The 144,179-nt window shown below is 39.2% G+C and overlaps 1 protein-coding gene across 1 annotated transcript; it reads right to left on the bottom strand.

The window, feature by feature from the left end:
- Positions 1-25,201: 25,201 nt before the first annotated feature.
- On the bottom strand, positions 25,202-80,469 carry NOX3 (NADPH oxidase 3). The gene is made up of 13 exons (XM_028103408.2): positions 80,425-80,469; positions 79,699-79,794; positions 79,483-79,593; positions 78,380-78,464; positions 70,638-70,783; positions 67,943-68,124; positions 64,570-64,699; positions 59,632-59,724; positions 57,567-57,820; positions 51,366-51,525; positions 40,091-40,237; positions 35,339-35,463; positions 25,202-25,328 (listed from the first exon to the last, which is right to left on the bottom strand). Exons 1-13 carry the CDS (start codon positions 80,467-80,469, stop codon positions 25,202-25,204), a joined length of 1,701 nt encoding a protein of 566 aa, XP_027959209.1.
- Between the last annotated feature and the right edge of the window lie 63,710 nt (positions 80,470-144,179).

The raw sequence follows: 144,179 nt of genomic DNA, 5'->3' as shown, positions 1-144,179 counted from the left end.
CAAGAGGGAAAAAAATAAAATTTATCGCTACAGTAAATAAACCAATGGGATTTCATTTTTGTTTTGCTATGTTGACAGAGAAAGATTTGTAAATTATTTTAGTTTCTGTGCTTTTAAAAGCAGAGAATCTAACAACTTCTTTATCACATAAGGGATATTAACATGTCTTTGGCTTTACTACTATGACCATTGAAAGGGACAGAGACGGGAATGACATAAAAGAGAAGAGAAGGGCAGAGTCGGTGGAATGAAGTAGACGGACTAAACCTAAGACTCTTTGGGTCACTATTCCCGTTGTTATTGCCCAAAGCCCTTTGAACGAGATAATGATTTCCCAAGAACCACTGTGCACAGAACTTCCAGGGCTGTGAGTCTGATGCCCTGAGGGTGTGGGGTGGGACAACTCAGGCAGTCATTCTCTGGGACATAGTTCCACAATGTCACTGCATGGCAGATGCAGGCCAGGCTGAGGGCAGAGCTGGCACTTGACCAGTGAGATTCTCCCCCCTGTGTCTCTGGCAATGAAGCCAGTGCCTTTGGAACAGGCACCAACCTTGTAACTCTGTCACTCCTGGAAGGCCAGTGGAATCCAGGTCAGGCAGCTTGGGCAGAGTGGATCCCCTTTGTGGTGGCCTCATGCAGTCAAAATCGCTACTTCTGCACACTTAGTCTCCCCAAACACCGGGGAGAACTCTTCTCTGATCACCCCCACAGCTGCTTGAGTGTCCTCTGAGCTTGCTCAATCCCAAGTGAACTGAACTCATCCTCAATAAATAGATAAACATACGGTGTTGACCTTAGAGAATTGCTAATGACTGGCATTTGCCTAGCACTAAAATTTTACAAAACTCTTTTTAGCTATGTAATCTTATTCATTCCTATATCTTCGCAAGGGATACATTATAATTACCATTCCCATTTTATGGATTAAAAAAAAAGTCTCAGAGAAGTTAAATAACTTGTCTTAATGTCCCACAGCTAGGAAGTAATGTAGTGATGACATGATGCTCTGGTTCTAATTCTAGCAATTGTCCTATATGCCTTCAGGACTTTCTGCTTACATTCAAACTAAATATTTGATGATCTATCAGGGCAGAGATGGTACAAATAATTCTTTGCAGTAAGAAATACAGGGATCTCATTTTTTCTAAGGTTAACATCTCCTACCGGAAACCTCTACAACTTTGTTCCTTTTTTGTCTCAATCACACACACGTTTTCTCTTGTGCTCTTATCTCATCAGCAAGGTTCTATACCATTCTCTTCTGCTCTTAGACTGATACATCTGATTTTGCAGCGGGAAGACCATTTCTCTGTGGCTGGTCTGTATTCCAGTTGTCCCTAAGCGCTTCACTTGCTTCAATCCGAGACTGACATTATTTTAGAAACGGCTGAGAGCCATGGGGGGGAGGGATTGAGAGAATCTTATTCATAGACCACCAGGGCTATCTGCAGTTTTCCAAGAAAGCCAAAGTCATGGCCAATTTCCAGCCTTAGGTGCCCCTTTCCTTTATACTCTACATCTCATTTCTTCCTGCATCTGGCCTTACTATTGTATTTATGTCATAGATGAATATCATTAGGAACATTGATTTAGTAAATGTTAGCATAAACTACAATGATAATGTCTTCTATAACTGTTATTTGAAAATTTTATAGATCTGAGTGACATCATTTTCCAATCACTAAGACATACATGTTATAACACATGTTATCATGGTAAATACTCCACCATAATATATTAATAATAATATAATTATAATAGTAATTATATGTAATATATGATCATATAATTGTAATATATAATAGACAGTATTATATACAATATATATGTGTGTTGTGCTGAAAAGATATCCAGTGTATATTTCATAGAAGTTAATTATTCTAACAAGTCAGATTTCCCTCTATTTCACCAAATATGGTATCTTTGATGATGAGATTAGGAGGGGAAGGGCATTTTTTTTTCTATGGTGAGTATTTTGGTAATTTAATACATTGATCTGTAATTTATTATGGGCCCAGGAGTAAATATCATACAATGGAAAACTCTGGGACTATCTACCTATCTCTGAGGATTCACAAAGTTGAGTATTATTATACAGGAGAAAGAATCATGGGGATTCATGCAGTTGAATACAGGATCTGGGCAACTGCCCTTGATAAATGGTAGGAAAGAGACCTTAAACTCATGACTAACTTGCTCAAGTTTTCTGGAGAAGGTTGACAGTGAGCATAGCACAAAAGACCCTCAGAAGCACAGAAGCTTGGAATAGACAGGGGCAGGTTTGGGGAAATGTAAATAAAACACAGGTGATGCACTGAGTTTACCTAAATAGTTAGAGCAAATATTAGTTAATGACAGAGATAAATGTTTGGTCCTGAGCAACCTGGCCTCAGGGCCTATTTTTGGCTGTCTGGCCTGGCTAACTCAGCCCTCAGCCCTCCCCTCTGCCTTACGCCTCGTGCATGTCCTCATCTACTCATTTACTGAAACCCTAATGTCTTCAGGGCTTTGATCTCCTGCCTGTAGGTTCAGCTTGCACCAGACGAGACCACGTGGTATTTCACTTGGGTGGTTTCCAGTCATTGCAGACTCCACACTGAGTCTGCCCTCCTCAGTCCTGGCCTCACGTACTCTTCTAGAAACATTTTTTCCTTTTTCTATTCACAGAGACGTCATGCTTCCAGCCACAGACTCAAGGTCATCTTTGTGTCATCTTGCTCATTCTTGTATCTGGTCAATTTCCAAGTTCTGTCAGGTTACCCTTAAAAAGCATTCTTTCCTTCCTTTTCTTTCCATTTCTACTGTTACTCACCCCCCCGCCCTGCCCCGGTGCCTGGGTTACACTTCAGCCTCTTAACAGTTCCCTCTACAACCTCACCCACTCTGTTTGGCTTGACATGCGAATGCCACATTACTATTTTTTAAACACTTAAAAAACATCATATTGAAAAATTTCCAGAGACTTTGTTTTGCCAATGGAATAAAGATTGCACAAGACCACACAGTTCAGTAGAGACAGAGTTATGGCTAGAGCCCAGGATTTTTAAACATCAGTTCCAATATTTTTCTACTAGCGTATACTGTGTCTTATGAATTCCAGCATAGGAATGCATTATCTGTCCTATTTTATTCCGGATGCTTTAGTTTTTTGCACTTCATTTTAATCTATAAGCTGCCTCAGTTCAGTTTTGGAAGTAGAGGGGATCTTAAAACTTAAGTAAATAGAAACACATGTTGGTCAAAATAAAGATGTTAGATAGATGGACAGGTAAAACTATATCAAACAGGTAGGCTTTTTTCTTTTTTGTTTTTCTGGAGACAGTTGCACAGATACTAAAAGAATCTGGTTTCATGTGCTATTGGCTACCCAGCCCAGATGATTTCTGAATCAGGATTCTCCCTTCATTGACTCCTGCTTCCAGGGAGAGTATCTGTTCTGACTGTACAAGCCAGAGGCAGCCCTTGGTATTGAGCTCTGGCCTTTGTCATGTTGGGTTTCAAGAATGTCTGGATGGCTCAATATTTCAATATTGTTCAAGAATGGAATACGATTTATCTAGGAAATAGTGACTAAAATCTTCTTTTACCGAAATATAAATTCAAGTTGGAAGCATCTAACATGGCTATTTATAAAGTCTTCAGTTGGCTCTAAGAGGCCTCCAGCAGCGGGCCTCCAGAGAGTCAGAGGAAGCACAGAACCACAGGGGACTGGGACTCCACGGCAGTAACCCCACAGATACTTGGGAAACACGTGCTATTCACAGTCCCTGAGAAAGTCTATGCTGGGCTCAGCCTCCCTTAGGCCAAAGACCCTCCACAGCCCAAACTGGGCAGATATTTTTCTCAGCTATCAGTGGACTGGTTTCTTATGACGTCTAGTTATAACAATGAGAAATTGGTTCAATGTACAAAACCTTTACTTGGTGATTTTCATCTTCAGTGCACTTTCTAAATGTTAACTAATTAATCTGCTTGACAGTGTTCCATTTAGCAGTTATACATGTTTTATGTTCACAAACTCTTATAAGCTTTTATTGCTTTGATATCTCATTTCTAGTTTTTCTTCTGTGTTCTTCCAAGGCCAAATTATCGTAGTTTTTTGCTGACATGGTGCCATGTTCTCCCCCGTAATCCAGGGGCTCTCACAGTGACAGATACTTGAGCAAGAAAATGAGATGCGGATGTGGGATGAAGAAGAGGGAAGCAGCCTCACCCGGTAAACATCAGAAATGGCGCTAGGGACAGACCCCGCATTTACACAGCCACTGCCTTTGATGGCACTACCAAGATCAGTCTAACTGTTGGGTGAGCAGCAAGCATTAGCGAGTGCCAACTATGTGCCAGGCACTGTTCTAAACACTAGGGATAGAACAGTGAACAAAACAGACCTTGGTCTTTGCTCTCATGGAGCCTCAGTATTAGAGGCTTAGAGACCAACTTCAAACATCTCCCTCAAACATTCTCATAAACTCGATGTCTTCTTTTCTACAGCATTTCTCAGGGAAATGAGTTCCACATGTTTGTTTTTCATGGGGGTAAAGACAACTTAATTTGTCCTTAGGCTTTCTCGTTCAAGTCTCAAGATAAGCTCCCAAGAGTTAGTGACAAAATCTACATCCTTACTGTCTAGACCAGAGTTCTTGAGACTTTGAATCATAAACCCTGTTAAGAATCTGTTGATAAGTATGTACCCACTCAACAGAAGAAATACATATATATTATAATTATATATATTTTAACTCATATATATTTATGTACAGAGATATGTAAATATATACATACATATATGCATACATACAGGTAGATACACATGCCATTTTAAGGAGTGTATAGACCACCTAAAGTCCATGCACCCCAGGTGAAGGAGGATCATCTAATCTCGAAATATCACTAATTTATAGACTTTATCTTGTCTAGATTTCAGCTATCACAGTTAGATTTTGCAGCCCAGAGAATGCCAGTTGCTAACACTGATTCTCATAGGTGGGTGTCTTCACTTCTTTGACTTCTGATCACTTTATGAATTATTCTGGCCCCTCTTAATGCACAGACTAACTGTGGATATACAATTATTTTAGAGAGTAGAATATTGGTTTCTGCATCATTTTTAATCCTTTAGTCAGATCAGTACATTGTCTTTAAGATATGGTGTGTAATGATGTCATGCTCCGTGTTCTAGATGGTGACTGAAACTTTGGAATCCATCCTTTTCCATGGTAATTGGTCTTACAGTCTCCTGAATGTATTCTCTTGCACTTGCCTGTAAGGAATTTCATCTGCCAGTTTTCTGCTCCCATATGCAGTCTGGTGAAATTTTCACAGTTTCCTCTACATAAATGGCATAATATTTCATTATTAAAAAGAACTTAGTGTCATGTGTAAACCTGAGGATTTTATTGTAAACAGTCTCTTGTTACATCTTAGCATCCATTTGTGAGTTGGAACAGTTTTAAAAATATTTATCCTTGCTCTTCTCTCCTCTTTCGAGCCAGTGTCAGTTCTCTTCGAAGATAAAATAGTTAATTAAATTCCATGTTTGGTCCCCAAAAATATATGGCAAAATATTAACAGTGGACATCTCTGTTTAGCTGGATTATAGATGATTTTAATTTTATTCATTTTGGTTCTCTGTACTTTCCACATTTTCTGCAAAGAATATATATTGCTTTTGTAGTAAGAAATGTTATTAAATATGCATAGTTTTTCATGGAATCTTACCCCAGTCTTACTAAGTATTTAAGTAGAGGACATCTATTGCTTTATCTTTCCCACATACTTCCTTAAAAATATGAAGGGGGTATAATCTCCCTTTCAGAAGCTACCTTGCCTTTCTTACTATAGATTATTTTACTCTTAAACGCACAGGGAATCATATCCTTTGGTCCTTATTCATGAATGCCTGTCACATTAGCACTTTGGCAGTGCTCCATTAAATTGATCTGTCTATACAAGTTTCAATGGATCCAAAATTTCACCCTTGAGTTTCTTCTAAACTTGGGTAGAGCCCATTAATTTCCAGTGATTACTCAAGTTTGGGAAAGAAAATTGTGACAAAATGCATTATTGATTCAGCCAAGAACATCTAGTTTATTTATTGCTATTTGATTTTGTATCTGTGACCAATATGCTTCAAAAGTTAATTTAGGAGTGGGAATGTCACAAATGCCTTCCTTTATAAACTGATTCATCCTGTTATCTCCTTTTCAGACCAGTATGGTCTTTTTATATTGTGATCATCAATCAATTGGTCTCATTGATTCTCGCTGTCTTTCTGCTTCCCATGTTTCTAACAAAAATTTGAATACTGGGTTTGGGGCCTCAGAAATGTCCCCCAATTCTCTTTTAGCTTTAACATTTTTTTTTTAATTTGCATCTTTTCTGCTATATATGCCACTCCTTATATTTTTCTACTTGGGCACAGTTATTTTTAATATGATGTCTTTCGAAATAGTATCTTTTCTTCTTAAACTTCATGTGGCTTGCAGGCTCTATAGAAATAGGCTGTGGGCTGGACTTGGCCTGGAGGCTGTACTCTGCCAACCTCTGATCTAGATATTTAAGTATGGCATTTCTACCCCCCCAGTGATTCTATTTTATTTCCTTTTCCCATAAAGTTATGCAACTTGCTTCAAGATGTCCTCAAATACAAAGTTACATCCCCTCCTGTGTGCCTACACCATATCCTTCCTATACAGAGTTTTTGTTTGGCAGCAAGAGGCTATCTGGTTCCTTACATGCTAATTATATCATAGTCCTCATTTGTTGCTAAGTACTCCCATCTGGCCATTTGGTCTGGTGAGTCCTAATGTTTGAAGCAGTTTTGCGTACTGGATTGGCCTTTCTCCACGTCTCCCATTCATTAGTTCTTAGTTAGGGCACCCTTATTTTATTCTTTTTATTTTTTTCAGATATGTTCTTCACTTCCTCCCTGATTGCTCTACTTGAAGCTTGAATAACTCAGAAATTATGTCTTCATCCATTTTCCTCCCCATTTCTTAATTTTAAACTTTCTGAAACTTGAAAGACATCCTTAACTATTTTACCTCAGACATTTTTTCCTGGATAGACCCTACTTATCCAAAAGATATCGTGTTTCTTGGTGAACCTATACATCTTTTCCTCTACCATTATCTTGTCTATAGTTTCAGACTCTAGAGGTCTGCTTATCTTTAAATGTCTTCACAGAATTGACAATACTTTGGGAGCTTGAACTGAAGCTGCTTGCTTTATAACTTGAATTTAACCCAGACATGATTCAAATTCAGTCCCTATGATTGTTAACTATTTATCCACCCCCCCGTTTAGCAGCCTGTTTTATGAAGGGCACTAGAGGTCTTATGACAGGCAGCTCAGGACATGGATCATCGGCCAGCACGATTTATTTATGAGCCAGTTATCAAATCCACTCATGAACCTAGCCTCTCTCTGTTCAACCATCCCTCATCTTGGAGCAGTTCTGTCAGGGCGAGATGACTCTGGAAGTCTCTTAAGGGTTGGATTCCAAATAGAGATCAATTTCTTTTCTCACTCTTACATATTTTTATTTGGTGTGATGAAAATAGCATAGAAATAAGTTCAGGAGATTTGATTTTTGCTTCTAATTATACAAACCTTGATTAAGTGAGTCAAACCAGTCTGGACCTCAGTCTTCTCAATGGACAAACAAAGAATTTGATGTACTTGGCCTCCAAGACTCTATCTTCAACATTCTGAGGCTCTGTAGTGGATTGCATGCTAGGAACAAAGATGTACCCCTGTGGTATGGTAACTGGCACATGGAGTCGTGATTTCCAGGACCATGACACTTTCATGTGAAACCTTAGGTTTTCATTGTTCAGCTCTTCAATGTAAGTTTTTTTTTTTTTTCAGTGATGATGAAAATGACTATGTCAGGACCTCAAAGAACTTTGAAAAATACTGGCTTGACTGTGTATCCAAAGAATCTATGGCACAGAAAGCAAGACTCTTCCCAAATGGGAAAAAAAGTGCCAGGTTCCAGAATTAAATACAGAGTTTTATATACAGTTGTTTTAGTTTGAGAAATACATTATTGTTCCTGAATATTATTTCTAATGATGGCTTCATGGTAGTCAATGGATGCTGTCCGGGTCCAAAGTTCAAACTAGTTTTGACTTCTTTTTGCCAAAGTCAGTTTTCAAAAGAGCAATGACTATCCAAGGGGGCAAAAGATTTCTCTTTCCCTCTGGGTCCTCAGACCAAGGTTTTGTTGTTGTTGTTGTTATTGTTGTTTATTAAATAATAGAGTAAGGTGTTTATGTAAAAGAAAACATATAACACTTAAGCAAGACTCCATTCAGATTTTGGATTTGGTATCTCTGTAGGTAGAGATGAGATAATTGAGTTAGGAAATATGATTTAATAGTTTATTAATATTAAACAATAAAAATAGAGAATATGCAGTATTTTCCTAATGCGTCTCATACACTGGACACATGTTGCTGGTAGAGGTCAGCCGCTGCCCCATGTGGCAGGTTGCTGTACTCCAGTGATGTTGTTGAGAATGCACAGTGGAACTCGCTTTAGTTTTGACTCTGTGATGACATTTATCTTTTTTTGATGGCCTTGCCTCTTATTTTCCTGACAGCTGATTTTGGCTCTGGGTCTGGCTTTGGCCCCACTTTTTGACGTCTGCTCCCCTTGGCCCAGGCTGATACGACGTGTGGGAGACTCCCAGAGATTGGTACAGAGGGAACACTTTGCACCAGGCCAATTTGCTAGTGTTCTGACCTTATGAGTTGAACTTCGAACAAAGCCAAGAGGCTACGGCACAGAGGATTTATGTGCCTGGTGACTGCTAGATTCAAAAGTCAAGTGGAATGATGTAGTCTTCTGAATGTAAAATAGCCTGGCTTATGTGTTGGTGCGATTGCTTAGGTGGCTTATCAAGCAAATAGGCCCAGGGTAAGGCCCACGGTAAGTGACAGGCAGAGGAAATGAAAGAAGCCCCTTAAAAATCATTGTCTTTAATCATAAAAAGACAAATACTGTGCTATTCCACTTATAGGAGGTACCTAGGGTAAATCAAATTCATAAGGAGAGAATGTGGAGTGGTGGCTGCCAGGTGCTTGGGGTTAGGAGAAAGGGGGGGTGATTATTGTTTCATGGGTACCGAGTTTCAGTTTTGCAAGATGAAAGAGTTCCGGAGTTGGATGGTGGTGATGGTCGCAGGATAATGTCACTGTACTTAACGCCACTGAGCTGTGCCCTTAAAATTAGTTAAGATGGTAGATGTTGTTATGGCACATTTTACAACAATTGAAAAATGTTTAAAAATACTTGTTTTTATTTGGCTTATGTGCAGATGTTTTGTGCTCTCGTCAAAATCCACTGTATCAGTTGCTGTGCCTCGTGAATTTAGTGACATATCCTCCTAGGAAATTTACCTCCTGATGGTTGAAATTATTAGACGAAGAAGAGGTCAAGACGGTCACTGGGAGGGCTTCCGGTATGCCATCGACATTTCAGCTTCAAGATTGACTTTAGCATTTGCCTAAACCTTAAAAAAAAATTTAATTACTAAAGGACCTACTAATTCCACACTTGTAACATACGGAGTTTTGTTCTCTTTCTCTTTTTAGTTTGAGAAATTAGAGCAACTAGGAGAGCTGGTGGCAATTTCATATTTCACTTAGCTTCACTCAGAGCGTTTTCCCACTTGAAAATTTCTTAAATAGAAGACTCATATAAAACCTTTTGCCAAGTTAAGTTTGATATCTAGTAATATCTAGTCTATTGCGCTTATTTAAATGCATAGAGTGGATATCCCAAAACAACTGTGTTGTCCTAAAATCCAGGCATTTCTGGGTATTTCTCTATGACTCCAGGGCAAGACATGGATCGCGTTATGTGAAGAACCCAGGAAAGAACTCATCTCAATAGAGAAATTAGAAGGCCCCATGTTTAGTCCAGGATGTTGAGGTCCAAGGAGGCAGACACATAATATCCTCTTTCTTGTCCATCTAAGTTCAAAACCGAAGGAGATAATGGAATAAAGAGATGAAAAAAGGCCAGTTTTGATTATGGTCCTGGAGCACATGACTTTGGCATGTGGAAGGCATTCCAGATCACATGTCCTTTGCAGCAGGGGCTGAGCTGTCCAGGCTCAGGTCTTGCTCTCAAATTTGCCAATACGATGAAACACTCCTCCCTCGGAGAAGAGCGAGTGAGGAGTAGACCGTATCCAAGAATGTCCTCCCACTGTTGTCCCTTCGTGGGGAAGAGGAAGCCTGGGTTAGGAGCCTTCCCTCCTCCATCCCTCTCCGCCTACAGCACAGCTCCCTCATCAATACCTCCAGAGCTGCGTTTCTGAGTCAAGCACAATGCCTGCCGTGTGGGCTCTTCTCCAGTCTAGGTCCTGGGAAAGAGGTTGCGTTAAGAATGACCAAAAGCTTAAAAGAAACCAGTCTTGGTTATTGAGACCGTAGGCCCCAGCAACACTGGCTTTAGCAGCGTAGGCAGGGACTGGAGACAGCAATGCACATTGAACCAATGCTCTGGCCTTTGGCGGGCAGCAGCCTTTGCGGTCATATTGGCAGGCAGTGGTAGCCCAGTGGTAGCCCAGAAGTAATAAAAACAATAATCATGATCAAAGCTAATCTTAATACGCATTTGCTGTGTGCCAGGAATTTTGTTAAACAATCGTTTAAAATTTTCTTATTATGAAAATGTACGTACAGAAAAGCAGAGAGTGTGAATAAGAGCTACCCATAACCCCATCATCCACATTTAATAACTATTCATATTTTTCTGCATCTGTGTCTTTTTTGGGGGGATGTAAGTACTTAAACTAAGTCACAAATATCATGCTAATATACTCCTAAATATTTCAGTATGCACTTCCAAAAATCAGGACTTTTTTTTTTTTTTTTACATAACCATAACATCATCCTTGACAAAATTAACAGTAATTCCCCAATGTCATCCAATACTCAATCTATAGTCACATTTCCCCCAATTCTTCCCCATAAATGTCTTTTATTGCTCATTTATTTAAACCAGAATCAAATTGTCACATTTATTATGTCTCTCAAATATCTTTTGATCTAAAAAAGTCCTCCCTTCCTTTTTTTTTTTTTACAGTTCAACATTGCCTTGTTTTTCGTTTTTTTTCTAAACCCTGACATTGGCTTGTTGAGAAGACCAGGATTGCTGTCCTTTATAACGTCCTTCTTCTGTATTTATCTAATTGTTTCCTTGTGGTGTCATTTAACCTATTCCTCTATTTCCAGTACTTAAAGTCCTGCTTAGATTGAGTTTAAACATTTGTCAAGAACACTTCATAGGCCTCGCTGTGCATTTTATCCTGCATTGTATTCGGGGCCACTAATTTCTGGTTGTCTCACTTAATGATACTAAAACTGATTACTGGTTAAGGGGGTGATAGCCTGATCTCCCCCTTGTTGCTTTATATCATCTAAGCCCCCTGACCGTGGTTATTTTGCACATTTTCACTGGCGTCTGGCTGCAACATCTGACCTCAGATTCTATGTGCTTGAGCATTCCCTCATCCTGCCTCCCGCTTGCCATATCTTTAACCCATGTCAGAGGTGGGGCTGACCTTTTATAAGTGATACATATTCCCACAGTGAGCTGGTGTGAGAAAAGCTGAAAATGACAGAGAACTATTCTGGGTTTCCCCAGTTCATCTGATAGAAATTAACAAGAGCAGAATCAGATTTTTTTTTTTTTTTTGTAAACTGGTATCATCAATTTAAATTTTGTGCTTGTTTACATTCTAACTCTTAGGTTATTTGGGTATGGAAAACATGGTTAGACAAAGCCAAGTGTGTTGTTAATAGTGACCTCCCCTCCCCTTGGTGTTGCGGATGGGAAAGGGTGCAACAGGATGCTGGGGCTTGGTGTGTGGAGGAGGGCTCAGGAAAATTGTATGCACAAGCCCCGACTGTGCCCATTCTCTTTTCTCTTAATCATATCCTCCCTTGGGCGGTTTGTTTTTGTCTTTTGTATACAGAGTGTTCCTTCCCTATTTGATGGTAAGCCCTTTGAGGGCAGGTTTGGGCATTCTGCCTTCTAGAAACAATGTTTATGTGGAAAGAAGCTGGTCTTTGGAGTCAGACCTAGTTAGTCTTGACTATAGGTTACAGTATATTTGCTGATCATAAGTAGAAATGGTTCAATCTCTGAGTCTGAGCTTCCTCATTAGTAAGACAGGGTAATGCTACATTCATAAATTTGCTGGAGTCATTCATTCCTTTGTTCATTCAACAAATATTAACGGAGCATGTTCTATCTGCCAAGCTTAGCCCTAAGTAGGAGGAATACAATGTTGATTTTTAAGACAAGGTTCCTGCTCTTGTTGAACTTACACCAATTAGATAATTAGATGCATACCAAGTAAAACATTTTGTATCATTCAAGCACAGAATGGAGCTCCGAGCTTATCTTTAAAAAAAATTTTTTTTTTTTTTAATTTCCTCTGCCCTGTACTAGGTGTCCAGCACCCTGTGGTGGGTAGTCAATTACAACTTGAGAGGGTGAAATGTCTAAAGGATCATCTACACTGCTGTGGGTGTCATATAAAGACAAGTATTTCAACTCTCTTTCAGATCTGTGGTCCACCTGAGGCTTTGCCACGCAGAAAGTCTTAGAAATAAGGAAACTGATGGGACGCCTGGGTGGCTCAGTTGGTTAAGCGTCCGACTCTCGGTTTTGGCACAGGTCGGGTAATCTCAGGGTCATGAGATGGAGCTCTGCGCTCAGCACGGAGTCGGCTTGTCCCTCTCCCTTTGCTCCGCCCCCTGCTCTCTCTCTCTCTCTAGAATAAATAAGTAAAATCTTTAGGGGCGCCTGGGTGGCTCAGGCAGTTAAGCGTCTGCCTTCGGCTCAGGTCATGATCCCAGAGTCCTGGGATTGAGTGCTGCATCGGGCTCCCTGCTCAGTGGAGAGCCTGCTTCTCCCTCTGCCTCTGCTGCTCCCCCTGCTTATGCTCTCTTTCTCTGCCAAATAAATAAATAAAATCTTAAAAAAAAAGAATAAATAAGATCTTAAAAAAAGAAATAAGAAAACTGAGTCTTCCTAATTGTGTTAAGAAAAAGTGCAAAAGCAGACATCATACATGTAAATAAAAATGTATATATATATATAAATATAGGTATATAAACACACACACACATTATGCAGAGAGAGTGGCTAAATTACTAGGACCTTTTCCTTCGAATTTGGATCATTTTAGCAACTCACTTGAAATCCCCCCACTTGCATTGCTAATGATCTCTTTGTGTGCATTGGTTTTGCCTGCCCACTTGGACTGGAAGCTCCTTGCAGACAGCACCACCGTCTGATGCAACATCTCTCCCAACCCCGTGGCTGTGGGCATAATCTGTGCTCAAGGAGTACTTAAGCCAGAATCACAATCCGGGCCCCTTGTGAACTCTTCTGAGGCTGCCAGGGTCTGCTCAGCATTTCATTCTTTCAGATCGAAAGATGACATCCACAGAAGCCTGCATAGTTCTTCGATAATCTGTATTTTGGCCACTGTTACTATTCCACACTTCCAAGCATTTTCTGCTAAAGGAGCTGACTGAGCAAACCCTTGAAGATATTTTTCATTTCCTTCGATGGAGCATAATGCTTTCGTATATAAACACAATAACACAGTCATCACATCCGCACTTACATTACAGGAACGGCTGTGTACTCAGCAGCACTCCCGGCCAGGCAAGGAGCCCACGAGTTCTATTTTTCCATTCCGATCTAAATTATGTTCATAATAAAAGAGTTTTCAATCAAGGCAAATACAATTTCATCCCAGTGTAACATCTACATTCCTGTTCTCTTTTCTCTTTTTTTTTTTCCTTTGTTTCCTTTTATTCTAGGTCACTCACCCTGGCACATGTGAGATTTTTCTCTGGTGGGAGTAACAGCCTTGCTCCTCAATGAACTGTAAAGCAGCTCTAAATGCATCTCCTGTAACATACCTCTGTGATTTGCAAAAGTGGGAATACATCAAAACACAGAAGAGATGCACCTTAAGCCAGAAACTAAATGTTACATCATGTAGCGCCGGGCTAGGGAAGGAGAGAGCCTGCTTTTTCCTGGCTGCATGAGATCTTTGTGCCCGTTACCTCTGCCACAGCCCCATTAAAACAATCATCCTGAAGCTGCAGGGAAATTGTCACCTCTTTCTTTCCTGCCATGGCAGCTGGTATTGGAGGCTGCAGACATTGCTCATTCCCTTCAAGGTTCTTAACACACACGCAAAAAAGAAAATGAAGCTTAATTTGTTAAAAAAGAAAAAAAAAGTGTCAGCTTACCCTCAGGCTCAGCGCAGGCACCAGGGGAAAAAAGCAAAGATAAATGCTTCTAGGTGAACTGGCGCTGACTAATTCTCCACTCACTCTGCTGCTTCGTTCTATGTATCACATTAATCATGCCGGATGGGGAGACATTTCAAAACTTAAGCAATTTTCAAGCAAAGATGCACCATTTAAAAAAAATACAATAACAGAACTTTATTTTGTGATGCTTTCCTTGTGCCAGTGTGAATCTGAAAAATGTGCTGCAGATGTTAGTACAAATAATTAATTAATGCCTGGGTGGGGAAGGAGGGAGCGGCAGGAGGAAATAGACGAGCATAAGCCGAAGAGGAACCTTCTTTCTCTTTCCGCGACCTTCCCCAGATCACAGGAGCTGGGCCAGTCTTCCCATTCACCACCAGGCTTAGCTCTGCCCTGGTTCCTGGACTTATTCAAACGACAGATGGGCAGTATTTAAACAGCTCCATCGCTTCAGCCCACGGAATTTAATACGCCAGCTTCTCAGACCCCAGAGCCCTGTGATGTCCCTGGGATCCTGTGTGCTCTGCTTCTTAGAACTGAGCCCGGTTTGTGTCTTGCTACCCTGCACACCTCGAGCAAGTCCACAGATGACTGCCTCTGACACCCAGCCACGTAACTAGTAACCTGATTCCTGGGTCTGAAGCTTCCTGATGATGTAACTTGCCATCCTCAATCCGATATGCTGCCCACCTGGGATTTCTGCTGGCCTGGTCTACTTTCCTTCACGGGATGCGCCTGTCTCTTCTGGCGAATCTTAATGCTCACTGTTGCCTGACCCACAGCTCTTCTGCAGGCACCATGCTTCGTTGTGCCTGCCCAGTTGCTTTTGCTCCTGGGCTGGATCAGCCTCCCAGCACGCCCCGCCCCCCCCGCCCCCACCTGCTGTAGTTTGGAATGTTTGTGCCAGATCCCTTCTCATATTTTCTTTCTATTCTGTGTTTATACCACAATCTGACCCTCACTCCAAAGTCTGAAGAAAATAAATGAACAGACATGGAGCAGAGTTTCCTAGAACTGCAGATAGTAGGGTTGTGGCCAAAGATACTGAGCATTAGAACAGGACATCTTTGTGGACTGGAGTGTCTTGGCATAGTCCCTAAAACTCAGAATCCTGCAGTGATTGAGACAAGTGAATCTGTGTGTTGAGGGAGGGGATAGCAGCAGTGGAGATCCTGGGTCTTTTTTTTTTTTTTTTTTTTTTTTTACCACAGATGTCATTGAAAGATAAGCCAGGTTTCATTGTCACCGATACAGTCATGAGCTGGACTAGCATTTGTCAGTTCCAGAAAACCGAGTGTCCCATAATCACACCTACAATTCATGAGATGTGTACAGAACCCTCGGCAAGGATGAACTTGGGACACTCCATCCAGCGAGGAAAATCCATTTGTGTGACAAGAACTGGAGGAATCATTCCTTGTATAGCAGGGTAAAACTCTACCAAGAATGTGTGACTACGATGAAATGTATCAGGTGCATGCAAAATTACACCTTAAGTAACACAAATTAAAAATCCAATTTAAGAAATAAATATTACAGAGATGATTAAAGCCCTGTGCCTGTTCCCATTCCCTCTTCTCATCAGAAATAGCCATTGTTCTGAATTTGGGGACTGTCATTTAATTTTGGTGCATTTGTGTTTACTTCACATTGTGATGATGTGTGTGTTTGTATGAATAGTATTATTTTGCATTTCTCAATCCTGAGCAGTTCTGCTCTATGTATATTCCTCTATGATTTTTTTTCCTCAATATGATTATGAGGCTTATTCATGCTGTTCTAATTCTGGGATCTGCAAACTATGGCCCATGGGCCATCCAGCTGGTGCTCTGTTTTTATATACTCCTTGAGCTAAGAATGGTTTTTGCATTGGTAAAGGATTGAATAATAAACAAAATCAAAGCAGCAGACATGACGAGGCCATCTGTGGCCAACAGATCCCACAGTATGCATTATCTGGCCCTTCACAGAGAAAGTTTGACGATTTTTGTTCTTTAGCCTTGTCTGAGTTATTCTTTCCCTATATTCTTCTAAAATACATTTTAAAAATTAGCCGGCCAAATTTCATGAACAACCTTTTCAGGATTCTGAATGAAATTACTTTGAATTTACAGATCGTTTTGAAGGGAACTGACGCATTAATGATATCGTTCCTGTCCATCCGTATTAGTTATCTGTTGCTGCTATACAAATTATCCCGAAGTCAGCAGCTTGAGACAACACACATTTATTATCTTATTATTTTTATTTTTTGGGTTGAACTCCAATATGCATGTCACCAGACTACCATTTGTCTCATGAGTGATTGCAGTTGCCGGTTGGGACATTTTTATGACAGCCGCTTTAAAATCCTTGTTAGATAATTCCAACATTCGTGTCATCTTGGTGTTGGCATCTGTTGATTTTCTTTTCTCATCTGAGTTGAGATTTTCCTAGTTCTTTGTATGACAAAATTTTTGGATTGTATCCTGTACATTTTAAGTATAATGTTATGACACTCTGGGTCTTATTTAGATCTTTAATTTTAGCTGGCAGTTAGCAGGTTTAGGTTTAGAACATACATCCTGGCCCACTTTCTGTGGTTTGTGGTTCCAATATCAATTTAGTTTTTCAAAGCCTTGTGTTGCTATTTGGGGATGCTACACTGGGGTGTAACCCAGAGGCCAATCCGCAACCTCGATAGCAGTTCTTACCAGAGTTCAAATCTCAAATCATTCGCTGTGTTGCTTCAGGTTGGTTTCACACATTGGCCTCTGGAGAATTTGCCCAGGACTTCATATTCAGATTTCTCTTCTTTCTGTAATGGCCACCCCCCCTCATCCCCCAAACCTCTGCTAGAGGTTTGTTGAGTGCAGGGCAGGAATGTTTGGCAGGTCTTCACTGGACAGTCCTGGGGTGGGGTGGGGGGTGGGGGCGGTGAGGGAGTAACAACCAGTGTTCCTGTTAGCTCAGGGTAGATATGGTTGGTAGAGTTTTATAGTGTTCTTTGTAAAGGTTTTATGTATCTTAGAATTATTTATCAGCACCTTACATTGTTTGGTGCTCTTCTTCTACTTCCAAACATTTTTTAAAAAGTAAATTTGAATTTCGAGGTAAGTTGGCTGGAAGTTTGGAGGGTGTGGCACAAAAATTATCATATAAATAAGGTAATAGTGATGGGTCTTTCCTTAGGTCTTAATTTATTGATCTTAATTGGATCAATAAATTGAGGTTGGATCATTATTGAGCTGTTGTCTTTCAAGATCAATCAGGAATTTTTATAATAATTTGAAGGCGTTTGGAATTGATAAAGAATTTTTAAAGCAGCTTTTCTTTTATTCAGCCTGAAGGAAAGAACTGGGAGAAAATAACTTTGGAGACTGCAGATATTCTTATGAAAATTAAAAGGGAGAACAATTTAAGAATTGAAGAAAAGAAAAAAAGAAAGAAGAGAACAAAGTCCAGCATGGTAAGGCTGGTAGATGTCTAAGAAGATACTTTAGATTATTTGGTAACAAGGCAACCTATGTAGATAAAAACTAGGATGCCAGCCACCTCTTAGAGAAGGGAAGGACTAGTTAACTGGATAAGCAGGGCTTTCTTTGTGCTGGAAGCATGGGCCAGCTTTGCCAATAAGTATGGACAGATTGCCTGTGTTGGAATATACATAAGCAGTGCCATTAACTTGGAATTCCTACTGTATATATTGGAGGTCATAAAAGCACAACTTGTACTTTCTTGAAACATTAATAGGAAAAGGTGGAACCAGTAAGATGATGAAGTAGTGGTTTGGAATAGGTGTTGGAGGGTGTGCTGAAAGCAAGAGAGAAATTAAAGATGACTCAGAGGTATTTTGTGTTTTTGGCCTAAGTGTTTTGGTAGATGATGGTACCATTAACTGAAACAAGAAAAAAATGGAGGAAGAACAGAATTATAAAGAGAAAAATTAAGTGTTTGGTTTTGGGTATGTAAAATTTGAGATGCCTATTATACGTCCAATGGTGGGACATGTAGTTGGATATATCAGATTGGAATTTAGACAAGTCTGTGCTGGAGTTTTAACTTTGGGACTCATCAGCAAACAGATGGTGTTTGAAGCCATGAGAATGTGTGATATTACTCAAGGGAAGAAGGTAGATAGAAAAAGAAGGACTATGACCAAGTCCTAGGACACTTCAACATTTTAAAGCTGGACAGGAGAGGCTGGGAAGAAAACAGAGACTGTTATGTCACCCAGTCAAAAAAAGGGGAAGTGTTTCAATGGTCAACACTTTCAGTTGCTGCTAAAAATAAAAAGGCGTTGGATTTCACATCTTGGCGGTTATGTTGGACCTTGAAGATAGTTATGGCTGTGGAGATAACATTCTTATTGGGTTGTATTAAAGAGAGAATGTTGTGGACATTCAACTGTGGAGAGTTGACTGATGTAACACACACATTCATGAGTAGACCAGACAAAGGACAAACCTAACTTAATAAGTTTTCAAAACTTGTCTGCACAAGAACAGGAATAGAGGATTCTGGAACAGAATGGAGACCAGCAGTATGACTTGGCTTCTATCTCATCCTACTAATCTGGAGTCCCATTCACGAGTCAAAAAATTCCTGAGACATTTCACTAAATACTCCCGGTTTTGGAAAGGAGTGAAGAGAAAGATCATTCACTTTTTTTTTTTTTAATCTTCTGATGGGAAGTTGTGAATGAATAGGGAAAGAAATCAACAGAGCTGACATTCCTTGTTGGAAGAGAAGGATCCGAGTTCACACTTAACTGGGGGATGGAGTTCGAAGCCTGGGAGTGTCTCCGTATGGAAATGCATTATATCCTTTCTCCGTTGTCTCTGTGAGCTAGAATGAACCAAGATACAGGCCAGTCAACGACCTCAGAAGATAAAATGGAGCCCAGGAAATTTGACTTAGTCTGCACACGACCCGAGCTGAGCTTCCGTCCTCTCTTGCATACTGTGCCATGACAGCTGCTGTTTTCTCAGACCACAGAAAGTGGTTAAATATGAAATACCCAGGCTAACGCCAAGCTTTAGAAGAGAAAACATGACCCACGCAAACACTTGTACTTAAATGTTCATAGCAGCATTACTTATAATGGCCCCCCAAACTGGAAACAACCCAATGTTGTATACAATGGGATATGTTGGGCATAAATAGAACAAATGAAGTACTGATACATGCTACAATGTGGATGAACCTTGAAAACATTATGCTAAGTGAAAGAAGCTAGCCATGAAAGACCTCGTATTATATGGTCCCATTTATATGAAATGGAATCCATTTTTATGTTCAGAATACGCAAATTTATAGACACAGAAAGTACATTAATGGTTGCCTAGGGCTGGGAGCAGGTTGAAGGAAAATGGGGGAATGATTGTTGATTGGTATGGGGTCCCTGTTTGCAATGTAAAAACGCTCTAAAAGTGATTGTGGTAATATTGCACAAGCCTATACATATACAAAGAACTTTGAATAGTGCACTTTAAATGGTTATTTTTATGGTATGCAAATTATATCTCAATAAAGATTTTTTATTTATTTATTTATTTATTTTTTAAAAGATTGCATTCATGGGGCACCTGGGTGGCTCAGTTGGTTAAGCGACTGCCTTCGGCTCAGGTCATGATCCTGGAGTCCTTGGATCGAGTCCCGCATCAGGCTCCCTGCTCAGTGGGGGGTCTGCTTCTCCCTCTGACCCTCTGACCCTCTTCCCTCTCGTGCTCTCTGTCTCTCATTCTCTCTCTCAAATAAATAAATAAAATCTTTAAAAAAAATAAAAGATTGTATTCATTTATTTGAGAGAGAGCATGCGAGAGAGACCAAGAGCATGGGGAGGGGCAGAGGGAGAGGGAGAAGCAGACTCCCTGCTGAACAGGGAGCCCGATGTGGGGCTCGATCCCAGGACCCTGGGATCATGACCAGAGCCAAAGGCAGATGCTTAACTGACTGAGCCACCCAGGTACCCCTCAATAAAGCTTTTATAATAAGAAAAGAGAGAAAGAGAGAGAGAGAGTGAGAGAGAGAGAAAGAGGAAACATGGTCTTAGAGAAGGCACAGAGAAAAACCCTCCAAAATTATTCACAATATGGAAGAATCATTAAAATGTCTGGGCAGAGTTAGCTAATATGAGCAAGGTAGAAACAATACAAAACAATATATATTTATATATGTGTATGTATATATATATATATATATATATACAAGAAGCATAGCAACTGTGCAAAAATACTACAGGAATAAAGGGAAAATAACCAATGTAGCATAAGGAAAAAAAAACCCAATCTAGTAGAAATTATAACTCAGGTAACTCCTCAATATTGCTTCATATAATGTTGAACTGAATGAGAACAGTAAGTTAATAAGACAGGAAAAAAAAGACAAAATTATGAAACAACAGAATGAGATCAAAAGGGATATCGCAGATCTAAGGTAACAAGTTGGGGCTACAAGCAACATCTTTATAAAACCAATTAAAAAATTGTAAACCTTAGTAAGGAATAAAATAGACATTACTGACATCTGAATGCCAAGTCCATAATCTCTCCCTAAGCTGAAATTCCAAAATCCAAAAACCTAAGAAAATTTAGAGGGTTTTTTTGGTAACAAACGTGGTAGCATAATCTGTCCTGAACAGATGTGAGGTTGTTTATAATCTTTGCTTATCCCACTTAATTTGAATATTCATATTTATACTTTTCATTGAAAAAAACTTAAAAAGGTGATTTATTTACAAAGGGGAAAGAACGAATTTGACCTCGTACATTACCACAGCAATGTCCAAAGACAGCAAACATTGGAGTCATTTCTACAAAGTTATGAGGGGAAGAGAATATGGTCCAAGAACACGACATCCAGCCCACTATCAGGTGAGTGAAAAAGCAACAGACTGCATTCTCAAATATGAATTAAATCAGGGAATATAACACTCACGAGTCCTTCTTAAAACATACTGCTTGACAATCCAAAAAAATTAGTAGTTTAGGCTCAACAAAACTCAAGAATGGAGAAGTCAGGTTCAAAGGAATGGTGGTCAACAGGCAATCTGTTCTGTTATCCCTTTTAAGTTATTTATAAAACATTACAAAGGCTACATTTAATCAATATTTCTTTTATCCTCCTGAACATATATGGACGTTGGAATACCTTAATTCCAATGTCATGCTCCCAACTTCCATACCATTGTTGTCTAGTATTTCCATTTTACTTCTAAAAGCTTTCCTTCTGAAATAATCATTCATTCTCTTTTACAGTCAATGCTTAGAGATTTTGACAAAATGTCCTTCAATGTCTTTGCTCATCACTGCTTCTGTATCCCATTAACTGAATTTCCTCCTTTCTTAAATATATCTTTCTGTAGTTGTTTCAGTGAGGGAGATAAATTTTCGGTTTTCTTTTGTTTGAAAATATCTGTATTTTGCCTTCACTTTTGGGTTATAATTTCACTGAGCCCAAAATTCTCAACTGATTTTCATGTTCCTTTAGCACTTTGAAGGTATTATTTCATTATCATCTGGTCTCTATTGATGCTTTTGAGAAGGCAGCTGTTAGGTTTATTGTTCATTTGTAGGTAATTTGACGTTTTTCTCTCTGGTTACTTTAAAGTCTTCTCCTTCATGACAATGTCCCCGGATGTTGAATTTTCATTCCTTTCTTTCTTTCCTTCCTTTTTTCCTTCTTTCCTTCCTTTATCTTTTTCTCATGTTTTTTGCCTCTGTCTTTCTCATATATTCTTCCAGATGAAGTTTAGAATATCTAGCATTTCAAAAAATTGTAAAGAGAAATTAAATTTTGATTGGAATTTTGTGTAACTTGTTAATTAACTTGGAACCAATTAATATTTTGATATTGATATTCCCATTTAGACACATGCTGTTCGTTCCATTTGAAAAATTCTCTCTATAAACATTTGGTCATTTATCAAATCATCCTGCATAACTCGTGTTAGCTAAATTTATAAGCTTGCTATGTTTTTGTTTCTGTTTTGAATAGGTTATTTCTTTTTTAAACAAAATCCACATTTTTTGTTGGTTATTGCTGCATTAAAGAAATCTATCGATTTTTAAAATTTTTTTTCTATCAGGATGTGTCAGCTTCTACACAGTATCTAGGGAAGTAGCATAAAGGTCAAAACTAAAAAGGGGATGCAAAGAGCAGAAATTAAAAAAAAAAAAACTACAGCAAGGGGCACCTGGGTGGCTCAGTCAGTTAAAGGTCTGCCTTCCCATCAGGTCATGATCCTGAAGTCTTGGGACTGAGCCCCATGTAGGGCTTCCTTGCTCAGCAGGGAGTCTGCTTCTGCCTCTCCTCCCTGCTCATGCTCTCTCTCTCTCTCAAGTAAATAGATAAAAAAAAATGCAGGAAAATCAATTTTTTTAAAAAGACTTTATTTTTTTATTTTTTTTAAGTTTTATTTTTTTTTAAAGATTTATTTATTTATTTGAGAGCGCGAGAATGAGAGTACATGAGAGGGCGGAGGGTCAGAGGGAGAAGCAGGCTCCTCGCTGAGCAGGGAGCCCGACGCGGCACTTGATCCCCGGGACTCCAGGATCATGACCTGAGCCGAAGGCAGTCGCTTAACCAACTAAGCCACTCAGGCGCCCTAAAAGACTTTATTTTTTAAAGAACAGTTTAAGGTTTACACAAAATTGAGAGAAATGTAGAAAGATTGAAATCTGTTCTTTTTTTTTTTTTTAAAGAAATCTGTTCTTAAGAACAAATATCCTTTAATTTGTTAGACAAAAATCCAATGGCTAAAGAGTGCATTTTATTTTCAAATAGGGAAAGAAAACTAATAACTGAATACAACCAAGAAAAACCTTTTAATACATTTAATTTTCCGGCTAAAGATTAGATATATACATCGCAGAAAGTTCTTATAAAAGCTGAATCAAACGTAAGTGGGGAAATGAATAAACAGAAAGGCTGCATATATTAAAATTAGTAGAGTTTGAATGATATCTATCAAAGGACATTTAAAGATACTAAGAAATTCCAATTCAGAGGAGTAGAAATAATTTTAGAGACATCAGGGAATATACCCACATTTTTTCCTAGAGTGTATTTTAAGATAGACCCTAGAAATCATAGAATCAAAGTCAATATCTGAGGATAAAGTAAAAGAACTGATCAATTTATAATTTAGAAATCTCTGAAAGAGCTTAAGTGGCTGCCTGACTTTGTAAAAACAAATCATGTCAGACCAATTTAATCCTCTTTTATGGCATAATAACGGTCTACAAAGATAAGAAGCATTTGTAAAACATAACCTATTTTAACTTCAAGAAATGATTTTGTTCTATTGCATATGTCATGTTAATTATAAGCTAAGAGAGTATGATGTGTATGATTCTCAATAGCTAGTTATCATTAACTTGTTCCTGACTGGGAACTCATATTAACAGGTAGTTGCAAGAATTCATGGTGCAGTTCTTTGGATTCAATAATCTGGTTGAAGATCTAAACAAAAGATTTGAGATATCACTAATTAAATCTATGGCTATTACGAAACTAAATACTAGTATTATTATCTGGGTCTGAACTTCAAAACAATCTTGAAATATTAGAAAGAACAATTTTAAAAGATTGATCAATACTATTAGAGAAAACTATAAGATGTGAGGAATACCTTAGGAACTTTCTGGGGACCAAGTAGCTGATGGTAAAAAAAAAAAAAAAAAAGATGGGCTCAATGAGAGTATAAAATTAAACAGTCCCAGTCTATTTGTGGGGCAGAAATTGAGTTGGGGAATAAGTGTCAAGATGATCATAGATCAAAATGTGATAGTAGGGGCCCCTGGCCGGCTCAGTTGGTAGATCATGTGACTCTTGATTTTAAGGTTGTGAGTTCAAGGCTCACAATGGACGTAAAGCTTACTAAAAAAGAAGAAAAAGAAAAAGAAAAGAAAATGTGATAGTAATAAAAAGCATGCATTAAAAAAGAGTAAAAAGGGATGTGGAAAGAAGGAAAGAAAGAGAGGCAAATATAGAGTTTAGCTGTATTGAAAAACATGGCACACAATATCAAAAAAATCACTTTTCTCCCCAATACTAGTCATGCGTCTATTAGAATGTTATGTCTCATTTTAGTCCACACATTTTAAAAAGATGTGAAGAAATGGAAATGGATTTGAAGAAGAGCAACAAGAATGATTGAAGGGCTAGAATATATATCCTAGGCTGAAAGGTTAAGAATCTAGTATTGTTTGGACTAGAAAAGAGAGAGGTAAGAGATGATTTTATCACTTTCAAGATATAAAGGATTTTTCTGAAAGATAACCCCCATTGGTGATTCCTCAGGTCTATAGAGGATGAAAAGATAGCACAAAGGAGCTTAAGTTTAAGCAGAAAAGATCAGGTTTGGATAGAAAGCAGATGTCTCTGCCATGAGGGTGATGAAATTTGAAATGACTTCTAAAGGAGACTCTGAGCCAGGCAGCCATATCAGTCTCCATGTTGGATGCTCACTGTTGAGCATGAAAATAAGTTTGAGAAAAATGACATCTATGAGGCGTCAGCAAACTACCTCCTGCAGGCCAAATCTGGGCCACCATCTGATTTTTGGATAGCCCAGGAGCTAAGAATGACTTGTACATTTTTAAATCATTAGAAACAAAATCAAAAGAATGTTCCATGACAAAATTATATGAAATATGATTTCAACGTCCATAAATAAATTTTCATTGGCACACAGCCCTGCCCATACCTTGACATATTTATTGTTTGTGGCTACTTTGGTGCATTAAAACGGTAGAGTAGAGTAGTTGTGACTGAGATCATACGGTCCATAGAACCTAAAATAATTATTCTATGGCCCTTTATGGGAAACGTTTCCTGACTGCTGACCTACATGATTGTAGCCACTTACATAACACAAGGAATTTTTTCTCCAAGGTTTAGAAGCTTTCTTTGTTGTAGTAAAAATGGACCCCCCTGGGGTCGGCTGAGGAATATAAGCGGCACATCCTTTGAAGCGTCTTTGAGAGAGCTTTGGGTCCACAGAAGAACACACCAATGCTGCTGCTGCAGTAGGATAAGACAAGGAAAGAATGTGTTATATGCAGGAGCAAGGCTAGCCAGAAACCAAGACAGAGTTATAAAATTAGTGAAGTGGTTGGGGTTGTGACTTAATTTATTTTTCTCCACTCACTTCCTTTTTCTTAGATTCTCTCTCCTACTCTCAGTGCCGTGCTCCCACACAGGTTCCCAGCGTCTTGTTAGACCCGGAAACACACAGGCAGGTGGAGCCCAGGAGATCGAGGGTAGCAGGGCCATGATGACTGGGGAGGGAGTTTCAATGACAGAGGTGATAGCACTTGGATTTCTGGTCCAGTGACCCTGATTCATGTCCTCCTGGATTGGTGACTAGAATGTGAGGTTCCTGTTCTGCTCTACTCATCACTATTCCAGAACCCAGAATAGTGCTTGGCCACAGTAAAAAATACACATTTGTTGAATAAATGAATAAATGGTTTCATTGATTATGATCTGCAAGATTTTGGGCAAGATCTCAATCTCTGCATGTGCAAAAAGAGACTAATGACTAATGTTTTCTTGAGAACAAAATGAGATAATGCCTTCAAAAAGGTTTAAAAAGTGTTAGTTTTTATTAATATCTTGCTCAGCCCTGCCTTTTTATAGATAATAAAATTTATACTAAATTGATAGCAGCTAGTTTATTTTTCCTGTTGGAATGCCTTTGGTTTTCAAAGAAGGTCAAAAAGAATTGGAAAGGAAAAAGACATTACTGAAAGAGGAGTCACCTGAAAACTGTCCTCTCTAGTCAGGACATTTCAGAAAACTGTGTGGAAGAGGTATTGTAGCATATAGTGAGTGTCCCCAGGCTGCTCAGGTCCCTTGGGACCACAGCTGCCAGCTCTGCTTATATAAATAAATATAAATAACACACTGGTGCAAGGATTCAAGTTGTCTCCAGAAGTCAGGCGCAGCCAGTCTCTACAGGGACTTACGGACCATGCTTCCCTTGTCTCGTACTGTTCTATTCCTTAGAGCATTTTCCAATCTCTGGCACAAGTTGAATTAGTCTAGTCTAGAGCACAAGTCCTCCTACTTTGCTGCACATGAAATCACCTAGGCAGATTGTTAAAACGTAGATTCCCAGGCTTGAATCCCAGGAATGCATTTTTAGCAAGTCCCTCAGATGATATATATATATTTTTAAATATTTTATTTATTTATTTGAGAGAGAGAGAGCACATGAGAGGAGGGAGGGTCAGAGGGAGAAGCAGACTCCCTGCTGAGCAGGGAGCCCGATGCAGGACTCGATCCTGGGACTCCAGGATCATGACCTGAGCTGAAGGCAGTCGCCTAACCAACTGAGCCACCCAGGCGCCCCACCTCAGATGATATTGAAGCACATGGTCCTGTAAGCCACACTTTGAGAAACATTGTCTTGGAGAAATTACTGGGACTCTAGGACCAGCCCACCCAGCATCTCTGCTCCTTGATAGCTGGCTGTGGTTGAGAAGTTCCTCTAGAGCCTCGTTCTTCTTAGCTTATATGTTAACATGGTTCTCTGCCATGTAGTCAATCCACATTTTAATTATGTGTTCCAGGACCATAATAACCATGGTAGAAATTGATGGTTCAATTATATTTCAAACTCTAGCTTCAAAGGAATTTATCAAGTGGACTCATTTGTAAATGACAATATGCTTAAAACATATAAGGACTATTTTTGAAGCTATTATTCCCATGGCGAAATTCGAGAAAGTGCCTTTTCTGAAAGTATTTTCCACTGAAAAATACGAGTTTATGACTTAATGAAGCAATTTTAAGGTGTTTATGGAAATAGAAGGCACTGATTAAGAATGCTGTTGGTTCTTCTCCTCTGTTGCTGAGCGGCTTTGGGCATGTTTATTATCTCCTCAAAGCCCCCCTGCTTCCTTATCTATGAAATGGGGTGCATTACAGGACCTAGCTCCTAGGACCTCTGAGAGGATTAGACATGACATTGCAGGTATAGCCTTCTGTCTTGTGCTTGGCACATGGCCAGCTTCAGGAACAGCCTACACTCTGACCCACAAGATGTCTGTCTGCTCCACGGAGCTGAACAGATGTGACGTGGGCTGTTAACCCAATGATGATGACAGTCCTCCTGGATCAGCACTCCAGCACTGGGCTATTTGAATTCTGGAGTGAAACATTTTGAATGATAGATGGGTCAGGCAAAACCCTTCCCAGTAAAGAGTCACAGCTTGGCTTTGTGTCTGAGGCCCAGAGGTATCCCTGCATCCGCTTTCAAAGACGCCGATATGGGTGGTGATATTTTTCCATTCGCGTAGGTGTCACCAAAGAGATTGCCCACTGGCCCATTCCCAACAGGCTAGAGTTGCCCTTTCGTTTGCAGTCGTAGTGACTGTTTGCGGGTCCTGAGGATACCCTTTGATGCTCTGCCTTTAAGACTCCATTTCAAAGGGTTCTGACTGCTAGCGGCCAGGTGAACCACTGGTGTCCCCAGCCGTTCACAGCAACCCTGCCTCTTTTGAAATTGTGACTATTACACTGCACAACGAAGTACACACTTTGCTGGATTCATGTAACTGTCATGATTATGCAGTCGCCAAAAAGTCTCACAAAGGCCATTCATTATCTGCCTTCACTAGCACTCTGTGCCTTCCTGTCCCCGCACAGGGCAGCCTCTCGCTTGCCTTGCTTACCCTCCTTGGCACTTGTGGTTTCAAGTGTGGAGATTTCTTGTCACGAATGCATACTGTGTGACTCACAGAGCCGAAAATCTGCACAAAGTGGGTAAGGCACAGATGCGGCAGCATTTTTTTTTTTCTTTTATGAGGCAGCGGACAAGTGCAACAGAACCCTGATGGGGTTGGTAGAGAAAAAAAATTCTTCTATAAAGTTTAATTACCCACGATTGCTTAGAATTAAAAAAAGATTCCCTGTAAAAGAAGTATAAAAACACGAGGCATTATTCTTTAGAATACAGCCTGCAAGCTGCAGAGCTTGCACATGAATGAGGACTTGGATCCAGGACAACATTAGCGGCATCGATCAGTCTGGGCTGCTGACTTTGATGAGAAAAGGACAAATTTTACAGGAGCTGCAAAGATGGTTTTAACATTAGCAGTATTATTTTTAGCTATGATAAACAATAAAGAGAATCCTCCCGCTCCCCATCTTATTTGCTAAATAACTATTGTGCTCTTTTCTGTAGGGTTGATGCATTTTTCAAAACACTTCAGCAATGCCATGCATGAAAGGCATCCAAAATGTCACCCACCAGGAGATTTCCGCTCAGCAGAGATATGGGAGAGTGGGTGTGCCCAGGAGTAATCCCACCATCTTGCTGGATGCCCAGGTTCTGCTGCCTTGAGCACTTCTCTCTTTAAATTGTATGTTTGTTTTTATGTGTTGGCTTTCATGCTTGGTAAGTTATAACCCTGTAGGGGCAGACCCTAAACCCCATTTAAAAAAAATCAAATTACTTTATACCCTGAGTGCATTCTGCAAATAAAATCGATAAACAGAAGCTTCCCGTGGATTTATGGAGGCTTAGAAAGAAGACAAGGAGGGCTACAAACTTGGTATCAGACAATGGACACAACTTCTGGTTAATCTTTCCTAATGAATGTTTTTCATTAGAAATTCCTCCAAATGATTCATCATATAATTATATTTTGTACAACACCTTCTTTTCACAACCACAGACGATAATTGTGTTGGCCAGCTTTTTTTTTTTTTTTTTAAACCCATCTCCCGGTTGATTTGTAGCAGCCTGCTCTGTGACTTTTCTCTGCATCCTAATTACTCAGTGGTTCGTTAGGAGCTACAAAGCCCCTAACAGTGCTTGCTCACCACTGAGAATAACTTGCTATTCCCACCAACTCCATTTTATTTGGGAAGAATTAGGAACCTGGTCCCAGCTTCCACATCCTTCTCATGGTCCCTTCACTTGCTGATGTTGGCCACTGTGCTCAGCTCCGTGGGGGCAAAGAGAAAGTTGCTGTCTTTGAGGATGGTCATGGTCCAATAGAAAATGAAATAAGAGAGAAATGAAAGTAGGTGACTTGTAGCATTGGATGCCAGGGAATGGTAGGGCCATTTCTGCCCATCTTCTCTCCTCCCCTCTCTGATAAAACACAGAAATGTATACACCTTCATCCAGAAATATGCTAATATAGTTGCCATATCTAATGATTTTCTAGGTAAAACCATCAAAGATACTTAGCAGAATAATGACAAATCCACTTGTGCTCACCCAACCTCCCTAATCTTTGCTACCAAAAATAGAGTAAAGCCAGTAATTTTCACTGAATCTTCACCTGACTCTAACTGGAGGGAGAGCTGGATGTCCTCTGGTGGAAAGGTACTATTGAAACATGCTAACATTATCCCAGTCATAAGTTAATGGTGGCTTTATTTTTCTCATAAAGCTATAATTTATCATGTGTGGGATTTCCACTTAGGTCTATTTCTTCAGGTATTCTGAACGCTTTAGTCACATAACGAATGTAAAGAATATCTTATTAGATAGAGGGCCCTGTATGCTATCATCAGAATGTGAATTTCTCAAAAATATAATTTAAAAACATTTTGCACATATGCATGTACAAATGAGAATTGGAGAGTGTGCACACAAGCAAATGTGGTTCCAGATGGACACATTTACTCGATTTAGTATAAAGGTATTTTTACATTTCTGAAAACAATGGGTGGTCTAAAATACATTCCTGCAATATGGATTAGAAGTTCCCAATCAAGTCGGCACCTTTCTCCCTTGTTGGGTTGGATTGAACAGTTCTAACAAATGGTAGTACTCTTCTGAAGTCTTTATTTGTTTCTTCGAGATAAGAGAAACACTTCTACTCAAGTTTTGAAGAAATGGCCGAATCTTCAAAATTTTTATGGTCATTAATTACATAAAGTTTTACATCTACATGGCACGGGGAAGTTATTAGCAGCTAAGTCAAAAGTGGCAAATGATGAATACTTGGTGAAGTGTTAAGACCAAAGACCGAAGTCCTATGGAAAATCATTTTATTCAATTAATTAATAAACAACCAATCTGCAGATCCAGACGGTTGAGTATATGCACAATGTGTATGTATCCAAAAAGTAGCTGGATGTGACAAATATTCTGTGTACCTTCTTGGAAATGATTCCCTGATTTTCCGAATATTTTGTGAAAGCTTGGGAACAAATCGAGACCGTTTACAAAAAATGAAATAGAGCTTCCATTTTTGTGAAAGATACACATTTCTATAGATTAGGAAGACATGACTCTCAATGCCTGTATTTAATTAACCTCCCGTGTTTTAGTGGGGAGAATTGTTTTCATTGTTTTGTGTTTTGAACTACTTTTCTGGGCTTGTCCAACATGAGCAATGTACAGCGAATGTCACATGCCTGTGAGTTTGGGCCAATCAAAGGCTTACTTTCTATATATTCACTTACTAGTTGGTGATCTTCTTTCAAAACTATACTTGTGTTTTGTAATACAGCTGATAAAATTACAAAAATTAATTGCAAATAAAAACAATAGAGTACACTTTCCCCTTTTTCTACTTTCAGTCTTTGATCACTTTTTAATTTTTTCCTCCCCTTTCCTTATTTGTATTCATTTTGATGCCCATCAATTTGTTTCTCTACTACTGTTATTTTTGCAATTTTCTGGTTCCTTTGGAGCTTGCACTATTCTCTTTGATCTGCTTCCCTTCGAGCTTTATTTTTGGTGCTGTTTTTCATGTTCTGTAAAAAAAATATTTTTGCCTCTCTTCCCTTTATTCTTTTGATTTAACTCCTTCTTCTTAGAACAAGAACAAACTCCAGCTTTGAGGGAACAGGTAAATGTTTTTAAAAGAGTAAGCCCTAAGAATCCTTGGCTTCGTGCTGATGAATAGAAATGGTTGAGAGCCTACTTCAAAGGCCCTCAAGAACAAAGAACCTTTTCTGAGGCCACTAACAAACCCACCAATTCTTTCTGACCCATCTTTGCCAAAAGATATGAGCTAATGACAGGAAAGACCTGTCTTGTAAGAGTAGCCAAGTAGGCTTGGGAACAAACATATCCTTGACATAATCAAGGAAAAACATACTGTTTATCTCTTTAATAACCGTCTTGAGGAAAATTAATGTTACTCTGTCCTTTGTGCGGAACAATAATTGGATTGTGTGTTTCATTTATATCTGGACAAAGGCCAGGATATTGAAATACTTCTCAAAATTAGATTTTCTTGTTTAAAAATTAGATTTTATTGGCATTCTCTTTCTGAGATTTCTTCATTAAAAGCTTCATTAAACATAAATCTTCTTTTACACAGCAGAAAACAAAATTATTTTAAGGAGGTCATTTTAAAAGTCTTTTGGAAGGGGGGTGCTAAGCTGTCTACTGGTGACTTGTCTTACCCAGGATCTGGCATTCCAAGGAAGAAATGATCATTGATCTTTGCCTACATGTGTCTTATATTAATTACATCGATAGTTGGACCTATATAACAAGTTGTGTTCCAGTGTCTAAGGCTATAACAAATAGGTTATTTTAAAAATTTGGGGACTAGGAAGTATGCTGTAGAGGCTTGATTTGGTGACAATCTTAGGGGGCCTCTTTTACTCAGGGGGAGATGAAGTCATCCATCAGCTAATGTGCTGAAAATCTCAATTGGGTTTTAAGTACATTTACATACTAAACTTTGATTACAGCTTCTGAACAGGAATGAGCACACTCTTCACAAGGGCAACAAGAGAAGTGACAACTATGTGGTTTTCCTGCCTTCAAACCGTTTCCTACTCCTCTTTCCCCGCATGCTTGGACAGACTCGCTTCCCAGCCACTACCCGACATAATTGCTTGGGCAGCGTTAGTGCAAACTCAGTTCTGCTCTCGGGTCTCCTGGTGCTGTTTCTGGCTCACCCCTTTCTGAGGGAAGGATGATAATTAAATGGTTTGGTTTGAAAGGCCTTCTTGCCCACTGGGCTGCAAGCTTCATGTGTAACAAATAAACAAATATAACGTGACTCGTCAATAAAGGGCAATCCTAATAAAGAGTGGTCCTATCTATAAGAACTCAGAGTAAAGATGTATGTGTCCCTGTCAAAAGCCTGCAAGTGGGAACATTCATCCTTTAATTGAAAACTAAGTGTAAAACATTTATCAGATGAGTAGATGTTTTTTTCCAAAAGGAGAACATACCAACAAAGAAAATCCTGGTCGTGGTTGTAACATATGAGCTTGTATCATTTTGTTAGTGTTCCACCCACCATCTTTTTAAGGAACTCGCAGATAAAATAATCCAGTCTTTGCCCCTGGATAAGTACCCCATGGGTAGGAGATGAAGGGTGGTGACTTCAGGGCTCGGAGGAGGCTAGGGCTCTAGGATTTGGGATGGGACGTTGAGCAGGTAGCACAGGCGAACCAGATTCTGAGGCTCTGGAAGCTGGGATGGGTTCTAAGCACCGTATTTAGAGAGAAGATGGGACACTGGAACTGGATTCCAGGTCAAGTGTCAGCAAGAGTCAAGGCAAGAAACGAAGTGGAGCCAGCAGGTTTCAGAAGTGGTGCCTGGAGAGTCCCAAGGCCACTTGCCATGGGCTTATCCAGCTCTCCTAGGGCATCTGAGGCTGAGCCTGAGGACAAAACAACTGTGCAGTTGCTCCACTCCTTCCCTCCCTTAGCCCTGAAGTTAAAGGTTAAGCTTTTCTTGGCCTCTCTTGTTGGAAATCCTTTACTCTCAGGACAATTCAAGGTCAGGAGAAGGTCCCCACTGCTTCCAATGGATTCATTCCTGAGCAGATGCAGGCATGGTGTGCTCAGGAATCCAGAGCCTCTGCAGTGAACGCTCTCGGTTTGGGTCTGGTGTTTCTCAGGCAGGCTGCCACAGCATCGGGTAGAGAGGGTTTGCTGGGGGTCTCACAGGGCTGGAATTGGACAGATTATGAACCTTGGACTTGGTCACTCCTTCCACACTCCCCGTCTCACTATACTTTCTTCAAACAGCTGGTCCAAGGAGGTCTCAAAAATTTAGTGACGATTAACAAAGAAGAAAATGGAAAAGTTCGAGCACAAAAAGAGTATTAGAAAAATGTAAAAAAGAGCAGCCAAACTGACCAAAAGTTAATTAATATTCACCAGAAGAGTATCCCATAGATCAGAAAGCATGCAAGGGAATGACCCTGATGGGAGACCACAAAGCAACAGCACCAGAACTTCTGGGACAGATGGAAACGGAATGAGTCAGAAAGACCCTAGTAGATTTTAATTTACTCTTAGTGGTTCAGTGCCAATAAAGTGGACAGAAGAAAGGTCAGGCTGTAGAAGATGTAAATGACATGATTAATCTGATAGCTACGAGTAATTTATATTAAACTCTGTGACCTGCAAATAGAGAATGTGTTGTCCTCTCCTCCGGATATGGTGGTCCTTTGAATTCCTGTCCATCTGAATTGGCTTCTTTGTCTATTTCATCCAGTTTCCTGGTTCTAGTACAGTTCACATCTAACATCTTCCACGTGTATATCTCCAGCCTGAACGCCTCTGACACCTGACTCATATTCACCTGTCTGCTTGACATCTCCACTTGGATGTATAACAGGCATCTCAAACTAAACATGTCAAAAGACCGAACTCTTGATATCCTGTGCTGGCAAACCTGCTCTCCCAGTCATCCCCAAATTAGTAAGCGTAAGTCCATTCTAGCTCGGGTCACGCCATTCTGCCATCTAATCCATCAATAAGCCATGTCAGCTCTACCTTCACAAAATACCAGCATCCAACTCCCTCTCAGTTACCTGCACTGCTCCTAATTCAAACCACTACCACTGTTTACCTCCTCCTAGCCTCTTCACTTCTGCCCTAGGGCACTTATAATTTATTCCCTCACAACAGCCAGAGATGGTCTCATTAAACATAAGGCAGATCATGTCACTCTTCTGTTCAAACCTTTGAGTTTGAATGGCTTCCTCTCTCAGAATAAAATCCAAAGCCTTATAATGGTCTGTAATAGTCCCCCAGTTATCTCTCCTATATGCCTTCTGCCCCTCTTCCTCTTACCCACTCTGTTCCAACCTCACTGGCCTCCTGGAACATGCCAGGAACAGTATCTGCTGCCCCAGGATCTTGGCACATGCTGTCCTTCTGCTCTTTCCCAGTTATCTATGTGGCCTACTTCCTCACTTCCGTGGCCTTTCCTCAAATATGGAAAATATTCTTTAAACACGGACAATATTAGGACATACTGACTTTCAAGAGCCATAGATGCTGAGATTCAAAACAGAGACTGTGTTAGGGGACATAGAATAACAATGATAAATATTTGCATTAGGGCTTTGCACTTACTTTATCAAGCTATGTATTTTTTGAATTATGAAAACAACACCGTGGCCGCATTGTATCATTCATGTTTCTACAATGGGGTCCAAAAGCTCAAAGAAGCTACCCTGTCTAAGGTCACATAGCCAGTAACTTCTAGAATTAGAAAGCACAGCCTTCTATTATTAAGTGCAGCTTATAGAGAAGGAGACTAAGTCAGTGGCAGGGTACATAACCTGTCCAAAGTAAGCAGGTGGTTATGGTGGAGCTGGGATTTATACCTAAGTGCTCAGGCTCCAGATCCTGGGTCTTTAGCCACCACATTAAATCTCTGCTTGGTCTTAGAACAATTTTTGTCTGCTTTGCTGAACATGCTAAATACAGTTTATAGTTGGACATAAAGTGAATTCTCCAGTTGGGTAAGTTAAGATCAGCTGTGTTCACTGAACATTTCTTCAAGACCTGGGTAGTTTAAGAAATACCATCTTTAAAAAAAAAAATAGAAACACCATCTTACTGAATTTAAGTGTGAAACATTTCAGCACAACTGCTAATTGTCAGATGTTGAAAGCCAGTCAAGCAGAGGTCTGTGGTTTCTGGAAAACTCCATGACCACCCTTTCTAAGGTCGATGTTTTCTCCCTAAACAAGGTGCCCACTACTACACATTGAGCAGCTCGTGCCCTAGAGTTTTCCACCTCAGCAGCAGCCTCCAGGGAGGCTCCCACAGGCAGAGGAAAGAGAGCACCTTACCTGGGGTGAGCGTAGGCCATCTGCCGGAACTCATTGCTCCAGTTAGGTCTTCCATAGAACGTTTTCTGCTTTAACCCCGTGATCACGTCAGTACTTTCATCCCAATGTAAAGCAATGTGAACGGCCTAAAATAAAAATTGTGGCATCAGGTGACATTTAGGAAAAAAAACACACAACAGGAACCTGCTTCTAAATAAAAGATCAAGTAATTATGTTCATTTGTAGATTGAATACTCAAAAAAATTTCTTCATGCAGCTAGAGACGCTTATCATTAGTATCAGAAATCACTGATTTTGCATTTTGGGATAGACATCACATCTCATTTATCTTTGTATTCTACCTTGGGCTAGAAGCAAAGGGTTTCTACTGAAACAAAGGGTTTGATGTATGCCCGGGTGAGGTACAGTAACATGAACCTGGGAGGAAATTTCTTGACAAGGATGAGAGTAGTATGGTAAATATGGTTAAGGGACAGTAAGCATTAAGCTACTTCCTTTTTTCTACCAAACTGCTCAGAAATGAATCTCTGCCTCTGTTCCCACTCACTTAATATTAAACCTTAGGGATTTGAGAAGGGCACTGCCAGATTAAAATGATAGGAAACATTCAGGAAGTGTCTGGCTCTTACAGTCAGATCTACCTAATGGGTTGAAATGGTTTGAAGTGGACTGTCCAAGGTTCCTAGTGCTGGGAGGAGGTGGAGCCTGGCAGACAGACCTGGTGGCCAAGCACAGAGAGGGGCAGGATTGGAGCTCCGTGCCCAATAATTTACTTTCAAATTATATAAAAGCACCCAGGCATCAGGTAAGTAGTGACTGATAAATAAGAGCCTGGAGCATAGCACTGCCTACTGATGATGTTTTAAGTTGCCGAATCCTGGTAGCTACTTTCTTCTTACCTCCTGGGATTTGTGTCTTCTTTGCTCACCCCTCAGAGACCCACACACCTCTTGAGTTCATGTGTTTCACACCCTTTGGTGCTCCATTTGCTCATGTCTTCTGACTCATCTTGCTCCTGACCAGTTTGGCTCACAACCCTGCTGGGCCAAACCTTACCCCAAGTAAGGCCCCAACAGACCAGCTGGTGAGGGTGGACGGTGGTGGAATCACAGAAGCCCGGGCTGCAGGAAGTTGCCATCAGGCAGGCCCGACCCCAGGTGGCAGGGATCCTATCGGAATGGAGTTTGGGAACAGGGGACTCCAGGAGAGTCCAACAGTGAGAGTACGGCAGGATCCTCTTCTTGGGCAGGTTTATCAAGACCGAGAGGGAAGCATGAAGTTGGAGACAAGAGCTCAGGAACAGGAACTGAGGCAGTAGTTGTGGATTGAGCCTTGAAAAGTGGCAGAAGCCCTGTTATCAGAACTGGAAGTCAAGGTCAGAGTTGTGTCAGCCTCCAGACTAGAGCAGCACTATTGCAGCCCCACAGCCCTCTTGCTTAACAGTAGGATTGACTGGTGCCATACAGTCAGCTGGTTTCAGCTGTGGGCAAAGAAGAAGGCAGAGGCAGCCAATTTACTTTTGACTAAGTGCCAAAGTTAATGACCAGCTCGGGCCTATTCTCCTTGGATTCTCCACCAACCACATGGCTGAACATTGTTTCTCCTTGATTTTATATGCATTATAAAATCCCATTTCTTCCACTTCTCTCTGACTCTTCTTTTCATTCAAGGACAAAATGTTAGATTTGTTTTCCTATGATCTTCTCCTGTCTCAAAATGCAGCTGCCTTCCCAGTCTCCAGTCCTTTTTGGACCACGACTCCCCAAAGAACTTTCATTTTCATGGTCCCAATGAGCATTGTCTACAAAGATGACTACTAACTTTCTCCCCCACACCCTCATCTTCCTGCTGGAGTAGAATCCTGGGTCTTGAACTCCCTAAGCATATATTTACGTAAATTTTTTTCTGTTCCTTCAAATTGATCATCATAGCTCAAAATGAATCTTCAAATAACGTGTGACTTCAACTTCTTTCCACATACAATTGTTGAGTGATTCCTATAAGCAGGCAGGGTACTATGAGTGAGCAGTACAAAAAGAAAGAGAGAAGGTCTTTGCTTTGTGAGGAATTGGTCATCCAAGCGAGGGGAAGCCCACGTGCACGACGTCAACAACATAAGTTAGACCAGGATCCTTCTTTACTGGAGATAGAAACAAAGTGCTCTGGAGAAGTAGACAAATTACACTGCTGAAGCCCCAAGTACTTTTGACTAAGGGAACTGGGGATGGCCAGGGCTTCAAAGAACCATCGCATGTCCTAGGCGGTGGGGAGGACAGAGGACATTAAGTGACTGTCAGGGAAATGGAACAGAGAGGGAAGATATGGAGGCATGCAAACACAAGGCATTGTCTGGTGGCTCCAGTACCAGAAGCATGATGGAATTGCAAGAGTTGGTTGCCGTCAGTCAGGAAGGGCCTTAAAGTCCTTGAGGAGAAGTTTGGGCATTATTTAATAGGAAAGAAAGGTCCCTTTCTACTTATGTTAGTGGTACTGTCGAGCTACCAATCAGTGATGTTCAAACATTTGGAATTATATTTGTTCCATATTTCTCAGCCCAGTGTTCAATTAATCTCCAAACCCTGTTGATTTGCCCTTCATAATACCTTTTCCATCTGTCCCTTCTGTTCTTGTCATTCTGCCACTTTGAGGTTGTTGAATTCAGTTTAACAATTGGCTATTTCCAAAAAAGGCTTTTGATTCCTCACTGACAGAATGCACCAATTATTTGTTTCCTGGAATTCAAGCATCTAAAGAGTTTCAACATGTCACGACAAAAATTTAAGAACATGTCAATTTTAATTTACTTGTATTCAGTAAAAAAGTATATCTTAAAGCGTACTTTGAGAAGGGGCAGAGATAGGATGGGGCAGAGTTGTATTGTCACAAAATCAAACAGGGCCTCAGTCTCAAAACTCCCAAATGACTGGGAATTCTGAGATGGACACTCGAAATCAATTCACTTTAGAAGCTGAAAAGCAGGGACAGTACTCCAAAGGTTGTATCTGTACTCCATCAGATGGATCATTAGTCAAAAATCCCATTTGAATAAGGAAAATTTCTGTTTGGAAAACATAATTAACACTATTTAATTCATTATGGAATACTATGCAGCCATCAAAAAACCCAAAATCTTGCCATTTGCAACTATGTGGATGGAACTGGAGGGTATTATGCTGAGTGAAACAAGTCAATCAGAGAAAGACATGTATCATATGACCTCACTGATATGAGGAATTCTTAATCTCAGGAAACAAACTGAGGGTTGCTGGAGTGGTGGGGGGTGGGAGGGATGGGGTGGCTGGGTGATAGACATTGGGGAGGGTATGTGCTATGGTGAGCGCTGTGAATTGTGTAGGACTGTTGAATCACAGATCTGTACCTCTGAAACAAATAATACATTATATGTTAAAAAAAAAGAAGATATTAGGAAGGGAAAAATGAAGGGGGGAAATCGGAGGGGGAGACGAACCATGAGAGACTATGGACTCTGAGAAACAAACTGAGGGTTCTAGAGGGGAGGGGGTGGGGGGATGGGTTAGCCTGGTAGTGGGTATTAAAGAGGGCACGTTCTGCATGGAGCACTGGGTGTTATACGCAAACAATGAATCATGGAACACTACATCAAAAATGAATGATGTAATATATGATGATTAACATAACATAATAAAATAAAATTAAAGAAAAAAAGATGTTTTAAGGCTCGTTCCCAAGGAACCTGTATTTCAAATTACCCCAAAGGAATAAATATTTAAGGCCGACTGCAAATAAGACCCTAAAAATTCATTTAGCTACTGAATTTTAAGCTAAGTCCTACCCAAAGGTACAGAGTCAAATTTCAGCAATGTCCCATAGGGCCTCTGTGTGTGTGTGTGTGTGTGTGTGTGTGTGTGTGTGTGAGAGAGAGTGTGTGTTTATGAGATGGAGGTAGAGAGCAGGGGTACACACTCACAGGAACACATTCATTTGTAAATTTAGTGATTAATATAAATCTTGGCTCAAACATACTTTCCTTAAAGTAAATATCAACAGGAGCAGCATACATTTCATAAACTTAGTGATTACTTCATTGTTAGCTTCCATATTTGAGGAGTTAAAAAAGATTTAAAAGGTAGTAGTTATCATTCAATATTATCAACCCTGAAATTCTACCCTAGTGCAATATTTTGATATACATTATTTTTGGTAAATGCAACCTTACTATTTCATTGATACAATATACTGCAGAACACGTGCCACAACAGAAGACCCTCTTGATCTTAGGTGAATGAACATATGTGCACACAATTTCTAAGAATGTTTTAAGAAAAAGAAATCTCTAGATGAATCATGTATTCATAATGATTTTTTTCTGTAGATGTTCACATATGCCACAATACAAAATGTCGAATGTAAACACTTTGGCTTTTTTTCTTGCCAACTCTGAATAGCTCAAATCATAGAATTAGAACCAATCGGGAGCTGAACAAGACAATACAGCTGATTGGTAAGAATCGCCTCATGTCACTAAAATGACAAATGCAACCTTTAGTGACATAATTCTTCTTGGATTTCCATGCTTGGGATTGTTTTATTGCTATGACTTGAATACCTCTTTCTAACCTGGTTTATTTTATTTTTCCTTCCTTTTTAAGAATATACACATAATTCTTTCATGCCACCAGATAACTATAGAGCTCATTATTGACATTGTTCCTCTGTTCTTTATTATTAGATGACTTATGCAATACTGATTATTCTGAATCTTATCAATACCTGATTTTCATCCCAGCCAGTAAGAAATATGTGATAACTCAGAAAATGAGCTTTCCCTCGCTCACTCATAAGTGTTTCCAACGAGAGTAAGAGATCAGCAAACCACTCAAAAGCCTTTGGATCCCGGCAAATCCAGTAGAAGTACACCTGTCAAGAGAGAAGACAAGAGAACGGATCTGTCCCTCTTTTCCATAATGTGCTGATAATCACAGACTACTTTATCTCCATTAAATTATCTGAGCTCAAATGGGCACTTCTGCAAAATGACATGCTTCTCTCTGCCAGGGAACAGTCACACTGTGATTTCTTTTGAAAAATTTCACATCGTGTTTGAAAAAGTCCAGAGTGAATTCAGAGTCAGGAGTCTGTGGGCTGTTGCCAGTTTCATTGGATGAGGATCAATTCACCACATTCCTGGCTGTGCTTCTTTTGAACGAGGTTAATAATCATAACTAGCTGTGCCTTTCACGGCTCCCAAAGGGGGATAAACCATTAGACCAACCCCCTTCATTTTTACTCATGACCTAAGCTTGGGATTTGAACTCCCTTCTCCAGAGACCCCAATGGCTTGTGCAGTAATCCACTTCACCATCATGGCTTCCAACTTCTGGAGGGTGGAGATTATGGCAACTGCGGAGTTAAACCACACAGGCCAGAAGTTTACCTCAGCCAGACATACCAGTGTCCAAGAAAGCTGGGGGGTGTTGGTTATGGTTGTGTATCAACTACTATAATGGAATTATGTCTAGGAACATTTTTTTTAACTCTCTGTGTTTAGCAAATGACATGTGACAAGAAGTAGTCTGGGTTTGCTGAAATAAAGGCTTAGTTTTTGCGCTTTGAGTTTTAGGTAATTGTATCTAGAAGAAACCACAGGAGAAAGATCTATTAATTCTCTTGATTTTTGTCACTCTCCTATTCCATGCTGCTCACTACTGTTTCCTGCATCCCCTCCCCAAAGAGACTTCTCTATTGCTTAACAAGGTCTACCAGGAGGCTGGCCTTGACCTCTGCTGGGAAATATCTCCTCCAAGAGATGGTGTATACTCCTGCCTCCCCTCTCCACCAGCCAGCCTGCAAGCTCACAATCATGATGAAAGTTATACATGAGATTTAATTAACAGATCAAGTTCATGAGGAAAAAAAATTCACAGAATGTATTTCAAGGCTAAACGTCTTGTCTCTTTTCTCCAGGTTTGTGCAGGAGCTTATAATATTAACAGTCAGTAAGAGCAAAAGCTAGTGAGGATAAGACATAGAGGAAGGGAAAAAAAAAAGAGAGGGAGACAAACCATAAGAGACTCTTAACTATAGAGAACGAACTGAGGGTTGCTGGAGGGGCGGGGGTGAGTGGGGGATGGGCTACATGGGTGATGAGGATTAAGAAGGGCACTTGTGTTGAGCACTGGGTGTCATATATAAGTGGTGAATCACTAAATTCTATTCCTGAAACCAATATTACACTATAAGTAAACTAACTAGAATTTAAATAAAAATTTGGATAAAAAAGAATTAAAGCCCAATTTGTTGGACAGCTACAGCTCAGAAGGCATTTTCAATACTACTCCCAGCTCAAATAATAATCTCTAAGTGTGTTAACCCCCCAAAGGAGTGCTGTCTCTTTGCAGTTGTAAATCTGAGCCAATGGTTCCTTCTGTTGAACTCCACATGGCCCCCCACAAGTATAGTGATTGTGTTCATCCACTTGCTTGTTGACTCAACAAATACGTATTCTGTATTGTTCTCCTCTCTGGAACTATAAGAGCAAACAGAAGAGGCAAAAATTTGCTGTTCTCCTAGAGTTTGCGTGTGGAGGGAGAAGAAAGATGGTAATAAGTAAAACATAGAGTACATCAGAGAGTGATAAGCACTATGGAGAAACGCAAAGCAGGCCGGAAAGGGCTGCAATACTGAGTCAAATGATCAAGGGATAGGAACATTTGAGCAAAGACAAAAGGAGGCAGAGGAATCATGGTTGGGGCAAGAGCCCTACAGAAGGAGTGGGACCTCTGGGGAAGAGCCAAGGGGCCAGTGTAGCTGGAGCTGTGAAGGCAGGGAGGGCAGTAAGAGATGAGGTCTGACAGGAAGGCTGGGAGGTACAGATGTGGGGCTTGGGGCCATCTTGACTTCTACTCTGAGTGAGCTGGGAAAGCACTGCATGGCGTTGAGCAGGGGAGCGACAGGGTCTGAGGAAAGATCAGGAGGAAGGATCCCTGGCAGAATGGAGGCCAGGAGGCTGACTTTATATCCAGTGTTGGTGATGAGTACTGCAATGTTCTTGCTTTCCAAGTTGCATCGTGCCTAATCTAAATTATTCTTTGAAAACCCGAGCCCTCCTTTTGACTTGCTTTGCTCCCGGTGGAAATAGAAAATCTATTGACTGAATTTAATACCATTCTTCCTGATGCACCTCCCCTTCCTTCCTGCTCTCAGTAGGTTGTTTTCCCTAGGAACACTGATGGTGGCATTTGGATGAGAACAAACATCACTGATTTATTTTCTTTTATTTCCACTCCTTAAGGGACGTGCTTCAAATACATTTATATAGGAACAATATCCCCATTTACTTTTTAGAAAACTTGTCAATTTCAAATCCAGTCTCAATCATCCTTCCTTGAAAAATGCCCACATCTTAGCTTCCTGCTCACACTGACCCTTATCCTTTCAAATAGAAATCATGCCTGTCCTTGCTTTCTTGTGGCTTAGCAGTGTGTCAGCCTTCTTAGGGCTTGCCAAGCCTTTTATACTTTTTACTTCCTTGTAATGGCTTTGTGTGTTTTTCCCTCTGTAATTGACTTAGAGGTGACACTGGGCAGCTTTGGTGCAAGAGGCAATGAAGGAACACTGAATAGGCTCAGAAGTGCTTCAGGCAGAAAAAGAAGAAAAGAGACTTTGAACAGAGAAAGAGGCTATTGACTTTGACTCTCTTTCATCCTAACGGTGAGGGACACTCACTGTGAAGGGACAGGGCAGTTCCACTTCTGCATTTCGTCCAGTAGGAAGGACCTGGTCACTGGTAGAACAAATATCCCAAACAACAGGCTACACCTCTGTGATCTGCCCAACACTCACCCCTCCTTGGTGTCCACAAATAAAAAACCTGAAATCATTCACCTGTCTAAAGCCTGGCTTCCAGAATTCTGTAGCTGATATCATCAGAGGCCCCTAATACTTAAGGTTACTTTAAAAAGTTTTGTTAAACAGAAAGTCATCCTCCATCAAGAGATGAAAGTTCTGAACTTTCATAGGAACAAAGGTACCGGTTTTAGCAGGACTCATCCCACACGTTTCTGTAGATCTAATGGGGTCCCAGATGTTTTAGGAGATGACTCCAAGAGTGGACAATGGCTTTAGGGAGCTCTGTGTGCATGTGGCCTGTCGCAGGCCTTCAGGTCACATCCTTCCTGGCATGGACCACCATCCCGAACTCAGCCACCTCCACCTCGGAGGGCCTGGGTGTGAGCAACACGCAGTGCTGTGTTCTCTGTGAGGACCACCTCTTCCCCCATGCTCCTGCAGCTCTAAGAATTCTGCAGACATGCACATGGACCAGGTCAAGGTGATCTGGGGCCAGAAGGAAATGGACCTGTGCTACTTTTTGAGAAACAATTTCAGAAAATGAAATAAGAAAAGCTACTCATCTATTTGACTAGCAGAGTCCATGCTCTGGTAGTCAAATAGATGCTCCCCTGTCTCATGGCCTGGATAGGCATCCCCAAACACAGGCAGAAGACACAGCCACAAGTACAATCTGTGTTTCTTTAGATCCCAAATCCATTTCCTGAGGATGGACTGGGGACAAAAATATTTATTTATATATCTATTTATTTATGGCCCAGAACCTCTCCAAAGAAGGAAATTGTACACGAGGACACAGTGTTACGATGCAGAGTAATTAAACAGCGTGAGCCCTTGAGTCCTCTAAGCTGTTCTAGACTCCCAGCTTCACCATCTATAAGCTGGGTAACTGGGGGCAGTTTTTTTAACTTGAACCTAGATCACCACATATATAAACCAACAAAACCACCCTCTAGACCAACAACCTATGAGATTATTGTGAGGATGAAAGGTATGGTTCATGGGAGCATTTGGCATGATGTCTGACATAGGCAGTAAGGGCTCAGAGCTCTTAGTTGTGGTTGCTGCTCTCCTTGCTGTCGTTTGGAGGAGCTTACAGAATGAATACCGCATGTTTATAGTAGAATCAGCAAGGGGAATCATTTGCCTTACGTGAGGGTCTGTATTCCCACTGGGCACTTGTGAATTATTGAGATGGTGATCACTGAGAAGAGGTGAAGCCCAGCTTTATCTCCAGCACCAGTCTGGGAACCTCAGCATTGATCATAAGGGTGTGATCCTGACAGACGAACCCCTTCGCCAGCAAAGCGCACTCCACGCCCTGTGTGTGCTAGACCGCAGGAGGCATTTTACAGGTTGCCAAGGTTGACCTTGACCTTGGCCAATGCCTCCACCCAGGAGAAGGCCAGTGGAGTTGCACTGTGACCTTGCCTCCTGGACAGTGCCCTCTGTCCCCCACTGTTATTAACTGAATGTTTGTGTTGTCTCCCAATTTATATATTGAAAACCAATGTGATGGTATTGGGAGGTGGGCCTTTGAGAGGTGGTTGGATTTAGAAGAGGTCATGAGAATGGGGCCTCCAATGATGGGACTAGCGTCCTTCTGAGAAGAGAAAGAGACCAGAGCTCTCTCTATCTCTGTCACATGAGGACATAGTGAGAAGGTGGCCATCTGTAAGCCAGAAAGAGAGGCCTCATCGAAACCCAACCATGCTGGCTCCCTGATCTCGGACTTCCAGCCTCAAGAACTGTGAGAAATAAACGTCTGTTGTGTAAGCCACCCAGGCTATAGTACTTCTGTTACAGCAGCCTGAACTACATGCTGTGTGCGAAGGTATCTATGCTGTACGAAATAGCACAGAACTGACAGAAACTCCAAACAAGTAGGCTGATGGGGACTTTCCCCTGAGGAAACTGTGACCATTTTCCAAAAAAAGAATTTTTCTCTCTAAAAAGATAAAGACTGTGACTGATTAGAAAACAAAACTAAATGTTTATAATCCTCAATAAATGGCAGCTATTATTGTCCTGGTTTTTTATTTTGTTGTTGTTGTGAAGGTCTTCCTGGATGATTATAATGGCAAACAAATTTTGAAGCAACTATTCCTTCTTATTGAGAAACTTCCTTCCATTTCCCGTTTTAAGGAAATATAATTATAAAACAATTTTTCTTTGTCCATTATTTTTAGTCTCTGAGACTTTTTCTTTAAAAGATCTTTAAAGTTAATTATTTCATGGCTGTACTACTGCTTTGCCCGATGAGGGAGGACTGACCTTGCTGATGCCTCAGTTTGTTCTAAGTATAGTTAATAAGACTTCTTGGGCAACCAAAATATTCATTAATAATAAAATCACTACATCAAGTGGGGGATATCCATACTTCGGAATACTCTGAAGACACTAAATAAAATGAAGTGAATCAGTAGGTATTGACACAGAAGATGTGCTAAGCCACATTATAAAAGGCAACGAAACAAGACAAAGTGCATCTCTCTCTCTCTCTCTCTCCCCCTACCCACATCTCTATTTAGGTATAAATAAAAGAGCACTCTGTATATGCGTATGGGTGCAAATCGTGGAGAAGGAATGGAATGATCCACGCTCCACTGTTTAATGGTGAACCCCTAGAGAGCAAAGTGATGACGGTGGTTAGTTTGGGGAGGAAGGCTGATGAAGGGAGACCTTTTGACTGAGTATTTTATTTGAATCTTTTTACAGGGACATTATAGTCTTGTATGGCTTGTGTGGTTAATAAACCAAAATATTAAAACTATTAATACTGGTCACCTCCCCACAGGGCAATGGTGAGGCCTGCTGGGGGACTGAAGTCTTTTGAGGCTGTCTAGTGAAAGATGGGGGGGGCGCCGTTGTCTTCTGGAGGGCACGTGTGGCCTTGTGTGCCCCAGTTCAATTTATTACAACACTGTCAGTGTTTAGCAGAGATGATCAATTCCAGGAGTAGCCAGAGCTCCAGTGTGAGGGAAAGGGAAAGCAAATAATTTCTCAAACTAAACAGATTAAATTAAGTGCATTTTTCATTCATTAGAAAAGAGAGCAGGCCCTCCTTTGTTTTATTAATATGTTTAAGTAGAGTATGGATTTTTGCCTTTCTTGGCCTCTTTGCCTTGTTCTCACTGGCCCGAGCTGTCTTTTTATTTGAATTATCTGTTTATTATATTAGGTTAAGGACCCACGGCCATCTTGCGTGGGACACACTATAAATACCCATTATCATGGTTATGTATTATTGGGGTGATGAAGGAAGACAATTTATGAAGAAATGAGATTAGTTATTTTTTTCTATAATCTATCTTATTACAGTCTGCAGATTACATATGCAGTTCGGAAAAGGAACCAAATCTTCCAGTTGGCCATTCTCTCTGCCCTGTCTACATGGCTGGGACATTAGGGGAACGAAAATGTATAAGCCAATACATGTATGCCTGCCATACCCCCTTCCCCATTTGCACACACCTATTTCCTTCATCATTTTGACAGTTTGCTTGTGCAAAATTTTTTTCAAGAGCTCTTTTCACAAATTGAGTGTGGTGTGGAATTAATCATCCCGTTAGGCAGGCGTTGGAGGACGTTCATTGCGATGGGGCATTTGTGCCCCCAGTGCTCAGGTCCTTTGAATTGCATCACAGACACTCCTCAACCACTCACACCCCCTTCCCTCATCCTGAAGGAGCAGTGTGCGCTCATCTGCCTCCAACTAAGTGAAGTTTGGCTCTTACTCCTGTGTTGAAAATACCCCTTTCACATCTTACAGCTTTCTCCTCCACCCGCCCCCACTCCCAAGCCATCATTCCACTTATTTTTACTTTGCCTTCTTGGGAAATTTCCTCCTAACCACTTCTCCCCCTCCTCCCTACCATCTTTAAAAATAAAAGATCGTTAGAAAGAAATTTTAAAACACCAGCTTCAAATAGAAAGTGCTACACATGATCCCAGACAAGCAGCAGGCATCCTATTGGCCATTCTCCTGCATTTTACTTAGAAGTGTTCTAGAATAATGTGGCAGAGGAGAAGGGTAAAGAGATATAGTTTGCAAGGGTAGCAACCAAGAAAACTTTGCAGTTTTTTTTTTTTTTTATTGTAGACTTGCAACATCAGGCTTGTATGTAAAAATGTATGCCTTTATGCCGACTGGTCTTGTATACAGAGAGAAAATCCCACCTAATTGCAGTTAACCCTTCAGATTTAAGTTTTCAGCTCTGAACCCCTATGCTGCATTTTCCCCTTTGCTTGTTACAGAAGAGAACAATCTGAAAAGTATAGCCCAGGTCTATAATTGTTAAGATGTTGTTGGATAAATATGTACTGCTGTGCTCTCCTGCGCTTTAAAAATTATGTAGATGCCGACAGTTTCGTGGAAAGAGTGTTTATATCTCAAATACATGTAGGTGGCCCTGACAAATATTAGTGACATAAGCCTAATGATAGCTGTAGTCAAAACACACACAAAGTGGCTTTAAAACAGAAAACTTCTTAAACTTTTTCTCCCACATGCACACTCTAACCAGGTGGGTCTTGAGTGGAATTTTCAGCATAAACTTTCAAAGGCATGAAATCTCACTTTTTGCATAAAAGAGTCTTGAAGGCAGAGATTAGAAATGCCCGCTCCCATCCCGACTCAGTAGCTAACCAACTAGATGACTTTGGACAAATAACTTCCCAGTCTGAGTACAGATGCTGACTTTCATGGTCATATGCAAAGCTGGGAGGTTAAGACCTCTCAAATTATTTTGTGATTCTATGCTTTTAGCTTTTTTTCCTCCCATATGCCATTATTCCGACCTTTATTTTCAGTGGAATATTGCCCCAATATTGCCATCAGTTTCTGTAAGTTATGAAAACATTTTTTTAAAATTTCTAATTCTTTGGTTTCTTTTTTGGGGGGATAGAGATCGATGTCCCTGTTTTATAGTTTTGTGGTAACTGCTTAACCCTCCCACTGAAACAGCCTTGAGAAACCCCATAAACAGAGCCCAGAAATAACAATGAAATTGTGAGGGAGGAGGTGGTATGAGGATTTTGCAGATTCCTATATGGACTTTTAAGATTTTGTGGGTTCTTACAAGAATTTTTCCTATTTGTAGTAAAATAATTGGAATATATTCTTTGAGTTATACAATTACTGAACAAATAGTCTTCTTGGTTAAATAAAAATGAATTAATCTTAGTTATCTAAAATTTTATAAAAAATTACATAGAAGTCATTTGTTCATTCATTTTGGCACACTCATTGATTTATTAAAAAATTGTAGTGTGTATGTGCGTGTGTGTGTGTGTGTGTGTGTGCGCGTGTGTGTGTGTATCTTATAAAGATACCCAAAGAAGCCTCATGCAAGGAGCTCAGACTCTATTAGGGGAAATGAGATCCTTTGTGAACATGACATGAAAGCACATGGATAACAGATTATTGAAAGAAGGGTGAGGTGTTATAAGTCTGGTGTGAGGAGAGTGAGAGGTTTGTCATGTCAGTGTCAAAGGGCCTGGCACATAGTAGGTTCTCAATAGATATTCATGGAGTGAATAAGTGAATGAAAGCGAGACACACAATCCATCATGTGTGAAATATAATGTGACCTTTAGTGTTGTGAAAACCATGAAGCAAGAAGCTGCCTCTGTGGATGGGTTTTACGTGGTAGATAGTGAGAGGAAAGAAAAAGCTTAGGGGGATTGAGAAATCATCATAAATCATAACAAAGCATTGATGGGTCGGCGGGGTCTGAATAAATAAAAGAGTAGCTGTGTTGCTTGTTTTGTACCATAGACTGAATGTCTGTGTCCCCCAAAATTCATATTTTGAAACCTAATTGCTGATGTGATAATATTCAGAAATGGGGTATTTGGGAGGTGATTTGTTCATACAGGAGGAACCCTCATGAATGGGATTAGTGCCCTTATAAAAAAAGACTCCAGACTTCTAGACTTCTGTATCTACTTTTTCCTCATTGAGTTGCAAACTGCGTCAACAAATTTGACCCTTTCTGACCAAAACAAACAAACAAACAAACAAACAAACAAAAACTCAAAACACTACCAAGAGCTACCTTACCACCCTGCTATGGGAAGTTAGAGCTAGAAGATGGTCGCTTATCAACCAGGAAGCAGGCTCTCATCAGATACCAAGTCAGCGAGTCTGTTGATCTTGGACTTCCCAGCATTGGAACTGTGAGAAATCTGTTTTTGCTGTTAACAAGTGACCCAGGTCTATGGTATTGTGGGATAGCAGCCCAAACGGACTAAGACACTTCGTTGAACTTTTTGTGGTGTAGAGGAAAGATGAGTCTGCATTCAAAAAGTCTAATTTTGAACTCTCGTTCTACTATTTATTAGCTGTGCTTTGGGTTCCTCAGTAGTAAACTGAGGATGTTACTTATCCGAAAGAACAATTACGATAATTTGATAATATGACGCTATCATTCCTCTGAGCTTTGTGATCAGCTTCAGTCTTCTCATCTGTACATGGGAATAAAAACGGTGAGTTCCTTAAAAAGATAATGTGAGACCGTATGTATAAAATGCCTAACTTACTGCCTCCTAGGTAGTCAAGGCTTGATGAATCTAAGCCATTAGCAACAGTAGTACTAGTAATCTATCTACATCTTTGGCAGCTATAATGAAATTTATATCATTTTATACAAATTTACATTATATTATTTACACATCACATTATTGATTTGTCCTATTTGGTATTAAAACTCCCTGTAGGATATGGACTCTTATTTCTCCATTGTGCAGATCAGGATACCCAGCTCAGAGAGTTGACCTGAGTCACTTAAGACGATGCTTCTAGTGAGGGTGGAATCAGGCTGAGGCAGATTCTCTGGCCCGGGATCCCTCAGTCTGCCTATAATACAATGGTGGCAGTCATATCTACCATATGTTGGTTATGTCACGGAAAGAGCCAGATGGATCTAAGTTTGAATCCTCATTCTGCCTTTTATTACCCATGTATTTTTAGGGCAGTCACTTTGGTTTCTCTAAGCTTCAGGGTTTTTTTTTTTTTTTTTTTAATGTGAAAAACAGGCTTGCTATTATCTACTGTGTAAGGTTGTTGGGAATTAGAACAACCAAATGAGAAAATGTATGTCAAGCACCCACCACTTGGAAACTCATGAAATGATAGCTGATTTTTCTCTTATTTCTTAGTTGGAAAAGCCCCAATTTTAGAGATCTTCTGGTATTGCCCCCAGGGCTTCAAAGAATGCTATTCCTTAATAAATGTTAGGTGGAGAAAGTTTCCATGGCTAATTAAGCTTGGGAAGGATGGGTGAAACAAAACTGAAAGAGGTTCTTTTCTACAGAACTTATTTAATAGGCTAATAGATGATGTGAATCTTCTAGATTGGGATTTGTAGTAGCTTAAGTTCTTTTGACCACTGAATTCTCTTTAGTGGACCATAGCACATGACTAATGTTCATATCTAACTCATGTTAGATAGACATGCTAATCTAATCAAGCAAATTCCTTTGCTAGAGGAGGAAACTGGAGCCAAAGTGTGAACCAGAGAAGTGGCAGAATCAGGCCCAGAACCAGGCTTGCCTGACATCCTGAGTCCTCCTGAACAGACACCACTCGGCGTTAACATGGCTCCCTTTCTCCTGCAGCTCCTCAGAGGGTTAAAGTATGGACCGTCTTTGGGTAGGACAAAGGAAGGAAGGCAACTATGGAGGTGTCTTGTCAGAGAACATTCAAGAAATGACCAAAGAGATTCGGAGCTGGGCAACACCAAGCAAGCGGGCCAATGAATCCCAACTGTGGCATTTTTGCTTCTCATTAAGACCCCGAGTCCACGAGAGGAAGATGCTGAATTGCACACTTGCAGCCATAGTATCAGGCTAAAGAGACTAAGGAAAAGGCTGCCTGTTAATATCACTAACAGTAGCCCAGTCACAAAGCCATTTGCAGCCTGTCCGTATTTTACTGACATGAGCAATTACATGTCCTGTAATGGCAATGAAGCAATAAAATTTATGTCTTGTTATCTTTAACAAGATTAGACATAACCCTTCTCATAAATGTAATACCGAATGGAGATTTTTAAGAACGTAAGTATAGTTAAGGATCCTTGAGTTTATCCCTCATAGTTAATTAAAATCCTCCCCAAGAATTGGCAGATGATAGATAGAAGGATGTTGAACCTTTTTAACCCATGGGAGTGTGAACTAATGATTTTTTCCATACCTTGCTCAGCTTCAGCTGGATTTGTGACTCACATTTGTACCATATAGATTTCAGAAGAGAGGCGAAGGGAGTGACCCCTATTCCCGCAGCGATGCACACGCTCACTGGATAGTGAAATACGTCCGTCAGTGCGGTTCCGAACGGCCCGTCCACTGCCAGCCTGCAATCACAAAGTGCAGCCCTGTGACATTCAGAACGCTCTGCTCTGGAAAACAAAGCCAGCCTCAAAGAACGCTCTGCTCTGGAAAACAAAGCCAGCCTCAACCGATGCTTTTCATAGGATGTGTTCACAACTGTGCACGGGAGGTTGGCTCTGTGCTTGAGGATGCCATGTTAGGAGAGCCTGGACTTAGCAGGAAGAAATGGGGGCCTGTCTCCTAGGGATGGGGGACGACCAGACAGGCCAGTCCAGGTGCCATTCACGGGAAGACAAAGCCTGGCTTCTCTGGCTCGAGCTCGCACCTCTTCCACATGGCAAGCTCTTACAATTCTTAGATGCTTGTTTTGGCTCCAGGCATCATGAAGCCTGGTAGAGGAGGCTTTTTCTTTTTCTTTTTTTCTTTCCCTTTCCCTTTCCCGTTCCCTTCCTCTTCATTTCCTTTCCTTTCCTTCCCTTCCCTTCCCTTTCCTTTCCTCCCCTCCCCTCCCCTTTCCTTTCCTTTCCTTTCCTTTCCTTCTCTTTTTTCTTTTCTGCAGCTGCCAGCAGAAGAATAAAGCAGAGGCAGAAGGTGGTTTAGAAGTCTTATCTCTTAACTCTTGCTAACGCGCTTCTCCTGTTTTTACTTATTCAGTCCCACATCTTAGTATATTCATATCATTTTAGTCTAGAAGTCATTCATTTGGAATAAATATGATTCTGAGATAATTTATCAGTTATGTGGAATTTCTAAAGCTTGTTATTTCAGATGATGTGAACTCAAAATCTGGGTTTTTTCGGAAATGGCACTGATGTCTTTGCTTAGCAAATCTTTCTTTGTAAGGATGAAGCATATTTATTGAATGAATACAATTGTCTTTAACATGGTCCGGAAGAGACCAGCCCCTGGATTCTACTCCCTTTCTCAACAACAGTTCTCCACACTGGCTTTTCTTTCATTTCCTAAAATACATAGTACCCCCACCCCTCTTTTGCCCCGGGACCTCTGCATGTGAAAATCCAAGTAACCAGAAATACTCTGTCCCAGGTCCTCCCCACTCTCCCGACTTGGTTATTAGCTATCCTTTCATTAGGTCTTATCTGAATCATCGTTTCCCTGGGGAAGCTTCACGGACCCCCTTAGACTAGGCTAAATCCCCTTTATATAATTTATAGCCCCATGTACCCGTCCTCTGGAGTCCGCATCACATTTGTAATTTTACAGTTTTTTGGGTGTGTGTGCATGATTTGATTTGCATCTATCTTGATCACTGGACCACGAGTTCTTTGGAGGGAGGAGACAGGTCTGTCTTTGCTCCCCTCAGCATCCCAGGGCCGTGCATGCTCTCTGGCATGGAGCTGTTCTATAACAATTCATTGAATAAATTGTAAAGGGAATATTTAAAATATTTTAGTCAGCAGAATGTATTAAATAACCTCAACTCTTCCAAAAGCACACATTTACATATGAACAAAGATATGCTAATTAAAAGGCTTCTAAGTTATTCATAACCATTCCCTAAAGGGTGTCTGTTGAAGGCACCCGAGGTTGGCCCATTTGGGCTTACTATGTGTTGATGAAAGTTCAATTGGGTTTTATTTTTAAATATTCCATATGCCAGACCTCCTAATAATTCAAATTAACTCTCCTCGAGTTAATCTTAATTAATAAGGCTTTATTACATATTGATATATGGAAATGGAAGAATAAAAATAAAAGGTCATTAACCAGAAAGGGTTAGTATCTCAGCCCACTGTAGATTAGTTTATAAATAATTAGATAAGGGGAATCGAGAGAGAAAAAATGAAACTGTCCAAGGATTAAAATGTCTTATTGTTAATTGTTTTTATAATTAGTTGTATTTGGGATTTATTTGACACTGATTTGAAAAGATAACAATGAAACCCAAAGAAGAATTGTGTCGTATAATCCACAGAAACCCATAATAAACACATTTCCACATAATTAAAATTGAGAATCTAAGTTGGAAAAGGCAGGAGAGAATATTTAGTCCAACTTCCCTGCTAATATAGTAATCCTTCCTTCCACAACCCCGAGAGCTGATCCCGTTCTGATGTTAAATTGCAGGGCACGTTGTTCCGTGTAGGGGCAGTTCAAAGCAGGAGATAGTTTTTCTCATGTCTCACTGAAATCTGTCTTCTGACAACTCACGCCACTAGCCTTCCTGAGAAACACATACCAGGTCTCTTCCCTTTCTTGTCTCAGCCCTTTAAGTGGTTGATCATGGCTATCATGACACCCTGATTGTTCTTTTTTTTGGACAAAAATGTCTCCATTTCTCAAGACCTCACAATCATGAATTGGCTTCCTTTGCACAAATTCTTGTTTATCTAGTTCACTCAGCTACTTCCTCTTTTATTCGGACACAGAGTTCAATGATGCAGCTTTTCCAGCATCTACACCGAGTGGTTCCTTGTTGCTTTCAGTCGGGAGCACACCCACCCACCTCATTGACCTCCAACCTCAACTGTTTGAGCCCACTGCCTGTGCTTCATCTACATGTTCTCCCTGTCTATCATCACTTTCACGGACATCTCTGCAGTACTCGACCTTTCTTAGTTTGCTCATAATAATAACTAACCTTTTCTTACTATGCAATATGTGAAGGGCTTTATAAGGACATTTATTCTTAAACAAAGTCCTAGATACTATTATCATCTTTATTTTACAGATAAGGAAACCAAGGCACACAGTTACATACATTCTCTAAGATCTCACCCAAAACTGGGCTTTGAACCCAGGCTGTTGGATGTGGGTGTCCTTGGCTCTGGGCAGTAGGTTAAATCACTGAAAACTCTAGGATCAACTCTGAGAAATTCCTCCATTTTATCTCAGAAGGCAAAATCTTTTATTTTTTTATTTAAAAAATTTTTTAGATTTATTTATTTATTTGAGGCACGGGCAGAGGCAGAGGGAAAGGGAGGGAGAGACTCCTCAAGCAGACATTCCACGGAGTATGGAGCCCCACACAGGGCTTGATCCCACGAACCTGAGATTATGACCTGAGCTGAAATCAAGAGTCAGATGCTTCACTGACTGAGCCACCCAGATGCTCCTTTTTCCTGGGGCTGGTTTAAATCCTTTCTGGGTTCAAAACAGTGAAAAATTATAGTGCTCTCTCCCATGTGTTTAATTCAATTCAAAAGCGAAACAACTCTAAGAGATAAAAATCATCCAAGGAAGTCCAATAAAATTCTTGTTCTTAATATATTGAAGAGTTGAAGAAATTGTAGGGTTTTTTTGGTTCTACTGTTAATACATATGCCTACACAGATATAGAAGCAGAGGTCAAATGAACTTAACAAGTGAAGGGAAACTGCTCTGTTTCCAACAACTCATTTTTATTCGTTTGATAAATATTTATTGAGTACCAACTAAGAGTTAGGGCCTATTCTAGGCACCAAAGCCAAGATAACAAAGTGAACCACATGGATAATGTCCCTTTTCTTATGGAACTTCCATTCTAGTGTGGGAAGATATAAGGGTAAACAGATAAATGAACAGAGATTTAATATGTCAGGTGGGGATAAGTACTATGCAGAATAAAGTAGGGCTCTGGACAAAGCGATTACTGAGAGTCAGTTGGGGGAGGTGAAGGAGCAGCCTAGCAGAAATCTGGGGAAGAATGTTCCAGGTGGAGGAACAGCAGTGGTAAAGGTGCTCGGTGTGGGAGAAAGCCAAGAAGGCTGGAAGAATGGCTGAGTTCAAGGAGGGAGCAGGAGGTGGGGCAGTGGAGCCCAGGGAGGCCTGGGGGTCGGGGAGAGGGCATATGCTGTCAGGCCGTGAGCTGACAAGGCACCCCACAGATAGAAAGCATACTGACTCCTGAGAAACATGTTCCAAGTTCTCACTGGGCCATTGGCTGAAATGCTAGCTGGTTTGTGAAAGGCAAGTTTGGTTGATAGACTGGAGAACTGTATGCACTAAGAGTAGAGACCAGGCTAATAATAGGTTGGAAGTATTGATCTTGGCAATGCCAAAAGGAGGGCAGGGACGTGTGTGTGTATGTGTGTGTGTGTGTGTGTGTGTGTGTGTGTGTCTAATTTTATTTCTAATTTTAAGCATTTGCACTGCATTCTGAATCTTAGAATTCTATTACATTACTTCCTTTCCCATGATTAAACAGAGAAGTTCTCAAATGCAGGAGGAATCAGGTGTTGTCAACTGACTAGGGGCTGTGGTCTGACAGGATGATGCTTACACTTGGTTTGTTATCATTACCCCTCTTTAGTTCCAATGTTTGAAATGAAGGCATGTGACTCTTTGTAGCCACCGAACACAAGCAAGCCCAGAGCTGTATAGTCACAGTTCAGTGTCCTATGGGAGGGAGGAAAGAGGGACACTAAGCTGATTAGATTCTGTGCCTTACATTTATTCTAGTGCCTAGTTTGCCACCTGTATATATTTGTTAAAGTAAATGAGCTAAAGCATCCATACTGGGTCTGGTATTTATTAATTTCTCCACTAAATATTTACTCTGTATGCAATACATGTCCGACACTGCTCCAGGCACCAGACATAGACGGGAAGATAGGGAATGCCCCGCTCCCAGGAGGTTCCATTCCAAGCATATCCTGACAGTGTTCACTCCCTAATTTCTTCTGTCAGTGGCCACTGCTTGCTATTTCCCGACACCCTCCAAGGACGGCAGGAGAAGGAATCTCTTGATGCTTCTTTTGAAAGGTCAAATTCTTTCAAAATGTTTTTCTCCACCCTTTTTGTGTGTGTCCGTTTTCCTGGGGCCTTAAACATGGGTTTGGCCTGCCTCTTGGGTCATCCTGCTGGAAGAGTGGGGATCAACTTTAAGCCGTTTGTTTGCCAAAAGGAGCTAAGGAGTGCTCATTTACAGTGGGACCCGGGCTTGTCTGAATAGGATGTTGTCTTTGAATTGTGTTTCCCAGATTTCTAGGTTGAAGTCCTAAGCCCGGTACCCTAGAATGTGACCTTCTTTGGAAATAGGGTTGTTGCAGGTGTAATTAATCAAGTTAAGATGCAGTCCTACTGGAAGTGGGCAGGCCCTGAATCCAGCATGACTTGGATTTATAAGAAGAGGCCACAGAGACATAGACACGAGGGGGGAGAACATCATGGGACGAAAGACAGAGAGTGCACTGCTGCAGATGCAAGCCAAGGAATGCTGGCAAACCCCCCAGAGCAGAGGGGGAGGCAGGGTAAGAGTCTCCCCGAAAGGTTTCAGATGGACCTCGGCCCTGCTGTCCTTTAAATTCAGCCCCTGAGTCTCCAGAACTGGGGGAGAATACATTTCTGTTGTTGCCGGCCACCCAGTTTGTGTTCCTTTGTTACCACAACCCTAAGAAATGCATATGGATGTCATTTGTGCTTTTCCACCCTTCCCAGACCGACCCTCCGCACATCGACCTTGCAGCAAAATTAAATTGTCTGCGTGCAGGTTGATGCTGATTGCATTCGGCCTCCCGAAGTTCTAGAGAGAAGAGGCAGTGTTTTGCCATCTCTCTATTTCTGGCACCTAGAGGAGGTTACGAATACTTGTTGCATGCACAAAAGCAGCACCCACAGATTGAATGGCACAACTTTCTGGACCATTCGATCACTTTGTCACTCTATGAGTTTCAATCTGCAATTGTTTAGCTCTTTCTCCAGGGGGTGGGGCCTGCCAGCCTCACTCTGACTGTAAAGCATCCTCCTTAGGAAGACCAAGCTAACAAATATAAAGACTTCAGACTGCAACAGCAAAACGCTCACAGGGCTGTCTTACTCATCGCGGGCTGTGTATAATTAGTCAAGTGTTGTTTTGGAGCTGAGAAAGCACAGTGCTCCTTCTTCCTGGATCACTGCCTGCCTTTGTTGAACGTTTGTTTTTTTTTTTTTTTAAAGAAATGTACTTGCTTCTACTGGAAATCCACTAAATTAGACTCTATATAAGTCCTCAAATTTAAAGAATGGATTAAAACTTGCCATCTAGAATAAAGATATTGCTGGATTTGGGAAGCCCGTTGATGCACGAGATGACTTATTTGTTACACTCTTCTAAGTTATATGTAAAAACGAAATGGGCTCCAACCTTGGCAGGCTCCAGAGCTCCTGCGGGGCTGGTCCCTCTGCCCCGAAGGCCTTACATAAAGCTTCTGTCCAGTCTCCTGAGGCCCGGATGTGGACACTGAAGAAGTTCTCCTGAGGAGCGGAGGTGAGGGTGAAGGGGTGCCACTCCAGCCAGGATACGGAGGGGCACTGGATCAGGATGTACTGCCCCGGGTCCATTTTAAAGTTCCGCTTTTTCATGTGAAGTTCTAGAACTCCAGACGGGTGGCTCACCACCTAAATCAGAGCAAGAGAGTCGTTTGCCTTTTCTCCTCAGGTGAAGGGAGAAGACAATGGCTTTTGTCCACCAGAGGGTTTTACATTCTAGAACCAGCGTTTTTGAGGTGTCCTTTCAATCTGCCACTTGCTGTTACCTTCCAAGGATCTTTGCTGTCCCTTTTATATCTGGCTTGGCAACTCCAGCAAGCATGAAGCTTACCTCCTTCAGAGTGCCATCTGAAATTTGGGTAGCTGCACCATGTGGTGTCTGACACGTGATTTTATGTCCCCGACGGCCAAGGTCTCGCTAGTGCAGTTAACCAGGATCAAGATTAGGAGCCAGCGCATCAGACACTGCACTTAACGATGGTTAGGTTTATTAAAATACCCACCGAACCAGCTCCATGGTTTTAAAATGTAAGTCCTGTCTGTTACCGTTTCCAACGACCTTTTATCTTTTCTCAATCCCTGGTGGATTGGGCCCTGTTATCTTTTCATTCTAAGTGGAAGACAATCCTCAAATTCACTGTGAAATGTTTCGCTTTGTTGTGTTTTTAGTCAGGTCTCATCCATGGTCCTGCTCAGGCTCTGAGTTTGAGGTGTACGGAAGGAGCCGGCAAAGACCCTCCTCGCTTTTTTAAGAGCCTTATGCTCAAGTGCTGCTTATTGGAAGGAAAGACCTGATTTCCCTTCTTCGATTTCCATCTTGTTTCCTGAAAAAAAAAAAAAAAAATCTCTCTAGGCTCCCGTGTCTTCTTTTGTGGCAGGAGGTGAAAAGGAGCGAAAGTAAATGTCTAGATCCTGTGGCAGTATTTTTCCATTTGGAAGAGGATCTCAGCTCATTTTAATCATTAGTTCTGTTTCCCATCTCCCTACTGATATTTGTTCTGATTCTGCTGTTAAACTGTCTCCCTAGTAACGGCTCTAGTGGATTTCCAGAAGTTTTACTGTCTGGCTTTTGACATAGCCTGATATCCTTTGGTGCTTAACTTAAAAGCAGCAACATGGAAACAGCTTAAAACAGAAATATGAAGCAATTTCTATGCATCTGCTTTCATGAAGACAGTTAAGGAGAAAGGGGATTCTGTTAAAATTGTATTAGCAATATAGGTTTGGATAACAGAGCATTTCTTCTTGGACCTTTAAAACACTGGGGGCCGGGTCTTTGGTACTTTTCAGTCTCCTAGACATGTTTTCCATCTTCCTCCAGCATTTGGTAAATTGGAGAGCTGTGGGGAGGGGTGCAAGGTTGGAAAACACTCACTGGGGCCCTCACTCACTAGGTGGGGCTCCGTGTGGTCCCTCCCCTCTCCCTCTCCCTCTCACTCTGAGGGTGACTATTCCCTATCCTCTGCTCAGTAGCTCTGAGTGGGAGTGTGTGTCCTTGAAAATGTCTATTATTTGTGTGTTTGCAAAATCGCCACTTTTATGTATTGAAGGAAGTGATTATATTAGAAGTTACCATAAGTAACGTAAACCAACCAAAGCTGACTCAGTCCCCCTGCCCATCTTCCCCAGCCCCCCAGTGAGAAACTGAAATACCCCAACCCCCCAGTGAGAAACTGAAATAAAGAGCAAAACGGATGGTTCCTGGGCGGCACCATAACCTTTATCAAAATTCTGTGTACTGGTCTGGAGCCCTGATCCCCATCTTCAGTAAAATTAGTCACACTAAAAGATGTGCGGGATACAAGCAATTATTAGAACAGAAGATGGGCCTCTAAATTACAGACAGTTCTGCAATAAAAATGGCAAATTAAAAACTTGGGCTAATAAAAAATTTTCATCTACACTCAGGCTTTTATTCACACATAAAGCTACACGCATACCTTGGTAATGACAACATCCTGTTGAAACCGCCAGAACCTAATTATTCTTTCAAACGCATATAAGACCACAGGGCCTAAAACCCATTTCCAAGCCTGTAGAGAGCAGCAGAGAGAGAGAGAGAGAGAGAGAGAGGAAAAGGAAATGAAAATAGAATCCAAATATTTTCAATTTGAACCAAATCAATATATAACATGATGGGATTCAGACATTTTCCTTTAACTTTGGGTCAGTTATCGACAATAAAGATATCTCCTTGTATTAAATACTATAACATTCAATTATTCCTTGAGGTCTACAAGCTTCTTTCAGAGATTAAACTCTTCTGTATTGGTTTTTATGCTTACTTGATCAATGATGTCTTTATGTAATTAGAAATAATTGAATTTGTAAAGAAATAGGAAAGCAGATTGATGTTTACGTTACATAAGATAGGGTCATAAATGCTCCCAACTCAGCCAAAGTCAAGGGCTTATACAGCTACATTCCTGAGCCAAAATAAGACATGGAGAATGAAATAAAAACATTGCGAACAGTAATTTTTTTGGGCCACCAATGCATCACAACTTGGGGGTCTGCCTGAAGAAGCACCCACCCATACACCCACACCCCCCCCACACACATTCACACACACAGCCATATCCAATGTTATCAGGAATAAGACATAAAAGTGGTGTCTCAGAACTTTAAGCGTGGGTTTACAGAATCAGAACAAAATCCTCCACAGTCTTCTGGACAATTGTGACAGCGAATATTTCCATTCTTAATAAATCCTTTCCTATGTTAACCTTTTATGAGAATAATCAGTATTACTGATGATCAGTTTGCCAGCAGGCTAGTCTTGTAACAATTACAAACATACACTTAAATGTGTGTGCAAACATACACTTAAAATGTTTGAAGACTTATACTAGGTCTGATACCAAACAACCCCACAAGGCATATGGTATTCTCTTTGTTTTACAGAAGAAGAAACTGAGGCTCAGCAAGATCAAACAGATTGTCCGGGTCACAAAGGTAATGAGGTGCACCAGAAAAACATGACCCCAGGGTCCGACCGCCTGGCCCGTGCACTTAACCACCAAATCGTGCTTCTTTCTGTCCTGTGCTGACATTGCTACTGAGCCCTGTTTTACAAAACATTAGAGACTCAGTCATTCATTGAATTTTGGGATGTTAAGGGTTCTCTGAAATCTCATCTAATTCTTCATTTAAAGAAGAAAAAATCCCTGACTTTGTGGGAATTGGTAGAGTGGTGTAGGGAGACAGAACTCGATCCTGGGGGAGCTCAGACTGGAACTCAAGCCTTTCATAATTTCTCTAAATCCTCTGCTTGGGATACTAAATGCACCTCGACCTTCCTGCTAGCACACTATCTTAGGAGCAGGAAGGATGTCTCACCCTTTTGAACTCATGTTCACTAAAACCTTTCTGGCTGACTCACTGTCTTTATTGCTCCTTACTCTTGCCCATTATCCTGTTTTTTCTGTTCTGTTGAAGGGTCACAAGCCCTTTAGTGTTATTTTTGCTTCTGTTATCTTTCTTGTGTATTTCTCTGTTTACTGCTGGGTCTGTTTGCATGGCACCTCTGCTCACCTACATCAACACTCTTTGCTTTTTCCCTGGGAGCCTCTTGTTCGCCTGATAAAAGCTGGATTTATGCAGGCAACACAAAGCAATTTGACCCACTTATTCTTTTCTGCCTCAGTGGGGTTCAGCAACGTGTTCAGCATCGCAGAGAGAACAAAGCCTTTTGTCCACCTGTGCTGTGGGTGAGGCGGTATGATGAGCAGAGTAAGGGAGAAGATAGGAAGGGGTAGACATGAAGGATGGGGTTGGACCAAGGGAACGAATCCTTTGGTCTCCTGTGCTTGAATGAACCACAGAGTGTTTTGAGAATTGGTTTGGGTATTTACAGAAAGGATAGCAAGAATGCAATTCTTTCTATGTGAGCTTCAAGAGATATTTGCAAAAACACTCACATAGTCTCTATGTACTTTTACAAATAATCTTCCACGCCCATTTTAGAAAGTTTTAGACATCACACACTTCAAGTCAGTCATGGTCTCCGATTCTTCCATATTGATAAAAATGGAATGGATTATTTTCCCTTGTACGGTTAGTCAGGAAGGAGAATGTAAGCTATGAATCCTTGGCTCTATCTCTACTCTAGTATATAAATTGATCCAGGAGGAGAAAGCCCAGTTTGGGTATACCGTGATACTCCTGGAGCCCCTGGAGGTTAGGGAGTGAGGGACAGGAGTGGCCAGAGGTGACTATTGGGTTATCCTGCAGCAACGACTGGGACAAGTGTGAGTAAAGACAGAAGGAGGCCAGGCCCCAGGGCAGGAGGGGCGCCTGAACTGAGTCTCGAAAACCTGGCTTCTGATCTCGGGGTTACCATCCCTCCACCTAGGCCTTGTGGCAAATCTTGGGCCTTTTATGTTCAAGTTTTCTGTTTTGTAAAATAAGAGTGTTGGAGAAAATGATTGGTTGGCTTTTCTCCAGGCTCTTAAATGTTTTAGCTTTATTCACAGAGATAAATACAGTGTCAGGGGTATGTTCTCAAGGAAAGCAGTAGAGAGTGGACAAAGTGAGGGGTGGGAGAAGGCTGGAGCTTCAGAATGAATGTTGAAGAGAAGAGAGATGAAAGTTCATGGCCACAAGAACTCTGGTTTCTTGGTGTGGCTTTCCCGGGAATGCCTTTTGTGACCACAGGGAAGAAACCAAAACTTGGGCTACAAGTTCTCCATCTGTTACATAAAGGGGCAGGGCTATTTAATATCCAAGTTTCTTTAATGCTAAAATACGCTATGGCTTCTTTGCTTTATTTTTTCTTCTCAAAAAATACTCAAAAAGTCATGGTACAGTGAATATTTTATGATGGAAATAAAGCTACGTTGATTTAAAGCTGCAATAATGAAACTTGTTTCTTACACTTTCACTCCAGGTTTTTCATTCCTACCAGAAAATAAGAACACGCTGGCTCTGATTTTATTTTATGTGTGTGTTTATAAACGGCCTCTTTTTCTAGACAATAAGATTTCCAGGGGAAGGAACCATGTCTCTGCATCCTGAGTCTAGTGCAACTCCAGGCACATAAAAAAGAAAAAGTTTGCTGTAATAACTCTACCTCAGTTAAAGCTTCCTCCTCTACTGTTGATATCATGCCCTAATAATTTAAAAAACATTAGCCTTATTATTATTATTATTATTATTATTGTCACTTGTTGATGCTGTAGTTAAATAAAATAAGGTGCTTCTTTGGCTAAGGAAAACCAGGCTTCTTTTGAGACCAAGTTCCTTGTGCAACTCTAGACTCTGGAGCCTCGTATGTGTCCGTGAGTTGGAGACAGAAGGGGGCTGAGGGTATAATTGGTTCCTTTGATCAGTTCAGTGTCTCCGTGGTGATGTACAAAAAGCATTCTCCCTCCTAACATGGGCAGTAGTGCACCACTGAAGGTGAATTGATAAATGTTCTATCGATGAAAGAACTGTGAAAAGGCAGTTAGGAGAGGCAAAGAGGAAGAGACGGGTAGATGTAGTGCAGTGAAGTGCAAGAGCCCTTCTTTGTCCTTGGGATGCCTTCTAGATTCAGTGTCTATAAGACATCAGAGAGAATATTGTACATTCAGCCAAGCAGTAATTGTACAACTCACATAGGCTTTGAATCAGGATCCATTAAAAATAATGAGAAAGAGTGACAACATGAGTTTGGGTGTGCAGGGAGGTGTAGCAGGGGAGAGTTAACAGAGAGATGAGTAAGTTCTCCCCTTTTAATAATAATTAATGTCAGCATCCGCTGCTGAGCCAGCTATGGTCTGTATTCATGAGGTGTGGGAGAATATTGATTTTTTTTATTTTTTATGGAGATGCTGTAGCTGAAGATTTTTGGGAGGCATTTGTGTTCCTCATTAATATGCAGGCTGGGTCATGGCTACCAATAGTTGAGTTTAAGACAGAGACAATCTATACTGACCATTAAAAGAACCATAGTCTAATGGGCACATCTATTCCGGTTCGGTTTTACACATTCCCCCTAGCAGTTTTCACTTTTAAAATCCAGTGTTTAATTTAATATATTCGAGGATTTTAGAAAAAATCCATCCTTAGAGTCTTCATAAGTTCATGACTTCATTTCCTGAATCCCCCACCATTTATATACTATTATCTCATTTTTAATGACACATATTTTGGGGGCACTGTTTCCTTCTAGTTTTAATCTGCTGGCTTCATTGATTTGCTTTTATGCATCACCCAGCTGCCCGATGGTTTGCATTGTATGAGGATTCCTGAGGTGACCAAATAGGGTCATTATTTCTATTTACCTATGCCACAAACTGTAATGATGACAGCATGCCCAGGAAATCTTACTTTTGAGATCTTGTGGACATTATCATCTACTCTAATGAATTTGGTCTCCTTTTGTCTACCATCATTATTTCAGTCATGGGAGCTTAATTAGAACAGGAAGTAAATGCACCTATTACCCCAATTTTTTTGATTCCCAAAGTTGCAGAAAGCAAGAAGGCAAGCTTAATAAAGAGGGCATGCTTCTCATTTGGTTGTTGCTTAACGTTCGTTGGAGAAGTGGTGCTATTAATTCCCAGAATGGCGAGGGCAGTTCTGCAGGGGGACGGGGAGTTGAACTTGCTGAGCTGAGGGTGGCAAGCCAGAGCCAGATGTTGTACAATCCGCCATAACAGACATCCACATTTAAATGTGAGTGCAGGAGCACATTTCAAAATGGACAAAATAATTTTGGCAGTAAACCTCTTTTAAAATGATCCATAACTAGATTTCTCCATTAGCACACTTAATAAAGAGTTGGCTTTGTCTAGTGGTGACATGGGCTGTTCTTTTTCTCCAGCATATAAAGCTCTAGTTCTTTTAACTATGGAGACAGCTATTTTTTTAAAAGCTCTTGGGTTCACTCTTACCGAAGGCTCCTTGCCAGAAAATTGAGGCATGGGGCATGGGGCTGCCTTCTGCCATTGAGCATAGTGGTCTCTACAGAAGGTGACGTTGTGCCGCAGTTGACTCTCGGGAGTTTGGCCTCGAACAATCCGACTTGCCATTAAAACAAAACAAAACAAAACAAAACAAAACAAAACAAAAAACAAAACAAAACCTAAACATTTAAAATTGATTTTGTGCAGTCTGGTGATACCACAGATATATATTCTACAGTGGGCTCTGGAATAACACTTCAACTGTCTTGAAACTCAGGCTGTCACTCATTTCTCTCAGCGTCTTTAAAAATAGGAATTTAAGAAGCTTCAAGTAACTTTGAAGATCCCAGAAAAGAAGTGCCCCTCTGCGGTATCCTGTGTTAAATTGAAAGTGTCTATATTAGAGAATTCATAATGAAGGGAAATTGTTTGAACACATCCTTTTGTAGACTGTTGAATTTAATTAGGTTACATCTCGTCCTGATTGCTGATTCGGGCTAATTGGCTAACTTTGTACTATTTGGGTCTTTTGCAGATTTATTTAACTTCTACCCTTTTTGGTTTGTTTCTGAGCACCTAGAAGTTTTCAAGTGAAGGAGTCAGAAGAAGTGCCCTGAATAATGATATTTTTTTTCCCCCCAGTGACCACTAGCAGAGTAGTGTTTGATAGGGTCAAAATAGGTCAGTGGGAAGTATGTCTTCAGGACTATATGATGAATTTGAGGGCAAAAAGGAAGACTGCCTTCGTGAATGGAGCACTGGATCAAGAGTCCTGTAATTCTGCTATATTATATTTGCCACAAATGCAGCACTGACTGACTTTTGACAAGTTGTTCCTCGATTTCCCCATTGGTGCACCGGGCTGCAAAACCTAAGAATTGAGGTCATGTAACCTGGGAGTTGCTCAATTCCTAGGTGTTTATGAATAAAAACCATTGACTTATTTTTGAGGAACATGGTACTCACAGACTGAGAAACTTTAGCATCACACAGGCTCGTGTCCTGGGTAGTCAGTGGAGTAACATGTCCCCTTTTGCATCGTCCGGCATTAGAGGAGGGAGGGGCAATGACCCTGGGGACCTCAGACCTCAGCCTGGAGAACTGACATTTTGGCCTTTGTCCCAGTCTGTGTTGTGGAAGGCATCCAAAGCATCCCTTTGAGTTAGATGAGCACAACTATCTGTGAATCTCCCATGAAATGTTGATGCCCAGACATGGGAAGGGTGAATAATAAATAGGAACTAGAGGAAAAGATTCTGTAAATTTTAACACCATCATTCTTAAGCTCTAGGTAACAGTCTCTATATTATCTAAACTTCAGAACATTTCACAAATGCAGTATCTTTTTAAAAATTAAAAAAATGTTATGTCTTCATCTACGCTATCCCATAATAGAAAGATTAGTGGGCTTTAACACATTCCAATAATCCTCCTTTACTTGGCATTTTGTATAGAATTTGCAAATTACTTTTTGCTGTAAACAGTAGCTGTAGAATACTTCAAGCTGAGAGGATTAAATGAAGCCCTTATCCCAAAATAAGCCTTTCAACTAAGTTAAAATGACTAAAATATTTCATCTTATGAAATGTTATTCGGATATTAAAAAAAAATCTCCAATGCAACACTGGCCCATTGAAATCCTCTTGTGTGAATGCAGGGAGGTAGGATCCGGGGACGTGTGCATGATTTTTGAGACGAGGAGCTCTAGACCCATGTGGATTATGAAGAGTCTCTCAAATGTGCTACAGGGATTAATGCCCCAGCATCAGAAGAATCCACAGAGAAAGGGAGGACTGGCAGTCTTTGGGGTGGAGTACTTTGGGACCATCCATCCTGCTCCCCGAAATATAGAGAGTCAGGGTGGGGGATCAAGCATCAGAAAAGCCAACTGCTGATCTTTTAAAGACTAGAAAGCCATTAGCCAGGCAGCAGCATAAATAGGAACATTGACTGACTAGGATTCTAAGGATGAACAGAGGAATTGGCAGTAAAAATGCCCCCGGGGGAGCAATGCTTCCTTCTACAATGTCTGCGCATCTGATGAGCTGGTGGATGGTGGGGAGCCGTGGCAGCAGCAGAAATGACCTCCTTCAGGAAGTAGAGGGCTGAGCTGGAGGGAGGCCGTTATTCTGGGGAGGAGGAATGGAAGTGGCTTATCACGCAGAGCTGCCCTAGGGCCTCGCGTGAGCCCCTCTGTCACCCTGTCCTGTGTGCCTGGCCATGCCCCGCAGTCTCTGTGGCCGAGCTCTTCCAAGTCAGGGCAGAAGCAGAGCCCCCTCCAGGCTCAGCAGCTGCAATGGAGGGAGAAAAAAGTGCAAGAGAGGGGATGTGCTGGTACACATTCCTACAGGTGTGGAGGAATGTTTCCCGGGAGCCAGTGAAGAGCTGTTCTGCAGGGCTTGTTATCAGAAAAGGCTGGGTTGTCTGAAGATGGGCGCCCTATGTCCGACTCTGGCATTTATTTGTCCTGGGACCTGGAGTGAATCACTTAACCCCCTGGACCTGTTTCCTCCTTATGAAATAGGAATAATATCACCCTCTTTATTGGACAGGACTGTTGTTGGGATCAGATGGATCATGCACACGGATGTGCTCTGAACATTGTGATATGGAAAAAAAAAGGCATCGTTTTATGAAATAATTAATGGGGGACAAACTAGTGAATAGACATCAATGGGTTAGTTGGTCCAGAGTCATTTCGAGACTATTTAAAGAACTGAAAACATTGTATTTGAGCTGCGCTACTCTAGTTTCCTGATGCAGAAATCAACAGTGTCAGGCATGTGTTGAAAACCAGAACGGCGTTGTATGAGATGTTCTTCTAGGATTCTAAGAAGGAATCCTAGAAGTCAGATGGGGAAACTGAGGTCCATAGAATTTGAAGGACTTGCACATGGCCAAGTGACTAGTGGCAGAGCTTAGGTCTGACTGCCGTTGGGCACACCATTCCCTCCCCCACACCAGGTTTCCCAGTGGGTGGTTCTGGTTAAGCAGAAATGACATCTGGGTGTCCGAAATATATACCCTGACTAATCCCATGTAATTTGGATTGTGAAAATATGTTCTGAATGAAACACAGATCTATTGTTTTCCAGCACTCATTAAAATTTCTGCATCTTATAAACATGTCAAGACTCCCCAAGAGAGTTAGCAAGAAAAATAAAGATATTACTTCATCATCTATGTTGCTTATTTTCAGTTACTAAAAAAAAGGTGTTTGCCCCAGTGAATGTTCTTTTCCGTACCTTCTACGTGTCCTTTAGTCCCTGCCAGTGGTGTTCCTCCATCCGAAGGGCTTTTTAAGATGATTTTGAGGATCACAGACATAAAATCTTACACTTTGAGCACACTATGGACTTACCCAGCCCCATGGATAGCCAGACTGATAAAGAAGATGATGAACACATGGTGGGTGTACCAGAACAACTCATAGGAGACCTGTCTGATGAACTCAGTGGAAGAGGTCATGATCAAGATTAAAGCCAGAGAGATGATCAGGCCAGTCACACCCGCGATTGTCGTTAGCAATTCAGTGATGGTGTTCTAAAAGAAACAAGCACCATGACATTGATATCTTAGTTCTACTTTTCCATTTTAGGGTCAATATTTGAGAGTTCAAGCAGGGGGTAATTTAGAGTGTTCTCATCAGGAGCATATTAGCCTCAAAAAAGGGGTCCCCATATGACTCAAGATGGAAGCTTCCTTGTCCTTTCCTTTGCCCCGTTTGATGGCAGACATGTGCTTTGCTCCAATTCCATCAAATGCCACTGATCATTTACATGTTTTCCATCTGTATAAATCAATGTTCCTGTCAAAGTTATTATGCTGAATTGAAATGAAGACAATATATGAAAATGCCTTTTAAGATAAAATCCTGCAAAATAAATCCAAGTTTCAAGTTTTGAATCTTTAAAATAAAAATGTGGATTGCCATGCCTAATTGCATTTTAACATTAATAAACACTTTTTTGGAGAGATCCCTCAGGGGCATTCCTAATAAAGCAGCTGCATATTCTGTCCCCCTGGTAGTTTTTCTTTGCTCTTGCTTTTTAATTGGAAGGACCATGACTTGCATTTCTTTCATGCCACCTTGGAAGGCTTGGAATAAGGCTTTGTAAATCCTAAGTGATCAATAAAGATACAGCTATTCTTATCTGGCAGACACTGCCAAAAGACCAGCATTCTGACCTATGAGTGTAAGGGATGGTTAAAGAGCCTTTTAGAATATGAATCACAAAGCACTTTGTATTTACTGTGAGTTTTCCATACTCTTGCCAAGTCATTAGTATTCATACGTTGTGTTACTATCGTTGAGACGACTGTGAGCTCAATAAACTCACACTGTATCTTTTGTCACTAAAATCTCATTAATTTGGGCTGCTTTGAGATCTCAAGGTAATTTGGACAGGGACTTCTCCTTGTTTTTTTTTTTTCTTCAAAGAGCAAATAGTTGAAATAAAATTGAAAGGGCTATCTCTAAAACATTTAAAAGGTATTTTTTTTGCAAGTGTACTCAGGCATTTTAGAAATCCATTTATATCATAGGATGTGCTAATTTCAAATCATCCTTCTTTGCTTATTAAAGCAAGTCCCCACTTCCCTTTTCTTGCAACATATTTTTATAGACTGGTTTGAGTAGCCATGTATCTTCTAAAATAATCCCACTGCATCTCTTTAAAAATACTCTGTAATGTACACTTTGTGTTACGGATACTTTCTCCAAATGTACCAATTTGTATTATTGATCTTTCTCCAAATACCCTAAAGTAGAGGGTTTCTTGAACTTAATTAGCACTTACATAGTAGATTGCTTCTAAAATTTTGAGAAAACTATATTGGGAGTAACTTAATTATCTTGTTAAATTGCTTTCAAAGTACTTATAATAAATACTATTCACTGTATGGTCTTTTCAAAATATTGAGGGTTATTCTTGGTTGTCTGTAACAATGAGCTCTCCAGAGCCTTAGTGGGGAAAAGTGTTAACCCCAGTAGGTGCCAAGGTAAATACTGTGGCTCAAACGAGTGATCCCCAAAGGCCTTCCCACAGGCTTATGGCATCTGTGTTTTTGACTTACAATGTTGAAACTTGTGCTTCTGATTGTTGTCTGCTAAGAAAATGTAGCTCTACTTGATTAATGGCCTGATACTGGAAATCATCTTAGGATAATTAGGGACATGCCATAGAAGAATTTCCCCAAAAAGAGACTCTGAATTTTGCTTCTTCAAATAAGGCTGCATGGGCAAAAGAGTCATGAAAGAGATATTTCCATGGCTGGAGTGCATTGTCTTCGGGTTTTTCTTGAGCAATACCAATTTTTTAGCCTGGTCAACATGGTGGATGCCTATTTCAACAGGGTAGTACATGATCTAATATTTTGATCAACCAGAACAAAAGGGGTAGGAGGTGGATGATGGGAGAGGAATATCTTAATCTCTGCAGGTGGATTTCTGGAGCTACATTTTTGGTTTTCTTTTTGTTTCCCACATGTGCTGCCATTCTGTGCACACAGATAATTAGCATTAATGATGTCACTAGCCATGCAGGTCTGATTATGAAATTAGCTACTCTGCCCAGTATCTGATTTGGCAAATCAGCCAGGCACATTGTGTGCCAAAATACGACACGGGAGAAGAGATCCAAAAACAATTTGCAAGTTGAAGATGAAGACATCCAATTTATAATCCCTCGATTTAGATGGCACTTCACATTCTTTATGATTCCAACACCAACAAAAAAATATCTAATCATGAGTTGCTTTAAAATTTAAAGTATCAGGGTTTTAACAGGTTACTGCATTTCCTGTTTAGGTGTATTTGTTATGTTTTGCTATAAACTAATTAAGTGGCATCAGTTTTTCCACTTGCTCATAAACTCTTAGCAACATTTATGAAAAAATAGCTTTTTAAAAAAAATAGTGAAACTGATGTTAACATTTGGCAGAAACTTCTCTCCAGCTCTTTTATTAATAGCTTTTGAAACAGAGTGTTCCTGATAAAGTGATCGGAAAAGGAAGGACTTTTCAGATGAGAAACTAGGTAGCATGCAAGGACTCACTGTGTGGAAGGTTCGGATGGGGTTGAGGTAGCTCTCATTGGGGGCGTTGCCAAGTTTGGAAAGCACAGCAAGAAGTCCCTCTGCATGGGCTGACTGGCTCCAGTGGTAGCGCTGTAGGTTGCACAAATGGGCGACGATGTGGATGGCTACGGTTGAGGAGCTGACATCAGACATGCGCCATATGGATTTCTTCCTTTATGGCTACTCAGAAACACAATGCCTCTATGGTCAAGTTTCTCTGTTCTGGTTTTTGTAATCTCCAAAGAGTGATTTATTTGTGCATCTTTCACACTGTCTTGAATGGAGTGGATTGACTAGTTCTAAAGGTATGCTGGGATTAGCCACATCTATTTTAATTATTTGAAGAAATAAAGTAAATCTCAATTCCCCTTAATTTAATTATAAACACATGCTCCCTCTGCAAGTGGAATAGGTATCAGGACGTTACAACATAATTATATACGTGTTCCGTTATATATATATATATATATAAAACTCCATATTTTATATAGAACACATTCTGTTTTATATATATGTATATAGATTCCATATTTTATATCTTATGTAATATGTTTTCCAAGCAATCACAGAGCATTATTCTAGAGTACTGTATTTCATATATATGGACATCTGTGCATATGACACATACGATAGATACCAGGGAAGAGTTTTTGTTCTCTTTCAGACATTGTACTTTCTATTCTTCCTTTATATATTTCACTGTATATGTATATTCGCTCCTACACATATACACAATATCTTTACATGTGTTATTCCTAGAGGATAGAAATAAGTTAGTTTTTATAGAACTAATCCTCTCCGTATATTCTGAAGAAGAAAACTCAGCTTTCTAATTCTGAGAATTGGTGATGTCTAAACTCTAAATGAAGAGAACAAACTCAGGAATACAGCATAACTTAGCCTGAGGAGCCTGTGCCCAATGCCACGCTTTTCTGTCTTGTAAAATCTGTGGGGAAGCTAGCAGTCACAACATCCAGACAAGGACCTCCTCCTGATGCTTTTCCTGCAAATGAAAGCCCTATTGGGTGACCCATTGATACCAGCCATTGGGACCAGATTCAAGTGTGAAATGAGAATTCATTACCCAGCGTGTAGATAACTTCCCATTTGATACCTTTTTTTCCCCCCTCCACCATGAAAAGCAGAAGTGACTACTACTATTATACGGTCTCTACACATTGTAGGCAAGTTCTGGAATCCTCCATGGCTGTACATTGTGGGTTGAGGTGCTGGGAGTTGAAAGAAAAAGGAACAGCAAAACTTCTGAGAATATTGGTGGTATTTTGGTCCCTGTGGTCCTAATAGCAGACTTATTTAGAAATACCATCTGCTATTTAGCTTTACTCTCTGTCCCCTGAGTTTCTTTGATCAGAGCCATTCCCTTTTCTGCTCTGCAAAGTTGTTCTCATGCTTTAAGACCCAACTCAAAAGTTGTTTTCTATCAAAGTTGTTTTCAATTCCACAGGCACCAATGATGCCAATGATACAGCAATGATTTAATTATAACATTTCCCAGACATTATTGTTATGAGTATTTATTTACATCTATGTTGCCCAATGGACTCTCATGCCTCAAGATTTATTCATCTTGTAACCTCAACACTTGGCACATTGCTTACTACCAGTATATACTTAATAAGAATTTGCTGAGAGACAATGAGCATACAGAAAGAGAAAGGGTCAGGAGGTTGTCTGCAGACACAACATTGTTGGAGTGGTGTTTTCCCTGTTAATACTTTTTTTTTTTGCACATTTTCTTGCACCCTTTAAGTTAGAAATCAATTTGAATATGCTTTTGGTTGAAGCTCACCTAAAAAGGCAAAGCACGATGATATTTCTGGGTCCATGATGTTGACTGTCTCCTTATAGGTATGGAGCGAGTAATACCAAAAAGGCATTGTATTTCTTCCTTATTTTCCATTTGTCAATAAATGTGGCCATGTCTATGAAGGGGCTGCCTTGTTTAGTCTCAGCATCCATAAAGCTAGAAAAGTTTGTCTAGTAGCCATCTCTCCCAATATGCAATATATAAAATGGAAACTATTTGCTAAATCGAACACAAACATGTTCAGCAGTATTCTTAATTGCTGTTTTCTGATAATTATATTAAAGTTTTTTTTTAAGAGGTCGTATTTCTCATAGCTAACAGATATTGAATACTTACTATACTCCAAGCAATGTTATAAATGCTTTGGGCATATTATCTCACTTAATCCTCAGCTATTAGTCTTACTGCCATTTGACAGACCAGTATTCAAAAAGTTATGGTGCCGGTAGTCCATTAATGGCAAGAGTGGGATAAACCCTGTTTGCCTGAGTCCAGAGCCCCATTTTTGACCTTTAAGTTATATTGCTTCTTTTCACTGATTAATAATTGTTACACTTTACTGAAAACCAATTTCTCCTGTGGGCTTAGCTAAAACTCTTGAATGGTTCACTTGAGTCTTTAGAGTCAACGAGCTCCTAAGACCAATTCCACCCACCTCGTTGCAGGTGGGTGGAAACTCTCCCTTTACTCTTTGCCCCTTTACCCTTACCCCTCTGCCTCTGGCTGTCCCCAGTTCTCCTCCGTGGACTAAGGCTCACCAGACAGAGCAGAGCCGTTCCCATTTTATAGACGTAGATACTGAGCTTCAAGCCAAATTAAGTGACATCATTTCCAGTCCCATAATCCACTGGTGTCTGCCAGAAAGGAAGTACAGGATAGGTTCCGTGTCTTCTGCATTTCATAGCATTCTCCTCCTGTGTAAGGAGTTGTTGATCACAATCTATTTTCTATTAGATTGATTTCCACATGAGAATTTGATGCTGTTAAACTAGATTTAAGTACATTTATTGAATGAGCAAGGATATTGAACTATTTATTTATTCTTATTGCCCGGTCTCCCATAACAGAGCTGAAGAAACTAATGAAGTAGTATAAGAAAAACCAAGATGCTTTTTAAGAGGTAGCTCCTGAGGGAATATGTTGAAAACTACTCTTTCCAGCTTTTCCTCTTTTCAGGTACTTTAAAATTCATGACTGAAATGCTCCTTTGCTCCAAAGGCCTCCATTTTGTTTTCTTTTTTATAGGTAATAAGATAACAAGTAGGCTACCTAATTTTATTTACCTCAGGAATTCTCAGAAGGAAAACTACTTGTGCCCATTTGGTTTGTCTAAACGTTTTATGTCCTCTGAGGGCTGACCCTCATTTTATTGTGATCTTGGCTTCGAACTAAAGGGATCCCACCCACCAACGCCATGGCGGCTGGGACTTGGTAGAGTCCCAGGGAGATACAGATTTTCTGTTTTTCAGACATTATATGTTCTATTCTTCCCTTTACAGACTTCAGTTATTTTATTTTATTATTTTTAAAGATTATTTATTTGAGAGAAAGATTGGGAGAGAGAGAGAGAGGCAAACAGAGAGAGAATTTCAAGCTGACTCCACCCAAACGCCAGGCTAAAAGTTGCTATAATCCACAATCCTATTTTCCACAATCCTATTTTCTCACCAAAGTACTTCTACAGTTAAAAGAGAGCAGCAGTCTTGGACAAACCACAAATGCACATTTAATTGGTGTGTGAACTTTGGAGTTCAAATAAGGAGCTTTTATTGAAGAGTGAACCAAAAAATCATAAAGGCTACAATTAGAGCCAGTTGCCCTGAGAAAGTTTCTTTTCCTTCTTTCTTTCCTTCTTTTTATTTTTCAGGAGATCAAAGAAAGCATAATTGAGGGAGAATCTTGGAAGGGCGGTCAGTTCTTGCTATCTTTCTGCCTGCCTGTCAGTGATAACAGTCATTTTGGAGTTAGTCACCTCCTAATTAAGCAGCCTTCAGAAATAAGGACCGAGGGACAAATCCTGGCATCTACAGCCAGAGCCTGGCCCTCAAACTTTTAAGTTGGCGGTCTGATTTTCGCAGGAAGGCACGGTGACTATGGCGCCCTGTGCACCCCGCTCATTTGTAAATCACATTCAATTATCCTAGACAGGATGGGGCAGACAGCCTCCCTGGAGGTCCCAATGCCTTTGGCAGCACTGGATTAGTAGCAATCCTTTAGGGACCTGGTCGTGAAGAATTTGGGCCTCTGGGGCAGCTCTTTATCAGGGGTCTCCAAGTCTTTCTATTGAGTACCCGCCTTCCGAGCTCACTCCTCTCAACCTGTCTCTTATGCTTATTGAGCTTTGTAAGCTAATTTTAGCAACTCATCAGTAGCTGCAAGTGGGTAATTGTTACCCCCCTGGAGCCAAGCAGATGTAAGCCGCCTGGGTCACCTCCCCCTTTGAAGGAAGCTTCGGCTCACGGTACTACTATTCAGTTGGAGGGTCTTTTAAGGTCCACTGTGGACCACAGAGTCCAAAAAGATCCACATGCATAAGAATGGAGGGGCTGTGAAACTGGGATTTTTATACCACTGGGGTTATAGGTCCCTGAAAATGATTTATTAGTGGTTGAAGAACGCTTCAGCAGCTCTTATCAGAGGCAGGCAAGCGGGAAGGCAGGAAGCCAGAAGGAGAGTTTCTGTCACTGCATTTTCGGTGATGCCCTTGATTATAGATACCATTGTTTGTCTCGCCCCTCCTCCCCAGCCTACTTCCACCAGGCTCTAATTACATCCTTTAATGATTTGACCAATTAAAGCCTGCAGTTCAACTTAGAGAGGAACCGATGAGAAATTAGGGGCTGGCACGCAAACTTCGATGTGGATGCACTTCTTCCAAGGTTACACACCTCTATTAAGCCAGTCGGCTATTTGAAAAGCAGCATAATGGGCGATGCTAATAAAATAAGCACGGGGACATTTTCAGCGGCTCCCAAGTGAATATACCAGAAGGACAAAATGTGAAAAGCAAAGGGATATCTATGAAACCAGGGCTTAGCATTTTTTTTCTTCTAAAAGCGCAGTTGCCAGCCGCATTTCTTAGTTAGTGTGAAATGTAATAATTGCTATGTCAGGGTTTGGGAGAAGCAGAGAGCTCTCTCCCCCACCCTCCTGCCTCTGCCGGGAATGGAAACAGCCCCGCGCTGCCGGTTGCCATGGTGGTGGGGGATGAGTGCTTTGCTCTCAGAAGCAGTCTGACCCCACAAGGGGGAGCCCGGGGATGTTTGGGAGCCCCGCAAAGCAGTGGGGGTTCAAGCAGAAGAGGCCCCCGAGGGGATATTTGATTCTCTCCAGGGGGGGAAGGAGGGAGGGAAGGAGGGAAAAAGAGCATCCTGCTTCCTCCTGTTGCAGCAGAATGTGAATTTATCTTGGACGACTGGCATCATTTTGAAACTCTTCCCTGCCCACACCCTATGTTTCCTCCCTCCACCTCCCCCCCCCCCCCCCCCCGCCCCGACCCAGCTGCTGCTGGGTCCCTGAACAACTCTGCGCTGTCTTGTACCTTTCCCACAAATTCCCCCAATCCCTTTTGCTGGCTGGCTGACTCCTGCTCATCCTCAGGTTTGACTAAATTTGTTGAGGACCTATTATATGCCAGGGACTGGGAAAGCCAAGCCAGATAAGGCACAGCTCAGCCCCTGAGGCGATTGGAGTCCGGAGAAATTTTACTCTGTAGTAGGAGGTGTGACTGAGGCTGAGGCCAGCCGGAGAGGTGGGCTGACAGCTTAGACCCAGAGGATCAGGGGGAGCAGGCCAGGCAAGGAGCTCTGGATATGGCAACTTCTTATCCACTGAGGAAGGAGAGGAAGAGCATGTAACACAAAGGGGCTAACAGGAGCAAAAATACAGACTACTCAGGGACCCCTGGCTGGGCATTGCCAGGGGGGAAGAAGCAAGGGGGTATGGAGAGAAACGAGAGTGGAGGAGGGGGCAGGGCTCACTGAATGGAGCCCACCGGCCATGTTAAACTTGGAGGTGATTCTCTTTGCAATAGTGGCAAGTGGATGACCCCGTAGTCTGTGGTTTCCAAGAGACATCCTGACAACTAGTCTGCACATCTAGAGATGAATGGATTGTATTCTTGTTCTTTTAATTTCATAGAAGAAAAGGCATAAAAAAACTTATCTGAGATCACAGGACCAATCAGTAGCAGGGGAATAAAATAATTTGGTTGCCTGGTTCTAGTCAATTGCTGTCCCTGCTAAATTATTGCTGCCTATACTACTTTCAGGTTATAGCTTCTCTTAGGGTATCTCGCACATGCGGGACATTCAATATACGTCACTGATGCATTTATCCTATTGATCTAGGATTACACAGAAAGAAATATACATACGCAAAGTTTAAGGGCGAAGTAATTGCAAAACATATTTTCCTTTATTTTTTTGCTTCCTTTTCTGATGTGTTTTGATGCTGTGGGTTTTTTTGGTTCCTTCTCTCTTTCTCTTAGAGTTTAGTTCTGTCTTAAACCTATTGCATAGTGATAATATCTTTCCTGCCATTTTACTATATTTTATCTCCTCTTTTAATGCAGGAATAAAGATTCTTAGGATTTTAAAGGAAAGCTAGAGAATCCTTGAATTCCTTCTCCGAAGAGCCTTCCAAGGAGCCGTCTGAACTCCACTCTGACACTACCCACGACAGGGTACTCCGTATTCTCAGGGATCCTCATTCCAGTTTTAGGTAATTTTGAAGGTCTGGAAGACTTCCATATCTGAGCTGAAATCTGCTTCCCAGAGTCTTCATTCCTTCATGCATTCAACACATACCTCAAAGGTTTTTGGCCCCTCCGTGGACGACAGCCCTAAGTAGGCCTTGGACATAAAGATGCATTAGCTTGTTCTTTGCCCTCCATACCTTGGCTGGTTTTCTCTAGGACATGATGCCTTTTTACCCTTATTTCTTAACAAACTACAAAGACCTTTTGCAAACATTTCCTGGGTTGGCTTAACCTGGCAATGAGGACAATCAACGGGGAAATCTCCCCACATGTCTCACTGCACACCCGAAGTTGTGTTAATTGGCACTCGGGCACTGTCTATCATGTCTTGTTGCTTAATTAAATCCACATTTGTTTTGAGTGTTCTTTTTACTCTGCTATTTTTTATGCATGGGAGGATAAAAACAAATGAGGAAAACATTTTATAGTTAAATTACTTTGAGGGAAACAGTCCTGAGCCATAACTCTTTATTGTGCAGATAGCCTTTCATTTCAATGTATTTGTTGTCCAACAAAACCACAAACAAGTTGGTTATTTCTCAGCTTCTTTTCTTCCTCATCAGAGTTTAGCCTTGGCCCTGGATGCTACTTTTTATTGTGTTTCTCTTGAATTCTCTTGTCTTCTTATTCAAAAAATAACAATAACACTTTGTATGCTCTAAAGCTTCCTATCTTTTCAAGGTCCTTTTATATCCACTAGCTCAGTACTATTCGGAACCCTGTTCACCTGATCTTCCTTTTCTTTTTTCTTTTACTGCCTATGATACAATTTTCCCAAGACTGTGAATGAGATTTTGAGTATAGGTGAGTTTTATTTCCAATGTGAATCATATCGAATAGCACGGTATTCACTGTGCAAGTAGGTATTTATTGTTGTCTTCTCAACAAGCTTAATTATTCACAAATGACAATGGAGTTTCATAAACTTTTCCCAGACAAATTGAAGGCTTTGTAGGGAAGACTGCATGAGTCTGTGTTAGAAATTTAAAAATCCATTTATAGAAGGTTTCTGTGGTCTAATGGAAGGCAAAGATCTATTTCAGGTGAGCCCTTGGTGGAGGGGGGAACTAAAACAAAATTATCAAGTTAAACATTAGGTTTTGTAAAATGCAATGATGAATAAGAAGCACCTACTTGCATTAACGGCTATCCCATAGGCGACCAGTTTGTGGAATTTGAGATTTTTGTCTAATTGCCTCCTCCATGGTCCTCTGCAGCACTGGAGTAACAGAAAATAAAAGTCTTGTTTGAGGAAAAATCGTAGCAATGACAGCATCCTCAGAGCTGAGAGAAGGACTCAGGTTCTGCCTCTATCTATACTACTAAAGATGGGATGACGGGGCACAGAAGTTAGTGGTCATTAACTAGTCCAAGCAGGCAAAATCAAATGGTTATTACTGGCTTTGCTGACATTTCAGCTCAATAAAAGTGAATGAGGTAGTATAGTTCCCTGACTATAAAGTCCAAATTCTAGAATAAACTTGCTAATCTCCATGCCTCAACTAGTTTAGGAAATGAAGATGGAAACCGTTATCCTCACGGATGTGGTTTAAGTAGTTCTTTAAGTTCTTTAAGTAGTTCTAAGAAAGGCACTATATTCATCTACCTCTAAATATTCATAAAATTATGACAATGATTATATAATAAATTATTTCATCTAGCTAGGGTTATTGACGTTCTCATTTTTCTGTATGGCGCATTACTCTATTCAACTCTATTCAACAGGAAACACAGTACCCAACACAGTGAAGTCAATATAATTAGGAAATGTCCCATTATATCTGGTAGGGGTTAAAGGATGAAATCTGTGCACTGTGGTTGTGCATTCCTGGGCTGAGAGCTCAGAAAGATGTGTCCTTAGTGGCATTTGGCTCAACTGCTTACTTGTCTCCTTTCAATTAGAAGTGGTAACAGTTCAAACTGCTATAATACTTCCATCTTTGCGAGTCAGGTCAATTCTATTAGCCATCTTTATCCAGCGGAGCAAACATATCAGGGAAAGGCTGAGCAATGGCTCCAATGTCATGCAGGGAGTGAACGGCAAGAACAAAAGTCACACCGGATGTACTGATTTCTGATTTTTAGTTTTAGCCACTGTGTTCTCTCTTACAAAGAAACAAACTTCAATTCAAACAGGATTATTAGGAATTTCACAGTAAAGTACATCTTTGTCTTCCATGGCACTTATATTAGGACATTATAACAATGGAAATTATTTCAAATATTTTAGTACTTACGGTACTTGTCCCTCTCATGAATGAAATAAGGTTTCGACTGATTGGTAATAGAATTAGCATGCAGTTAAAATTCAGGCAGACTGCAGACGCTCTCGCCCAAGCCAGCGTTGACTGTCCATATATAAAGACATAGGAGAAAGATGCAGGGAGAGTAAGGAAGCTGGGGAAAATAGAATGTTTTCCAAATGATAATGTGTAGTCACCAACTCTACTTACACCCAGAATAACTCGCGTGTAAAGGAAAGACTCTTCCTCTTCATACCAACAGAATGTGTCAATAAACAGATAGAAATTCACTCCCAGCCATGAGAGCTAGTGTTGAATGAAAAGAGACCAATCAATACTATCTTCAATCTTTTCTTCTGTTCAAAATCACTTGGGGTTCTTCTTTTAAAGTGAAATGAAGAGCTTCTCAATATTAATCAGACTTACTCTATACTTATTTCTCATAGATTAGTTTTTAACAGTGATTACAATGTTAATAAATTGTTAACTTTATAAAAAAGATTTTAAACACATACGGGTATACTTTAAGGAATTTAATGAAAAGTATAAAACCTTCCTAATCAACATTGCTCTAGTGTTTTAAATCAATGATGGCAAAAGGAGAAATCTTTAAAAACAACTCAGAAAGTACTCTAGAAAATTTCCAATTTCATAGTCTAATTCAAAGACTTCATTTGATTTAGAGAAACATTCATACATTATGCAAAAACAAACTACTTGACTTTAAAAATAATTAAAAATGAACTCAATCGAAAAACAACTTTACATGATTCTGTAAGGATAAATTAAATGTATCTACTGAATGTTTTCTAACAAGTTTTAGTCTTTTACCAAAGTAATACTTCAAGCTTTTTAGCGTTCCTATACAAATTATCTTAAAAATTAAAGACTTTTTAATATATATATTTAAACTTGAATAACAAAAATGATACTTACTACTAATATGATGGAGAGACTCTCATTCAAAATCCAGCACCCCATTGTGACAGATTTGCTCTTTTGCTGTCAGCAAATTATTTCCTTCATTCACCTGAACCTGGATGCTGTATCCTTAGTAAGGGCTTCCCTGCTAAATTATTCTGTCTTTTTGTCTTAGGAAGCACCTACTGGGAGCAGCTCTCAAGGAATTTCTAATTAAGGACTTCTTGCCAAAGGCATATCACTGGGCTGACATGCCTCATGACCTGGGTGAATACAAGGCAAGTCTCTGTCTAATGATTCTCTTCTTCAAAGATCTCTTAAGAAAAGAAAGCTCGTTTTATTAAATTATCCTCATGTACTTTATACCCCATTCATTTTCTACATGATTGCAGTCAAGATGATAATAAGTCTTTATGTAAATTTGAGAAATAACCTCATTGCCGAAGGTTGGGTATAGCAAAACACTTCACTTGAACTTTTCCTACTTTATTTTCTCTACATCTTTACTCCCCCCTCCCTTTTAATAAAAAAATTCCTTTATGGAAGAAATAGAAGGTTGGTAAATAAACATGAATTAAGCAGTTTTTCAGAAGATGGAAAAAAATGAAAAAGATCTTTGAGTATGACTTTAAAGAATAAAGTAGATGATATTTGTGGGATTGATGGAATAAATGCTATGCCCCCCCCCCCCCGCCCCAGTCCCACTTGGTGCGTCCATGAGGTAGACGAGAATATTCTTTTCTACTTAGTGATTCCAGGAGGGGCTGTGCATGAACCTGGCCATTCTATGGTTTTGTGTTCCATACAAGAACTATGACTTCTTTGGTAGACAAAGTTGTTCCAATGGAAGCAATTTACTGGTTAGTCCTGGCCCAAGTATTTCATTTAACAATTTCAGATAATTAAGATGAAAATAGGAGGAGATTTGAATCATTTAAACAATTGCCCAAGCTTCTGTTTCTTTATGTGGTGAATCTATTTAGTTGTCCTACAAGAATTACAAAAAATTTAAACCTGGTAGGAACATTAATTTGATATTCATTGACCTAAATAATAATAATAATAATAATAGTAATAATAATCCTAGATTTTAAATAAATAATCCAGGCACCAGGTTAAGAAATTTTTGAGTATTGTCCAATTAAATCATACATTAACTCTATGAGGTAAGTATTAAAAGCTCCATTACACACATGTAGAAAGAGGCCCAGTGAAATAATTTACAGTAGAAGCAGTTGGGACTTGAATTTGGTTCTCTCTGAATTGAGCATCTTTATGGTTAACCACTACCTTTCACTGTGTTTTTTTTTAATTAAATACTAATATATGGATGTGTACATCAAACATACTAAAGTACAGATATTAATCTCATTCCTATAAATTGGACATATTTAAGCGACAGGAATTCCTTTAATTTAATTTATTAATTAGAAATAAATAAGTTATTATATGTGGTTAAGCATGATGTCTATTTTAACATAATGATAACGAATTATAGAAAAATGAAAATGACCCATATGATCCAGTAATTCTACTGCTGCATATTTACCCAAAGAAAATAAGAACACTAATTTGAAAGGATAGATGTACCCCTATATTTACTGCAACACTATTTACAATAGGCAAGATATAGAAGCAATGTAAGTGTCCATCTATGAAGAATGGATAAAGAAGATGTGGTACACACCCCCCAACACACATACTCACACACAATGGAATATTAGTCAGTCATAAAAAAAAAATGAGATCTTGCTTGTGTGAGAAATGGATGGAGTATTATGCTAAGTGAAATAAGCCAGACAAAGAAAGACAAATACCATATAATTTCATGTATATGTGGAATCTAAAAAACAAAGCAAACAAACAGAAATAGATTCATAAATACACAGAACAAACAGGTGGTTGCGGGGTGGGGGGCTGGGTAGGGGATGGATGAAATAGATAAAGGAGATTAAGAGATACAAACTTCCAGTTATAGAATAAAGAAATCATGGGGGTGAAAAGTAAGGCATAGGGAATATAGTCAATAATATTGTAGTAACTTTATATGGTGACAGATGGTAACTACACTTACCATGGTGAGCTTTGGATAATGTATGTGATTGTCAAATCACAAAGTTGTGCTCCTGAAACAAAGGTAACATTTTCTACCAACTGTCCTTCAATAATAAAGATTTAAAAAATTAATATATAGGTTATCTTATTGTATGAACCATGTTTTTTATCTTCTCTGTAAAAAGACGTCTTTGGAATCTTGGGTTCTTCAGACACAGGAGAGGAATTGCCCTTCTGGGGTTGGCTAATTCCTAGAGAGAGCAAACAACTTAAACAGGGACACATCTTTGATATGCAAACAAACCATCTAGAACCCATGCCCCCCTAGCTACCTCCTTTATCAAACTCTCTCTCACACACCAACCCGATATTGTCTCTGCCCTAAGTCACCCCAGGACCAGGGACTGGACAACTAAGGACCAACCCTTCAGTCTGAAGTCTATTGAAATTCTTCAAACTATCCAATCCCAAGCTTGTTCAGCTTGTTCACCCTGCATTGCCCATGTCTTCCCCAAAAACAGCACAATAGAAACTCTGGCCCATGCTCTCCCTCTTGCTCCTTCTCCTTCTCACTGATCCTACTACTGCTTGCCCTGGTGGCCCTGTGGGGTGTGACGCACCCCCTTGTCTTGGGAACTAGAAGTGATAAACTCCTCTTTTCAGGCAGATGTCTGTATGTCTGCCAGCTTACCATACTCGACTGAAACAAACCCCAGGTACATTTTAAAACACCTGTATTTCTAAACATCTTGAACTTCGGAGTCACAGATTAAGCGTTTTGATGAATGGATGAGTTTTCTACATGTCATCCGGCTCTGACTGTTGTTACCTCTTTTGAGTCTGTTTCTCCATTTGCCTGCTGGGGCTAATTATAATATCTACCTCATAGAGCCTATCTCGTTGCTTTTTCACCTCCAGGTCCCCTAACAGACACTTAGACACCCACATTCATAAGCACATTCACACACACTCACACTTACAGAAGATGATGCCTGTCTGGGATAAGTCTTAGATTTACCTGTAAAAATCCAGCAAATTTGCTTCTCTTTAGAAAAAGACATCATTCTTGAAGAATTTTCCCCCCCTAGAAATATATAAAAGTACAGGTATTTTGGCAGCATTAACCTGAGGTTCGAATGCACTTAGTGAAATATTTTCAGTAGCCTGTTTAATAGTGAACAATATAAAGATGTAAAGTCTTCATGTTCATTTCTTGAAGCCAATAATCTTCCATGATGAAATGATTTGTTATTTCTGAAGTGTTTAGGATTTACATATCTTAGAGGCCTTATTCAGTTGGGTTATAAAAATTAATTCAGAGAGAATACATCTAGAATTTTATACTATCTTGTCTATTTTAGATTCAATAAGTGTGAGGAAGGCTGGAACTTTGCAGCCTTCTGTACTCTTCATACAGTGTTACAAATGAGACGTGTATATTGCGGAATAATAATCGCTTAGAATGTTGCTAATGCTACTGTAAAAATAAAATGTAAAGGTTTGGTTTTAAAAACACATCTTTCCATACTCCATTCTTATTTGTAAAATGCCATGTGTTTTATTCCTCATTTGAATATGTAAAGACACGTTGTGTTAAAGTGTAGCTATTATTCATTTATTGCACACAAAAATGGCTCACGGTTGTATTATAAGAGTATAACTCATGACTTTACTTCAGCATTTTTCTTCAGACATTTTATTTTTGTAGAACTTGCAATGATAGTTAGTTTACTCATATAAAAAATATGTGAACTTCAAATTATATTCAAATGCATTCAGAGCTCAACACTTTTGTGCAACATATCTTTTCATCTCAACTTTTCTATTTTCACATTTAAGAATAATCTCATGATACCACCGGTTGGTTTACAATATTGGAATCAGATTTCATGAGACTCAAGATATCTTATACCACACACCTAAGTCCAATTCCATTCAGCCTCTGGGTTCCTTCCCGGAAGCTCTCATTTTGGACAAATAAGACATTGTGGTTGCTCTCATTATTTTTAATTTACCTGGGGAAAGTTTGGGGATGCCGATCATGCCCCAAAGGCCTGCCTCAGTTTTTACTTCAGTGAAGGAATCCATGCAAACTACAATTTAAGTCAAGACTATCTGAATCACTTCCCCAGAATCAGGGCCAAGTTAATAAGGTTGCATATAAAGAGAGTGGAAATTACACAAAATCTACTAAAATGATATAAATGCTCAGAATTAGTTTCACCTATTTGTTTTCATTACTAATAAGTAGTGCCCATTTCATTTCTCAGAATTTTCTCAGAACAAACAAAGTTTGCATTGTTCATTTCCAAGGCAGATACAGTCTTTCTAATTAAATGAGTACACTCATTGGTTCTTCCAGTTCACCACAAAAGATGATGTGGTTTTTTTCCCTTGTAAAGACCACCAATAACGAACTATTTTTTTTTAATTTTATTTATTTATGCGACAGAGAGAGAGACAGCGAGAGAGGGAACACAAGCAGGGGGAGCGGGAGAGGGAGAAGCAGGCCTCCCGCCTAGCAGGGAGCCCGATGCGGGGCTTGATCCCAGGACCCTGAGATCATGACCTGAGCTGAAGGCAGACGCTTAACCGACTGAGTCACCCAGATGCCCCAATAACAAACTATTTTAATGGAAAAAGTAGGAGGGGAACAGAACAAATATGTTTACAAAGGCAGGGTAATTGCTTGTATGTATGAACACAAATTCTACACTGCCCCCACACTACGTTCCAAGACTGGATTTGCTCTATTATATTTGTAGTCCTTTTTAGTTTCTTAGTTAAACAGTTGACCCAACAAAAAACCACTTTGATCCTCCAGGGCAAGACTGATCATCTAGTGACTTTTGCTGCTGCATCCCTATAGATCTAAGCCCCCTGTAGATATAGCAGAGCACTTACAGTATAAAAATAGCATTGCCAAATTTTCCTCTTCTAAGTGCTCAACATGTTTTTTGCATTTTCCTTCAAGCAAAGTAAACATGTAAGTATTAAAGTGAAAAAGATGAACAAAATAAAGAATAAAATACAAACACCTATCATCTCAAATCCTTACATGGTTGTTTTGAGGACCAGTTGTTGTGATAACTATGTAATTATATGAGACAAATTCCATGTGAGATAAATTCCATTTTTTAAAGGAAAAGCAGAATCAAAGAAAAACAAAGTTAATACATTAAAATATATCCAATTTTAAAATAAATTTTAATTAAGAGTATCAACAATACCCTTACCTTTTACTGTGGTACGTATATCATATTTTTATCTCAGGAAACACCAGTGCTCCCTTAACATCATTTTAAAATGCTTGTATCACAAATTTAGTTAACCTTTTCCAGTTCAGGCTTTTTTCCCTACCGATGGCGTAGTTCTTTTCATTTATGCAACTTTCATAATTCCAAATGAATAGTTACTGAGACCACCGCACATATCACATGATGCTGGACACAGTGGGCAGAAGAGGTCTGGATTCCATTATTCAGCAACTTCCACTGTAGTGGGGAGGCAGCAGGTGCACGTGCAACATCTGGAGAACCACTGAAGGTGAGTGCATCCGGGAGTGGGAGAGACTGCACACCTGGGGACCACCAAAGCACAAAGAGATCTAGGTGAGGATTTATCCTAGAGACAATGCTCTCTAGAGGTGGATCAAGGTCAAAAGTATATGGTGTGAAGAAGAGAAGAAAGAAAATCAGTTTAAGTTTCTGTGTCTCCCAAAAGGTCAGTTTAATAAGCTCCCCAAACCTCAAACAGCAAACAAAAAATACTCCTGCCCCCAATCCTATTCCCGTGGTCACTTCTGGTCTGGTCTGCTAAGCCCAAAGGGCTTCCATGCTTTGTTTGGTTCCCATTCTCCTGCCTTCGTCTTCCTCACCGCTCACATACATTTGCAACACATTTCTCCTTTATATTTATCAAGTCGCCTGAATCCCCTTGCAAAGCATTTTGGAGAGCTCCTCCTCATAGGGCACGGATGCTGTACCACCTTTGGATCATGGTTCAAAAGAGAGCAGAGGGAATGACTCATGTCTTACCCCAAACTAAGTGGCACAGTTCAAAGTCTCCTGTTTGGCGAGTTTAAACATTTTATTTTAGGAATCTCATGAAAGCCAGAATTCTCATGCTTTTTACACATTTTACATTGTGTCCAGCATACACTGGAACTTAGCAGATGTTAAATAAACACAGAATCACATTCACTTCTCTATTTCTTAACACAGAAGAGACTTCTGTACAAATCCCTCTACAGTTACAGTCACAGGATTTTCAAGCAGTCAGGGTTTTTCCTTAGAGTTGAAAAGCAAGAAAGAGGTTTTCCGGTCTCAACAGTGAATCATTTAACTTCGGAGTTCACAAAAATTTAAAGTTTAAGAAGGCTAGTCTAGAAATCCGTTCTTTGCATATTCAAGCTGTTCATCTCTCAAAAGTCAAAGTGGATGCCAGGATTCCATAGATTTCATTTTTCAAGATGAACATTCATATTTGAACATATTTCAAGGCAGATGGTTTACAGTTCATGTATTTGTTGCCGTTTTTCTGCCACAACAACTAAATATTGAAGCCACGTATTTGTGATGAGGAGAGCACTTCCAAACCATCTCCCTGCGGCTCTCCCGCACCACATGCTTGCTGATCCCGCGTGTGGAGCAGGGCAGGCTCCAAGGAGTCACACAATGAATTACATCCATTTGATTTAATAGATGGGGGGGGGAGTCACATAAAACAAGCTTCCTATAAATAAATATTTCTTGTAACAGCTATGAATTTTCTGGTAGCAAATAAGAAAGCAAATGAACATCTATTGAAATATTCTGTTTCCATGATCCATTTAGACAAGCTGGAAAGTTTACTTTTAAGCCTTCTAGTCCCTGAGAAGGTACTTGGCCCAACTGTGGGAACGTTGGATCCGAGTTCAGAAAAGAATGGGAAGATCAAATAAAGGTTTGGCATCTTCAAAAAATAAAACCAGCAGATGTGAAAATGAAGCTGGAGAAAGCTTGCACATTTGCACTGAAGGATGCCAAGAGCATGCAAAATGTTCAATGGTATCTCTGCGCTGGGATGAAATGGTTTGCTCTTCATTTGTCATCTCATGCACCATTTGTTACATTCTGCTCGACTGTCAATTGTTGCATTATTACAACTTCGAAGACTCATTTTGTTAATAAAAGACCATTAGGAAACTAAGCTAGAAACTGAATTAAAAAAAAAAAAGGAAAATAAAAGGAAGGAGGTATGTTTGGCGTGCCTGGGTGGCTCAGTCGTTAAGCGTCTGCCTTCGGCTCAGGTCATGATCCCAGGATCCTGGGATCGAGTCCCACATCAGGCACCCTGCTCAGCAGACAGTCGGCTTCTCCCTCTCCCACTCCCCCTGCTTGTGTTCCCTCTCTTGCTGTCTCTCTCTCTGTCAAATAAATAAATAAATAAAATCTTTAAAAAAGAAAAAAGAAGAAAGGAGGTATGTTTGCTTGGTACCATGACAAGATTTCTCTGAGTATTCAATAAGCACAAAACAAGAAACTGACAAAATGGGACAAACCTGCCCACCATCCTTATTGTCACCATCATCCAACATACTGGACATGCACACACAAAAAGACTGAGTGATGTATTTTTTTAAGATTTATTTATTTATGAGAGAAAAAGAGAGCACGAGTGAGTGGTGGGGGGCAGAGGGAGAGAATCTTCAAGCAGACTCCTTGCTAAGTGTGGAGCCTAAGGGGAGGCTCGATCTCATGACCCATGAGATCACAACCTGAGCTGAAACCAAGGGTAGGACACTCGATGGACAGAGCCACCCAGGTGCCCCTACTGAGTGATATTTTTTAGAGGTGGTTTGCAGAGCCTCATATTTTGAATCAAAATTGCCTAAAATCATAATACTTAATCTTAGGGATAATTTAGAGCAATATTCTTATTTTACAAAGGAGAAAACAGAGATGGGGAGGTTAGGGACTCATCTAAATGCATATTGCTGATTAATGGAGAAATAGGTCTAGAGCCCAGGATGTTCCAGACCACTGGCTATTTTGTTACGTCTCTTCAACATCTCGTTTTCATATCTTTATATCTATATAGTCATCTCTGTTTTCATATCTTTATAGTCTCTCCCATATATATCTATATATGGGAGAGAGATAAAAGAATTAGCAAAAAGCATCTCCTAAAAGCTCACTTCAGGAGGCTCGATCCTAGAGGATGGAGCTTGGAAGTGCTAACAAGGGGGGTTTAATCACTCTCCAGAAGCCTAGGGAATGGATATTTCCGAAGGGCCTCCCAGGTGCCAGGCATTTCATACATTGTGATACATAATCCCTACAGACCTCTGAGGAAGGTATGATAAGATGTTTTTATAGATGAGGAGGATGTGGAGAGGCGGAGACTCAGCAACTACCCTAAGATCTAGTTAGCACATACCACGGCTGAGCTGCAAGTCCATTGTTTCTGTCCCTCAGTCCCCTGGTTTGTCTGACCACGTTCCTTTTAAGACAGATGCACAGAGGCATTTCCCAAACCAGCGATGACAACTTCTACGAGCATGAATGCTTCTGCTTTGATTGGCATCCAGAGCTAGAAGGTATTTTATGATGGCCTGGCTGATTAACTTGAACCAATACAGAAAAAAATGTTATTCAGGACGACTGGAGCCATTAAGCTCTTTCTGCCACAGGTAAGAGAGGATCAGTCCTGTAGTGCTTACTCTACCCTAGAGTTTATGTCAAATTTTAAAAGTTTATACTTAAAATATAGATTTTCCCAATGGGAGAATACAATTTAATAAGATAATTGTCCTGAATAAATGCCTTGTAGGTAATTTAAAAACAAAGATGCATTTTTCTAATGGCAGTATTTTACCTTTTTTTTTCCCCCATGAAGAGAAAATAAAATGATTGCATAGAATCCACCTTAGAGTGCTTTATGGGAGATGGCTCTTCAAGAACAGTGACCTCCTATAAGTAAGTTGAAAATCAGTATGTTTGTCTCTTGTTGCTTTTGATGCTGGTTCGACTCCTGCATCCCTCTCCATCCACCCTCCCAGCCAATGAAGGTGTAGTTGAAGGTGCGGATGCTAGCTTTAACAGCTACAGCCTCCAACTGCAACTTGTCTGTTTTTCAGTTCAAAGTCCCTTCCAGAAGGTGAGGCCAATGGATCCCAAATCATGGCTGCACCTTATTTGACTGACTGATACTGGTCGTGAATAACCCCATCTGTCCTTCGCGTTTTATCCCTTTTTCACATAACTTCAATTTTCCCTCCTTATCTCATTCTGTGTTTAGTGGTACAAACACCTTGCAAATACCTCACCACATATTTCCCTAGACAGAGCTAGCTTAGCTATATCCTATTCCACTTATAATTGATATTTCCCTCATTTGCAAAGGCTTTTCTTGGTATGATATTATTATCATAAGAAAGAGGATGTGTTGTCAAGGTGATGAAGGTGGTACAATGTGCAATTTGGCTTTTCTCAAAACCGCTTGGTCAAACTCCCAATTTTGTTCAGATGATTGCAAAATACCCCCCAGTATTCTTGACACCTTCTCAATTTTCTGCCTCTCCCCATTGTGTCGGTAGGTCTTGCCTACCTATACATTTCCCCCCTAAGTTGGGTAACTTAATAATTTTTCGAACCAACCTTGATTTTACTTCCACCGGGCCGGATCTCCTCACTGATTGCCAAGCCCTGATGCTCATCCATCACATCTCATGCATTCATGGCTCAACATGACACAAAGGAAAACTGGAGGATGGAAAAGGGAAGAGATTGGATGCACCATGAAATTGGAGGAAAAGCTCGAGGGAGAATAAGTTTTGTGGGAAGCTAAATCCACACTGTTCCTCATTATTTTTAGACCCCGCAGGTTTTGAAGATGGGCAACAAGAAGTAGAGCTTTAGAAGGCTGCAGAAAGGAAAAACACGGCCATTCGGAGAGCAGCATTAGGACTGTCTTTCATCCTTTGTCGGCTGTCCTCCAGCATACACCTGCATTTGTTCCCCACTTGACAAGCGTTACCGAGTGCTGTGTCTCGGGTGTGCTGGGACCTGGGGTGCCCCGATGAATAGACATAGGCTGATTTCCAGACACCACCATGCAGCAAGCCAGCCATCAGTTGGTGTCACTTGGCTCTGCCCCTGTATCTCAACCTGTCCCTTCCCATGTATTCCCAGTGCCTCTTTATACGCATTTTTACATTTCACTTGGATTTTTGCAGCAGTTCACTAACTGAAATGTCTGTCTAGACTTATTTTGCTTTCATCCCATCTCTGCCACCGTAGTGGTTACCTTTCTAAAGCCCAGAATGAATCCTGTTCTCACTCTGTGTCTATGTCTGCAATGACCCCAGTAAAAGCCCGGGCCCAAGCCCCCACTCCAGCTTTGTCTCTTTCCATTATTCAGCACACCCCATGAGCCGGCCACATGTGAACTCATGAGTACGCCTGTATTTTGCTCCTGCTTTCTGAAACATTCTTCCTTCTCTTTTCTGCCTGGAATGAGTCAGGGTTCTCCAGAGAGACAGAACAAGTGGGACACACATGGTTATTTATTTTAAGGAACTGTCTCACATGATCATGACCATGTGGGCTAGCAAGTTTGAAATTTGTTGAGTAAACTGGCAAATCAGGCAAGAGTTGATGTCAAGTCTTGAGTCTAAATTACAGAAGGCAGCAGCCTGGAAACTCTAGTAGGCTTTCTTTCTTTCTCTTTTTCTTTCTCTTTCTTTCTTTCTTTCTTTCTTTCTTTCTTTCTTTCTTTCTTTCTTTCTTTCTTCTTTCTTTCTTTCTTTCTTTCTTTCTTTCTTTCTTTCTTCTTTCTTTCTTTCTTTCTTTTTTTTTTAAGATTTTATTTATTTACTTGAAAGAGAGAGAGTGAGCGAGCATGAGCCTGGGGGGAGGGGCAGAGGGAGAGGGAGATGCAGACTCCCCGCTGAGCAGGGAGCCTGATATGGGGCTTGATTCCAGGACCCTGGGATAATGACCTGAGCTGAAGGCAGCTGCTTAACCAACTGAGCCATCCAGGTGCTCCTGTAGTAAGGTTTCTACTACTAGAAACATGGCAGTTTTGAGAAGAATTCCTTCTACTGTGAGGATCCTCAGTATTTGCTCTTAATTTCTTCAACTGATTGAATGAGGCCTGACCACATGATGGAGAGTTGCCTACTTTACTCCAGGTTTACTGGTATAAATATTAAATACATTTAAAAAATACCTTCACAGCAACATCGAGACTGGTGTTTGATCAAACAACTGGGCGCCATAGCTTAGTCAAGTTGGCACATGAGATCAATCGTCACATGCCTCATAATCTTAACTCCCTCCAGTGATTAGTTCCTTTGGCAGGTTTCTTCTCTTGGAATGATTTTTCAGCCGACTGTGGTGAGTACTGAAAGGAGGAGCTGTAGTTCAAGGTACAGTATTGCCAGTCGGCGGCAGCAATCTCCTCATTCTAGGGGATGAGGAGGAGGAGTTCCTTAAGGAGTTTGTCCTGTGTTATGAGCCTTGAACAACAAATTGGAATTCAACCAGGCAGAAAGAGAGGCAAGAGTTTTCCAAGAGGGGGCAGGTAGGGCAGCAGGTGTAAAGCAGAGTCACAAAACCACATGGATGTGAGGGAACTGCATGTATACAGAGGTAAAGGTGAGGACAGGTGACAGGTAAAGGTGAGGACAGGTGACAGCTAAAGGTGTGGACAGCCACGGGCCAGAGCAGACACGGGGGATGTAGGCCAGGGCCAGATCACTGAGGGCCCTTATTAGTTTCCTAGGGTTGGTTCCTTCGGGAAGTTCTGAGTCTCCCTTCTCTGCCTCTCTCATGGCTTCTGGTGGTTATGGGCACCCTTGGCGTTTCTCGTATTGGGGATGCATGATCCCAACCTCTGTCTCTGTCTTCATGGGGCTGTCTTTTCCTTGTGTGTCTCTGTGTCTTCTCCTTTTCTGTCTCTTATAAGAACACTGGTCATCATTTTTAAGGCCTGTCCTAATCCAGAATGATCTCACCCTAAGATCATTTACCTTTATTATATTACTTACTGTACTATACCTGCAGAGACATTTATTCCAAATAAAGTCTCTTTCTGACATGCCAGGTGGACAACATCTTTGGGGGGGTCACAATTCAACCCACTACAGCCTTGTAGGAAAAATGATAGACTTGGATCTGAATCTCCATTCAGGGATCACAGACTTGGATTCCTGGTAGCTAATGTCAGTGAGTCCGGGGCCCAAGGTGCCTGCTGCAACCCACCTCATCTGAAAGGGGAAGCTCTGCTTAGCTCCAGAAGCAACATATCGTATCTTTTTAGCTTTTAGAGAAAAGTGAGATTTCTAGAATTTTATATGAAATCTCCTTACTCTCAAATTTGGAAATAAGTTTAAATTAAAGCAAAAAACAGGACTTACATCACAGTATGAGTGCCAGAAACACATTCATTGGCTGGAAGTGACTCATAGACTGTTAGTCTAGAACTGCCACTGTAGGGGATGATGAGCTGAAACGCAGGGGGACAGGCCCCAGATCGCTGTATTTGAAGATGACCCAGACGTCTGGGTGGAGGTTGGACTAGCCCAGGTGAGCCCAGAGACCAGAAGGCAAAGTAGGAGGCCATAGCAATAGCCCAGGAGAATGTGCTTGAAAGTTAAACCAAAGAGGGAAGCCCTTCACACATTGCCAAGCCCTATATGAACACTCACTGAAGGAATACAGGAATTAATGGCCATTTATAAATTCTAGGACATATGAAATAATAAAATCAAAGGAGGCAGAAATGTTCTCCTGTGGACTTAAAATATTAAGTCTTTTCTTAAGGATGAAAAGAATTCTTTTCTGTCTCTTTTAGAAACTAGATCTATCAACTAACATTCTGCTTTCATTTTCAAGTGAGAAATATAACTGTATACACAACTAATTAAATTAATATAGCTTATTATGACAAAAATAATTTCTTTTAACTTGGTGGACAGCACCACATTTTATATTAAGCTGCTAATACTCATAACCATATGATTTCAAAATCAGCCAAGCTTGAAAAATTATTGTCTCCAACATTCCCCATGATCAAAGCAACCCCACTTATAATATTATATTAACCAAGCTAAAAAATAGTATTACAATTTCTAACCTTTCTGAACTGTAATTAGCCATCTAACTATGTATCCAAATTTATTTGATATATTTGCATAGTTAATTAATTATGATTTATTTAAAAGTATTCCATTTGTATAACTTAGCTCTCCTTAGCCCACAAATCAAATTGTCCAGGGATACATTTAATGTTTAAATATCTTTTTTAAAATCGTGTTAAGATATGTTAAGACACAGCAGAAGAAAGTGCTGGAATACATGACTCTTTCTCCCTTAAAAAATAAAAGTTTTAAGAAGAGATGGGGGCTAAGTTTGAGGAACCCAATAATGAAAATGGAAAAGATGCATTTGAGGAGCTGGGAAGTCTCCCTCAGAACAGCAATTGACTAAATAATGAACTGGACAAGATAGTGCCCCTACCCATCACGTAATGCACACCCAGGGAAAAAGCTTTCAAACTTGCAGGATCTATTAGACTTTCCTCAGTGCATTCAAAACTCTGTTCAAGTCTCATGATCTAAAATGCAGCGGAGCATCCCATTGAGCACCTGCGTGGTTCTGTATCATGCTCAAGGTCAAAATATTACAGGATATAGATTAAGGTTTGAAAACCTTTTGAAATACATACAAAGAAATTAAACTAGATGCACATCTACATGAACTCAAGTGTCTAGGTAAAAAATTCAGTCAATTATTCAGATGCTTACAAATATCAAAATGTCTGGATGAAGAAAGCTTCCAAATTTCACCTGGATTTTATAGACCATGTGAACCTATCTGTACAAGTTTAACATCTGAGACTTCTGGTCAAGGCTGTGACCTTAACAGATGCAGGGGATTCCGTCATTTCCTAAAATGCATAGACATGTTGGCTCAACTATTTTTATTCTATGTGCTGCTGTAGTGAGCACTAGGCTAAACTATTTAAATACTAAGGAATAGACAGCTACGTTTGCGACAAAAACAGAAAACTCCAGGTAACCGAATAAAGAGGGTGTGAAAAGCGATAGTGGTGAGAGGGGGTTTCTAGGATGAAACTCACCTTCAGACCTATAGGTTAAAGAAGATGCCCCAGGCCTATCTGAGAGATGATACCAGCATTCCTGTTCATTGGAAGTAGCTAATCACTCCCTAATCCATCAGTAGGAATTGAAAAATCTTTGCTTGTAAGCCAGAAAGACAAGCATTCATACTCTACTGTGGAAGGAAACAGAATCACCGTGAGTGTAGGAACCTTAAATTTCTCCTGAAAGATGTTGAAACTTGGAGCCACAAATCAATGTAAAAATAGTTCATAGCCAGTGAAACTTTTAGGGTCTTAGCAGAGGCACTGGTAAATGTCCCACGGAAGGTTGAACTCAACTACTGGGTTTCTCTTAAGACCTATAGAAACTTTAATATGTACAAGGTTAGGTTCAATGCAAGACAGTCCAGAGACAATAAATTGAATAATTACCATCTAAAGTATTAGGGATGAAAGAACAATAGCTACACAAAGAGGAATTATTCCAAGTTATTTTTAAAAAGGTAATTGGACTACATTTTGAGGTGTATACCATAAGGACAAAAAGAACCAAAATGTACACTTAACTAATATTATTCTGAGACTGTTGTGTGTATTGAAGGGTAAAGAAAATGAATGTTTATATTGACACTATTGAAAACCAAGGCTTTCCATGTTAGGGAAAGAATGACACAGATGTGAGACCAATGAGGCTAAAAAGAAACTCTGTAATTATAGATTTGAACCAGAGTTATTAGTATAAAGTCATGATATATATTTATCTAAAAGATTATCTTCTCATTTGTTAATTAAAAAGGCTAGCGGGGAGAAAAAACAAACAACGAAATGGCAAGGGACAATTAAGTATCTCTTGGCTCAGGGTGTGGTTTCCAGATACCATTTACCAACAAGAGAAACCATAAATCCACGGAGATGCTAGGTGTTGAACAGGAAATTTATGAGAGCCTGGAATATCTTGTCATACCAGAAAGCAAGAGCTATCTATCAGATTCCCAGTAACATGTTGGGAAGACCTAAGAGCCAAATTTAAAAAGTTCCCACTGGCCAGAGATGAGACAATTTCAGGACCAATAAAAACAAGAACATATCAAATATCAAATATGCATGACTTCGTAAGGATACTAAAAAAAGAAGCACCTTTTTGTCACTTTTGGGAGCTATTGGAACACCAGTTCATTTATTAGAAAACTGATAAATAGAGGGAAAAATTCAAACACACTTACATTTTAATCCTATATTTCTGTTTGAACTGTGCCTAGGGTAACCAAACAATTGAAGAAAAATTTCTCTTTTTCAGAATACTGACAGGTTATGATTCCAATGGGAACAATACAATTTTAAAATTATCATTTTGCACCCTGCCCCTAACTCTAATACTAATTCCAGCTGGAGTGGATTTAGGCAATTTTTACCACTAGCTGATAACATAAAAAAAAAAAAAGAGAAAAGAAATTCAACCAGACATTATGAATCTCTTTATGGTACATAACATTATGAAGTATTTACCAAATAAAATATTAAAGTTATATTTGATCAGGTTTCTGTATATAACCACCAATTTTCAAGAATTACGGGGTATAAAGGGAGGACTATTTAAAATAATACCTGGATGTATTTAGCAAATTCCAGATTGAGAGATGCTCTATAGGACGACCTACTTGGTTTCTTCAAACAACAGTGCAAAAGTTGGAAGAAATCTGTACATCAAAAGAGACTTAAGACCCATTAAGCAGTTGCAGTGTATGGACCTTAATAAATATCTGACTGGAAAACAAGATTATAAAAAATTATGAGACAGTAAGGAAAATTGAACACTGAGTGGATCTGGTGATATTAAATATATTTTAATCTTTAAGTATGGCAGTGCTACTATGTTTATATTTTTTAAAAGAGTCCTTATTGTTAGAGATATATACTGAAATATGTATGGATGCAGTGATGTAATATCTGAGATTTGTTACAAAATAATTGAGGGGTTGGGGTAACAAATGAATAAAGATTGGCCAAGGAATTATTATGGTTATTTTTAAAGATTTTATTTATTTATTCTGAGCAGGAAGCCTGACACAGAGGTTCGATCCCAGGACCTGGGGTTATGACCTGAGCTGAAGGCAGATACTTAATCGATTGAGCCACCCAGGTGCCCCAGATTTATTTTTGAGTCTGGGACAGGGACATGGGGGGTTCATAATATTATCCTCTCTGACATGTAACACAACAAAGAGTTTAAGAAAAAGAAATAATAAAGGGATGATGATCATTAATAGATGAAATGATAAAAAGGCAAGAGCAAATAACAAAGATAAAACCAAAACAACTAACCCAACAAAATAGAGAAATTTTTTTAAACATCAGAGTTACTATGGACAACTGTAAAATTTTGAAAAAAGTAGATAAAATATTTGATTTTCAAGAAAACATAAATTAATGTAATGTACTCAAGGAAAAACAAAAGACCTGAGTAGAACAGTAATGATTAAAGAAATAATAGTTAAAATCCTACCCTGTCCATTCTTAAAGCAATGATAAGACAATAGGCCCAAGAAGTTTTAGAAAAAAGTTTTATGGAATTTTTTACAAGAGATCTCTGTCTTATAAAAACAGTTCTATGCTAGTATAATCTTGGTAATCAAACTAGAAAAGTATAAGAAAATTATAGACAAGTTTTGTTTTGAAACATGATACAAGATTGTAAGTAAAATATTAGCAAATTAAATATAAGAGTATACAAAAAATGTTGTTAGGACCAACTAGTGTTTTATTTGAGAAATGCAAGTATTTTTTTTAAAGATTAGGAAATCTCTAAATACTATTCATTATATTAACAAATTCAGATCAAAATCCATATAATCATCTCAATGGTTGGAGAAAAATCATTCTATGAAAGTCAATATTCATTTATGATAAAAACTCTTATTAAGCTAAGAATGGAAGGAGTTTTTAAGCTAAAGAAGGGCATCTAACCAAAAGTTATATAAACCTCATAAAATTTAAAAGCATTTCCACTAACACACTTTATAAGGCAAAGATGTTATAATCATGCAATCTTGTTCTCATGAACCTAACTAACAAGGTAAGACAAGAAATAGAACTACAATTTATAGAACTATAAAGAAAAAAGCAGACGGGGGCGCCTGGGTGGCTCAGTCATTAAGCGTCTGCCTTCGGCTCAGGTCATGATCCCAGGCTTCTGCGATCGAGCCCCACATCGGGCTCCCTGCTCGGCGGGAAGCCTGCTTCTCCCTCTCCCTCTGCTGCTCCCCCTGCTTGTGTTCCCTCTCTTGTTGTTTCTCTCGCTATCAAATAAATAAATAAAATAAAATAAAATCTTAAAAAGAAAAAGCAGATGGCAAATGATCATCTACAGACATAATCTGAGAGAATCAACCGACAAAATATTATAGCTACCAAAAGATTATAGGAAAATTAATATATACAAGATTAACAAACACAAATTAATCAATCTCCAATTTCTAAAATATAATCAATTAGAAAATCCCATTCATATTGGCAATACCATTTCTAAGGTTGCCAGGAGCAAATTTAATAGAAGGTATGTTAGATTCTCATGGGGAAAATTACAAAACTTTGTTGAAGAACATTGAAGGAGTCTTGAAATAATAAAAAAATATACCATTTTCATGAATATGAGTGGGGAGACTCACAATAATGAAGATGCCATTTTCCTTCCAAGTCAGTTTTTAAGTTCAATGCAATTGCAATTAAAATCCCATCACTAAGCTTTTGGGATTTAAGAGATGGATTCAAAAATTAAAATGGAAAATAGGTCCCCCAAATATCTAAGACAATTGTAAAAACAAAACAAACAGAAGAAATAGGCAAAAACAGAGGTAAGGCAACTATTGTATCAAATAACAATAAAGCTTAATTTAAAACATATGTTAGAATATAGAGGAATGTAAAATGATGAAGTTCTGGAATAAGAACAAATTGCTGAGTGGTACAGAATATAATATCTAGAAGCAGATTCGTCTTATGTGAGAACTTATATGAGGGGTGCCTTCTGCAAGTGGGCAGGAGATGGACTATTTAACACATGATAAGATGATAAAATGACTTACAATGCAGGAAAAATATAATCCAGTCCCTTATCTCACATCATACACAAATCACTTCTGTGTGGATTAAATGCCTAAAGGTGAAAAACAAAATTTTGAAACTATTAGGAAAAAAAATACAGGAGATAAACTGATCATCCGGAAACAGAAAAGGACATCTTAATCAAGATACAAAGACCACAACTCTAAAGAAGATTTATAAATTTGACTACATCAAAATTAAAGTCTAATTGATATAATAATGTATGAAATATATACTTAAAGCAATGTAAAAACTAAGAAAAAATTTTGACATATATAACTTATATAGAATTAGTATCTTTACTATAAGGAAGATGTAAGAAAATTCTAGAAACCTGTAAAAAGAACTCACCAGAAAACTAGGCAAATGAAACTGGACAATGAGTTTCAGTGAGAAGGAGAAGAGGAAATCAAATTGGTCCGAATACATGTAAAGGGAAATGTAACTTTATTAATAATCAGAGACATACAAACTGAAGAAATAAAGTATTCTTTTTAACTTACTTGATTGGCGAAAATTAAAATGTCAGACTCTATTGAGCTGGCGAGGATAAGGGAAAAGGAACCCTTCCAGACTGTGGATGGGTGTGTTAATTGTTACAACCACTTTGGAAAGCCATTTTGTAGTAGGTAGATGTCTTGAATATTTGTACTCCTTGTCACCTAGCAACTCTTCTAGGTACCTGACTTAAAGAAACTTTCACACATCTATCCAAGGAGATATATACAAAAAGTTTGTTGCAGCTTTCCAAAAAAAGTAACAAATTTTAAACCACCTAAGTGTCCACGAATAGGGGAATGTATAAAAGGCACTTGATTTTGGACTATGTCTGCTGTTATAATTGTATTACCTCTCTAATTCTTAATCAAACTCATCTCTTGACCTGCATTTTTGCCATTGATTTGGTGTACAAAATTATGTAGCCTCCCCCGTCCTCAGTGATTTTCTATGATTGCATTTCTTTACGTTCCTATGGATCCCGAAATAGGAAAAAAAATTGACCAGAAATTAAAAATAACAAAGAAAGCCTTGGTTTTGGAGGATAGCCCTAAATAGTAACCCAAGACTCAAGGGAAAGGAGAAATTTATGGGGTGGATGGAGGAGGATGGGACCAGAGGAGCATTTGCAGTGGAGAGTGATCAGGAGCTCTGTGGCCGCTGGGGACTATGAAAGGGTGTGTGAACTGATTGGAGAACAAGAGGCAGTATCCTTTCAGTACTGTCCTTGGTCAAGTGCTTTATTTTCTGCTTAAAATAAAAGAATTATTGAGCAAATATTTTATTAAAAAACCATGTTATCTCCATTAAAATATTTTTAAAAACATACATAGCCTTTTAAATACAGTCCTGTTGTTGACTTTGGGGCACAAATGCTATGAGACTATTTTCTTCTTTTATGATTACATGTTAATTAAATATTCTGATTACATTACCTAGTGATTACATATTCCCTTGCTTCAGTCTTTCCAAAGGCAGGCATTTTAGACAATCTTGAAGTAGTCTTTCATAAATTATCACTTAATAAAAGAAAAGAAGCGTAGCCAATTATAATTAAGTGTTCAAGAGCTAACAGGTTTTTTTTTTTTTTCTTTTCAAAAATAAGTTCTGGGAAATTTGTGCAGCCTTGTATTTTGAGAGGCTAAAAAGCCCTATAGCAACTGAAAAACGACATTGTTAAATAAATGAGGTGCAAAATTTGATGTACCTTAATATTGTTACAGTCTGGTGGGGAAACGCCACAATATTCTTCATTCTGTCACTGACAAATTAAAAAAGTATCCATTGTTTATTTAGATCCTGTAATGCTATTGCTGTCAGGGCAACTGCAGATGCTGTGATTGATCTAAGTTCTTCCATGTTAAGGAACATGTGAATATTGCCCTCATGCACACACAAGAACATATTTATGTCTACTCCTTGAGGACAGGCATGATTTATTTGTGTGTGCACTGAAATGAATTTTAGTTACAATGAGTTACAATTTAGGGCAGCTGGTGATACTCTTCTGCTCACCTGTCCTGAGTAATTTACAAACTTTCACTTATGCGCAAATTTAGTACTCTTTATCATGCAGATAATTTAGGAAAAATTTTTTAAACATTTGGTAATTGCTCTACTAAATCATTATTTAGGTTTATGTCATTGTATCCATTCAATTTTGGGTCACTTAGGAAGGTAGAATAGAAATGCCATTCGGGTTCAGTGTTAGGTTTAAGCAAAATTAATTATCTGTCTAGTGGTTTATCTAGATTGTGCTGGATCTGGTAATTGAATTTGTGCAGTATATAGTTAGCCAAGTAAATGATGTAAGGATAACTTTGGAAATTGACATGATGTTCCTGAATATTCCAGTAGAACCTATAATATAGTTCATTTGTGTTAGTCTTAAATTTTCATTTCTGCCTTTTTGCTTTGGTCTGTGTACCTGTGGGAACTGATATTTGGTTATTCTATATTGCCAGCCACGGCACTTTGTGGTGGGACTGGTGATTTAAACATGGCAGGCAGCAGATTAAGGCACACATCTCAGGTTCCTGTGACTCCTACCTCTGCTCTACCTGCTAGCTGACTTTTGCTGAAGTACTAACCTCCCTGACCCTCAGGTTCCACAGCTATACAAGGGAGATGATTATAATACTTACTTATCGGGTGATTGTAAAGGTACATTGGGATGGTATACATCAATTTCTGGGCACAGTGCAGCATAAATGCGTAAAACATGTTGATTGTTATTATAGGTAGTCCCTCTCATGCAACAGGAATCTACAAGTTTCTTCTGTGAGATAGGAGGCTTGTGCTTGGTTTCTTCCTTATGTCACCTGTGATAATACTCCTTTAACCTGGTTGCAAATTCAAATGACTTTTGAAACTTTAAAAAAATATAGATATCAGATCTATTTCAAAATCAGTTGGATAAGAAGGTTTGCATTTGGTTTGGGCATCATTACTTCTTAAAGTTTCTTGAAGTGATTCTAATAAGCAGCCAGGGTTGAAAATTACTGGCCACTGAAATCTTCCCTTTAAAGAAAATTCAGCCCTTGGCTGTGTGGGGATGCAGGGGTGGGAGTGGAGTGATCTATCTCGTTCATTCACCAAAAGGCACCTAAAAATATAGCCTATAATCCTGCTTTCCTTGTTTTACCTGCCATTCTCTTTTCAAGCTATTGTGGTTAGGTTTCCACCCTTGTCATGGTACATACACATTATGGATGGCTTTCTAAGTGCAGGATCTATTTACCTCTGTGGTTGACCACTCCCTCCTTCGCTTCCTCCTCCCTTGACTTTAATGACAGGCTCATCTGGTTCCCATTCCATTTCTCCCAATTGCTCCTTCTCAGTCTCCTTCATAGACTCTTCTTCCTTTGTCCCTTAACTATTGGTGGTTTCAGAGGTTTTATTCTTGACGCTTTTTTTTCTTCTCACACTTCATATTCTCCACCAGCCACCTCAGCCATACGCACTGTTTCACTGTAATGATGATGAGCCCAAATCCCCATTTCTAGACCAGAACATCATCTTGAATTCTAGAGTTTGAATTACCAAACGTGTTTTTGTTGTTCTTGTTGTTGTTGAGTGTCTAGAATAGTTCCTGGCACATAGAAGGGGTTTCCCTACTTTTTAAAATTAAATTAATCTTCCGGTGCATGAATGGCTTATAAGGTCAATACCAGAGTAAGCAGTTTGGATTTCATCCTTGATACAATAAGAAATCACTGGAAAATTTTAAGGCAGGAGACTGAAATGATCAGATGTCCATTTTTGGAAAGATTAATTCTAGCCATCGTTTAGAAGCTAGAAAATAGGGGAGACAACATAACAAGATGAAATAAGAATATGGCAAAGCTAATACTTATTGAGTTCATAATATTTGCCAGGCAAATAGGACAGAGCTATGCACTTTTCATGTAGTATCTTATTTAAAGTGTACACTAGCCTGAGAGACAAGTTTTATCATCTTGTCTACTTCTCTGGTAGGAAAACTGAGGATCTGAGAGGAATTTAGTAACTTTCATGGGGATGCAAAGCAAGTTAGGTTTGGAGCACTAATCCCAGGAAGGAAATGTGAGGCCCTGAACTAAGATTTTGGTGGTAGAGAGGGAAAGGAGAAAACTGATTCAAAAGGGAAGCGAAGGGAAGAGAATTTGGTATCAATAAGTAAGTAGTGATGGGGCAGTGGAGGGTGGTGGTTCACGGGCTCTAGGTTACCATCCTGGTCATATCTGTTGGTAGAGTTATGGGCCAAAACTTCCACCCCATTAAATTATCTGCTCCTTGACAGATCTCATCATTTTGCATAAATTTGCATTCACATGTTTGAACTTACTATCCTCTGCTTCACCCTGATATTATCAATTTTTTCTTTTATTTATTCAAATAATATAAATCATGCGAACACTTCAAGATTTGTATCTCAAGTTTTATCTCTTCCATGAAACTTTTTTTTTTTTTGAGACAGAGAGAGAGAGAGAGAGAGAGGGAGCACACAAACTGGGAAGAGGGACAGAGGGAGAGAAGAAAGAGAGACTCTCAAGCAGGCTCCATGCTCAGCGCAGAGCCCCATGTGGGTCTAGATCTCAAGGCACTGAGATCATGATCTGAGCTGAAATTGAGTCCACCACTTAACTGACTGAGCCTCCCATGCACCCCCATGAAACTTTTAAGAAAAATAATTTTAGGGACACCTGGGTGGCTCAGTCAGTGAAGCGTCTGCCTTCAGCTCTGGTCATGATCTTGGGGTCCTGGGATCGAGCCCTGAGTCGGGCTCTCTGCTCAACGGGGAGCGTGCTCTTCCCTCTCCTCCCTGCTCGTGCTCTCTGTCACTCTCCCTGTCTCTCTCTCTCAAATAAATAAATAAAATCTTAAAAAAATAATTTTAGCCAAAACAGAATTTCTATTCCTTAGGATATATTACCTACATCCCAAAATTTAGGCAGGTGATCAGTGGTTGTAGAGTATGATGTTTAAGTACGTGAACTTTGGAGCCAGAAAGACAATTGAGGAGCAGATGACTTTGGCAAATTATTTAACTGCTTTGAGCTGAGATTTCTCAGCTGCAAACTGTGGATTTCAATGACAACGAGTATATAGTACAGTGAGCAATAAATAAAATAATGCATGTGCAATGTTTAGCACCTTGACTGACATATAGCAAGTACTTACTAAGTGTTGGCTAAACTACCTTTATTACTAAATGCTGACGTCTAGCTCCACATTCTCATAGTGCCCTATTTTACACTTGCTTGTTTTGGCTTCCCAGGAACGATGTCATTATCTCAAGAGCAGAGAAACTGTTCAGCACATCTGGCAAATTACTAAACCCTCAATAAATGCTGAATGAATGGATGATTGCACAACTTCTTTTGCTTTTCTTTCAGTGGCTAACATAATATCGGACCCTTACCAGACACTTAATAAACACTACTTGAGTGTTTTTAAATTATTATTAAAAAACAATGATCAGTATGATCTCATGCTTGATTAACCTAATTGAATGGAACTCCAAGTACATTGTAACCAGAGGAATTTTCTCTAAATTACAAGCAGCAGAACATGGTGCTGATGCTTTTTCTTGGTATCATTAGTATCTGCATGAATATCTTCATCTGGAAATTCTTACTTCCTTCACATATATGCCATTGCTGGACTACAAGGGTGGAGTCTCTTAGTTTATGAAGAGGATGGAGCAGAATTCCTTCCTCTCTCTTCCCTTCCTTCCTCCTGTCTTTCCTTTCTTTGCCCTTCCCATTGCTTTCCATCCTCCCTCCCCTCCCGTTCCCTTCCCTTCCCTCCCTTCCTTTTTTTCCCTCCTCTCCTTTCCCTCCTTTCTCAATTAAACAACTGGATATCACATGCCTATTGTGCCAGCATTGAGGATCCAAAGAGCACCATGAAGATTCAGTGAGGAAGAAGTCACAATCATCCATCTCAAGGAGCTTATTATAGTTTAGGGTAGGGGATAGACCAGTAAGCAGACAATTACAGAGCAGGAAAACAAAACAAAACAGAACACATGGTGTTATGGGGAAAACATGAAGGTCACTAACTTAAGATCTACTACAACATTTTCTGTTGTCCTGGAGTTACCCAAGATGTACTTCTTTAAGCAGACTAAGTTAATGTGAAAATGCATCATTGTGACCTTCAATCTAGAAAATGTGGGGTAAAATTAGGCTGGAGCATCTTTTTCTTTTCTGACATTACACATCTGGTTTCACTGATATATGGTACACAATTACTTGAAACAAGTGCCTATAAAAGTCCATAAAACCAAGTGACCTTTCAAGAGATAACAAAGGTAAAATGTTACTGTCATCACTCTCTATGAATCATCTCATTATCAATATTTTAGACTTTGAAGTAAAATAACGGAAAGTTTCCTCAAAGCAGTGACATCAGATAATTAAGTCATTCTATGGTATTTAACAGCAGTATTTCAGAAATAGGACTCCAGAGTGTTTCTACATGCGTTTATGTATGCCGACTGATTTTAGGTTCATCATTTTGTAACTTCTTTGATACAATTGCTTCTCTTCACATGGGATGCAATTGCAGTGACATCTGTCACTCTGAGATTAACTAAAAGCATGGCACAAATGGATAAATATAGAGGTAACAAGGCAAATATTATAAAATACACAGAACATTTTGTTTATTTGTATGCTGCAGTTCATTGTCTATCATATTTTCTTCTTATTTAACATTTTAATTTGTTCCATTAAGTAAATGTTCCTGCACATTCATAAATTTTTTTCATAATGTTATTGCTAGAGAATACCCATCAATGTATCTGACTTATTAAAACAAACAGCTCTATATGTACTTGTGCTATCACCCATGTGACAAGTTACAAACTTGGTATCACTACAGTAGCTATTTACAGGAAATAGAATAATTATGCCGTTGCTGTAAATTACAAGATTTCTCATTGGAACCATAGACTGTTAATAAGGGTTGCATTCATTACAGATTTATCAGGTTTGTGTTTCTGTTGTGAGTTGGCATTTACATATCTGTAAATTAATTTGCATAAGGAATTGAAAGCAGTTGATTGAGGCTATGGGAAAAAGAGCTTTCAAATCTTGTGAAGTTATCTGCATAGTTAAAGAATGGAAAGGTCCTAAATCTGCTCCAAGTGAATCTCTTAATGAGTTGCTTTTGGACCCCTTCAGTGAAACCACGTTGTTGTTTTCTGATTATGCTGTTTCTGGAGTCAGATTTGCCAAGGCCACTATTTCGATCAAGTTTGGGTTGCCAATTAAGTATCAGAATCTAAGACAGGAAGTATGCCATAGCTGTTAGATCATAGTGGTCACTAAGAAATGGCTCTGGAATCAGACTGCAAAGATCAGAATCTCATTCTTTCTTCGGCCAGCAATGTGATCTTCACCAAGTTCTCTGAACTTCTCTTTCTTCAACTGAACACAGGAATATTAACATTATTCACCTTATAATTTTATTCTAAAAATCAAATGGAAACAAATATATGCCCACTTGGCAAGGACTGGCACAGCAAAAGTGCTCAATACATTTTAGCTATTTCAATGCAAATACATTTCAACGTTTAAAACTTGAGATAATCGACATTTAACATTGTATTAGCTTTACACAACCTAATGATTTGCTATATGTACATATTGTGAAATGATCACTGCAGTAAGTCTAAAAGCCATGATGTCACAGTTACAAATTTTTTTCTTTGTTAAGAACTTTTACTACTTTTAATCTACTCTCTTAGCAACTTTCAAATATACAAGACAATATTATTAACTATAGTAGTCATGCTGTACATTACATCCCCAGGATGTATTTATCTTACAACTGTACCTTTGTACAGTTTGTACAAAGGTACCTTTGTACCTTTAACCACCTTCACTCATTCTGCCCACCCCCCAACCCCTGCCTCCGGCAACTACCAATCTGTTTCCTGTATCCACGAATTCAGGTTTTTGAAGATTTCATGTATAAGTGAGATCATACAGTGATCTATCTTTCTCTGTCTGACTTATTTCCCTTAGCATAATGCCCTCAAAGGCCATCCATGTTGCCACAAATGGCAGGATTTTCTTTTTCTTATAGTTGAATATTTCATTTATTTATTTATATATATTTCATTCTATATTCTATATATAATATATAATTACATATATAATATATATCTCATTTATATATCATATGTAATATAAAATATGTATTTATATATATATAAAAAACATATTTTCTTTATTCATTTATCCATTGGTGGACCCTTAGGTTGTTTCTGTGTCTTGGCTACTGTTAGCGATGCTACAGTGAGCATAGAGGTGCAGATATCTATTTGAGATAGTGATTTTGTTTCCTCTAGATAAATACCCAGAGGTAGAATTGCTGGATCATATGGTAGCTCTATTTTTAATTTTTGAGGAGCTGCTATACCCTTTTTCCATAGTGGGGCTGCACCAGTTCACATTCCCACCAACAGTGCAACATTTCAATTTTAATATTGATATAAGCATGTCAACTTATAAACATCAGATTTGTCCTCTCAGATCCTTATTCTGATGATCTTAATTACATTCTTAGGCTTAGCATGAAAATGTGTCCATGCAATAGAATAATTGATGTTAGAGATGTAATAGCTCTTCATAACCTCATCACAATGACAAAGATAGTTCTTTTCAAATTTCAACATAGTAGTCACAATTACTACACCCCAGATGAAAGCAACAAAGATCAGAAAAGAACTTAAAGTTGGTTTAAAGAAAGACAAGTACCATATGGTTTCACTCATATGTAGCATTTAAGAAACAAAACAAATGAGCAAAGGGAAAAAAAGAGGGAGAGGAAGAGATAGAGAGAGAGGCAAACCAAGAAACAGACTCTTAATTATGGAGAACAAACGGATGGTTACCAGAGGGGAGGAGGGTGGGGGATGGGGGAAGTAGGGAATGAGCACCTGGTGATGTATGGAAGTTATGAATCACTATATTCTACCCCTGAAACTAATATAACACTAACTGGAATGAAAATAAAAACTTAAAAAAAAAAGGATGGTTTCCTGGTTAAGAGAAACAGTAAAAGTAAGTTCCATGAACCATCAATAAAAATGAAAGACCAAAAATAGAAAAAAAGTGGTTAATATTGTATGTGACAGACAAAAACAATCTGTTTATCACCTAGTTTCATTTTTACAAAATATTAAAGCCAGATTCCCCCATAGTGATCATGGGGTCCTTCAAATTGTCATTGAAGGATGGCAAATAATTTCATGCACACACTCTTGCTTTGGTTTTCTAAGGTCATATAGACTTGGTATGGTGTGGGGGAAAGAATATTATAGAAGACTGAGCCCTACATTCTTACCTAATATTTTCCTCTAAACAGCTGTGTGATAATCCAGTTACCCACGCACATTTGTCCACTAAAAAATAAAGCTGCTAGTCTAGATCATTTTTAAGGGTCCCTTCTACCACTGATGTTCTGTAAGCTGGGAAATTTGTTAGTATGTCTGTGTAGATTTGCAGTTGCAAAAATCCTCGTATCTGCTTAAGCTTTCTTGTCTACGGTGTAATGGCGTGTTTACACTGACTGGTGCTTGTTCTCACATTTGCAGCATTGCTTATTTTAGAGGGGTTGGGGAAATCTGTCATACTAGAAATATTCCAAATTACAATCTATTTAAAACAATTAAATAATAGTTCCATGTTTTGCCATTGTGTTTGCATATAGAATAAAATAGCTATTTAATCTGTATAACAATTTGAAACTAATGATGGTTAAATCACCTAATACTCCTTGATATCAATGCAAATTAATCTGAAATTTAACTCCATTTGTTGGAACCTTGCAATCTCCAGGCACTTGCATTAGATCTCCTCTAGGAAATGATTTAAAAACATTCTGACATCAAATCCTTCTTGACTTTGGGGACTGCATTTCAAAGTACAAGAGTTTTTCATATTGGATCATAAATCTGCTCCACAGGAATTCGGTCTCCTTAGATTCCAGCTTTTGGTTTATGCTTCCAAAAACAATTATACTAATAAAAATGTCTAAGCAGGGGATAAACAGAAGTAGAGAGTACTTTGGAAACCAAAACAGGATTTTTTTTTTTTAACAGAGAGGGAGAGAACCTCTTTGGCATTCACCATTGTAAAACACAAGATTAATGCAGTTCTCAATAAGAAGGCTAAGTGCATAAAAGAGCACAACCATTATCCATCTCAATGGATATGCCTCCAACTCACCAATCCCAACAATACATAAAAAATACACGATGTTGTTAGGTGGTGGAAGCTGGCAATATATTGTCCATAACTTATTTATATAAGGCTGCCCTGAGAAGCAGTGTTTAACTCTGCTGGCTAGGCAGATAGGAGTTAGGACCTGAGTCTTTGTTTACTGAGAGTCAGATAGTAACTGCCAAACACTTCTTGAAAACAGAGGAAACGTGGGACATCTTAATACCTCTGTCATTATCTTCTGGACAGGTTCGTAGTTTGCCTCCAAGATTCTGCTGATTTCCCAGAGCAAGAGTCATCTCACTGTTCTGTCTATACTTTGTACTCACTTGTTTACATTATTGGTAAATATATTAAACTAATAAATGTCATGAAAATTAGAAACTGGTGGTTGCAGTCAATCACAGGGATATCTGAAAGGACTGCTGCTGTCTCTCGCTAAAACACCGGAGCCTGGTTTGGGCTTCCATGGGTCTAGGGCTGCTTGGGATGTGTCTCTAGAGATGGGGGTTCTCAGCAATAGGTTGTATATCATTTAGGGAGGTCCATTGGTATCCATGAGAAATATAATGGAAATAAGGTTCAGCCACATGAAAGCAACTCTTGAATCTAGATTTTCTTTCTTTCTTTCTTTCTTTTTTTTTTTTAAAGATTTCTTTGTTTATTTTAGAGAGAGAGAGAGAGAGGAAGCAGGGGTAGGGGCAGAGGGAGAGAGAGAATCCGGAAGCAGACTCCCTGCTGAGTGCAGAGCCCAAGATGCGGCTCCACCAGGGCTGGATCACAGGACCCTAAGATCACAACGGGATCCTAAACCAAGTCAGCCACTTGACCAATTGAGCCACCCAGGTGCCCCTGAATCTAGATTTTCAGGGATCCTGGGCCCCTGAAAGAGAGAACACAGGGTCAGACTAGGGCCACTCATGGGAGGTGTACTCATTGGATAGTTATGACAATTCATGGTGAGAGCTACTATTTTTTTTATATCTATATTCTGAACATTTCATTTCCATGACTACCTCTAAAAGTTAGTCTATATACAAACTCATCTTTTTTAGAAAAGAGAATGTATTGCTTTTAAAATAAATATTTTAATTAAAAAAAAAGGTGACTTTATAAGGAACGAACTGATAGTTACCAGAGGGGAGGTGGTTGGGGAGAAGGGTGAAATAGGTGATGAGGGTTAGGGAGGGCACTTGTGATGAGCACAGGGTGATGTATGGAAGTGTCGAATCACTATATTGTACACCTGAAACTAATATTACTGGGTATTTACCCCAAAGACACAGATATAGTGAAAAGAAGGGCCACATGCACCCCAATGTTCATAGCAGCAATGTCCACAATAGCCAAACTGTGGAAACAGTCGAGATGCCCTTCAACAGATGAATGGATAAAGAAGATGTGGCCCATATATACAATGGAATGTTACTCCGCCATCAGAAAGGATGAATACCCAACTTTTGCATCGACATGGATGGGACTGGAGGAGATGATGCTAAGTGAACTAAGTCAAGCAGAGAAAGTCAATTATCATATGGATTCACTTATTTGTGGAACATCAGGAACAGCATGGGGGACATTAGGAGAAGGAAGGGAAAAATGAAGGGGGGGAAATTGGAGGGTGAGATGAACCGTGAAAGACTGTGGACTCTGAGAAACAAACTGAGGGTTCTGGGAAGGGGGGGATAGATTAACCTGGTGATGGGTATTAAAGAGGACACATACTGAATGGAACACTGGGTGTTATACGCAAACAATGATTCATGGAACATTACATCAAAAACTAATGAAGTACTGTATGGTGACTAACATAATAAAATAAAGAAAAAAAATTACACTGTATGATAACTAACTGGAATTAAAATAAAAACATAAAAAAGTGACTTTAATTTCTATTCAGGTAGTCAAAACAATGAACGGGTAAGTCCAAAATAAATGCTTATAAAATTGCTAAATATTTATCCAATGACCAAATTCAGAAGTGTCCGTCCCTTCACTCTCTCTCTCTCTCTCTTTTTTTTTTTGGAGACTGAAAGTTTCCCATTGGGACAACACAGGTTGCATCAAACCTGAACTATGAAAAGTGCTCTCCCGTATTTGGTAGGGATAGCACATGTCTTTTAAGGTCATCAATTTATAGGGAAGTTAAATCATCTATTTTCCTGGGATACTATCCAATTGATTTCTCAAAGGTCACCAATGAACTCCGTCAAGTGAATTCAATTTAAAATTTGGTTTAGCCTTAAAGGGCATTGCCGTTCAATGGTCTAAATCAGGGATTAACAATTAAAATTCTGAACACTGTTTCTCTGGCATATTGGTGACGGGAGAGATTTCATGGACGTTTAATAACGCTGCAGATTCTCGCTCCTCTCATGTGTATTTTAGTAGCATATTTGTTCCTTTATAAAAATATAAATATCCTGAGAATGTAAGGTTTTTGGATTTCACAACTTCATATAACTTATTCTAATCAGTTAATTAGAACTCTGCCTCCCTGCTGAGTTCAGTTGCAGTAGGCAGTCATTTTTTTTTTTTAAAGATTTTATTTATTTATTTGACACACAGAGAGAGATAGCGAGAGAGAGAGAGAGAGAGAGAGAGGGAGAGAGCACAAGCAGGGGGAGCGGCAGGCAGAGGGAGAAGCAGGCTTCCTGCATGAGCAGGGAGCCCCATGTGGGGCTCGATCCCAGGACCCTGGGATCATGACCTGAGCTAAAGGCAGCAGTTTAACCAACTGAGCCACCCAGGCACCCCAGCAGTCAGTCTTTAGCAAGAGTGCTCGTATAAATCATCTATTTGTAATCCATGGTGTAGACCCTATCTAGAGATAATTCTGATTGGTAGTTTAAGGTTAGGACCATGGAAAGTATATTTTGACAAAGTTCTCTGGTGATTAAAACAAAGCAAACAATTGCAATACACATATATATATGTACACAGGTATATATGTATGTATGTTATGTATATATTATTTATATATATAATATATTTATACTCATATATAAATGAATATTTTTCACTTCACAGTATATGTATTCTCTGGAAACTTTATAGCATCAATACACATGAGAAGCTCATTCTTTTTAATGGCTGCAATGACTCATTAACTTGACGGACATTTTATTTACGAGCAAGTTTCTTTGCTTCTCTGTGCCTCCATTTTTTTCATTTGTCAAGTGGAGATGATAATAGTACCTGCCTAATCATGTTGTCTTGAGGATTAAAGGTGTTAATATACATAAAGTGTTCAAAAATATGTCTAGAAGCTAGTAGGCATTATAAAAAAGTTTGATATTTTTGTTGTCATCATCATTATTTTTAACCATAGTCTGACAATAGTCCTAAGAGATATTGTACACAGAGTTTTTTTGTGTTTTCATGTAATGGCAATTCCATGAGAATCAGATGATTTTTTTCAAACTTTGGTATGAGATGACATTGGTAATTTGATTTTAAAAGAACCGGAGAATGAATTAAGTGGAGCTAAGGGAGGATCACAAGCCCCCTAGGAGGCAGAACTCAGGTCTTATTTCACTCTGCCGCTGAAGAGTACAGCTTCGGACAAGTCACAGAGAAATCTTAGGACTCTAGTTCTCTATGCATAGAATGAGGGTGTTGGAAGGAATGGTCTCTAAGTTTCCAGTAGCTTTGACTGTGACTTGGTATTGTGGAAAAAAAGAGAAGGTGTATATAATATAAAGTTTCCCCAGCATATAGGCTTTATGAGGAAAGGCATCTCAATGCCTTATTCGGAGCTAAAGCCACAATGTCTAGGGTGTGCCTTTTTGCTCAGAGTAGGCACTAAATAAAACTGTTAAAAAATGTTTAATGAGGGGCGCCTGGGTGGCTCAGTCAGTTAAGTGGCTGCCTTCAGCTCAGGTCACGATCTCAGGGTCCTGGGATCAAGCCCCGCGTAGGGCTATCTGTTCAGTCAGCAGCGAGTCTACTTCTCTCTCCCTCTGTGATCTCTCTCACTTTCTCTCTCTCAAATAAATAAATAAAATCTTAAAAAAATGTTTAATGAGAATGTTCAAAATGCAATGTGAAAATCAGGCACACAGTGGGTCTTCGCACCTATTTTTTTTTTTTTTACTGATCAGCTGAGTTCCTCTGTAGGAACCTCTCTAGAAATCTGGCCCAAATGCTCATCTAATCTTTCAACATCAGAAAAAATGTAAATAGATTTAATTTTATTCTTAGCACATCAATGTATATCTATTTCTATTGTCATGTTAAGATACTTTAATGGAACCACTTCAACAGTTGCAAAATACTCTGTCTAGAGTACTTTGTGAAAGTAAAGGAATGGAATGAGAAACTTTCATCTGCATTTGCTATGTGCCTAGTAAACATAATTGGAAATGTCTAGCTCCTCTTGGGGAAACGATTTAAATGCAGTAGTGCAATTGGAAGGCCCTTTTGGACAATTACTTAGAGTGATCCTATTTTTTTTTTTTTTAAGATTTATGTATTTGAGAGAGAGCGAGAGCGTGAGCAGGGGTGGGGCAGAAGGAGAGGGCAGAAAGTCTTAAGCAGAAACCCTGCTCAGCGTGGAGCCGACATGGGGCTCGATCTCATCACCCTGCGATCACGACCTGCGCTGAAACCAAGAGTCGAAGGCTCAACCTTCAGCACCACCCAGGCGCCCCTAGAGTGATCCTTTCCACATTGATGAATGAGGATTAATTTTTATAGAATGGCATGATTAGATACAGTTACATTACTCTTTGAGAACATGAACATTTACTGGGTGATTGGAGAAGAGCCCAGAGGTATTGGGAGTTCATGAAAGGATGGGCCCCTTGAATTCTTCAGTCTCACTTTCTACTGGATGATTTGAAGTCACTATTTTCAGAGATTCTGAGGCATAAATGTATCTTTGTGCCTAGAGGCCTCTGAATAGAATTAATTTTTTCATGCCGGAGTATGGATTTTTAAAATGCCAACTTTCACTTAATTAAACAATGAAACCAAACCACACTTCTTCTTAATCAGAAATATTGTGGGGAGAAAGTTTGGAAAGCCAATGAATAATAATAAAAAATAGTGAGTTTTAATATAAAACTCACTGAAAGATGCAACAGGTCAGCCAATCTATGAACCTCTGGAGGGTAACAAGACAGTAAACTTGACATTGCACAGTATTTGACATACTGTGGTATTTGACATACAGTGAATCATTATTTACATTTTATCCAAAAACATTTACCTGAGAAAAGGTCATGACGTTAAATTTGGAGACATTTACAGCAATTGCCAAATGTTTACTATCTACATGAATGTCATGCTTCTCAGTCAAAAGCAGGTTGATGTGCTAAATGTCAATTATTTCAACTTGTTTGATGGTAGCACAGATTGCCAAGCAACATAAAAAGAGGTTTGATAAATATTATATACACTGCTAACCATTAATCTTGCCTAGCGGAGGCTTGAGTTTTACATATAGAGGATTTATGACAAGCAACAGCTCAGGACATTAAAACTCAATTATTGCAGTCCTGGATGGCGGCACTATCATTAACTTCTGGAAGCTGCACCTTGTTTCTTCTGCTTCTGCTGTCACTTTTGAGAAGGCATAGGGGAGAAGAAAATTATTTCAGGAAATCACACTTTGATGTTTTCTTTGTGTTTTCCGGTCCTTTTCAGAATTAGCAGCAAAGGAGGATTACCCAGTTATGTTGGTAGGAAATTGAATTGTTCCATTTTTCTCAGTGATTACAAGACATAACGATATTCTGCAACAACTCCAAAGACTTTAAGGTAACAACACAGAAATGTTAAGAGGAATGCAAGAGCACCAAGTGGAATAAAACCCGCGAGGTTGCCAACAGTGAGTGAAATGCAAAATAGCCTCCAGGATGGTTCATCGGCACCAAAACTCGATGAGAGCAAGTTATGAGCTTTTTTTCATTTTTTCCTAACAGTAAAAGATGTATATCACAAAAGCCTCAGTGATAGAACCACAGATGTGCCTTGGATCAAGTACCCAAGGTCAGTGTTCTAAAAAGTTGCCCTTGGGCCTGAAACGAACATGTAAATATGCCATTTATATATCTTTTCTTTCTTGATTTCCTTTTTGGTGGAATTTGAGTTGATGTATAAACTCAAGTGGCTGGCCTCAGTTTGATGCCATCTGATAAGCACCTGTTGAGAGATACTAGAGTCAAACACGGTAGGAGGCTCTGGTATAGGCGATTATCAGAGTCAGGAAGGAAGATGATAACACAGTGCATGTTAGACTATGTAAATCCCACAAGAAAGAGATCAAACCAATTCCCAGAGAGTTCAGAAGGAGGCATTCTGAGCAGTTTCAAAGAACTCTTTATGAAAGCATCAATGTTAGACTCTGAAGGAAGGTAGAACATATTTGTTTGGAAACAAGTAGCAAAGGGCATTCCAGGCTGAAAGGACACCAAGAGCTGGTGTGAAAATTTTTGTGTATGTTTGTGGAGATGAGTATAATGGTTAGCTTTGCCTAACTCAGACGGTTTATGAAGGGAATGTGGGAGGTCAGCCCAGAAAGCTAGGTGGGAGTCAGATGACACATGAAGAGTCTGGATTTCTGGTTTTGATTTTGGCTTTCATTCTGGAAGCAAATGTGACCACTGGAGTTCTTTAAGCAGGTCAGGGCTGGCTTGGCAGGTCCAGGAGAGTGAAAACACCATTACTGGAAGAACAAAAGAAGGCGGGGAGTCTCAGAGGATTTGGAATCAGGGTGAGAAGGGCAGGGGAACAGACCGTCTTATTTAAAGGCCACACTGGCAAAAGTAACCACAGGATGCAGTGACATTTCCTTCCTGGGAGACCTTTAGCTTCTCATCAGTCAGGAAAGGTTTAGGAGTTCTGCCTTGATAGACAGCTGAGCTAATGGGCTCTCCATCCATAGAATGAAGGGATTTCTAGAAATGAGGGTAAAGAATTTTCTTCCCTTGAATATATGAGTAATCATGGGAGAACGCTTATGGTAAGCTTCTTACTTCCCAGATGCAAATGCAGTTCAGCTGAGCTGATTTGCAGTTTATGCCAGAAGTGTTCAGTCATCTCTCAAAACAAATTACATAAACAATTCTTTCAACACTGAAATGTAGGTTTATTCTAGAATCCTAGACATATTACTCTTATTCTTCAGGACTGGGCCCTAGGCTAGACAAAGAAAGTTGACTTTTAAAAGGGTCAAAAGCACTTTCCAGATCTCAAGGTCTTACTCCTTTTAAACTGTTAGGTCATCTGATGTTTGCAATATCATGTACTTATTCATGTTAAATGCTATGGCCTCCGGAAAATATAATGATGTTACAAGACAAGGCTAAGTTTTCCGTTAGATCACTCTGAGTCTAAATTCACATGTTAGATTTCTCACCAGTCACCTAGTAGGGACTTACAGGCTACCATAATAAATGGGAGAAATATGTAAAGACTCTTCTGGAGAAACAAGCAGGGCAGCTACTGAAAGAAGACATGGGAAGAATGGAAATTTGGGAAATAGCACTCTGGTGCTTTCTTTGTATTTTCCGGTCAAGCTGAGGAGTAGGTAGGTAGACAACTTGCTTAATTCATAGTTAAACCTAATGTATACCCTTACTACCTGACTGTAGCTGGAGTCTTGGGGATTTCAATGGGCTTGAAAGTTATTTTCAGTATTTGATTGGCTTCATGTGTGAAAAGTAGATTTCTGTTTTGCTCTGAGAGCACAAAATAATGGTTGGAAGCTACAGAATTTTTGCCACTAGAACAAAAGTAACAACAACGAAAAAAAAAAAACCCAAGAAAATAGATTTCTACTGTCCAAATAGAGAAAGGGTTAGCTCACAAGATTTCGAGTTACCTGCAGGCTGAATAGCCATTTGGGGTTCTTTTTATTGGTCAGCTGGAATGGGATTTGGATATTAATTGTGTGGCTCGACTAAGGTGATCTTTAAAATTCCTCCCAGTTTTTGAGATCCTTTGCCGGAAGGGTGCTGGGGACGAGAAGAGATCATATTAAGGACTTAAGCCTGAAGAAGGTGGCTAAAATAACTCAATATGCTTTATATGTCTTAGCTAAGTGATGAATTGGAGAGATGCAATAACTCTTGACTGCCATCTGAAGGGTAAAAAGAAGGGTAGGATTATATATAGTGCCAAGAGGAAGTATAATGAGAAATAATACCGCAAAATTTACTAAAGGAAACTGTAGGATCTGAATTAGAAACATTTTTTCAAATTAGAGCTTCACAATCTAATGTGTTTTGTCACTATCTCCCAAGGGCAGCCAGAAAAGCCCCTTTGAACAGCTCCGCACAGTCTTGGTTGGAACGATTTAAGCATCATGGCCTTTAGAAAATAAAAAACCTTTTCCGGAAGACAGGGAGGGAAGGATTGCACAATTTATTTTCAACATAACTTATTCGGATGTGAGGATTTCTCCTTAGGTTTTGTCTCCGACAGACCATGTCTTCTGTAAACAGGCTGCGGGCAGACCCAGGCTTACTTGTGCCTATGAAGGCTGTGTATTAAGAAGCATCAGCTGGGAATATCTGAAATGGCTCTCCAAGCCACCTCTTGGGATTGTCTTCTGCCATCTTTCCTCTCAGGGAATGGTTTTGGAGAAGCTCAAGCAGCTCTGCAAATTTGCTCCCCCACCTTTTCCTCTAAGCTAGGACTTCAGACTTTTGTCTGGTGACCACCAGCCTAGCAGATGTGGAGGGAGGGGAAGCACACTTTTCCCTCTCATGGTTGGGGTTTGGTGCTTTCTGAACATGGCAGCCTGCTTACCTTACCTTGTCCCCCTTCACTGAATCAGTCCCCCTAGGAATGAATCTGCTCCTCCCTCCTCAGGCAAGTCCACCCTCCATCCTCGCTTCCTTTACTGCAATCAGAAATGCCACCCCTTCACTTTCATTTAAAATAAAGAGGTGGCAGCTTACAATATAAAGTAACAGCAGGAGCCAATAACCACAAATCTGAGTCAGAGCCCTCGATCTTTCTGGTTGTCTAACCTAGTTGTATATCCTCAGGCAAATCACTGAAATTCTCTAAAGCTCATATTTTTCATTTGTAAATTGAGGAGGTCCTACTTTCCTCACAGCTGCCATGGGAACTGAGAAAAACTGACACGCAGAGACACTTTACAGTAGAGTCCGAGAGGCCCGGCAGAAAACCTGCCAGGGTTTTGTTTGAACTGGGCCTTTGTTTGAACTGGGCCAAAATCTCTGGAGTGGGCCAAGGGACAATTGTTTTAAGCAATTGCTTGAGTAGTCAGCCGGAGAATGGACATTCTAATCATAGGACTGATAGTTGGGGACTTTCTGAAGATAAAATCAATCAATGTATAACTGAGTAGCTTAACTTGTTAACACCCATAGAGAACTTTTTTCCTTTCCTTTCTTCAACTCATGTGATTGCCTCCTCCCTTTCGTCATAAAACTCCCTGCTTTCATCTATGAGTGAGACACCTTATTTGGGTTTTGACCTGAATCTGTATTCTCTGAATTGCAATTCTTTAATCCCAAATAAATGCTTGTTTGTCTCTCACTGTGGCTTTTAATTTTCAGGTTGACAGGATCAAAAGCAATGACACACACACACACACACACACACCCACTTCGGTGGTAAAGTTCTATGTTAATGTGAATTAATGTTATCAACAGTAAAATGGGCAAATCTTCCTTTGGTCTATTGTATATACAATGACCTCTCTGGTATAACTATGTATCTCCTAACAAGATTTAAGTTCTGAAAGAGGGAAAGGATGTTTATTACCTGCTACTCTTAACCTATATACATCTTTAGATGGCTTCAAGCATGCTTTATAGGCTAGAGAAATCAGGGAGAAGCTGGAGGGTTCTTTGGTAGAGCAGAGCAGGAAGAAATCTAGATCTTACACAGCTGGTGGTGGTCATGGAAAGGGAAGGGGGCAGTACAGGTCCAGGGACAGGTGAGACAAAAGGAAAAGGGGAACTTAGGGCTAGCTTCAGACTTAAGCATTTCTGGGTTCCCTCTAAAAGAAGGTTGTTATAGGCTGACCCGTGTCTGCTTCAAAACTCATGTATTGAAGTCCTAACCTCTAGTACCTCTGAATGTGACTGTATTTTGAGACAGGGTCTTTAAAAAGGTGATTAAGTAAAAAAATGAAGTCATTAACATCGGCCCTAACCTATTATGACTAGTGTTCTTATAAGAAGAGAAAATTTGGATACAGACATGCACAGAGGAAAAACCACGTGGATTCCCAGGGAGAAGACAGTCATCTACAAGCCAAGGAAAGAGGCCTCAGAAGAAACCAACACTGCCAACACTTTGATCTCGAAATTCCAAAATTGTGAGAAAACAAATCTTTGTTGTTTAAGCCCTCTAGTCTGTAGCACTTTGTTATGACAGCCCTAGCCAACTAATCCAGAAGGCTTGGGCAGTTGTAGCTCCTCATTCTCTGGTTGCACAAACCCTGTTCCCCCCTTAGGAGTTGGTCATCACCAAAGGTATAGAGTTGGCAGAGTCTGTCTTCCTCTGGATCACCTGAATGCCTGGTAGACATGTGCTTCTAATACTCTACTTTGTAAGAATGAAACTTTTTTTTTTTTTGAAACACCACCCTCTGCACATGGCATTTAGTTCTATAGGTTTATAAGGACAGTATTGTGTTATAGGTACATCGTGAGAGACCAGGGGTTGACTAATTACAGTTTGCTGCCCAAATCCGCTCTGTTGCCTGTTTTTATAAACAAAGTTTTATTAGAACACAGCCAAACTCATTTGCTTATCTATTGTCTATGGCTGCTTTTATGCTACAATGGCCTGAGTAGTTGTCACAGAGAACAGATAGCCACAGTGTCTAAAATATTTGCTATCTAATCCTTTACAGAAAAAAAATGTGACCACTGTTGTTGACTGAAGGGCCCTCCTTGTGCCTAAGCCCCTGACTATCATGGATGTGCATATTTCTGGAGGAGAAAAAGAGATTTATAAACTAAAGAATTTGCTATACAGCCAAAGGTCATTTGTAAGTCAGGGACTGCATATTTTAAATCTTCAGCAACCACATGTGGGGTGACTTTCCCCGATATCTCTTGGCATATTATCTGAATTTCCATGTTCATAGTCATTCAGTTCCCACAATTTATAATAAATTAACTTTCAGTAAAAATTATTCATTCAGCACTGAGAAATTAGCTTCCTGTAGAGTACCTTTTACTTTGGGTACTGTGGGAGAGAGATTCAAAGTCAACAGAAAAGAGAATTCATGTCTTTAAAGAGTTTTTATATATAACAATTCAAATTGCCTGGTTAGTCAGCATAGTGGGAATTAACTCATGGGGCTGATCATTTAAAAGGTTATTACATGAAATAATAAATAACTTTAAAATGATTAGGGAAATTAAAGTAAGACCAATTAACAGTAGAAGTGCAAAAGTTGTGTATTGAAGGCCACAAAACATTGTTGAAAGAAATGAAAAAAGATCTAAATGAATGAAAAAAGATATCCCATATTCATGGATCAGAAGACTTAATATTAAAATGGTGATACTCTCCAAATTGATCTACTGATTCAACATAATCTCTATCAAAATCCTAGCTGCCTTTTTATATTCTAGAAGTTGACAATGCGATCCTAAAACCCATATGGAATCTCAAGAGACTCAGAATAGCAGAAACTAAAAAATGAAAGGATTCACACTTCCTAATTTTGAAACTTACTACAAAGGTACAATGATCAAGACAGGGTGGTTCTGGCAAAAAGATAAACATAGATCAATGGAATAGAATTAAGACTCCAGACATAAACCCATTTTTTTGTAGTGAATTGATTTTTGGCAAGGATGTCAAGACAACTTAACAGAGAAATAATAGTGTTTTTGATAAACAATACCATCAAGAAAGTGAAAAGACAACTCACAAAATGGGAGAAAATACTTGGTAAATCATGTATCTGATAAGACTTGTATCCAGAATATACAAAGAACTGTTACAACTCAATAATGGAAAAGACAAATAAGCCAATTAATAAACGGGCAAAGTATTTGAATAGACAGTTCTCCAAAGAAGATACATGAAGGGCTAATTAGCACATGAAGAGATGATCAACATAATTATTAACTGCAAAAATGTAAATTCAAACCATGATGAGATATCATTTCATATTGACTAGCATGGTTATAATAAAAAAGATAATAGGTGTGATGAAGATGCGTAGGACGTTGCTGGTGGGAATGTTACATCATAAAGCCCCTTTAGAAAACGGGGTGATGGTCCTCAACATGGTAACCATACCATATGATCTATTATTCCACTCCTAGTATATACCTAAGAGAAATAAAAACATATATCTACACAAAAACTTGTATGTGAATAATTACAGCTGCATTATTCATAATGACCTAGAGAGGAAATTAACCCAAATGTCCATCAATTGATAAATGGGTAAATAAAATGTAGTATATTCATACAATAGAATGTTATTCAGATATAAAAATGAATGTGGTACTGATACATACCACAACACAGATGAACCTTGAAACATCAGGCTAAGTGAAAAAGAACAGTTTTAAGAGGCCACATCTTGTGTGCTTTCATATGTCTATTAAATATCCAAATTAAGCAAATCTGTAGATACAGAAAGCAGATTGATTGTTGCCAGGGGCTGGAGGGAGGGAAGGATGGTGGAGTGACTGTTAACGTGTTTCTTTTTGGAGTGATGGAGTGTTCTAAACAGACTGTGGGTGATGGTTGTACAACTCTGAATATACTGAAACCACTCAAAAACACCTCAAATGGGTGAACTTTTGGTGTATGAATTATAGTTCAATAAAGTTATTAAAATAAAAGGAAGAAAGAATGAGACCATGGTGGGTACTTAATAAATATTTATTTCTTGACTTTTCAAAAAGGAGCAATCTTCAACAGATGAGTTATAGAGGAAAATAAATATTCTGAAAATGCTATATTGATATGAGTTGTCATAGGACACTGTGAAATGCCTCTTTCTGGAGGACTTTTCCAAATAGGAACAGTTTTTATCTGCCTGAGTTGGTTTTGGTGTTATCTTCCTGAGAAGAGGAAGAAGGAATATAAGCTCCACTTTGAGTTTGCCCTTTACCAATGTCCACATGCAATTTTATAAATAAACGTTGATTCAATAAGAAAATTTCCCCTTAAATTTCTCTGAGATTCCTTTACTGGATTTCCTTGCAGGGGTGCAATGCTCTCTAGTGAGTTCTGCGATGCCAGGATGCTCTCTAGGGAAGTACCAGCACTTTCTCTATTCTGGTTTGGGATGTTGGTATCAGAAGACTGAAAATGGGCTGAATCTCTCCCACTTCTGAAACATTTATACGTGGAAGGAAGGAATTGGTAATTTGTATTATGAGCCACTCTACCTTAATATTAAATCAAAGTCTGGGGAGAAGCCATGTGAAGAGTTAAGACCTTGTTAATGATCCTGCAATGCATTCGCTCCTCTGGAGTGTTGACTCAGTTACCAAATAAATAAACGTGATCTTTCCAAATCACTCACTGCACACCAGAGACACCCCTCTTCTCTTTGCAGATCTTTAGTACTATTCTTGGAGTTTGTTAATAAAGATAATCTTGCTGTGAGTTAACTAATGATCAGTTATATTATCATCTCCCCATAGCGCAGATTGCAACACTCTCATCCTGCTGCTATTTAGAATGTCAAAGAATTTTACTCTCAAAGAAAAGTTAACTTCCTTAGCTCAAAGTAACAAGATCATTTTAGAAGGATGAGGTCATTTGCTGGGCAAGATGCAAATACTAACCTATGTGCTTCACTAACCTGCAATGACCTCATGTTCAATGCCTAAAAGAGTAATTCAAAGAAAGTCTCCAATCTTCACTACCAGTGTAGTAGCCTTGACATTGTGGTCACAGTGTAAAAGCTAAATAAATTCAGGAGAGAAATATTTATTTAAACTCTCTGGCAGTGATACTCTTATTCTCTTTTGTTATTGAATAATTGAAAAGGTATCAAATAGCAAAGTTTCAATTATTCATCAAGTTATTTCATTTACTATACAAATGTCTGTAGGCAAATAAATGACACTGGAATTACAAATTGGCAACATCTCCATGGGTTTGCTTATCAGGTCATCACTGCTTGAATCCTCAAATATGAAAACTTTGTGCAAATTGTCCATCAGCATTTGTAGAGGGAGTTTGGTAGTTGTATTAGTTTCTACTTCTACCATGACAAATTACCACAGATTTAGCCCTTAAAACAACACCCATTTATTATCTCACAGTTTTGTAGGTCAGAAGTCCCAGTACAGTTTAGTTTAGCTGGGTCCTCTGCTTAGAATATTGTAAAACAGAAATCAACATGAAGGCAGGGTTGTACTCTTTTCCGGAGGCTCTGGAGATGAATCCACGTCTGAGTTAATTTCACTAATGGCTGAGTTCAGTTCCATGCGCTGTGGGACTGAGGTCTCTATTTTCTTGCTGACTGTCAGCAAGGCCTTTGCTCCTAGCCAGTCTTTGGTCCTAGAGGCTGCCCACATTGCTTCTCGTGCATTCCATGTGGTACCCTTCCAGCAACAATGGAGGAGTCCCTTTCATGCTTCAGATCTCCTTGACTTCCCCTCTGCTGCATCTTTCCTGCCTCCAACTAAAAAAGTTCTCTGATTTTAGGGCCTGTGCAATGAGATAGGCCCACCCAAATAATCCTCCCCATTTAAAAGTTTGAAACCTCGATTATATCTTCAAGGTCTCTTTTGCCATGAATTAAAGCTTATTTACAGGTTCTGGGGATTAAGGCATTGACAGTTTATGGGGGCTATTATCCTGTCTATCATAGCCTTGAATACAAGACAGAGACTGTCATAATCCAAAACCTTGGTATGTTTTTTTTTTTTGTCCTGAAAGAATGAAATGAACAAAATGATACAAGAATACCCTGTTAGGTGCTAATCATGAGTGTAGACAGTGCAACTTATTTTTCTAATTCCAGAGCATTTATTTTTCTGGAATACTGTGCTTTGCAGTTTGTCCTTGCAGTTTGTACCTTTCTAATCCTTTCTTCCATTCTAGAATTGCAAGCATGCAGTATATATTCTGATCATGCCAGGACAGCCAAAATAAAGATGCACTAGAGTTTACATATAGAACTCTTTTATATATATAAAAGCGTTTTCTTTTTTTTGCAGATCTCTACTTGTCTGGACTCTCGCAGATTCTGGCTCCCTGCCAACCCTTTCTGTTTGTAACACCCATAAACTATGTAGAGTGTGCAGCTGGACTATAAAAACAAAACTTCTATATTCTGAAATTCTGTCTCTATCATATTCTTTCTGACTTTGTCATTGTGTCTTACATTGACAGTCCCTGGAAACCAATGCTATGAATTTGGTCCCTTCAAAAAGATTAAGCCTCCATATTCCTTCTCCATTTGTGTCATTCAGTCCTCCACTGACATCTTCAAACCATTTGTGCTATTACATGGGAAGATATTTATCTGAAGATGTCACCTCAATGTAAATGTTACAGCTGCCAAGAACTATGAAAAGTCTGAGATCTTATCCTATTTGCAAGCTAATAAGTCAGCCTGTTACAGTTTTATGGATGCTTGCAGAAGATATGAGACTCCTGGGTCAGAGACAAAGGATGTTATTACTCATGGCACAGCAGGAAGCATGAACTTCATGTTTATAATATTTCCTTTGCACCCTGAGACCCATGGGTGTGATGTGGAGGAGTGGCTTTGTCTCATGGCTGAGCAGCCCTGAACTTCTAAAGGTAGATCAGGAACTCATCTTTTAAGGAGGCTTTAAGGGGACTTCTAGCAAACCTGCCCAGCCTTTGTCTGGAGCTCTGTGCTCCAGAGGGACACTATGTCTTCCAAGGCTGTTTACAAGTGTCATTCAAAACACAGTGCTGGAAAAAAACCTGCCAGTGCATCTGGTCATAAGGCATGCAAAAATGTAAGAGACCCTTGGAGAACTGTTTTCTAACAACCGCTTCTTGTTTAAAAGGGGTCCCTTTGCAGATAAGTGTTCCTATCTGATATAAACTAGACTAGCTTTGCCTAAGTTTAGAAATAAATTAGAGCCATTTATAATGATCTAAATTATATACATCCACTTTATAATTATTTACTTATTGAAAATAAATTGTAGAAATATACACATCTATACAAATAAACACTTTCCAAGAGATTACTTAAAAACAAGAAACAAACTATTTCTGATATTTATTAAACAGAACAAATGAAACAACATACCTATTAAAAGATTAAGTGAGATGTGGGTTAGAGAACTGTGCTCACATATTTAAGGAAAGATTTCTCTGGGAAAAATAAATACCACTTTAAGACAGTTTTCCCAAAGTTTATTTTTCAAACACAGATTCCAGTAGCTCTTCCTTAGTAAGAATAACTCATTGCCAAATAATTTGGGGGCACATACCTTTCTCCAATGAAAAGCCCAATGCAGGTTAGCATATTAAATGTCCTGAGAAGGACATTTAATTAAATGTCCTGAGAAAGGCACGTGGCTGTCTCAGTTGTTAAGTGTCTGCCTTCAGCTCAGGTCGTGATCCCAGGATCCTGGGATCGAGCCCCACATCGGGCTCCTTGCTCCATGGGAAGCCTGCTTCTCCCTCTCCCACTCCTCTTGCTTGTGTTCCCTCTCTGGCTGTGTCTGTCTCTGTCAACTAAACAAATAAAATCTTTAAAAAAACAAAAACAAAAACAAATAAATGTCCTGAGAAGTCCTGATATGAGGAAACTGGTTTTATTTTGTTTAATTTAGTATTATTCTAATTGATTTGATAATCAACTCATGATGTGTATGAGTGCATGTGTGTTCAAACTTATACCTTCAGCAGAACACACTCAAGATGTTATCAATTTAAGGTGATGAAGATTTACCAGGTTGCTCTTTTCTCATTCACAGAGGCTATTTAAAGTCTTAGAATGTACCTTTGAATTTGATTTATTCTGCACATTGCACATTTAAACACAACATTTTTATTGGGCTTGATTATCTGGAAATGCCGTTGGCTTATTCTCAATGTCCTTCTGCTTTCTCTGATCTATTTATAAGGTCAATCCCTGAAGTTTAATTTTCATATTGATGAGGAAATGTGCTTAATGTTACAGGATTGATTACAATGAATTTGAAAGCCAAGTAGGGAAAATCTATTCCCATCAAGGAATTGGTTTTTCAAATTTTGACAAAATAGTCTAGAAGTGAAACTGCAAAAGGGTAAACATGATATTATCCCAATGCTCTTTTATTATAATTGTATGTAAGAAGCAAAGACTTAATGTAAAAATTAGAATGCTGTAAATGGAACTATCATTCAAATGAAGTACTGAAAATAGTGAATATTGACTTTGTGTAGATACATCAAACTACTTAATAGACCACAATGAAGGTAAGGATCCATGTGTACCCTTTTGCTCTCTAAAATGTGTCTTAAAAACCTACCAGTTATTATAAATTCCTCCAATTTTAGTATAAATTTATTTATATCATTTGACGATCTTTCCACATAGTTTACTTCAGTTTTAAATAGTTTGATTTTTCCCTGCTCAGTAGAAGATGAAACACACATCAGGATACTGAATGATAGGAAGCAAGAGCAATTTCTTTTAATACAGAATTTCTAGTACATGATGATGGTTTCTTTTTATATATTTACATCTCATCTTTTTGAAAGATAATCTTTATTGATGTATAATTTTACATTAAAATTCATCCATTTTAATGCATAATTTTGACAGATGTCTACAGCTAAGTGTCACCACAAGCAAAATATGAAATATTTTTTCAGCCCTAAAAACTCCACTGTGACGCTTTGCATCTAGTTTTTCTGTTCCTTTGCCTGGCCTCTGGCAACTACTGATCTTTCCATTACTGTAGTTGTATTCTCGTCATATAGTATGTAGTTCTCCATGTCTGGCTTCTTTCACTTATAAAATTCATTTGAGAATCACGTATACTTTGAGTATATGTAGTGCCTTTCCTTTCATGACTGAGTAGTGTTCCCTTATACGGCTCTGCCATTTGTGTGTTCATTCACCACTTGAAGCACCTTGGATTTGTTTTCAGTTTGGGGCTATTATGAATAAAAATGCTATGAACCTTCAGATTGAAGTCTTTTCATACATGTATTTTCATTTCTCTTAAGTAAATATGTAGGCGTGGGATTTCTGGGTAGTATAGTAAATGCACTATTAGCATTATAGAAAGCGGCCAAACGTTTTTGTAAAGTGGCTATAGCAATTTTTATTTTATTTATACATAGGAGCAATGTATGAAAGGTCAGATAATCCATATCTTCTCCAACACTTGGTAGAGTTCCTCTTTTTAATTCTAGCCAGTTTAGTGGATCTATTGTAGTATTTGTATTTCCTGAATGACTAATGATATTGAGTACTTATTTATGTGCTTATGTGCCATTTGTATATCATTTTTAAAAATTTTTAATTTTTTATTGTTATGTTAATCACCATACATTACATCATTAGTTTTTGATGTAGTGTTCCATGATTCATTGTTTGCGTATAACACCCAGTGCTCCATGCAGAACGTGCCCTCCTTAATACCCATCTCCAGGCTAACCCATCCCCCAACCCTCCTCCTCTCCAGAACCTTCTGTTTGTTTCTCAGAGTCCATAGTCTCTCATGGTTCGTCTTGCCCTCCAATCTCCCCCCCTTCATTCTTCCCTTCCTACTATCATCTTTTTTTAACATATACTGCATTATTTGTTTCAGAAGTACAGGTCTGTGATTCAACAGTCTTGCACAATTCACAGCGCTCACCATAGCACATACCCTCCCCAATGTCTATCACCCAGCCACCCCATCCCTCCCACACCCACCACTCCAGCAACCCTCAGTTTGTTTTCTGAGATTAAGAATTCGTCATATCAGTGAGGTCATATGATACATGTCTTTCTCTGACTTATTTCGCTCAGCATCATACCCTCCAGTTCCATCCACATCATTGCAAGTGGCAAGATTTCATTCCTTTTGATGGTTGCATAATATTACATTGTGTGTATATATATATATATATATATATACACACACATTGTGTGTATATGGCCGCATAATATTACATTGTGTGTATATATATATACATATATATAAAGAATATGTGGTATATATACCACATAATCTTTATCCATTCATCTGTCGTTGGACATCTTGGCTCTTTCCATAGTTTGGCTATTGTGGACATTGCTGCTATAAACATCGGGGTGCACGTACCCCTTTGGATCACTACATTTGTATTTGGAGTAAATATCCAGTAGTGCAATTGTTGGGTCGTATATTCAATGCTCTATTTTCAACTTTTTGAGGAACGTCCATATTGTGTTCCAGAGTGGCTGCACCAGCTTGCATTCTCACCAACAGTGTAGGAGGGTTCCCCTTTCTCAGCATCCCTGAAAACATCTGTCGTTTCCTGACTGGTTAATTTTAGCCATTCTGACTGGTGTGAGGTGGTATCTCATTGAAGTTTTGATTTGGATTTCCCTGATGCTGAGCGATGTTGAGCACTTTTTCATGTGTCTGTTGGCCATTTGGATGTCCTCTTTGGAAAAATGTCTGTTCATATCTTTTGTCCATTTCTTGATTGGATTATTTGTTCTTTAGGTGTTGAGTTTGATAAGTTCTTTATACATTTTGGATACTAGCCCTTTATCTGATATGTCATTTGCAAATATCTTGTCCCATTCTGTCGGTTGTCTTTTGGTTTTGTTGACTGTTTCCTTTGCTGTGCAAAAGCTTTTTATCTTGATGAAGTCCCAATAGTTCATTTTTGCCCTGGCTTCCCTTGCCTTTGGCGATGTTTCTAGGAAGAAGTTGTTGTGGCTGAGGTCGAAGAGGTTGCTGCCTGTGTTCTCCTTTAGGATTTTGATGGATTCCTGTCTCACATTTAGGTCTTTCAACCATTTTGAATCTATTTTTGTGTGTGGTGTCAGGAAATGGTCCAGTTTCATTCTTCTGCATGTGGCTGTCCAATTTTCCCAACACCATTTGATGAAGAGACTGTCTTTTTTCCATTGGACATTCTTTCCTGCTTTGTCGAAGATTAGTTGACCATAGCGTTGAGGGTCCATTTCTGGGCTCTGTATTCTGTTCCATTGATCTATGTGTCTGTTTTTGTGCCAGTACCATACTGTCTTGATGATTACAACTTTGTAATAGAGCTTGAAGTCCAGAATTGTGATGCTACCAGCTTTGCTTTTCTTTTTCAACATTCCTCTGGCTATTCGCAGTCTTTTCTGGTTCCATACAAATTTTAGGATTATTTGTTCCATTTCTTTGAAAAAAGTGGATGCTATTTTGATAGGGATTGCCTTAAATGTGTAGATTGCTCTAGGTAGCATTGACATCTTCACAGTATTTGTGAGCATGGAACGTTTTTCCATTTCTTTGTGTCTTCCTCAATTTCTTTCATGAGTATTTTATAGTTTTCTGAGTACAGATTCTTTGCCTCTTTGGTTAGATTTATTCCTAGGTATCTCATGGTTTTGGGTGTAATTGTAAATGGGATTGACTCCTTAATTTCTCTTTCTTTTGTCTTGTTGTTGGTGTATAGGAATGCCACTGATTTCTGTGCACTGATTTTATATCCTGCCACTTTACTGAATTCCTATATGAGTTCTGCAGTTTTGGGGTGGAGTCTTTGGGTTTTCCACATAAAGTAGCATATCATCTGCAAAGAGTGAGAGTTTGACTTCTTCTTTGCTGATTTGGATGCCTTTGATTTCTTCTTGTTGTCTGATTGCTGAGGCTAGGACTTCTAGTACTATGTTGAATAGCAGTGGTGATAGCGGACATCCCTGCCATGTTCCTGACCTTAGGGGAAAAGCTCTCAGTTTTTTCCCATTGAGAATGATATTCGTTGTGGGTTTTTCATAGATGACTTTTATGATATTGAGGTATGGACCCTCTATCCCTATACTCTGAAGAGTTTTGATCAAGAAAGGATGCTGTACTTTGTCAAATGCTTTTCTGCCTCTATTGAGAGGATCATATGGTTCTTGTTCTTTCTTTTATTAATGTATTGTATCACATTGATTGATTTGTGGATGTTGAACCAAACTTGCAGGCCAGGGATAAATCCCACTTGGTCGTGGTGAATAATCCTTTTAATGTACTGTTGGATCCTATTGGTTAGTATTTTGGTGAGAATTTTTGCATCCATGTTCATCAAGGATATTGGTCTGTAATTCTCCTTTTTGATGGGGTCTTTGTCTGGTTTTGGGATCAAGGTAATGGTGGCCTCATAAAACGAATTTGGAAGTTTTCCTTCCATTTCTATATTTTCAGAAGAGTTTCAGAAGAATAGGTATTAATTCTACTTTAAATGTTTGGTAGAATTCCCCTGGGAAGCCATCTGGCCCTGGACTTTTGTTTATTGGGAGGTGTTTGATTACTGCTTCAATTTCCTTAGTGGTTCTGGGTCTGTTCAGGTTTTCTATTTCTTTCTGGTTCAGTTTTGGTAGTTTATACATCTCTAGGAATGCATCCATTTCTTCCAGATTATCTAATTTGCTGACATATAATTGCTCATAATATGTTCTTATAATTGTTTGTATTTCTTTGGTGTTGGTTGTGAGCTCTCCTCTTTCATTCATGATTTTATTTAATGGGTCATTTCTCTTTTCTTTTTGATAAGTCTGGACAGGGGTTTATCAATTTTACTAATTCTTTCAAAGAACAAGCTCCTAGTTTCGTTGATCTTTTCTACTGTTCTTTTGGTTTCCATTTCATTGATTTCTGTCTGATCTTTATTATTTCTCTTCTCCTGCTGGGTTTAGGCTTTATTTGCTGTTCTTTCTCCAGCTCCTTTAGGTGTAAGGATAGATTGTGTATTTCAGACCTTTCTTGTTTCTTGAGAAAGGCTTGTATTGCTATATACTTTCCTCTTAGGACTGCCTTTGCTGCATCCCAAAGATTTTAAACTGTTGTGTTTTCATTTTCATTTGTTTCCATGAATTTTTTTAATTCTTCTCTAATTTTCCGGCTGACCCATTCATTCTTTAGTAGGATGCTCTTTAGCCTCCATGTATTCGAGTTCTTTCCAACTTTCCTCTTGTGACTGAGTTCTAGTTTCAAAGGACTGTGGTCCGGAAATATGCAGGGAATGATCCCAATCTTTTGGTACTGGTTGAGATCTGATTTGTGACCTAGGATGTGATCTATTCTGGAGAATGTTCCATGGGCACTAGAGAAGAATGTGTATTCTGTTGCTTTGGGATGGAATGTTCTGAATATATCTGTGAAGTCCATTTGGTCCAGTGTTCATTTAACGTGTTTATTTCCCTGTTGATCTTTTGCTTAGATGATCTGTCCATTTCAGTGAGGGGGGTTGTTAAAGTCCCCTACTATTATTGTATTATTGTCAATGTGTTTCTTTGTTTTTGTTATTAATTGGCTTATATATTTGGCTGCTCCCATGTTAGGGGCGTAGATATTTACAATTGTTATATCTTCTTATTGGATCGACCCTTTAAGTAGGATATAGTGTCCTTCCTCATCTCTTATTATAGTCTTTGGTTTAAAATCTAATTTGTCTGATATAAGGATTGCCACCCCAGCTTCCTTTTGGTGTCCATTAGCATGGTACATTGTTTTACACCCCCTCACTTTCAATCTGGAGGTATCTTTGGGTCTAAAATGAGTCTCTTGCAGACAGCTTATCAATGGGTCTTGTTTTTTTATCCAATCTGATACCCTGTGTCTTTTGATTGGGGTATTTAGTCCATTTACATTCAGGGTAACTACTGAAAGATATGAATTTAGTGCCATTGTATTGCCTGTAAGGTGACTGTTACTGTATATTGTCTGTGTTCCTTTCTGGTCTTTGCTGCTTTTAGGCTCTCTCTTTGCTTAGAGGACCCCTTTCAATATTTCTTGGAGGGCTAGTTTCGTGTTTGCAAATTCCTTTAGTTTTTGTTTGTCCTGGAAGCTTTTTATCTCTCCTTCTATTTTCAATGACAGCCTAGCTGGATATAGTATTCTTGGCTGCATATTTTTCTTGTTTAGTGCTCTGAATATATCATGCCAGTCCTTTCTGGCCTGCCAGGCCTCTGTGGATAGGTCTGTTGCCAACCTAGTGTTTCTACCTTTGTAGGTTACAGATTTCTTGTCCTGAGCTGCTTTCAGGATTTTCTCTTTGTCTCTGAGATTTGTAAGTTTGACTATTAGATGTCGGGGTGTTGACCTATTTTTATTGATTTTGAGGGGGGTTCTCTGTGCCTCCTGGATTTTGATGCCTGTTTCCTTCCCCAAATTAGGGAAGTTCTCTGCTATAATTTGCTCCAATATACCTTCTGCCCCTCTCTCTCTTTCTTCTTCTTCTGGGATCCCAATTATTCTGATATTGTTTTGTCTTATGGTATCACTTATCTCTCGAATTCTGCCCTCATGATCCAGTAGTTGTTTATCTCTCTTTTCCTCAGCTTCTTTATTTTCCATCATTTTGTCTTCTGTATCACTAATTCTCCCTCTGCTCATTTATCCTAGCAGTTAGTGCCTCCATTTTTTAGTGCACCTCATTAATAGCCTTTTTGATTTCAACTTGGTTAGATTTTAGTTCTTTTATTTCTCCAGAAAGGGTTTCTCTAATCTCTTCCATGCTTTTTTCAAACCCAGCTAGTATCTTTATAATCGTCATTCTGAACTCTAGTTCTGACATCTTATTAATATCCATATTGATTAGGTCCCTGGAAGTCGGTACTACCTCTTGTTCTTTTTTTTTGAGGTGATTTTTTCCATCTTGCCATTTTGTCCAGAGGAGAAGAGATGAATGAGAGAACCAAATGCTAACAGGGTAACAATGACCCAGAAAAATATACACTAAACAAATCAGAAGAGACCTGAAACCAGGGAAAAGAAAAGAAAAGAAAGGAAAAAAAAAAAAAAAGAAAGAAAAAGAAAAAGATAAAAAAAAGAGAAGAATATGATCAGATATGATCAGGCTGGTGAATCGATCAGTGCCACACACTAGATTTTGGGAGTATTTTGGCCTGTTAGTAGAAACTGCCTCCCAAAATTTTAAAGAAAGAAAAACTTATATATGTTCAAAAATAAGGGTATATATGATGAAGGGATGAAATATGACTGTAAAGATGAAAATTATAAAAGATTTTATAAAAGGAATTGATAAGATAAGAAGTTGGTTGAAAAAAGGAAGAAGAGAAATTAAAAAAAAAAAAAGGGAGAGAATGTGATCAGGCAGGAGACTAGAACATAAGCCATACACTAGAGATTTAGGGTATATTTTGGTCTGTTAGAAGAAACTATATCCCAAAATTTTAAAGAGAGAACAACTTATATATATACCAAAACTAAGGTTAATTACTATGAAGGGACAGAATATGACTCTAAAAATGAAAAATAAAAAAGATTTTTTAAAAAAGGGATTGATAAGATGTTGGTTGAAAAAGGGAAAAAGAAGAATTCAAAAAAAAAAAGAAAACTCAAAAAATTAACTTTGAAAAACTAAAGAATCAGGGGGAAAAAAGCCATTAATTCTATGTGCAGTATTCCCCTAGCGCTGGAGTTCTCCCATTCTCCTTGATTGGTAAACTTGGTCTTGGCTTGCTGGCTGTTCTTGCTGATCTTCTGGGGGAGGGGCCTGTTGCCTTGGTTCCTAAATGTCTTTGCCGGAGGCGGAATTGCCCCGCCCTTGTCGGTCCGGGCTAAGCAAGCTGCTCGGGTTTGCTCTCGGGAACTTTTGTTCCCTGCAAGCTCTGGTACAGCTTTGGAGGACGAGAGTGAAAATGGTGGCCTCCCAATCTCCGCCCCAGAGGAGCCGAGAACTCGGGGCCCCGCTCCTCAGTGCGCCCCCAGAGAAAAGCAATCACTCCCGTGTCCCTGGTCTCCGGCCGCACTCCGTGCTCACCCGGCCTGTGACTGAGCGTTTCTATCTCTGGCACCCGACCCTGTGCGGAGTCTCCAAACCCAGCAGATCCCTGCGGTGCGCTCCCGCGCCGCTCCTCCCGGGGGAGGAAGGGGAGTCTCCCTGGCTCTGCCGATTGTTGGGTCCCTGCTGGAGGAGCAGTGGCCCGACTGGGCCACGGATCACAGTTTATGGCCACCCCGAGCTGAGAGCCCGCGCCTCAGCTCCGTCTCTGCAGCCGGCTTCCCCGCTCCGATACCTGGGAGCTCTGGCGCACTCAGGCACCCCCGGTTTTTCTGTGACCCCGAGGGTCCTGAGTCCACACTGTCCCGCGAGGGTTCCACCCCCCGCTTAGCCACTGGCGCGACGTCCCTCCGTGGAGCCGACTCTAAAATTTCCAATTTTGGGCTCTGCGGCTCTATCACTTGCCAGAAGCGGCCGACGGAGGCCCTTCCCCTGCCATCTATCCTCCCGAATACCGCCTCGGATTCACTTCTCTGCACGTCCTACCTTCCAGAAAGTGGTCGCTTTTCTGTTCAGAGTTGCTGCTATTCTTTTCTTCGATCTCCTGTTGAGTTCGTAGGTGTTCAGAATGGTTTGATCCCTATCCAGCTGAATTCCTGAGACCAGATGAAATCCAGGTCTCCTACTCCTCCGACATCTTGTTCCTCTCCCCTGTATATCTTTTTAAAAATTTATTTGACAGAGAGAGAGAGAGAGAGCGTGCACAATCAGGGGAAGAAGCAGGCAGAGGGAGAGGGAGATGCAGGCTCCCCGCTGAGCAGGGAGCCCAGTATGGGGCTCGATACCAGAACTCTGGGATCAGGACCTGAGCCAAAGGCAGACGCTTAACCAATTGAGCCACCCACGCGGCCCATTTGTATATCTTTTTTTAACAATGTTTTGCCCAGATTGTTTGAATTGTTTGGCTTAGTATTAAATTATGAATTCTTTGGATGTTTTGGGTAGAAGTCCTCTATCAGATACAGGCTTTGAAAATATTTCCTCCAAGTCTGTGTCTTATCTCTTTATTTTCTTAACAGTATCTTTTGAAGAGCAATTTTTTTTTAAATATCATGAAGTCCAATTTTCATATTTTTTCTTATGGTTTGTGTTTTTTGTGTCCTGAGAAATCTTTGCTTAGCCCAGGATCACAAAGATTTCCTTGTGCTTTATTGCAGTTCATATAGACATATGATTCACTTTGAGTTAATTTTTGTATATGGTGTAAAGTAAAAGATCTTTTGGCATATGGATATCCAAATGCAGCACTATTTGTTGAAAAGTATGTCATTTCCTTATTGAATCACCTTGGCATTTATGTTGAAAAGCAATTGACTGTGTATATGGTCTATTTCTGGACTCTCTATTCAGTTCAACATTTCTATATGTCTATTCTTACACCCACACCACACTTTCTTGATTACTGTAGATTTATATCACTTTTGGAATCAGTAAGTTTTCTGTTTGTTATTCTTTTTCAAAATTGGCTTGACTATTCTAAACATTTTGCAATTCTACCTACATTTCAGAATCAGCTTGTCAATTTCCACCTAAAAGCCTTCTGGGATCTCGATTTTTATTGTTTGGAATCCATGGATCTACCTCAATAATATTAAGTCTTTCAACCCGCTAACTTGAGGTACCTCTTTCTTAATATAAGTTTTCTTTAATTTCTCTCAGCACTGTTTTATAGTTTTCAGTGTATAGGTCTTACATAAATTATGTTAAATTTATCCTCAAATGTTTTAGTTTTAATGGTAGTATAGTGGTGTTATTTTTTTTCTTTTGAAAAATCAATTTCCAATTGTCTGTTGTTCATACACAGACATACAATTGATGTTTTCATCCTAACCTTTTCTCTAATAACCTTGCTAAAACCATTTCTTAGCTTTCTTAGATTCCTTAAAATTTTCTACATTGATGATCATGTCAGAAAATAAAAACAATTTTATTTTTTCCTTTCCTATCTGTATGTATCTTATTTTCTTTTTCTTGCCTTATTGCACAAACTAGGAATCCAGTACAATGTTGAGTAGGAGTGGTAAGGGAAGATATTTTTGTTTTATTCTCAATCTTAGGAGGAAATCATTCCATTTTTCACCATTAATTATGATACTAGTTGTAGATTTTTGTGTGTGTGTATATGTCCTTTATCAAGTTGAGGAAGTTTATTTCTTTTGGTGGATCACTGAGAGTTTTTTTTACGAGTAGTTGTTGAAATTTTTCAAATACCTTTTCTACATCTATTGCAACAATCATGCAGTTTTTCTTTTTTCTTTTTGCCTCATAATATAGTGAATTACACTGATTTTTGAATGTTGCATCCCTGAGAAAAATCCCACTTGGTCATGATGGCCTTTTAATATGGATGGATTAGATTTGCTAGTATTTTGTTAAGACTTTGTGCCTTTATGTTTATAAAAGACCTTCAGCTGTAGTTTTCTTATAATATTTTTTGAGTTGGGATCAGAACAATTCTGGTTTTTCTCTTCTATTTTCTGGATGTATTGGTGTTATCTTTTCCTTACATGTTTGGTTGAGTCTACCAATAAGACCACTGAAGACTGAGATTTTCTTTGTAGGATGGTTTTTAAGGCAAGAAGTAAGTTTCTTCAATAGATATAGGTCTGTAAGGTAATTTTTCTTGAGTGAGCTTTTTGTTTTGTTTGTTTTTTGTTTTTGTCTTTTGTGGAATTTTTCCATTTTTATCTAAACTGTCAAATTAAATGGTATAAATATATTTATAATATTTTCTTACTATTCTTTTAAAGTGTATTGAATTAGTAGTGATGTTACTTCTTTTATTCCTGATGCTGGTAATTTATATCCTCTTTTTTTTTTTCTTCAGATAATCAGTTTTTGTTATACTGGTTTTTCTCTATTGTTTATCAAATTTCTATTTTGTAGTCCCCTTTGTTGTTATTTCCTTCCTTCTGCTGACTTTGGGTTTAATTTCTTAGATAACTATTTTCAGACTGTTTTTCTTTCTTAATGTAAGTGTTTAAAGCTACAAATTTCCCTCTAAGCACTATTTTTGCTCCATCCCAGAAATATTGATATGTTATATTTGCATTATCATTTAGTTTAAAATATTTTCCCATTTCCTTTGTAATTTTTTTTGACCTATGGCTTATTTAGAAGTATGTTATTACATTTTCAAAAAGTTAGGGATTTTCTGGATATATATATGTATATATATTTATATATATATTTATATATTTATGTAAATATAAATATATATATAGTTAAGATTTTTAGTTGAATGCTGCCATGGTCAAAGAACATACTTTGTATGATTTCAGTCTATTAAATTTATTGAGACATGATATATGGTCTGTTTTGGTGAATGTTCCATATAGAGTTGAAAAGAATATGTATTCTGTTTTGGGGTGGAGTGCTCTATAAATGTCAGTTTGGTCAAGTTGACTGATAGTGTTGTTCTTCAGGTCTTCAATATTTTAATGATTTTTCTCTCTATTTATTTTTTCAATTACCGAAAAAATATTATTGACATATCTAACAATAATTTTGGGTTTGTCTGTATCTCCCTTAAGTTCCACCAATATTTGCTTCATATATTTTGAAAGTCTGTTATCAAGTACATATACCTTTAGGATTGTGATTGATTGAGTTCTTTATCATGATGAAATGCCCCTCTTAATCCTGGTAATATTCCTTGTTCTGACATCTAGTCTTTCTGGTGTTAATATAGCCACTCCAGCTTTCTTCTGATTATTTTTCATGATAAATCTTTCCTCATTCTTTTACCTTTAATTTATCTGAGACTTTATATTTAAAATTGCTTTTCTGGAGACAACATATGGCTGGATTTTACATTTTTATTAAATCTGACAATTTATTTCTTAGTCTTTAGACCACTTACATTAAATGTAATTATTGATATGTTGAGTGTTAAATCTACCATCTTGTTAATTGTTATCTATTTGTCTCATTTTTTTTTTTTTTCTTCTCCTGCCTTCTCTTAGACTAAGTTTTCATCCTACTGCTTTCTGGTTTTTCACAGGCATTCTGGAGTTTAACCTTATGCACGTACACATCAGTATTCAGGAAACAATTTAAGTAGATACATCTGCAGATCTCTGGAGCTGATTCTGTGTAGCTCCCTCTTGTCTACTATCCAGTCCTGTAAATTTTAGACACTTTGGTTTCTCCCAACTACAACCCCTATTTTTCAAGTCAGGGAGGTCTTCTACCTCTTTTTGTTTTCTGCCTCACTGCTTTTGGCCCCAGAAGCTCCCCCCAGGTGTTAAACTAGGGTAATTGTAGGATTTACCTCAATTTCCCCCTTCTCTCAAGAACCCCTAACATTCCATCTCCTGTTTTTCACTGTCTGGGAACATTTGTTTTCTCTATTTTCTCTGGTTTTCCAGTTGTGTAGAGCGAGTGGCAATTCCCACAGCAGTTAACCCTTCATGAATGGAAGATTTACTGGTGCTTTCTTTATTCTGTATCTATAGAAGTTGTCCATATAAATTTTTAGTACTGTTTTGTATATAAGCGAATGATGTCTGCCTTGGAAATTAGTCTCCACAGTGGAAGAACGTCTCTGTCTTCCCTGTCCAAACTTCACTCTCCAAACCTTAATTATTTCTCATGAAAGAATTTTCAGACTATACAGTTGAATCTATATTTTTCTTCACTGGACCTGTTTAAGGAACTAGAAAAAAGTTTTCTGAAATCTCATTAATTTATTTTTCGTTTTAGTATCTTAAAGGGATTTTAATTCCATGTTCCTGCCAACTTTAGAGAAGACCTTAAAACCATTTTCCCCCCATCTACACAATGTAGTTAAAAAAACCAAAAGTGCTCATTTGTTCCTTTATTGCTATTGGAAAATTTATAAAATAGAGTGGGGGTATAAAATGGGGAAAATTATTGAATCATCAGTCATTATTTGATATAAACAGCTTACTCTTTTCCTTGGCCTTGAAAATGTTGAAACTGTGACATGTTTTGTGAAGAAAGAGAAGGGGCACTACAAATAGGAGAGGGACAGGAAAATCACTGCTAGAGAAATCTAGAACAGACAAGAGGGTTTGCTCTTATCTGCAGTACAGGACAGAAACCATGGATGAAACAGCGGACCATGGGACACCTTATGCCTCTGGAGTCAATCACCAACACCACCAAGACCACAGGGAGGAGTGGAGAGGTTGCCAGTCTTCTCACATTGTTGCAACTCAACTCTCACAGACCAGCTTTGTGCAGCCTTCTAGGTATCTCTTCTCTGAGGTCAGAAGAAAAAAGGTGCAAGAGAATTGAATTCTCTTTACTTCTCACTTAGTTTATTTCACTCGGTGGGGAGATTCTAACTGATGGGGAAGAAAAAAGTAGTTTCCAAAAGGGCAGTGCAAGCTCAACAGGTTGGAGATAGCATTTTCTCTGGAAAAATAACCACCTGGTATAATCAAATTCCTTCCTTGAAGAGTACAAGTAGCTTTTTCAAAGTTGCTTTCACAATGACTTGCACTTTATAAATCAAAATTTGTAGTTTCGCTTGAGGAAATAAGCTGCTTAAGCAGGCCCATTGTAGAAAGCCTTTTCTGAGACTCTCTCCTTTCACTCAATCATTTCAAGTATGAAACCTAGTGATTTGGGCATCAAGGGTATTTATTCAATTTCTTTTCATATTTTGCTGTAAGAAATGAGAGCAATTGTGTTCATTTTTCTGTTTATACGAGGTGATAAACTATTCTCATTTCAACATCTCACAGCGAGGCACTTAGATTGCCCTTAGGCATTGTGGTGGAGAGGTATACTAGCTTCCCTGCTAAAACCTTCCATTTAGGCTTTCTCTTCTGTCTCCAGAGAACCAAAGAGTCTTCTGAGCTGCTGCCAAGGAGTTAGTTACTTCTAACCAAATGGGAAAAAAATATGGGGACTATCACTGGAAATAGAAAGTGAACATAGTCAAATGCCTGGTCACTCTTCAGTTTAACTAGTTAAACACATCTTGTATGAACTTCTATGTGACATGCACTATTGCTTGAAGTCAGGGACACAAAGATGAAAAACAGAAAATGCCTACTCTTGTGGAGCTTATTCTCCATTCACGTGGTAGTCAGATAATATCAGTACAGTGGGTTATGTGCCAGGATAGAGGTCGAGGGAACTGCAAGAGAATGGAGAGGCATACTCTCACAGAGCAAGGGGATGCCCCAGACAGCAGCACAATATCCATAAAAAGAATTCTCATATCCTTTGATATCAGTGCAACCAGGTGAAAGCTGTAAAATGCAGAAGTAGAATGTATCACTTATTTCTGCAAGCCTCCAGTGTAAGAATTCTGTTGTTTAAAGAAGGCAGGCAGTGATGGATTGGCTGTAGCACTTACTGCAGAGAAAAAGGTAGACAAATACCAGTTTCAAGGGAGAGTCTCTGAAGGATATTGGACCAGATATTTATAAACCAAGACTTTATATTTTTGTTTCTGTTTTAATAAATTTACACTCCCTTTACCTATATCTCCTTCCCACCTGCTACCTCTGGCAACCACCAGTCTGCTCTCTGTATCTATGAGCTTGGTTTTTTTTTGATTCCACAGATAAGAGAGATCATATGGTATTTGTATTTCTCTGTCTGACTTATTTCACTTCACATCATACTCTTGAGGTCTATCACTATTGTGACAAATGGCAAAATTTCATTCTTTTTATTGCTGAATAATATTCCTTGTGTGTGTGAATATATATATATATACAACTTCTTTATCCATTCATTCATCAATGGGCACTTAGGTTGTTTGCATTTTTTGGCTCTTGTAAATAATGCTGCAATAAACATGGAGGTGAATTTATCTTTTCAAGTTAGTATTTTTGTTTTTTCCAGATAAATGCTCAAAAGTGGAGTTGCTGGATCATATCGTAGTTGTATTTTTAATTTTTTGAGAAACCTCCATAGTGTCTGCACCAATTAACATTCCCACCAACAGTGTACAAGGGTTCCCATTTGTCCACATCCTTACCAACACTTGTTATTTCTTATCTTTTCTTTAGTCATAGCCATTCTAACAGGCATGAGGTGATATCCCATTGTGGTTTTGATTGGCATTTCTCTGATGATTAATGATGAGCATTTTTTCATGTACCTGCTGGCCAACTGAATGTCTTCTTTGGAAAAATGTTTATTCAGATCCTCTGTCCTTTTTAAAAATTGGATTGTTTGGGGGATTTTCTGCTATTAGTTTTATGAGTTCTTTATATATTTTGGACATTTGCCCCTTATCAGATATATGACTTGCAAATATTTTCTTCCATTCGGTAGGTTACTTTTTCATTTTGTTGATGGTTTCCTTTGCTGTGCAGAAGCTTTTTAGTTTGATGTGGTCCCACTTATTGATTTTTGCTTTTGTTGTTTGGCTTTTGGTGTCAGATTTAAAAACACTATTGTGAAGACTGATATCAAGGAGCTTACTGCCTGTTCTTTCTTCTCGTTTTATGGCCTCAGGTACATTTAAGTCTTTAATACATTTGGGTTAATTTTTGTGTGTGGTGTAAGATTGTGGTACCTCCAGATTTATTCCTCTTAAGATTGCTTTGGCTATTCAAGGCTCTTTTTGTGGTTCCATACAAATTTTAGAATTATTTTTTCTTTGAAAAATGTTTTTGGAATTTTGATAGGGATTGCATTGAATCTGCAGATTGCTTTGGGTAATATGAACATTTTAACAACATTGATTCTTCCAACCCATGAGCCCTTAAAAAGAATTATAATCATATTCTTCTTTTAAAGTTATAAAACTACTACTACTTATTTGATTGTAATACAAACACACTTGAACACATTCCCTTGATTTTTATATCAAATGTAATGAATGGTTCTACTTCTGAATCATGTTACAACTGATTTTATCAAGTTATTTGTGACAATAGAGAACTTTCTTCTGATAAAAACACTCAAGGGATTTTACACTGTAGTGAAATAAGTTTGAGCAGTCACATTTACAAGTGACTCTCCTCAAGGCCTGGAATCCATAGCAATTTTTGTCATTTTTCTTAAAAAAAGCAGCTGAATCCCATGTATTCTTACCTCTGCACAGCAGGTGGGCTAGCGAGGAGGTGGTCTAGCTGACCACTCTGAATCCCAATACAGTTTTGCTCTTCTCTACTGGTTTTCATATTCAAATTAACTCTCTTTGGAGGGATCGAGGACGTCATTTGAGTTAATTTTTTTCAGGTATGGCATGCTTCATTACGTAGAATTTATAAGCTATAGTGCTGTATATTAATTTGTAGATACACAAATCTTGGGATTTGGCTCTCCCTGATTGTCAAGAGTTACTCTATTACTTAGGACAATTTGGTTTTTCAGCATCAAGTCACCAGTTATTTGAATTTTGGATGGTCTCCTCTTCGAGTTTTTTTCTTCACATTTGAGGTTCCCTGAGAAGTGAGTGTCCGCATCAACTCTGCGCATGTGGGAAATGGTGCTTGGAGCATGAGGGATACACTGAAATCACAAGCATGGGCAGCATTTCAAATGCCCATGAGTGGAGCAATGGCTGGAAGTTGGTCAAGCAAAGCTTCAAAATGTATATCAGTAAATCCCAGAGAAATGTCAAGTGGAAAATATGGGTGATCTGGATAATCTTGCAGATTAGTCTAGAAATTCATGTGGTTGGTAAATATTTTCCCCAGAGTTTTCAGTCCTGTGTTGCTATTGAAATGCTGCTGATCATGCACCAAACACGTACACACAGTTTTCTACCAGGGCAGGTGTATTGCTGATGCAAGGATTTACTATTCTTTTAATTCTTTTGTGTTCTTTTAGTCTCAGTAGGACATCTGTTAGGTCTCAGACTGTGGGCCAGGGCTTATCTGTATTATTCCTATTTGGGAAATAATAATTACAAAAACAATAACAGTTGCTGGTAGGGAAAGAGAGGTTTATCCAGAAGGTGTTCTGTGATGTGTACATAACAATGTCCAAACCTCCAAAATGGAGCATAAATTTGGAATTTAGTTCCTTGATGTAGGGTGTTCTTCCTCTTTAAACCACCTACAAGGTCAACTGGAAACAACTCACTCTGACACGTGAATTTTGACATTCCTGCAGATGCTCAGGTACCCTATAGTGTGACATTATGGAAATCTAATGTGCCAGCCAGCAGTCACTTGCATCTTCCAAAAGTTAACGCCTTTAGTAGGAGCTGATCTGCTATTAGAGGTGGCTTTAAGTTATGGGACCAGACTCCACACACCAGTGTCTGATCTATCTTGCAGTTAGGTTTATAGCAACAAGATGGTACTGCCTAGCTATATATGCTAAATTCCTTGCATAGGTGGTGTTACAGTTCTACTCTAAATAAAGCAATCAATCAATATTTCTTCTCTGCTTACACTCCAATCTTCAGAACTGCTTGTTACGCTAGCTAGATGGATTTACTTAGAGCAGTGAAAGACATTCAGCAAGTCCATCCAATTTCTTGATTTATTTGCTATTGATGCATAAAATAAGCTTGTCTGTGAAATAGCCAGGTTGAAATTGCTGTTCTCATGCATTTTCATTGTTATTATTTGGCTAGATTGACTCTTGAGGGTCAAATTAAAACTCATTCATCCAGAGCTACATGAGTGACAATAGATAGTTTCTTCAGTTAAAATCAGTACTAGTCCTGTATTTGAATAAAACTGTTGGAGAATCATAAATAGGATCTGGGTTTACCAAATATTCTAAAAGCCAGGGAGAAAGAACATTCACATGAATTGTTCGTCTTAGAAACTTGCTTACAATTTAACATCTAGATTTTATTATCACTAAAAATGAAAAGGAATAAGCCACAAACCCAAGAACTCCATGATAGCATGTGTAGAATTCTCTAGCACTAACAATAATAACAATAGTGAGATTTATATTCTGTATTGCCTTACAGTTGAAGAAAGATCTTCACGGGTATTATTTCTTTTAAAATAAACTACTATCCGCATGTTTGAAGACTGGATAATTAAAAAAAATCCTCAGAGATAGTCGTTATGTAAAAAGTCCTGCCTGCCTTTCCAACTTTAATAATGCAAAACATCTTTTCAAAAGAGAAATCATAGATGTCTTATTTTTTATAAAGATTATTTTTGCAAAATATCAGAGTAAAAACATTTTCAAAGAAAACAATATTTAGTCAATGTGTTACTTCTTCCAGAATGTATACTTAAAATCTTTTGACTTTTAATGCTTAATAGACATATTTTTTATTGTGTATAACTTAGAAATAATTCCAGTCCAAGGCCTTCATTGTGGATAGGAGGAAATTAAAACATCCGAAATCAAGTGACTTTCCCAAGGTCACACATTCAGTGTCAGCTGACATTAGAAACTTTGTCTTATTACTCCTACTCCACTATTTGTTTTCATAAGACTGAATCTCCATAATATAGGTCCTAGTTTCTAAAAGGATTTTCTAGTGCATGGCCA

Source organism: Eumetopias jubatus, unplaced genomic scaffold, assembly GCF_037043125.1.
Source record: "Eumetopias jubatus isolate StellerSeaLion01/CBP00866 unplaced genomic scaffold, mEumJub1_p1.0 scaffold_6, whole genome shotgun sequence".
Classification (NCBI taxonomy): domain Eukaryota; kingdom Metazoa; phylum Chordata; class Mammalia; order Carnivora; family Otariidae; genus Eumetopias; species Eumetopias jubatus.
This window is presented reverse-complemented; position numbering and strand designations above follow the sequence as displayed.

What these genes read in the sequence shown, in the direction of transcription:
- NOX3 (XM_028103408.2), bottom strand. Translation starts at nt 80,469, where the DNA reads ATGGGGTGCTGGATTTTGAATGAGAGTCTCTCCATCATATTAGTA. An exon ending in GTCTCTCCATCATATTAGTA is followed by an intron (nt 79,795 to 80,424) that starts GTAAGTATCATT and finishes ATTCAACACTAG; the next exon opens with CTCTCATGGCTGGGAGTGAA. An exon ending in TGGGATAGCCGTTAATGCAA is followed by an intron (nt 70,784 to 78,379) that starts GTAGGTGCTTCT and finishes CCTCAACCGTAG; the next exon opens with CCATCCACATCGTCGCCCAT.